General features: G+C 40.0%; 1 protein-coding gene and 1 long non-coding RNA gene across 7 annotated transcripts; one reads left to right on the forward strand and one right to left on the reverse strand.

Annotated features, from left to right (window-relative positions):
- Nucleotides 1–4510: 4510 nt before the first annotated feature.
- Nucleotides 4511–118300, reverse strand: psip1a (PC4 and SFRS1 interacting protein 1a). Of its 6 annotated transcripts, XM_079813027.1 has the most exons (16): nt 118208–118300; nt 110785–110875; nt 110530–110606; nt 65268–65406; nt 33143–33226; nt 32908–33009; nt 32036–32098; nt 31859–31937; nt 31660–31758; nt 24510–24554; nt 24327–24397; nt 24061–24162; nt 23733–23931; nt 9128–9224; nt 8122–9042; nt 4511–5803 (listed from the first exon to the last, which is right to left on the reverse strand). In XM_079813027.1, the coding sequence occupies exons 2-15, from the start codon at nt 110854–110856 to the stop codon at nt 9012–9014; spliced, it is 1260 nt and encodes a 419-aa protein (XP_079669153.1). In that variant the 5' UTR covers nt 110857–110875; nt 118208–118300; the 3' UTR covers nt 4511–5803; nt 8122–9011. The 6 variants fall into 6 exon arrangements, with proteins under 6 accessions (XP_079669153.1, XP_079669151.1, XP_079669149.1 ...); XM_079813025.1 differs by lacking the exon at nt 4511–5803 and having other exon boundaries at nt 7999–8401; nt 24327–24385; nt 24510–24559; nt 31665–31758; XM_079813023.1 differs by lacking the exon at nt 4511–5803 and having other exon boundaries at nt 7999–8401; nt 24510–24559; nt 31665–31758.
- LOC307124051 lies at nt 15294–16565 on the forward strand. Its single transcript, XR_013816236.1, has 3 exons — nt 15294–15797; nt 16249–16305; nt 16416–16565. It is a non-coding gene; the product is annotated as an uncharacterized lncRNA (long non-coding RNA).
- Nucleotides 118301–144179: the final 25879 nt, after the last annotated feature.

Genomic DNA, 144179 nt, shown 5'->3' on the forward strand with positions numbered 1-144179 from the left:
GATGAAACATTGATTAAAATTAAGATACAATTTATAGAAAACAAAACTTAATGAAGTGGTCTCAATCATGTCTGATCAACTCCATTCATCTTATGATGTGTCCTATCTCATGCTGTCCACTTTTCATAATCGACATAGATTGACAACATAGACATAAAAAAAAAAAACATTATAATATTTAAACATAAATATAAAAATAAATACCTTAATGGCTGCAACAATTATAGCACAGAGAATTTTCATGTCGGAGTGGGATATGAGTGAACGTAGTTTTACCGGTGAGCGTGAGCGGTTCATGAGTAGAGCGTTTTGCCGGATTTTGCCGGAAATGCGCCATCATTTTTTTATATTTGTAACTCTTTGGTAGATTATACATTTATAATACATTACTACTAGTACTGTTACTACTAATAAAACCGATCTCTGGGGGCCCCAAAAGTGTGTGGGCCCTTAGAATCGTCCTAACTACCCCCCCCCCCCCCCTTAGCTGCGCCCCTGGTTGTTAATGTTAATTGTTAATTATATGATTACAGATCATAACCTAGATATGCTGTGTTTGACAGAAACCTGGCTAAAACCTGATGACATTACTTTAAATGAGTCCACCCCTCAAGATTATTGTTATAAACACGAGCCACATCTGAAAGGCAAAGTGGGTTGCTGTAATTTATAATTTCTTCCGTATTACTCAGAAGTTTAGTTTCAAATATAATTATTTTAAAGTTTTGGTGCTTTACATAACGTTATGTAGTGTAAATTATAAATCCCGTTTGAAATTTGTGCTGGCTACTGTATACAGGCCACTAGGGCACCATACAGACTTTACCAAAGAATTTGCTAGCAGAAAGTCCTAATTGTTGGTGATTTTAATATCCATGTAGACAATGAAAAAGACAAATTGGGATTAGCATTTATAGACATTCTAAAGTCTATTGGAGTTATGCAACACATGTCAGGATCAACTCATCGTCGTAATCATACTTTAGACTTAATATTTTCACATGGAATAAATGTTGATACTGTTGAAATTCTGCAGAGCGATGACATCTCAGATCATTACGCCGCATTCACACGGGGCTTCGGCGTCAACGCTTGACGGAGGGCGTGGCTGAAGCTTGGTGCTGACGCGACCGTCATAGTGACAACAGCCAATCACATTACTTGCCGTTGGACCACAACACAACACAAAAAAAGCGCCTTTTTTGACAGCTAGTTTGTGTGAGACGAAATGGATGCCGGTTTGGTTGTACGTGCGAATGCGATTGCCTTTGTAGTTCTTATCTATGCACTGCCTAGGCTCAGGCGACGTGGCGCTCGAAGCTGTTGGGTGCACCCAATTCTGAAAAAGCGCCGACAGCGGGGAGAATATCACGTTCTGGTCCGGGAGCTGCGGCTGGATGGTTCACTGTTTGAGCAGTACTTCAAGATGTCCCAGGACACCTTTGACGAGTTGCTCGGCAAGGTGGGCCCGCTCATCACCAAGGCTGACACAGTGATGCGGTTGGCAATTGGACCTGCCGAGCGACTCGCTATCTGCCTACGGTAAGGATCTTTTTTTGTATTATTATTATTTGTTTTATTTAACAGACAGACATACAGACCAAAATAGTGCAGTACGAACAATCTAGTAATTCCATAATTCCATAAGTGAAATAAAAGTGTGTAAATGTATAGGTGTGTGTGGGTGGGTGTATGCATAAGCAAAGTAACAATTTATTATTTATTACCATCTTCATTACCATCACCACCACCACTCCACTAATATAATAAGAGAATATAAGAAAACCCTCCCCCCACACCTCTTCAGTCCCTATTTTTTTATCTATATTTATAGAACATAATACTTCTGTGGTTAAGTTAAGTGTTTTAAAAGTCATACTTTTTTATTCAGTTAGAAGCAGTGTTTTTACTACAAGCATTAACTCATTAACAGCTTGTTTGAGCTTGTGAAAAATTATGTAATGCTATATGTACACTACACATACATACTGTACACATGACCCGTTTGTTTTTCTAGCCTGTATGGTAACCAGTAAAAGGAGATTAGACATGATGACCACAGACAATCTGATTATCACATGCTCATAGTAAAATACACAGTACATACATACACTTTAAATTTTATGAATTTTGTTCATTCTTTTTTTTCACCAGATACCTGGCCACTGGAGATTCCTTCCAAACAATTGCCTTCAGTTACCGTGTTGGGCACTCTACCGTCTCAGGCATTGTGAGGGAGGTGGCCAGTGCCATCTGGACAGCCCTGGTGGAGGAGACTATGCCAGTTCCCAACATGGATGACTGGAGGGCCATTGCTGACCAGTTCTCTGTGCGTTGGAATTTTCCAAATTGTCTTGGTGCCATCGATGGGAAACATGTAGTTCTACAAGCGCCTTCAAATTCTGGGTCCCTCTTTTTTAATTACAAGTCAACTTACTCGCTGGTTCTTCTGGCCATTGTCGATGCCAAATACCTTTTTTGGGTTGTGGATGTTGGGGGCTATGGCAAGACCAGTGACAGTGGAACACTCCACAATTCGGCATTTGGAGAAGGCCTCAGAGATGGCACACTCGGTTTACCACCAGATGCTGCTATCCCAGGAGCAGAGCAGCATGGGCCTCTCCCATATGTGTTTGTGGGGGATGAGGGCTTCCCGCTGATGACCAACCTCTTGCGACCAGAGAAAAGGGTGTTCAATTACCGCCTCAGCCGGGCTAGGTTGGTAGTTGAGTGCGCCTTTGGCATCCTCTCAGCTCGGTGGCGGATGTACCGCCGTGTCATTGCAACCAGTCCAGAGGTTGCAGAGGTGTGTGTGAAGGCCACATGTGTGTTGCACAACTTCCTGCGCATGAAGACACTGGAAAGGGGGAGAAGATGCTCACACAGAGCTGAACCCACCATTGAGCCATCTTCTGCTCCTGAGGCCCTGCGAGATGTACCAAGGATGGGCTCCAACAATGCCACCCGTAGAGCTATCCAACTCCGAGAGACGTACTGTGCCTACTTCAACCAGGAGGGTGCAGTGCCATGGCAGCCGAGTTCATAGAGTACGATAAAGGCTCTTTTCATAGCCACAAAACCCAAAAGCTCTTTTAAGACCTACCTATATTTTTCTTAAAAGTGCAGATTCCAAGTGTCATAAAAATTATTTTTTACATTACAATAACATGTTTGTTTTATATTTCATTACCATGTCATAATGTACATAGCCTTTGCCCTTTCAGCCCTGTTTTCAACTAATACATTCATGATTTGAGCAGATTTTCACTGGAGAGAAAATACAAAAGCCTTAACAGAACAAAGAAACTCATACAGGTTTGGAACAACTTGAGGGTGAGCAAATGATGACAGAATTTAATTTTTTGGGAGAACTATCCCTTTAAGTGATTGTATTGCGTCGACAGCGCTATATGATACGACAAATTTAAAATACTGTATTATTCTATATGAACATGAGAAGAAAATACAGCCATACGATTATTTGAATATGTTTATTTTAGTGCTATGTAATGTGTGTGTGTGTGTGTGTGTGTGTGTAGTTGTGAGTGTAAAAAGTAAAATGTAGATCAGTATGTGTAGAAAAAAAAGTAAAAAAAAAAAAAAATTCACAGGAGACCCTCAGCAGCCTCCTCTTCAGCCTGGAAAACCAGACGATGTATATCAAACCGAAGCCTGGCCCTCCTCAGCACAGAAAGCCTACGAAGGGATGGCAAGAGGCTTTGAAAGAAAACCTCATCTTCATCTGGTGTTGGAGGCGGCGGCGGTGGTGGATGTGGCAGTGTCAGTGTGGTCATCTGCGTCAGTGGCTCAATTGCTGCCAACAGTCCTCTCTCAAAAGAAGACATTTCCTTTTTTTTCCTCTTCCTACCATTGTCATTGCTCTCGACAGTTTCCTCCTGCTCTGTCTGTCTGCATAGTTACAGCAACAATTGATAATCAATGAACATGGCATGATTTTAATGTCAAATCATTCTTTGAAATTATTTATTATATAATGTTATTGCGCATTAGGTGTCAACGGTTGTGCAACATGTGTGGCCTAAACTTTGCAGCATATGGTTCAGCTCTACACATTGACATTGATTTTCTAAATGACTTAACCCTCCTTGACAGTGCTGAAATAATAATGTATTTGAGAGCTTTGTTAGGTTCTGCCTGCCTGTGTCACTGCCTGCCTCATCAGCTCTGCTTGAAGGGGCTTGCTGGGTGATGACCTGGCTGTCCTCCTCTGGCTCTGGACTGATGGACTGATGTGAAGGGGGCAGAGGTCGTCTGGGGATGTTGCTGGACGTCTCACGGTCGGTGAGGAATGGTGTGAGAAATCCCAACACCGCCATGAAACGCCAGGGTTGGGTCCCAGATGACCCTGCCCCACTCCTTGTCATTTCCCTTTCTTTTCTCTTCTCCTTCCTAAATCTGTCCATCAATGACTTCCAACGGGTCCTACATGTATCTTCTGACATGCAAAAATTTAAATAAACAATTAATTAAAATACAACAAGTGTTGCTCAAGTGTTTAAACTAGTTTATTTATTAAAATAAGAACTGAATTAAACATGCCAAACAAAACAGGTTCTGGTATAGATTTCTATTATGCAAGGTTCATAATACAGTTCATAATATATTTATTTTGTTTTTATCATACACCAGCCAACTGACAGATAAACGGTCAAATTCACCTTCCACTCAAATGTAATTCATTATTTTGTGTATGAAAACTGATCACTTTAATATATTATACCTCATTTGGCTGGGGGATAGCGCCTATTTGAACCACACATGATATGATATGCTGCCTGTCATTCAATGATAAACAGAATACAAGCATGATACATACCAGATTCTCCAACCGTCTCTGCCACCTCCTTCCAGGCCTGGTCTCTCCGGTTTGTGCCCCGGTGTGTAAACAAAGATTGGTCGTAAAGGACCGGGTGATTACCAACCGCAATAATTAGTTTTTCCTCCATTTTAGATTGTTCTTCTCGTCATTCACACTTTTCATTCACCGGTGTTTTAAACGAACGCTATTGGCTAGCGTCTGCACTAGGATATTTGCATAGGGTGATCTGATTGGATGACGCCTGCGTTGGCGCTTGAAAAGTTGAGAAATCTTCAACTTTTGGCGCTTGCAGCGCGAGTGAAGCGCCGCGACGGAACCCACAATTCAGTTCGGCAACGCATGACGTCACCCATTCAAAGTAAACGAGAAGCGTTGACGCCGACGCCCCGTGTGAATGCGGCGTTACCGAGTATCATGTATGCTCAATTTAGCAAAGGCTGCAAAGCTGTCCCCTCGTTTCAAATATGGCAGGACTATCACCACTGCCACTAAAGACTGCTTTGTAAATAATCTTCCTCATCAGTTCCATCTCCTCAGCATCCCAGATAGCCAGAGGAACTCAACGTTGAAACAGAAACTATTGACTCTCTCTTTTCCAGCAATTTAGACACAGTTGCGCTTCAAGAAGATTAAATAAGATAGTCCAACGAGCACACTCGGACCCTTAAAACAGCAGCCAGAACAATGGAGCGCAGCTCCAACTGGAGGTTTTTTGCATTTTGTGGAAAGAGAGCTTGATTGCATACAGAAAGGCCGTAAAAACTGCTAGATTATTTCTCGGCTCTCTTAGAAGAAAACAAACACAACCCTAGGTATTTATTTGATACAGTGGCTAAATTAACAAGAAATAAAGCTTCAACTTCTGACGTTTGCAAACAGCACAGCAGTAATGACTTTATGAACTTCTTTACATGCAAGATAATATTGATAATATTAGGAAGAAAATTATAACTATGCAATCATCTACTACAGTATCGCATCAGACAGTGCATTGTAGTGTCACTGAGGAACAATTCCACTCATTCACTGCTATAGGAGAAGAAGAATTGGCTAAACTCTTTAAATCATCTAAATCAACAACATGTATGCTCGACCCTATACCGACTAAGCTTCTAAAAGAGATGCTTCCAGAGGTCATAGATCCTCTTCTTAAAGGTAGGGGATTAAAGGTAGGTAAGATTTGGTTAAAAAACTTTTTTTTCCAAATTTGTTTAAACTTTCTTTATATATCAATACATAGTTAAAATGTAAGTACTCTGAAAAAGAAAGTATAAAAATTGAGTGTCTGTAGACCTCTCACGACTGTTTTAACTCATTATTTCCATTCACTCCACCTTCTCCCTTCTGGGCTCTTTCCAAAGCCACGCCCCCAAAACACATGAACGCGCTACGCTCAGTCGCCGACCGCTCAGTCTATTTACCTGAGACGAGCGGAGAAGAAGTGCATGTAGTGACATTATGTCAGAATCACATGTAATAAAAAATCTAACTTTATCATTATTAATATAAACAAATAAGATGTATTTTAGTACTCACTATCAAGCTAGAATAACGATACTGGTAAAGTTTAAAATACACACACAACACAGTGTCTACGACACACACAGATACAAGATAAAAAAACATCAGTAAACATAGGTAGAGAATATAAAAACAAACCAAAGACGGAAATAAACGTGCAGGTAAAGTTCCCGGTGAACATGGTGAAAGAGTTTAGACAGAGGGTAGTAGCTAAAGCTAACTTAGTTCTAAAAAAAGTTCCTGGATGCGGTGTACTAGCTTTTACACATGCATTTTGTTATCTAAAGTTACATTTTGCATATTGAGTATTTATCATCTCTACTAATGGTTCGCTAAGTGTATAACATTGTAACTTTATGCTAAGTAATGTTATGTTAGCTATATTAGGCAGCTTCGTGTGCTAGTGATACATGCTTCATGAAAACATAAACCAAAAAAATGTATAATCAAAATGAAAGATTACCTGTCCAGCAGAAATACAGCCTCTTGAACTCCTCAAATCAAACGTTTGGGCCAGGGTTGCCAGGTTTTCACAACAAAATCCGCCCAATTGCTACTCAAAACTAGCCCAAAACAAGCCCAATCGTGTTTCTCCGGTAAAAATCGCATTTGGGGGGTAAAATGTGTATCTTTTTGGTAGGGCTGCCTGCTAAAATTCGCAAATCCCGGGGCAAAATATCACATAATTGGGGTCGCTTAACCCGCGGACATGAAAAACAGCCCGCGGCAACAGTGTTTGAAGTAGCCCAACTTGGCAACACTGGGGTGCGCGCATGAGGGCAGATCCTGTAGCAAAAGGGGTGGTAGCCATGGTAGTGAGAGAGAGAGAGTGACAGTCGCCCAAGCAAATCACTTGTTTCGTCCCGAACGAAAATAATGAGCAGTGTTTATTGCAGATTAAAATGTCTAGAGTCACTCGATTTTTATACTCTCTTTTTCAGAGTACTTAAATTTTAATTATGTATTGACATATAAAGAAAGTTTAAACAAATTTGGACAAAAGTGTTTTAGATCATTCTTACCTACCCTACCTTTAATATCATTAATTCATCTTTGTCATTAGGATATGTACAGAAAAATTTTAAGTTGGCTATTATTAAACCACTTATTAAAAAAATGCAACTTGATCCTACAGAATTAATCAATTACAGGCCAATATCAAATCTACCCTTTCTGTCAAAAATACTAGAAAAGTGTTTCATGGTTTGCATTCTCAGGCCAACAGAAGCTGGATGGGGTCCAGAACGCATTGGGGGTTTTCTGTTTTAATTGAAGATGGTGTTGTTTAAATGGCACCAAATTAAATAACTAATCAGTTTTTACAACAGAAATTAATCAAAAACTTTTCTTCAAAAACAAAATTATTTTCCTATTATCACTGTAAAGCTGCTTTGAAGCAATCTGTTGTAAAAAGCGCTATATAAACAAAGGTGACTTGACTCTCTGAGGTAATTAAAAACCCCAGGATGTCCTTCGGAAAAAGAGTAGGGGTGTAACAGTGGCATTTGCACAGTGGCTTCTATCCATCATACACCCATACACTGATTGGCTTCATCACTCTGTCTCCTCTCCACAAATAAGCTGGTGTGTGGTGGGCGTTCTGCCGCAATATTGCTGCTGTGCCATCACATCATTCAAGTGGATGCTGCACATTGGTGGTGGTTGAGGAGATCCCCCCTTCTATATGTAAAGCGCTTTGATTATCCAGAAAACTATATAAATGTAAAAAATTATTATTAAGTTAATATGCTAATTAACACATTTTGAAGCTGTTTCTTTGATCATTGAATGTGCAGCACTTGTGCCCACAAGGGAGGGGATGGAAATCGTTCTACAGTTATTGTCATCATCATGTTTGAGTCTTTGGTCAGTTGAATCAGTTGAACTGTTTGAGTGTTTCCCCCCCTCATACAGTAATTCCCGGAGGTGGCGGTGGCAAGGAAGCATGCTCCTCTTTGTTGCAGTGGGTAGCACTGCTGTCGTCGGTGCAAGAAGTTGTTTGGGCATTTTTGCATTCTTGATATTCTTAAGTATATATCTCTGCAAAAGAGACATTCCTAGTCAGAGGGCATGTTTTAGTTTTTTCCCCATTGCCAAAAATTCACCAAGTTTCTTACCAAAACATTTTTTGGGTCGCTAATGACCAAACGGTACTAGAAGGTTAAAAGAAAAGGTAAAAGTAAAACACTACTTTATTAAGACTAAAACAGGTTTTATGACAGCAGTCTTATAGTATGAAAACGGAAACAAGCAAGAATCAACCAAATTTGCCTGTATTAAAATAAATAATTTTAGAGATGCAACAGCAGAACCAAGCAGTAAAACTTAAATTTAACACATTTACCCCAAGAAGATATTTTGACACTAATGTATCAGCTATTAAAAAAAAAAAAACTTTTTATACGTGTATAACTACAAAATATGTATTTATTAGCGGCATATGGTTGTATTGGTAAACATAAATTCTAACAGAGCTCTCTAGAATAAACATCATTTAGCTGAAAATTGCTTTTAGAATAACTGCCATCTGGGAAAGCATCTTTGTCTTTACAGAGTGTGCAAAAATAATGATCTGACTGTTGGGTGCTTGCAATATGGACATGATCTTCCACTTGGCAACTGGTGGCTCTTCAGTGAACAAACAACATCTTCAGACAGAATCCTCCGAATGATTAGTCACACTACAAACAAATTTTTTTTTTGGTCAGACTGTTAGGGGCAAATAATTTAGGATTTAGTGAAAATCTGAAAAAAAAAATGTATTACTTGTTTTTCATAACAGAAAATATATTCTCTCCTAATTTCTCCCTCTTTGTCTCGGTATCCTCTTCAGGGTTGAAGTCTCCATTCAACATCTTGGTATCTGTAAACATGCAAACAAATTTTGTGTTTTTTGCTAAGCAAATAATTTACATATATACACTTTGGAATTATGTTATCATGAATGTGCATTAGGGAGTGCAGGCCCGTCGCAAGGGGGGTGCAAGGCCCTGTGCGAACGTGATGTGCGAGGCCCGGGGGTCTAGCCTATTAATGGGGGTCTACTGTTGCTATAGTGACGAACAATTTGTTGTTTATGTGGATATTTTAGAAAAAAAATTGTTTATTCAGTTTAACAGCCGGTTCAAGAAGTTAAACTGTGTAACTGAACTGGGCAGTGTGCACATTTTGACACTAAAATTATGTCCTAAATTATGAATGGATCAAATGCGTTTGCAAAACGGCCTGAATCCACTTTAATTCGTTTGGACTGCTCTTTCACTGAATCATCAGAAGCGATTTCTCAGTCGGTAAAATAAACAGACAGTATTGAGAGGACCAGCGCTGTTTTTCAGGATTTCCTCTGTGAACTAGCCTGACAAGCCAGACCCACATCAAGATGTTGGGTCTGGGAACTCACCATTGACAGGGCTCAATCCGAGGGGCGGGGCGAGGAGCGCTACAACCAACCAGAGAGCAACGTGAAGTGGAGCTAGTTGATGGATTAAACTTTTGCCGTATCTGGTCGGCAAAACTCAGAACATATCTTCATTTCTTAAGAATGTCTTCAGTGCCATTCTTTGTTCTTTTCTCAAAGAAAAGCTTAACTCAAATCTTCCAGAGTCGCGGCCAAAGCCGATTCGAAAGACCGCCGTTCGCCAGCTTCTTTGTTTATGAGTAGCACGCGGAACCGCCACAACACTGCCATGACGTGCCGTCATTATGTTAAGCCCGCCCACCGACTCTATACACGATGTGATTTACGACGTGATACACTCGCAGCAAATTAGATTTCTAGGCTATCTGTGAACATGAACTAAATGGATGTCTTTTTGCAGTTTTCAGATTTAACCTCTTAACCGGATTGAGGGCGCATTCGTCCTCAAGCTTTATTTGTTTAAATTAGCTCAAATGACTGTCAGATGTAAGTAATTACAAGTGACAAACTATACATCATTTAAAAGATCTAAGAGTCAAGCATTTTTTACCTCTGTTTTATTATCAAAGTCTTATAGTGACATTAATTTGTTAATATGTGTCAGGAGTTATGAATATGAAAACCACATCGGTACCGTTTGATTGTAATATGAGTTTCAGCTGCTCTCATTCATAAAAAAACTCTGCTATTGTCACGAAGACTCGCGACAAATCAACATCCCTCAGGGCTTTTAGTTCAAAAGTTTGCAGATGAGGAGAAATATTGATAGATTCTCATATGTCTGTGTCAAATTTCTAAACAGAGGAGTATTTTTTATTCAATACTTCCTCAAAATGCGCAGATAGCCTAATCATGAGCGATTGAGTCTCTTATGTGTTGTTTTCAATTCATACTGGCAGCCGGAGGGCGCTCTGTCCACATGTAATCCATATATGGTACAGACAGACGAAGAAGATACCATGTGCCATAATAGAAGTCCATAATAAAAGCTTCCTGAGATCGCTAAAGATGCAAATAGAGACATTTGAAGACAATAAACCCACAATCGCGACGATGTATGGTTTGTCTGTGTTCTTTATACCATGTTGGGTGTATTCATAATAGATTATATTTATAATGCAATGCTATTCGACATCGCTTTTATCAATATGCAGAATATTGTAAAATGATATATTTTCGGTCTGATTTTTTGATCCGAAGCCAAATGAGACCACAGAAGGTTATTTAAAACATCCCACTTGTGATATAAAGTAATTTTGGAGAAAAAACATGGTTTTAATCTTTATTGTATTTTGATTGTGTGCTAAGCTAACATGCTAACTAGCCAATGCACCTGCCACCTGGGCAAATACGTTATTTTTATTAATAATTTTGAATAGACTGAAATGAAAAACCAACTGAAATGTTTCTATTGTCAACAACTGCATTTGAGGCACTTTAGAAGGTGAAGTGAGAAGTTTGATCATAAATGAGGTTTGAATAGAACAGTTTAAATAGAGAGTCGTCAGTGATTACAATGAAGACAAATGAATAAGATAATTAGAGCCATAACCAGGCCAGAGAGGTGTGAAAGTGTGCTGGGGAGACTGAAACTGAATGGGCAGTTTGCACCTCAAAACAATAGAGACAATAAACTGAATGGTAGCTCAGAAGAGATGGCAATAAACATCAGTTAACATTTTAGAGAAATCTCAAAATAAAATCATATGACATGATCTTGAAAAACATTTTAAAAATTCAGAGTTTTAGACTTATAATCTTCAGATTTTAAATATAACATGGTCAGACATGTGGCTTCAGCTGTAGTGCACTTCTAGATTGCTAAAATGCCAACTTCATCTTCAAATTTTTTTTTCATAAAGATATTTCATACAAATATATTTCTAATAACTATTACAAACTATAACTATAACAAAACTTTGAAGCTTATTATAGCTATTTCTGATTGTGAAAATAATTATAATTTTGAATTTACAGTAAACTGCCAAGTGTCTGCTTTCAAATGACGCCATACTTATGATTTTAGTGCAAAGGAATCATTAACTGTAACGGTTTTAGTCTGATTATGCCATTTCTTAGGATTTTTTCAAAAGCGGGGGTGCAGGCTAACAGGTTAAAACGTTTAAAACATCTAGAGATAGAGTAGGCTGTACTCGTTCTGCGGTACCGTTGCTCTCACTGATGCTCTGACAGGTGAGTAATAGTTATGTTATGCTTATTTAACTGTTATTTAACTGTGTTAAATAAAAAACCTTTTTTGCGTGCCGTCAGATGAAATGCAGGCGTCCGCGCTTTCTCCGGCAATGCAATAAATGCACATCCTTGAATGAGCGTGCATTTCTAGCATATTTACTTGAACTTCTTAGGTGATATCTATGGTTTGACCCATTTCAGAGGTGGCCAAAATCTGAAATTTGAATGGACTGGGAATAAAACTCTATGAACTTGACGTGCAATGCCCACTGACTGACATGTATGCGCATTAATCACAGAGAAATAGGCTATTGCAAGTTACTGCATAATAAATTTTTAACAAGCAGAATAATAACTCATCCCGATACACACTTTTAACTATGTTTTTTTAAAACTATTATAAGTTAGTATTTTGAAGGACAAAAACAGGAACTTTAAAGGGTCAGGAAACCCCCCTGCTGCAGCAGGGTTTTTCACACCTTCGATTTGAAAAGGCTTCCAAAAAGGGGCGTGGTCGACTGCGAAAAGGTGGGATGGGTATTGTGTGGAAAGAGGGAATGGTTTGCATAAATAGGGGAGTGTCATTAGGCGCATTAAAATTTGCTAATTTGCAAACCGGCAATGCCTAGACACAGGTGATACCGACAGCAGCAGTTACAGCGGTTCTGAGACATGTTCTTGGTTCACACGTTGGCAATGTTTACAACAGAGAGATGAGGGATGAGTACAGCAAATGAGAGAGCTCTGAGATCATAAGTGGCGTGCAACAGGAAGAACAGACAGCGATCGCTCTGAATGTCATTCAGCTCTTCAGATCAGCATAGGCTAATTCAAGGCCCGGGTATACTTCACTTACCGCGCCCGGACGCGTCACGCGCGCAGCCCTGTCCGCGCGTCTTTCAAAGTATACTACACAACGGATGCGCGCGGATGATCGCGTTCGACACATGCGCAGTAAAAAAATGTCTATGCTCTACCAGACATCGGAGGGCAGCACTGAGTCATCAACCGGACATTCGCTGGGCATGATCGGAGAAGAAGTGTAGTGCATCCACCATTGCAACATAGTTTGGAAGAAACACTGAAGAATCAAAAATGCTCTCTTTTTTTCAAGTGTGTTGTTTTTAAACCGGTCTTTGCACTCTCTTCTTCGACGGCTGAACACTGTGCTCAATACTGTGTTTATTGCCACCTAGTGGACTCTTCTGTACTGCTGGCGCATGCGCTGTTGCACGCGGACCGTCCGCGCGGTCTGAAAATTTGGGCTGCGCGCGGACGGGATGTGCGGCCGGCCGCGAGCCCTCCGAGTGACGAAAATTACGTCATGCGGGCGGTGCACGAACGCGGACGGCCGAAGTATACCCGGGCCTTTAGTGAGAAATGAAAAGAAATGTTATTCTGTATGACGAAATATTTTGCAAACATGTGATAATAAATCTATATTTGTCCAAATATGCACACTGTTTGGCAAGATGAACAACGCGCCGATGTGGTTATGCTCTCATGAGAGAACATGAACCACCCACGAACCCAGTCTCTATGCTTGCGATGCGATAGAGGAGTGGGGGGCCCACGGAGATGTACTCGGCAGGGAAGCCTCACTGTAATCCTCAGGTCTTCTGCTTATCAGCCAAAGTAGCCCCTTTTCTGGTGCACCAGAAAAGAAACTAGATCGGGGTATAAGCGAAGGGACTCAACCCTGTTTAAAATTTCATACTCTCGACAGCATCTGAAGCGCAGAGTGAAGCGCGCTTGGTTGCCCGTGACAACCCGCGCTGTCCCGGCAGCTAGAATAAATCTATAGTTATAATCTTAGTTTCACTAAGAGCCCGAACACATGCGGGTAAGTGCATGTCTGTGACCACAAATAAAACGGAGAAGACGTGGCTTTTGATTCTTGTTGATATTTCATTCAAAATATTGTTAATTACCTACAGATCGGTTATTTTGCACTCCTGACATAAAATAAGAAATTGATGTCAACGCTTGTAGGTTTGCCGTGCGATTCCTCAAGTTCATTTTACTTTATCGAACCTTTAGCAATGGCTTCTACAGAAGGCGTCCCGGTTACAGCTCGCTCAGCGCCCTTACTTCGTATCAACGCGACCATCCGCCTCGGCTGTTCCACCATAGATTATCGGTCTTTACCCACAGGAAAGTAATCCAGGGAGCACCTTCGCGACACGCTGAAAACAACACCTCACTTTCCTTTATGACATTTCCGCACGCTGCTTCCAAAACTTCCCCACCATGTCTCAACAATAATGATGGAAGACGAACCTGACAGAAGTGACTGTCTCATGCATATTAACTAAATTATATTTTATGCATACTACAGCGCAGTGATTGGATTGAATGAGCTTTATGTCATGAATATATGTTGAGAATCGCTCGAAACGGTCTACGTCAGCATATTCGAGCAGCCCCATACTTGGGCCTACAGTGCACGCTGACGTCAGCTTCTGTAGCGTTGCTCCGACTTCAAACCTGAAGACAGAAATCGCTCTGAAAAATGCAAAAATAACTATTTTTCACATATGAATAACATTAATGAGTACCTTTAGTGTTTTCAATGATGTGCAGCCTATCTGTTTATATCTCAAAAAAAAAAGTTTTGGGGTTTCATGACCCTTTAACTATTTATGAAGGGAAATTGATGTCATAAAGAATCACAAGCGCAGGGTAAGATTTGTGAAAGTATACATAAGATTGCAAGTGTAAATTAAATTTGTATGCACAAGATAAGTTTTGTAAAGGTGAAAATTGCCTTTCAAGTGTAAGAAAAAAATATTTGCAGCATTTTACTGTTATTCGTAAGTGTAATTCAAGTATTGTGAAACTGCAGCTTTATGTTAACGCAAAATAAATATGATCTGTAGGCCTATTCTTCTGACTTCCATTTTTCCGTGCTAAGACGTTTGACGTTTCTTTCACCAAGATACGGCCAAAATCATTGCACGACTGTGAACATCGATTTGCAAGCGAAAACATCAGTCAGGAACTGCAAAACAGATTGACTGTGTGAAACCAACCTTTGTGTAAAAAACAAAAACTGTTGCAAATGTCTAAATGACTTGTTGTGAACGTAGGGCAAAAAAAGTTCCCGAAAGAAACCGATTTGACCAGATCCGTCTTTCTTTTTGCTGCGCTTAAAGTTTTGGCATGATTCTCTCACTCGCTTGAGTTTTGCAAGCGGGAGGAGGAAGGCGGGTCCACCTTCTTCTGTAGCCAATCAAATGCAATATTAAGCAACTGCAGAACCGCAGAACCCATATACGTCACTCAGAGCAGTCTGAGGACAACAGCGCCACGCCTCAGTCTCATGCCGGAAGTGGGCGGAGTTAACGAAAACTAAACAATCGGCATGGCGGAAGAAGAGAACACGGTAAACAGTTGTTTTTGTGTTGTGATTTTAATCTATCAAGTTTATTTGTGTTTATTTGTTTGATCCATCGTTGTTGTATTAACACTTTATACAGCACGTGGCTTTAATCTTTTTTTAAACGAGCTTTACGATGTCTCTCGCGTCTGTTGATATGGTCTTGCTTTAAGTTACATATTCATTGTTTGTGAGTTTACTTTGTTGTTGGCGCTGTATTTTTTATTTAATTACCTTTTCTGATAATGACCAATGTGTTTTATGTGGATTTTTTTTTCTAATTTATAGAGGCATATTGCGATTTGGAGATACTCAGCTTTACTTAATTTTCATCAATGCAAGACATTCTGCAACAGTTTTTACTGCCCAGTGTTTTTAAACTGACCAGATGGCACTAGTTGAATGCACACCTTCAAATTCACTTCAAAAAGCAACTGTCCATGAAGGTATGAATGTTTTGAGTTATTTGTTTATATACAGTGGCAATAAATACTATTTATTAGTTATCCTTTTAGAATTAGTTGGTTGCATGATTTGGTCGAAAAATGTAATCTCATCTTCAAATTTTCAAGTAGATATATTTATATATAAGCACAATGCTTAACTTGCTTAAACAATGTTTAAGTGCTTAACCTAACAAAATACAAACAATATTTCATGTGTCTGCTCTGAATATGTCCTTTTAAAATCAAATTAAATACACAACCAAACATGTTAAATGTATTGCCAATTATAGATATTGTTCATTTTGGATGACGTTCTGAAAGTCTCTTTTATATTCTGAATTTGCAGTGGTTGAAGTTGTAATTTTTGCTTGAGAAAAATGAAACTTGGCTCTCTTGTACAATTTTTATGGTTACATTATATAGAATATATTTCTGTTTGATTTTGTTGCAGTAAATTGACAAGCAGACTCACCCCAGCACAGGACAATGGAAGCTGATCAAAAACAAGGTTAGTTTTAAAAGGCTCTCATAAAGACATAAGCTACTTATACAGATAGTGTGTTGTTATATCTGTCACATCTTTTCCAGGAATAACTTAATAATGTTCTATTGTTTTAGACTGTTCCACAACAGTTGGTCGGCTCTATTGACTGTGGGATATTCATGTTAATGGTAAGACATTTTTTTTTTTAAATAAGAGCTTCTCTTCATTAGGATAAAAAACATGAGGGCTTTTCACACTTGAAATAGTAAACCCCGGGTATACAGAATCCTGGGTTATTTTGCTTCACGTTTCACACTGATCATCATTAACCTGAGATGAACAATTAATCCTGGGTATTCATACACTGCCGTTCCACACTGTACTGTACTAAACCATGGGATAACATCCTTATTTGCAGTGTCAGTGTCACTGATTGGACGAACACCGCACACAATATGTTTACATAAATGCTCAAGATTTGCATGAGGAGTATTACAAGTTTATCCTGAATGGACATTTCAGACTATAAAATAATTAAAATGGTCTCTTCTTCACTGCAATTGTTGCGTTTTCTGTCAGCATTTGACGTTTTTCCTCTCCAACGCTGAATTTATTATTTATATAGAATGCACAGTGTTTCAGTGACTGTCCAAAGCACGTAAATATAAAAGTGTGAAATGTTACTTCACCCGGGGTTAAAAGTGTCTTTAGAACGACGATAAGCACAGTGTGAAAGCTTGCCTTTGATTTCTGTATACATTTTGAACTGAAAATGGTTAATTAATTTGATTTGTGACAGGGTATGATTTGTCACAAATATAGACATGAGGGAAATTGAATTTCAAAACTTTTTTACAAACTATTATACATGCTACATCCTTCAACACACGAGATTGTTAAAAAACTTCCAACATTTCATCCCATTTTTTGTACCCTTCTCTCATGAAGGAGCCACGGATCACAGAAGACCTCTGCACTGCAGGTGAACTACCAAACGTTTTCAGAGGTTTCGTGGAGGAGCCGTGCTTTCTGAAATTGAAAGAGGAAGACCAGGAAAAAGCCCTTCAACTTTCACAGGCTAAAATGGTTGACCAACAACTTGCCAAAGAGCCTTTAGTGTTTTTTAAGTGTTTGGACAAAAGGAGTCTCAGAACTAATTGTATATTTATGGAGATTTCATTTTATTTAATTTGTCATGTACCTGCTGGGCAATAACTTTGAACCTAGTTCAATATATTCTCTTTGGTCTGATTGTGTATTTTTTTTTAAAACAAACCCCAGCTAGTATATGATGCCTTTGGGGAAGTAAATAATTTTTGTGTGTTGTTTTGGGATTTGATTAATCTGAATCTGCTTGAATTATGCATTCCAGTGTAGAATTGTGTAATGTGTATTATGATTATTGATTTGAGAGGCTAAAGCGTTGGGTGACCTCACTGTCGGCCGCTGGGTCATCACTTTAAATAACGAAAGCTTTAATTTAACAAACAATATGCTTCAAATGCTTCAAACATTTTTCTAAATGAACTTAATAAAGAAACGAAACGAAATATAGCCTAACTACTTTGACAAGTGTTGATTTGAGAGGCTAAAGCGTTGGGTTAACTCACTGTCGGCCGCTGGCCGCTTGGTCATCACTTTAAAGAAAAAAATCTAATTTAAAAAACAAAGAAATGCTTCAAACATTTTTCCAAATTAACTTAATAAAGAAACAAAACGTAATATAACTACTTTGACATTAAAAACAAAACTGAACTATTTTAATGGCTGCAACTAATGTATAATAGGGAGGATAAAAAAAAAAAAAACACGGGCTCCAGTCGGACTCGGGCTGATAATTTTGATGAACTGTCGGACACGGGCCGGGCTAGGGCCTCAGCGTCTCGGGCCAGGGCCGGGCTAGGGCCTAGTTTTGAGGCCCGTGCAGGGCTCTAATCTGATTGGTTCAATACACACCCCAGATGCCAGAACACATCTTTATCTTCATTTGGCTAAGAATCGTTCCCGCTGCAGAAATTGTACTTTTAATGCACACATACATGTTAATAAATAAATAAATAAATAAAGCATGGTTGCTTAATAAGCTGTGCACCATTCAAGGCTGACTTTATGTGTTCATCCTGAATTTTGAGCTGGTGTGTCGTTATTGGATTGGTTTGGAATTGCATTGAAATTTGATATATTATATAATCTGCTTACACCACTGAGCTAATGTTAAACTTTACAATCAAAACATTTAATACCCATTCTTTAAAACCCAATAATACCATTCTGATTAACACTTTTTCAGACCACATTTCATGGTATTTAACACTCAATTATATATTTTGAATATCATCCTGGTCGCACTGTATTGATTCTGATTACTATAATGTGACTGATCAAGCTATTATACTGTATGTAGCTAGTATGAATAACAAAATGCTTTGTAGGCTAATACAAAAATAACTTAATAATATAAATATGAAATGTGCTCGGGTAGGGTCGGGCTTGACTTTTTTGAGCCTGATCTAAGCTCTAAAGTCAGGAGAACAAGTATTTGATACACTGCCGATTTTGCAGGTTTTCGTACTTACAAAGCATGTAGAGGTCTGTAATTTTTATCATAGGTACAGTTCAAAGTGTGAGACGGAATCAAAAATCCAGAAAATCACATTGTATGATTTTTAAATAAATAATTTGCATTTTATTGCATGACATAAGCATTTGATCACCTACCAACCAGTAAGAATTCCGGCTCTCACAGACCTGTTAGTTTTTCTTTAAGAAGCCCTCCTGTTCTCCACTCATTACCTGTATTAACTGCACCTGTTTGAACTCGTTACCTGTATATAAGACACCTGTCCACACACTCAATCAAACAAACAGACTCCAACCTCTTCACAATGGCCAAGACCAGAGAGCTGTGTAAGGACATCAGGGATAAAACTGTTGACCTGCACAAGGCTGGGATGGGCTACAGGACAATAGGCAAGCAGGAACTACACGGCAGGACCTGGTCAATGACCCGAAGAGAGCTGGGACCACAGACTCAAAGAAAACCATTAGTAACACACCACGCCGTCATGGGTTAAAATCCTGCAGCGGACGCAAGGTCCCCCTGCTCAAGCCAGCACATGTCCAGGCCGGTCTGAAGTTTGCCAATGACCATCTGGATGATCCAGAGGAGGAATGGGAGAAGGTCATGTGGTCTGATGAGACAAAAATAGAGCTTTTTGGTCTAAACTCAACTCGCCGTGTTTGGAGGAAGAAGAAGGATGAGTACAACCCCAAGAACACCATCCCAACCGTGAAGCATGGAGATGGAAACATTATTCTTTGGGGATGCTTTTCTGCAAAGAGGACAGGACGACTGCACCATATTGAGGGGAGGATGGATGAGGCCATGTATCGCGAGATCTTGTCCAACAACCTCCTTCCCTCAGTAAGAGCATTGAAGATGGGTTGTGGCAGGGTCTTCCAGCATGACAACGACTCAAAACACACAGCCAGGGCAACTAAGGAGTGGCTCCGTAAGAAGCATCTCAAGGTCCTGGAGTGGCCTAGCCAGTCTCCAGACCTGAACCCAATAGAAAGTCTTTGGAGGGAGCTGAAAGTCCGTATTGCCCAGCGACACCCCAGAAACCTGAAGGATCTGGAGAAGGTCTGTATGGAGGAATGGGCCAAAATCCCTGCTGCAGTGTGCACAAATCTGATCAAGAACTACAGGAAACTTATGATCTCTTCGTAATTGCAAACAAAGGTTTCTGTACCAAATATACATTTCTGCTTTTCTGATGTATCAAATACTTATGTCATGCAATAAAATGCAAATTAGTTACTTAAAAATCATACAATGTGATTTTCTGGATTTTTGTTTTAGATTCCGTCACTCACAGTTGAAGTGTACTTATGATAAAAATTACAGACCTTTACATGCTTTGTAATTATGAAAACCTGCAAAATCGGCAGTGTATCAAATACTTGTTCTCCCCACTGTGATGTAAAAGAAAACATGATTCATCAGGCCACCTACTTCCATTGCTCCGTGGTCCAGTTCTGATGCCCACGTGGCGTTTTCGGCGGTGGACAGGGGTCAGCATGGGCACCCTGACTGGTCTGCGGCAAGGTTATTTTCGTAAACGAAAACTGAAACTAAGACTAAAACTATTGGTCAAAAAACATTTTCGTAAACTGAAATAAAATTAAAAAATCATAATAAATGAAAAACTAAAACTAAACGAAACTAACAACTCTTACTGAAAAACTAACTGAAATAAAATACTAATTAGCAAAAATAAATATTCGTTTTTGTATTTAATTAAGCTCTCTTTACTGTGGCGGAAAATCTGACCTGTAGCGGTTGAGGGAGTGTCTGTATATGGAGCTAGAGCGCGTGAAGTGAGCTGAGGAGATTAACCGCTGTCCTGAGACGCGACGCGTGCAGTGAACACACATCGCTAGTCCCGTTCAACAGCTGTTCACAAAGAATGCGTTCGTGGTAGTGAAATGGGAAATGAATGACACAAGGTAATGAGACACACGTTGAACTTAAGCTCACTGCTTTTGGAACGCCGTTACATACGCGACGAGAGACGCAGGTGCAACAGAAACTATAGTAGCAAGTGCTACTGTGTGTTTGAGATTTCATGTTCGCATAATATTGACAGGCTCAAAGGTGTTATCATTGTTTTTACAAATCATTTACTACTTATAATATTATCATCCGTGTGGAGACATTTCCCCACAAAGTAGGGAATACCAGGACACACACACACACACATGTTTGTTTTTGTGAAATGTGAGGACATTCCATAGGCGTAATGGTTTTTATACCGTACAAACCGTATTTTCTATCCCCTTACACTGCCCCTGCCCCTAAACCTACCCATCACAGGAGACTGTGCAGTTCACTTTCTGTGAAAAAAAACTCATTCTGTGTGATTTATAAGCATTTTGAAAAGTGAGGACATGGGGAACGTCCTCATATTTCACCCTCTTTTTGTAATACCTATGTCATACCCATGTCATTATACACATTTGTGTCCTGATATTTCACGAAAACATGCCCACACACACACACACACACACACACACACACACACACACACACACACACACACACACACACACACACACACACACACACACACACACACACACACACACACACACACACACACACACACACACACATGCACACATGCAGACAGCATACACTTCATTATTTAATCACTGTCTTCACAACAGTTTGTGTTGGCTGTAGTCAGATGACTTTAGCTGTGGTCACACTGCTAGCCTACATTGTACTACTTAAGAAATAATCTTTAAATAAATAAGCTTTTAATTGTTTAAACAATATTTCATCTTTAATATGAATGAGTTTGTCTGTAATTGATCATTTTTACTTTCATATTTTTAAGTTGCATTTATTTGGTTCTTTGTTCAATCTCAGACCATTTTTTGTCGTATAGGTCAGGGGTTTTCAAACTTTATAAGGCCAAGGACCCCCAAATATGACGAAGCTTTATGAGGGACCCCCTTCCTAAAATCCATCTATTTTTATTTACGAAAAAAACCTTTAAACTGTTAGATAAATAGTAAGTGTGACATTATAAATACAACATATTGTTTCCCAACTTAAATTGGCTATTAATGTTGGATGTATAAACCTGAAGAAGAACCTTTTCAATTAAAAATTATTAAAAGTGCATCTACCCATCATATAACTGCTCCACACAGCTCCGAGGGGTTAGGGTTAGGCCTTCTGAAGCGAAGTGATGCGTTTTTGTAAGAAAAATATACATATTTAAAACTTTATAGACCAAAATAACTAGCTTCTGACGGATTTCTCGCAGAAGCGCAGAGGATAGAGCAAAACAAACAACCAGTCATGAATTAGAGTCTAAAATGAGAATTTTTAAAGAGAAATGGCGGAAGATTTCAATATAAGAGAAGAGGGGCGAAGAGTTTGTTGCTCAGCACTATCCGCGAGAGACGTCAAAGCTTAAAAATTATTTGTATAAGCAACTTTAACAATAAATGTATGCAAGCAGCGTACGTACGGTGTCAAGAAAACTGCCTTACAACCCCAGTGAGCAAGATAAAGCGGACTATAGTGAGAAAAACAAACTAAAGATACAAAGCAAACATATACAATTCTGGAATGTATATGGCAAGAAAAGAGAGAAACATTTAGAAATTTAACTGTTAGAATATTAGGTCGACTTTATCCATTTTTGCTTTGTCTTTTTATTTTCTGAAATTTTCTGGGGACCCCTTAGAACCTTCTGGAGGACCCCTGGGGGTCCCCGGACCCCAGTTTGAAAACCCCTGGTATAGGTCATAGTTTGACTCAAGCTTTTTTTGCTTAAAGGTAAAGACCCAACTTTATGCATGTTTTGTAAGATTCACCTCTCCGTTAAACATATTTTGTTGGACTGTCCTGGGTTAAAATAAGAGGGTTTATCAAGTTATTTACTTTATTTCACTTATTTAGTAAGATTATGCATGAAAAGGTTTTGGATTTTCTTTTATCATAAGTTGATTTAAAAAAAAAAACTTGTATATGACATGTGTTTGTTTGCTTGGTTTTATTGTATTTATATGATATTTGTATTTTTGTAATTTAATTTTTGCCATGAATATAGCCTTAGATGCTGACATGGCATTGAATAAAACAATCTGTATTCCATTATTTTATTTATATTATTAAGATGTCTGCATAAGAGTAAACTCTAATCGGTGCAAACATCAAACTTTGCTGAAATTAAAAATTCAACGACAATAGGTAAACATGCAAACTATAAATACCTTATAGGTAAACATGCATACATTTGATTTATTTAAAGCAATTAAACGGAATGATTTTTAGCAATGTAATGTGGTGGCACATAGTCCGTATCTCATTTTCCTCGTGTGGATGAAAATATGCATGGAAATGATATGCAGATGATGCTATGCATAGTAAAACTAGGCATTGTAAACTCAATATATGGTTATTTCAGGGAGTAGATGGGGGTGGAGATGCATGTACACACAATTTTCCGCTGACTGGGTTTTATAAAGGGAATTTTGCGCAGGTTCTGGCGTTTTCTGGTTTCTTTTGTGCGTACGCACACTTTTAGGATGCAATCTACGGAACGTTTTATACATGAGGTCCCTGATCGCAATCCAATAGAGCACCTTTGGGATATAGTGAAATGGGAGATTCGCATCATGGATGTGCAGCCAGCAAATCTGCAGCAACTGCATGTCAATATAAACCAAAATAATAAGAAATTTTCCTTATTATTTGCAGTCTAGTATTTGCGCATTTTATTGTTGTTGTTTTTATGGATGTGATAGTTCAGCATGGAATGGAATTGATGTAAATCAATTACATCAATTAAAATTAAATTGCATCTATTATAATATAATGGAATGTAAACAAAAGCTTTAAAATCAAGCACGTTCTTTCATCAGTTCTTTACCTTTCTGCTCTTTGGTCTGTTCTGTGTGTTTTAGCACTCCCCTCTTGGCCTCTTCAAACTGTCTCTGTTCAGTCAGACTTTTATTAAGCACTTGACTGAGCACTGACTCTCCTTCTCCCATTAAAAACATGCTTTTAAACTTATTATATAGCATTGTAGCTTTGTCCATCACATCCTGGCTGGCTTTGAACCTGCGGACCTATAAAGACAGTATAAAGCTATGATTTGTTTTGTTTCAGTTAAGTTCTTCAGTTGGAAGTGGTGTGCAATAATGATTAATACACATGACAACTATCCAATGCTGACCCAAAAATGTTTTTAATCATACCTTTTTAAGAGTAGTTATGAGTTCACAGTGTCTCTGAAGATGTTGAGTAGTAATATGCAGTGAACTCAACTCATCCAATGCAACTAAACATTTCCTCACATCCTAAGAATAGAGAGTGTGCATTTACTTGCATGTCCAGAATTAAAAATCAATACTTAATACATTAATAGAGTATGAGTAAATTGTTCTAAGAACTTTAATGTCAACAGAAACAAGGTTTAAAAGGAAAGCTATATACAAAAATTAGTAATGAGTACTGTACTTACAAGGTTATCAACCTTTAAAGATGTTTTAATCTCCCCATGCAACTTATGCAGTCTGGACTCTGCAGAAACTTCTATATTTGAAGAATTTTTTTTTTTTTAAATACAATGTCCTGACAAGTAGCATTACAATTAGATAATTAGGTGATTACCTAAGGACTGCATAGCATTTCACAATTGTCTTACCTTTTCTCTTGTCTCCTTTTCTTTCATCCCTCTTTCCATCTTTTCCTAACCTGAGAGGGGGGAACAAATCAGACATAACCATCTAATGATTTTTGAATAAAGATCTAGAGCAGGAATTTATGTTTTTAAAATTCATGAAAAAAATTGTTACAATGTGATAAGGGGTAAAATAGTACTGAAAAATACATATTAAAATAGTGTTACTTCCCAAATGTACTCAAGGATGCAATCAACATGGTTGTACAAGTCATTTCGATAACACTTTATTTTAAGGTGTTGTGGTTACACGTTACTAAATATACTTACTATAGTAATAACAGTAGATTATGCATAATTACAAGTAACTAGCTCTAAACCAAACCCTTACCACAACTCTATAGTAAGGACATGCAGTTAATTAATATTACTCCAATACATATTTGAGTAAGTACGATGTAACTACGTCACCTTAAATAAAGTGTAACCATCAATTCAACTTAAATTATATTAAACTAACTTAAATCAAGTTGATTCTCATATAACTTATAAAAAGTTGAAATTTCCTAAATTAATTTGATTAGTTAAAGTAATGTAAAAAACATTGTCAGTGTAGTATCAATGTAGTATTAGGACTCAAGCTGTCCTAATACTACTAAAGTAAAAGTTTATAGTAAAAGAACTATCCCTTTAATATCTGACTGAATATTTAGTTTAGCAAAAATGAGGGTCCACACCACTGATCATCATTAATGACTGGATTGCTCATTGCGTTCTAAACTGTCAGTAGGCGGTGAAGCCACCAGAAGTGTGCAACCATCTCACAATTCCTTACCGACAGAGGGCATTATTGACTTACAGCCAAAACATTAACCTAAAAATCAGCCGATTTGCACTTCAAACGTTATCTGTAATGTTTATGGTCTTTTCAGGCAGGATAAGCGATATATAGAAATCGTTAAGATGGGTGTGTCTACTTCACACTGCTGACACAGGTAACTGAACTAACAAAATAGATTTAGGCTATGTTTTTAATTCCATACGTAGTGTAGCGTCTGGAGTCTCTCTCTCATAGGATCAAAGAGCAGTCGAGTCCACTATAAACGCCAGGGGGATTTCAGCCACATATAAATTAAGTTCTTGGTGCTAATGAGTCTGAGGCCCTGTCCACACGAACACGGGTATTTTCAAAACCGCAGCTTTTTCTAAGCGGTTTGGCTGTTCGTCCACACGCAAACGCAGTATCCGGTTACTGAAACCGGACTTTTTTGAAAACACCGGCCAGGGTGAAGTTTTTTAGAAACTCCGGTTACAGCGTTGTCGTGTGGATGATGAAACCGGAGATTTTGATTTTGAAAGTTTGTTTAAAAAAAAACCCTGAAACCTAAAAATTGATTGGTGCATTGTTTTTGCCTATACATGCAATTTCATGTCATTTTATTTTTTAAACAACTGAGTCCTGGTGTCAGCTACAGAGGACATCATAACATATAATTTATATATTGCATAAATACCTAGATTAGGTATTCCCCTTTTTGGGTGATTTTGGCGATTTATGATTCGATTATAACCTATTATGATTAATCATAAATCACCTAAATATTAATACCCATAATTCCCAATTGAGCTAAATTTAATTTAATAACATATTTAACCAAAAAGCTACAGCAGGCAGCGTCATTTCTCTGAACAAGTTGTAGTGTTCATGTTTTTTCCTGATGTCTTTTATCGTGATTCTATTCTATTCTATTATAGACCAACATCCATTTCAGACTCAAATTCTATGGCTTTTCACTAGCATAAGTGAGAGTGATCGTTTTGGGCACGCATTCAGATGTGAGAGAAGAAACACCAGGACTCTAAGTTGTGGATGGTGTAAATATACACGTGTAAAGCAGGTGTATAAGTCGCACTCCATTAAAGGTAGGGTAGGTAAGATTTGGTTAAAAAACTTTTTTTCCAAATTTGTTTAAACTTTCTTTATATATCAAAACATAATTAAAATGTAAGTACTCTGAAAAAGAAAGTATAAAAATTGAGTGTCTGTAGACCTCTCACAACTGTTTTAAAGAAAGCTCATTATTTCCATTCACTCCACCTTCTCCCTTCTGGGCTCTTTCCAAAGCCACGCCCCCAAAACACATGAACGCGCCACGCCGACTGCTCAGCTGAAAGACGCATTATTTACCTGAGACGAGCGGAGAAGTGCATGTAGTGACATCATGTCAGAATCACATGTAATAAAAAAATCTAACTTTATCATTATGAATATAAAAAAATAAGATGTCTTTTAGTACTCACTATCAAGCTAGAATAACGATACTGGTAAAGTTTAAAATACACACACAACACAGTGTCTACGACACACACAGATACAAGATAAAAACATCAGTAAACATAGGTAGAGAATATAAAAACAAACCAAGGGCCGAAATAAACGTGCAGGTAAAATTCCCGGTGAACATGGTAAAAGAGTTTTTTTCTTTTCAATTCTGATTTGTACCACTTCCATATGTAGTCCTAAATCCAATATGTCAGAGGTTTGGCAATGCGACCTCAGTCTGAACGGAATTCATGCAACTTTAACGTCACTCTACATCAACATTCGTCATAATTCTGTGCTCATGGGAGATTTGACATATCTAACATTATCAAGAGTTGCGAAAGGTAGTCGGTGGAAGGACAGTGATGTGTCAGAACACATCAGTATTGCAGTGACAACTCTGGATACAAGCAAAACATGAGGGCTTGTATGATAAACGTATAAAAACGCTGCTCTCTTTTTTCGCATCCTCTTTGTTTTTTATATTGCTTGCGCGTAAATTTGCTGGCTTCAGTGGCAGATCACACTATAAATAAATGTGTAATCACTTACTTTAATGTCTTTCTTTTTTACTTGTCTTTTTATCCTTCTTTGGCGCATGCGGATCAGTCCAGGATCATGTTCTGTTTGCACTGGAATCTGATATTGGCCACATTTACTACAACAATGTGAACAGCTATACAAAAACAGCAACAAAAAAAAACACGGATCTGAGCAATAAATCATAATTGAGCACTAAGCCTCGCAGTGTGAACGTAGCCTAAGTGTCGCACTCCATTAGGGGTGAAGAGATGCTGGAAGCCGTCAAAGGCAGACAGTGTGCAAGTCACACTTAGGGCTGCACAATATATCGAAATTATTGAAATATCGCAAATGTACATATCACGTTATGCATATCGCAATGGCATGCAATATCTGAATGATTTTAATAGGCTACTTGCGAAAAGTCAAAGTTTTAGGTCGACGCATGTAACAGAATAGACTGGGCATGCAACTGTTACTTAAATGACTTTAAAAAGAGTTATTAAGTGCAATAAGTTGTGGAAAACAACTCCTTGCTGTCTCGCGCTGTCTGCTGTCTGACACACAAGCCACCTCTCTGACAGCGTGTGATGCCTTCAGTTCTCTTTTGCACCTTATTACACTCGAGCAATCAATAAAACACACAGTTATGTCAAAATACCTTCTTGACGAGTATTCATGTAAACTCAGTCGGTTATGTCTTAAGTGAATGTTATCAGTTGGGAAAGAAAAGCATCAGGTCTTAAAGTTACAGCAGCCAAATACAGTAAACCAGCTGCTGTCTGTCAAACAAAAGAAAAAGAGAAAATCACTGCTCTTGACTGAATAACTTTTGTAGCTTTTTAATGAAACAATGTATATTTAATTCATGTGAAGTCTATGCAGTGTTTTACACTGTGTCTACACTGGACATGAGCAGCGCAACGCGACAAAAGACAATAGAACCCATTATAATCAGTGATGTTGTCTACACTGGATGCGGCGCGGCGTGACACGACAAATCCCAGCCAGTAAACTGATGCCTCGTTTTATTTATAACGTACTCCAAGCACTCGCGATACTTCTCATAGGAAGGACAAATGGATTTGCAACTGTCACTTTGTCATGTCCAGTGTATACATCTTCTAGCTGTTGCGGTGCAAACTGTTGCGGTGATATTTTGTTGGTTTTAACACATTTGTCTCATATCAATGTGGGGGGGTAGACCTCCCGAAACTACTAGTGTCGAGGAGCGGGCGTGTTACGGATGTCACTGAATTCATAGTGTGAAATATCCTAAACCATTGCTTTTGGTTCCTTCTAATAATTGCTCAGACAGTTGTTTGTTGTTTCTTCTCTTTTTTGTGTACATATTCACAACAGACCTAAGTAAATGTTTAGAGATTTTTAGGTTTTAGATTTTGGAATTGCATGTTATCACTGGTGTTGCCAGAAGATAAAAACCTGGCAATCTGGGTGAGCCCATGACCTTCCATCTAGCACCAGAGTAGAACCAGTGTGACATCTTCATTAGATATGACGAACCTGACAAAAACTATTACAACCGGTTCATAATGTGTTACGTATTATTAATTATTTGGACAATTTATTACTACTTATTTGGAAATCCTTTTCTTTTTAAATCCACAGGCTGATGACAAATGAGATAATGGCCAGTTTCAATATGAATGTAATGCAATGTCTGTCCAACGTTGGAGGTTGATGTCAATCTGGTGTTGAGTTTAGAACCCAATTTTAGATTGACGTCAACCTCCAACGTTGGACGGACGTTGCATTTTGGTTGAAAATGAAAATCGGGTTGACGTCAGAACCCAACGTCAATCTGATGTAGTGTTCTGACGTCAACCCGATTTTCATTTTCAACCAAAATGCAACGTCTGTCCGACGTTGGGGTCCAAAGTCAATCTGACGTCATATTGATGTCCGGTGCCTGCTGGGTATTATAAAAATCACAAACCTGAAACTTATGGCTCGTTTCCACAGAGCGTTACGGTTCAGTACGGTATGAAATTTTTGCCATTTCCATTGATTGTGAATGGTACCCTAATTACTAACCGTACCATACCACTTTTTTGACCTTCCATTGGGGTACCTTGCACAGTAGTCCATTACTAAAGGGTGGAGCTAGACTCACTGCAGAATGTTGATTGGTTGACAATCGTCATTTGCACCTGCTTTTTCGGCTGTCTTTTTAAATCCACAGGCTGATGACAAATGAGATAATGACCAGTTTCAATATGAATGTAATGCAATGTCTGTCCAACGTTGGAGGTTGATGTCAATCTGGTGTTGAGTTTAGAACCCAATGTCAGATTGACGTCAACCTCCAACGTTGGACGGACGTTGCATTTTGGTTGAAAATGAAAATCGGGTTGACGTCTGAACCCAACGTCAGATTGACGTCAACATCCAACGTTGGACGGACTTTGCATTTTGGTTGAAAATGAAAATCGGGTTGACGTCAGAACCCAACGTCAGATTGACGTCAGAACCCAACGTCAGACTGATGTCAACCTCCAACGTTGGACGGACATTGCATTTTGGTTGAAAATGAAAATCGAGTTGACGTCAGAACCCAACGTCAGATTGACGTCAACATCCAACGTTGGATGGACGTTGCAATTTGGTTGAAAATGAAAATCGAGTTGACGTCAGAACCCAACGTCAGATTGACGTCAACATCCAACGTTGGACGGACATTGCAATTTGGTTGAAAATGAAAATCGGGTTGATGTCAGAACCCAACGTCAATCTGATGTAGTGTTCTGACGTCAACCCGATTTTCATTTTCAACCAAAATGCAACGTCTGTCCGACGTTGGGGTCCAACGTCAATCTGACATCATATTGATGTCCGGTGCCTGCTGGGTAGTATAAAAATCACAAACCTGAAACTTATGGCTTGTTTCCACAGAGCGTTACGGTTCAGTACAGTTCAGTACGGTATGCAATTTTTGCCATTTCCATTGATTGTGAATGGTACCCTAATTACGAACCGTACCATACCACTTTTTTTTACCACCTTCCATTGGGGTACCTTGCACAGTAGTCCAGTACTAAAGGGTGGAGCTAGACTCACTGCAGAACGTTGATTGGTTGACAATCGTCACTTGCACATGCTTTTTCGGCTGTTTTTTTCCCTTGCAGTCTGCAGCATTGGCTCAAACAAAGCGTGTCTTCTTGTGACAAACAGCCACATGACAAAAAGCAAGAACAAGATCTGCTGTTTATCGTCCATTGTTGTTTACTGTGTCGCTTTCTTCTTCGCGAGAGAATGACGTTGATCGCTACACCACATCTATCATAAGGGTACTGTTGGCGGTGGAAACACAAGCCAGATCAGGGTTTACGGTTCCGAATCGTACTGTACTGTACTGTACTGAACCATACCGCTCAGTGGAAACAAGCCATTAAACTCTTCCATTCAGATAGGAACACCCCGAATTTAGTAATAATTTTGAATCGTCACATCATTAATTACATATCAAATGGCACATCATTATTTACAGGAGATTCTCATTAAGAAATTATAATTTTTTTGTCTTTAATCAGCAAATTTCTTGGTATGAGAATGTCCAAATGTAATGACTTTTTTTTCTAAACATTTTAAAAGTTTTCTATCAAACTATACCCACCTTTTGACTCTCCTTGTTATAGTTTTGGAGTTATGGAGTCCTTACTTGTGTATTTATGCATTACAAAGCATAAATATGTATTCAGATTTCAGAAGGATCATTTTGACATTTGTAATACAAATGCTAAAGTGTCTTGTCCATCAGCTGATCTTATATCCACTACTTTAATGAAGATTAACATAACTTTTAATAAGTAGGGGAAATTCCAAACTTTAAACAAATAACTATTTAAATGTTTAGGACATTTGCATTGTAAGAATGTACAGGGATACAACAGATATAAAAACTCTTACTCGTTAGGTAATTTTTTTCTCATTAAAACCAGATCAAATCAACAGAATGCGGGGGAATACCGGGGGAATACAAATATGGCGGCACGATGGCTTAACTTTTTATAACATCATGACATGAGCAATCCATTTAGTCATTTATATAGATCAGTGGTCCACACACACACACATACACTGTTGGTGTGCAAAATTAGAAAGTTTATTGGTCGCCTTGACAACCTGGTTTTACTTTGAAAATTTTATTTTGGTTAAAAAGCTTTTCTTTTCAGATATATTATAACCGATAGTTATACTTTGATTCATAACTGGCCAATAAATATCAGAGGCCAGTACACTGGTGCATCTCATCTGTAATATAATGAATCTGTACTATTAGTTACAAAGACATTTGTAAATAATCACCACCTGACCTCAGTGGCTCCTTTGAAGCCTGTTGTTGCAGCTGCAGAGATTTCTCTGTTTTAGGTTTTCTTCCTCTGCGCTTTAGTAATGGAATTGGTCCACCTAAATAAGAACAAAAGACACACCATAATCCATGTTTATAGATGTGCTGTTTCACTAAACAAAAGAAAACATCTACAGAGTTTGAAAGGGCATTCTACACCTGCTGATAATACATCTAAACCAGGAGCGCATGAAGTGGGGCTTGAGTTTTCTGTATCAGAGTCCTGTTCAGCTTCAATCTGTGAAAACCAAAATCAAATATTTTTTACTTCTAGCAGTTATGTTATGGCCATATGACCTAATCACAAGGATCATCAGCAAAGTACAGAATGATTACCTTTCTCTTTCTTCCTCTTTTAGCTTTGGCAGAGACATTTGTGGTATCTTTCTGTGATGAGTTCTGGGGACCACAACAAATTATAAAATATCTGCATTGTCAGTCCAGTGATATTATACTTAAGTTGTTTCACCACAGAAAAATAGAGCCAGCTGCCAAAATGTACACTCTCTTTGTTCATTAATGTTGCATTAACTGAAATATTGAATATTGTTTATTTCAAAAGGATTATCAATACAATTCTATATATTATAGATATTATTTAACTGAATGCTAAAGCTATAGATGTATCTCCTCAAAACAGTTGTTACATTAACAATACATGCCATTTATTGGTAGACCCAATACTGCAGAAGCAATAACTGATTAAGTTGAAAGTGTGAATATAGGTAAAACAATATTTGTCAAACTGATTATTGGGCTCTCTCTAAAACAGATATGACTAGAGTCTACATTGCACAAGAGAGCATACGATTTTAAACATTTTCCAACAAGTCCTATTAATTTATTTAAAAAAAAGCAGAGCAGAAATCTGTGAGAAATATAACAACCCAAGTACAAAAGAGCTGATAAAAATAAGCTGTTATGTATGAGCAATAGCCTGTCCTATGTCATAGCTGTGTGCAAGTTTCAGGCTTCTTTGTTCATTAATGACGTCATCAGTGACTTGTCGATGTCGACTCGACTTTAATCACATAGATGTCAACTTAAAAAAACATGAAGTTGTTCACACATGATCTCTAAATGGTAATTTACTGTTAAAATTTTAGAAAATGTGATTTATCCTGCCCCCTTTTCACGGCTGCAAGCAATTTCTTTTTTCATCCCATCAAAGAGCCTCTGTACCTCAACCACACTTTAAGAGAACATACTTCATCTTTCAGATGTCCCTGATCAGAAATCTCCATGTCCCCACCATCATCCTTCTCCTCCTCCTCCTCCTCCTCCTCCTCCTCCTCCTCACTGCTAGCCACCTGTAAAATGTCAAACACAAAGGGCCCCACCATGCCGGAGATTAACATGGCAGTTTGTGTCATTGAGAGCTCATTCCAGGGACTTACAGGATAAGTGACACTATCTTTTTAAGAAATGGACATAGACACATACTTGAGCTGACTTTCTCCTTTTCTCATCATCTCCCTCTTGATTGCTGCTTAATTCCTTAACAGAACTTGCTCCAGCATTCATTATCTGCACAAGGGTTTTGGGCATAAACTGTTAACCATTTTTCAATACAACAAAGATTCTTGTGCACAAATATGGAGCGAAAACGGAATCAAAACCTCTAGCAAAGTTGTGCATTGCCATACACAAATGCATCTAAAAGATCCACTCATTGCAGATCCACACTCATAAAAAGCAATTCACACGTACAACATTCACAAATGCATTCCATCAAAATGAACATATATAAAGATTATTTGTTCACAATTTATTCTATAAATAGTGTATAACTTTTACACAAAAAAATGTTGAGTTGTTTGCACTGGTATTCTGTTTTAATGTCTGTGAATGCCCTTTTGAATTGATGAATTATTTTGAGTTTTTCCCCAGCCTTGATTCACAAATATGAACAAGCTGATGTCCAATATATGTAAACAGTCCCCTACATAGCTTTAATGCAACGTATGATGTCTTCCACAAAGGGTGCTTACTGACCTTAAATAAATATTCGATAAATCTTCGAAAGGGACAACTAATGGTTCATGTCATTTGATTACAATTTTGAGAATGATGATATTTATTGTGTTCTTAAGAAAACCATTTATTAAATTAGGACAAGATTCACCCTCATAATAACGTCTCTGGTTACTTAACCCTCTGGTAGGCTATTGCGATTTATGTATTGTTCTCTACGTCAGACACATGGCGGTAATTGATGTGATTGGCCTTTTGCTGGACTATGTTATAAAACATCTAATAATGTGTTGCTAATGTTACACAAAGCATGTTCCCGTTCATCAGGGGGTGGGGTTGTGTTACTCTCTAGACTGCGCACAACATGGAGGATTCCAGCACTTTCTATCTTTGACTAGAAACTAAAAAACCTGACCTAAAAAAAGATCATACCGCGGGAACAGTATCACAGAAAGTTTTAGTGGTTTTGAAAGTGTGACGTTATCAAACCGCGGTATACCCTGAAACCAGTAACCGGCCCATGCCTTGTTGCTAGTTGCATGATCCTGTTATCAGCATGCTCACTTGTATTTTTTTTTCTTTTAACAGATGTGAGAATGATGGCCTGCATGCAAACCTGAACCATAAACAGTTCTGTGCACACAAATGCGCAGGCTGCTAGGGAAATGCAAAAGGTCACGGAGTCAAGGGGACAAATATGAGCATCGGTAAGCTGTACAGCTGCATTAGACTGATATTCTAAATGAATATGGTGAAGGTGAGCTGAATAACTGACAGCTGGAAAGTTCTGGAGAAGCTTGGTTTCAGATTAAACTCTAAACCATCAAGAGTGTAAAAAAAGACACACACACTCCCACCCACACACAAACACACAGAGACAGAGAGAGAGAGAGAGAGAGAGAGAGAGAGAGGCAGAGTGAGATCATTAAACGTTTTAAAGGGGGGGGGGGGGGGGGTCTAATGCTATTCCATGCATTCTGACTTATTTACACTGTTAAAGAGTTGGATTATCATGCCAAAAATGGCCAAAATAAAATAAAAATAAAAACGAGTTGGGTGTTTGACGGAGTATTTCTGTGCCAAATACACTCCTCAAATAAGTTTCAGAAAGTTTTTTTTTCCAGTATGACCCTGTATGGCCCATAAAGGGCGGAATTACTTGTATGGGCACTTTTCCCGGATGAGTGTGTGCGCACATCAACCAGAGCGAGAGCAAGGGCACGCCCATCAACGAGCTTAGTTAGGTTAAGGTAGCCGTCGGCAGCACTGTCTTTTTGTTTTTAGACCACAAAATCAACAATGTCACTAAAATAGTGTGTTTTTGGTTGTGAGGGAAAGATAACCTTGTTCAGCTTCCCAAATAACCCAGCGTTAAGGAAACCATGGATGCAGTTTATTTTTCCGGAGCAGCAACGTTCTGCAAGTGTGATTGTTTGTTCCCTGTCACAAGTTGAAACTGCAGGCGGTGAGTAAAACTGCATCAAATGTCTGTTTTGTGTTGGCAATCGGCACGTAAGTGCATATAATGTAAACATCACGAATATATAGAGAATCAAAAGTTATCCAGGGATAATGCCATGATGTATTTCGTTGGTTTGTGTGTTTGTGTCTCTTTAGCTCTGCCCACTGCAGGTCTGCACGAGCTCAGCTGTTTTAGGAAAGAATCGGTACAGCGTATCTGTCTTTTATAAATATGATAAAACTAAAGACTCTTCAGAGATATAAAGGATGCAATACTACTCTATAGGTACTCAAGATTAACATGAGACTGCCAGAAACTGTGTGTGTCATGTATCCTTTAAACAAACAAAACAACTGTGACAAAGCAGTTGTTGATAATGTCTAAATATACAACAAAATGCAATACCTAATAAAAGCAATTCTATTAACAAGTCTATTATGTCTAAAAAACTGTTCTCAGCAGCATATGTCCCTTTCAACTGAGCATCAAGTTATCATTTACAGCTTAAAATTGTATACGTTCAGAAGTATTTATCTAAAGGTCTTTTATATTTTTATTAACTTAATCAATAAACAAATTATTTTAAACTATGTTCAGTGCCCTACAAATGAACAGAGTTTATACCTTTATAAAAGGAAACTTTAGGATGACCATGGCATTCCTTTAGATTTAAAAGCCTTTATTGTCAGATGGTTACATACAAAACATTCAGAAGTTCAGAATGGATTACCACAAGGTTCAGTACTAGGACCACTGCTTTTCACCCTGTACATGCTACTCTTGGGAGATATCATTAGGAAACATGGTGTTAGTTTTCACTGTTACGCTGATGAAAATATAACACTGCATACATTCAGGGGCGTGGGAAGATGTTTTAGGTTGGGGTGCTGTTTTTTTTTTATTTTTTTTATGGGGTTCCACCACATTTGAACCAGAAACAATCGACTCCACAAAGCACAACAAGCATATCGGTGAGAACACTCGTTTAAATAGCATAAACACCAGGACATTTGACTGCACATCACATTTTTGACATTATTGAACTGCAATTGTAATGCCACAGACATAATGCTACGGGACATAAATTAAGCCTTTAAATAAAAGGTTTTTGGGCTGCATACATTGCAGGGCTCAACATTAAAGGGATAGTTCACCCAAAAACGAAAATGTGATGTTTTTCTGCTTACCCCTAAGGCATCCAAGATGTAAGTGTCTTCGTTTCTTCAGTAGAACACAAATGAAGATTTTTAACTCCAACCGTTGCTGTGTGTCACTCATATAACGCTTCAGCTCTGCAGACTGCCATCACTTCCCGTGTGTGAGGTCAAAATTCTGGCCGGGTCATAGATATATACATAGATACCTCATTAGTGCCTGCGTGGATCATGGCGTGCATCGCCCGAATGAGGTATCTATGTATATATCTATGACCCAGCCAGAATTTTTACCTCACACACGGGAAGTGATGGCAGTCTGCAGAGCTGAAGCGTTCGTCTGATATGAGGTGATATATTTGCATAAATACCGTTTGGTTTCTCTCAGAAACCGATGGTTTCGTGTCTTAAGACATCAATGTGTCGTCACGAGCCGCGGGGTTTAATTTGAAGTTGTCTGTCCATGTTTTTTTTACTCTAATAGAATTCGACCCCATTGACAAGCATTATATGAGTTGGAGCAATGGTTGGAGTTAAAAATCTTCATTTGTGTTCTACTGAAGAATTGAAAACACCTACATCTTGGATGCCTTGGGGGTAAGCAGAAAAACATCAAATTTTAGTTTTTGGGTGAACTATCCCTTTAAGCCTGTTAACGTGCTTGTCCTTTGGACAGGTAAATCTGTCATTGACTTGTCAGAGTAAAAATTTTGTCAGAGGAAATTTTTATTTTATTACTTTTGTGTGTGTGTGTGTGTAATTTATTCTGAAGCAAAATTCTCACCAGTGTTCAATCAGCTTTGACATATTTAAATCTGCATATTTGTATAAAATAAAAATATCTGATATTTTTACCTTTAATAAAGGGCATTTTCCCCTAATCTTATTAAATATAGGCTATGATTCAGCTTTAATTTTATATTAAATTTGATCAATAAATGAAAATAGATTAAGACACTATAGAACTGTTACCAATCAAATTAAATAATTTATACTGACAAATTACAATTGCATTAAATAATGTTATGAGATTGTTGTAAATATTTTTTAAATATACAAATAAGAAAAGTTGGAAAGAATGTTTAAACATAAACAGTGTTGGGGAAAGTTACTTTGAAAAGTAATGCATTACAATATTGCGTTAGTCCCTTAAAAAGTAACTAATTGTGTTACGTTACTTTTGCGTTACTTTTCTCACCTGGGCTGGGCTTGTTTTTTTTATAACAAAAAAGAAAAGACCCTTTCACTCCAAAATGCAAATAATAAGCCTCAGGCTGAGGTAAAAATGCAAATTCACACGTGTACAGTAGAGGGCGCAGCTCAAACAAACCTTTCAGCTGTGCTTCCATTCTGGATAATGGAAGAATAGGACGCAGGAGAATTTTTTTATTTACTTATTTTACTGATATAATTCATTTTGAGGAATACAGAATATTTTTTGTGCAAGTGAGAGTGCGAGTGAATGCATGCTCACATTTAGTCTAGAACTACAATAACCATCATGTTAACACACAAAGGATTGCTCGATTGCTCCTGTCTGCCTCCTGCCTTGCTGCAGTGTTTGTAGCTCTGTACAGCTTTGCTTTTGAATCTCTATTCATATATTTTCTTTGTTGTTTATACTGCTAAATATAACTTACTCATCACCATATATTGCTTAATATTGCCTATCAGGTTTAACTTGACATCACTAGCTTTTAATCTCAATCACTATCACACATTAGCATTTCGCTAGCCTGTTAGCTTACCATCTCTGCATCCGGTCTCCTGTCTTCTGAGTTCATCAAACAACTGTGGTGAGTTGGATAAATCATCAAAGACGGTAAGCCATGTCATCTCCTGTCATTGTCACTTGCACTCAGTGGCGGCTGGTCAATAGAGGGCGCTGGGGCGCCGCCCCCATCAAGATGTTTAATCAAAAATGATATAAAAGTGAAAAAAAAATAAAAAATAGTTTACTCATACAATGTGCTGGCTGTTAGTAAGAGCCTCAGCATTTAATAAAAACTGGCTTTGATGGGTTAACTATTTAAATGTTCTTCAATATGTTTCATGCGGTTTCATGCGTGAGGGACGCCGGACAAATGGATGTCTATCTGAGTCTAAAAATATACGGGCAGCATGTGACCTGAAGCTGGTCTCTAATTGGTTCTTAAAGATCCTCCTCCGGATGCAGGTCGTCCCTGGCGAATCAGAATTGGATGTGTGTTATTTTATCCAATCTGATTGGTTATTGTCACCTGTCATTCAACTTTACACTCTTGGCCACTAAAGCGAAAGTGCGCGGGCGACACAGTCACTCTGACTCCGCCAAAACCTTATTAGGATGATCAGTTTCGTAGAGATGGCAGCAGTTAAACCAAATTCTTTCACAAGGCGTTCGTTGGAAGAAAAAAAATGATAAAGGATCCCGAACTGGACCAACGCGATTTACAAATCCAGCAGCAGGCCAGTGACAGAGGATGAAGCTGCACTCGGAGCTCCACACGCTTGTCATGAGAAACGTAAGTTAGGTGGCTGGCTGGATGTGTTGTTAGCAATGCCCTTTATTGCCTTCCCTGTCTTTTATTTAAAAGTGTCGGTACTGAAGTTTTGTGGACAACAACGGGGGTAAGAGACCTCAAATATATAACTGAACAATGCAAATGTCATGACACTACTGAGATGACTGACTTTAATCAGAGAGTCATTGAGAAATTTGCTGGCCAGAAAGAAAGGAGAGCAAAATTTATGCTCAAGTGGTCAACATGCTTTTTTATTCTTTTGTTTTTCCTTTCCTCATTCAATTATATGTGGAAATTGAATGTGTAAAAAGATAAGTGAAGACACTGTTTTCTTTTTAATGCTTGAATTTAGTCAACATGCATCTTGATACGCCCCCCCCAGAAATAATTATTATTTTCACTGCTTGCTGCATGTTTAGTATAGGCTTCTCCGTTGGCGAACAGGGCTTCACATGTGATAAATGTAAGGAAATAGTTAGGCTGACGGAGAAGATTTCAGAATTAAAAAACACGCATCCAGACTTTATCTGAGAGTAATGAGAATGTAACAGCTTTAGACACTGATTTGGATGCGAATAGCTTAGTGAACTCTGTACATTGTTCGGTTCCGGCTGCAGGGCCCTCGCAGCAGGGAAACTGGGTCACTGTGAGACGGCATAGTCGCGGAGCTAAAAAACGCTCTTCCATTCCGATTAGAGCATCAAACAGGTTCTCCCCTCTCAGTGAAGCACCCACTGAGTATCCTGTTGAAAGTGCCCTAGTTATTGGCGATTCTATTACACGGAACGTGAAAATAGAGACACCAGCCACCATAGTCACATGTTTACCGGGAGCCAGAGCACCTGACATCAAAGCAAATTTAAAAGTGCTGGCTAAAGCTAATCGTAAATTCTCTAAGATTATTATTCACGTCGGCACTAATGCTGTTCGACTTCGCCAGTCGGAGATCACCAAAATTAACATTAAAGAGGTGTGTGAACTAGAGGTCGGCCGATAGTGGATTTTACAGATACCGATAACTAGGTTGGACCACACTTGCCGATAACCGATTAATCAACCGATAGTTTTTAAAATGGATACTTGATGAAAAAACATAAGTAAAACAGTGCTGAACTTTGTAACAAGAAATAAATAAAAAAAACTGTACTGATCCATGAAAATGTGCTAATTTAAAAGCATATAAATATGGATATTAAAATGAGAAGTTCTAACAGAACAAATTCTTGAGAAAACAATTTAAACATTAAAATGTTACAGGTCAAATTTGTTTCTTTAGCTATAACCTAGAAACATGCATACATTTAATAGGTAACTATGCAAGTCCCTATGCAACAAGGATGTATTATCTCACATGAACTATATGCATTATGCATACATTTTTACAGCATGTTTTAATATGAGCAATACAATTGTACCTTGATCATTCATGTTAGTGCATTAACCAAGGTTAACAGATACAAATTCAAACTCAATTTAATGTTGAAATTAACATACTAACAATGAACAATACTTCCACAACATTTATTAACCTTAGTTAATGTTACAAATGGAATCTTATTGTAGTGTTACCTTTTCATATATATCTAAACAGTCAGATTTTTTAGAAGGAGATTATCTAATAAAAAACAATTATTTATGTTTCTGTCGCCAGCATTACGATACAGTTTGCATTCTCACATCACTAATTTTATATATGCAACATTTAGGTCTGACTTGCGTGTGATTTTATCACACTGATTTAACTGCTTGAGGTACTGCTAATAGCGTCCTCTCAGCCTCGTTGACAATCATACACACTGCTGTTCTTTACCTGTTCATGCAGCATCTAGTCAAGAAATGAATTACATTATAATGATTTGGAAACAAGTTCTGTAGTGTTCTGTATTCATACTTTTTTCGCTGTCGTGTTTTAAACGCGCATCTGATGAGTCAGTGCTCTCTGTGTAACGCTGCGTGCAGCCTCACGTGTGAATGTAAACACAAGGCAGTGAGTTTTTATTTCGCCTCTAGAGGCCGCTCTCGTTCTGTATAAATTACCCTTCTCAGAGCTCTTGTACTGTGTAATGATTTTTTATAATAATTTTTGCCGATAACCGATTGTTCCACCAATCAGCTATCGGTGCCGATTAATCTGCAAAACCGATGAATTGGTCGACCTCTAGTGTGAACTCGCTAGTACGATAACATTAAAAGGAGTGATGAGATGGTTAGCAGACTATCATCTCTCAATGGCTGGTTGTCTAAGTGGTGTCCGCAAAATAACATGGGGTTCATAGACAATTGGAAAAGCTTTTGGGGCAGACCTGACCTGTTGAAGAAGGATGGCATCCATCCCTCTTGGGGTGGTGCCACTCTTCTCTCTAGTAATTTGGCACAGTCTTAGAGCTAAACCTTGACTGGCTAGGACCCAGGTCAGGAAGCAGACAAACTGGCTAAACCGACCGTCTGCTAGCTGTCTCACGTCACCCGAGTCAGATAAATCCCAGCACATAGAGACTCTTTCACCTAGATATTATCATATAGAAACCCTGAATTAACAAATACAAAAAAACATTGAAACCATTCAAGAGTAAAAATGTAATTGATGTCCAACAAATAAACAATAGATATAATACAGATGAACAAATCGTCGCTGCCCGATGAAACTCACGTATGTCCAAAACGCTTACTTTTCAGGCAGTGAAAAAAAACACCGTATTTCAAAAGCAGTTGAATGTAGCGTTGTCATACTTTGTATGACATCTTTACATGTAACCATATTCTTGCCAGTGTAATGATATAATCCACATTTGACCAAAATTGAGTTTAAATGGACATACGTGCATATTTTACAGTAACGGTGGTCGATACGCGTTCTTCCGATCATTAATTAGAATGGCCAAGTCGCGTTTCATATTGACAGAGGAATACGTGCTGGACATTCTCAGCCTCTGGCAAGCGGTGATAGCAGTATGAGTGAGGCATGTTCTAGTGACAATCATGACAGTAGCATTACAGGCTATAATTTGATCAGTTTGACTAAGAAAAAAAAGGCTGAATCTTATCAATGAGACCGAGTTTATTTACATACTAGCAAGCAAACGAATCTGTGAAGAACTAGATTAGAACTAAACTGTGGAGAGCTTCAATGTCGTACTTTCGGCTATCCAGTGCTGAGCTTCGATGAAACAACTTCACGAGACCGGCGAGATGCTTCCACAGGGCGGGAGATACGCGGCGTGATTGACAGCTTTGACACCAAATGGATATACGTGAAAATCAGATGACATGATTTCACAACTTTTCATTGGCCATTTAGATATGTGAAGCATACTGTATACGGAAATGAACCTGGACATTCAATCCGTCGAAAAATCTAAAAATCGGAAAAATGGACATACGTGGTTTTCATCGGACAGCGACGAAATGATAAAACTCGGGTTGCTGAATATTTGATCCCTTTCCCCAAAAGCGCTTATTGTTAATGATATCATTACAGATAATAATCTAGATGTGCTGTGTTCGACAGAAACCTGGCTAAAACCTGATGACTACATTACTTTAAATAAGTCCACCCCCCAAGATTATTGTTATAAACACGAGCCGTGTCTGAAAGGTAAAGGGGAAGGAGTTTCTGTAATTTATAATAATATCTTCAGTATTACTCAGAAGTCTAGTTTCAAATATAATTCCTTTGAAGTCCTGGTGCTTTATGTAATGTTATGTAGTGTAATTGATAAATCCCGTTTGACATTTGTGTTAGCTACTGTATACAGGCCACCAGGGCACAATACAGAATTTATCAAAGAATTTGCTGATTTTCTATCAGAGTAAGTACTGGCCGTAGATAAAGTACTAATTGTGGGTGATTTTAATATCTATGTAGACAACGAAAAAGACGCATAGGGATTAGTATTTAGAGACACACTAAACTCTATTGGAGTAAGGCAACACGTTTCAGGAGCCACTCATCGCCATAATCATACTTTAGACCTAATAATGTCAAATGGAATAAATGTTGATACAGTTTGAAATTCTGCAGCAGAGCGATGACATCTCAGATCATTACCTAGTATCATGTACACTTAATTTAGTTAAGGCTGCAAAACCATCCCCTCGCTTCAAATATGGCAGGACCATCACTACCGGCACTAAAGATTGCTTTTTAAATAATCTTCCTCATCAGTATCATCTCCTCAGTATCCCAGATAGCTTAGAAGAACTCGATGCTGCGACAATCTATTGACTCCCTCTTTTCTGACATTTGTGTTTTTTTCAGTTGCTTATAAACACATTAATGGCAAAAGAGTAATTACACTGTCTTCAGCACAAACTGGGCTACCATAATATGTGTGCAACATGTATGTACATGCTTGTATTTTTGAGAGAAAAATGTTTATGCACGGATTTTGAAAGAACAAAAAAAAATTGTTTTAAAATTAAGGCCTCAAAACACACAATAGATATCTGTTCCCATGACTTTTGACTCCTGTCTGTATTTGTATAGAGTTTTTTCTTTAAACTGATACGAGAATCATTGAGCCTACTCATTCACATAAAACAATACACTGATTTAAAATTTGTAAGACAGTTTCTCTTCACAAAGCCAATATGCGAGGAGGCGTGATATCTAATGAATAATGATGAGATAGCACCTGAGATAACAAAGGACTCGCATTAATGAGCTGCATAATGAATGAGCTTCAGGTAGGCCTGTGACAGAGAGCAACAGAGCAAAGGAAATATATATTTTTTGTAGTTTATTTTATTTGGAATGTAATCAAGAAAGGCCTATTATATTTTAAATGATCAGAAGATTTGACTACACTGCAAAAAATGCTCTTCTTATTTGGTATTTTTTCTTGTTTCCAGTCCAAATATTTAAAATTCTTAAATCAAGATTAATTTACTACATAAGTACAAATTTCTGGGGGGAAAATCAAAATGAAGTGAGTTTTTGCTTAGTTAGTTAACTTTATTGTCTCCAAGGGGAAATTCTGATTGGGCACAGTGCAGAGTTGCTTCATAAAAGTAGACCAGATAACTTAAAACAATCTATATTCTCTGCCACAACAATTTATGATTTATTAAATTATAATTTATGATTTATTACACCAATTTATTAAAACACAACAATTAGCTAATGAGATTAAAACCATGTTTTTACTCCAAACTTACTTTATATCACAAGTCAAATGTTTTAAATAACCTTATGTGATCTAATTTGGCTTTGGATCAAAAAATCAGACAGAAAATATATTTTACAATATTCTGCATAATTATAAAAGCTCGAGTAGCATTGCATTATAAATATAATCTATTATGAAAACACCCAACATGGTATAAATAACACAGATAAGCCATTTATTGTCGCGATTGTGTGTTTATTATCTTCAAACCTATCTGCCTGCATGTTAGAGCGATTTATGGAAGCTGTTTATGTCAATGTCACATGGTATCTTCTTCATGCGTGCTATATATGGACTACATGTGCACGGAGCGCCCTCCGGCTGCCAGTATGAAGTATGAAGAGTTTTTTATGAATGAGAGAAGCTGATGCTCCTATTACAATCTTTAGAAGGTACCGACGGTTTTCATATTCATAACTCCTTACACATATTAACAAATTATGGTCACTATATGTCTTTGAGAATAAAACAGAGGTCAAAAATCTTAGATCTTTTAAATGATGTATAGTTTTTCAAGGTAATTACTTACATCTGACAGTAATTTTGAGCTAATTTAAACAAAGAAAGCTTCAGTGCGCCCTCGTGGATCTTACGTTTTATTAAAAAAAAACTTAAAAAAACGTAACTTCATCGGAATGGTCCAAAACTTGGTGACTTTATTGGTACTTGGTATATGAACACCCCAAAAAATTGGGGACAGGATTTGAAAAGTCTAAGTGGTCGTAAAAAAAAAAAGTCCCACTCAGGACCTTCGGGTCAAAAATTACCCCCATAGGAAATTATTCGTTTTTTTGTGCATACAATCTACAAATCAGCCAGCATGCAGAAAAAAAGGACTCAACAGTGAAGGGGTGAATCTCTAAAACATCAAGAGTGCAAAACAGACAAAAAAACTCACACACACACACTCTTATACACACAAAAACACATGCACACACAAATTAACGTGTGCCCTTCTAAAAGCTAATTGTGTTTTTGTGTGTGTGTGAGTGTGTGTGTGTGAGGGTTTTTTTGTCTGTTTTGCACTCTTGATGTTTTAGAGATTCACCTCTTCACTGTTGAGTCCTTTTTTCTGCATCCTGGCTTATTTGTAGATTTTATGCACAAAAAAACTCTGTATTTTCATATTTTTGCCAATTTCCCATTCATTTCCTATGGGGGTAATTTTTGACCCGAAGGTCCTGAGTGTGACTATTTTTTTTACAACCACTTGGACTTTTCAAATCCTTTCCCCAATTTTTTTGGGTGTTCATAGTACCAATAAAGTCACCAAGTTTCGATTTTTAAATTTTTTTTATAAAACGCTGTACCCCAGTGCGTTAAAGAGAGTCCAGAAAAAAGTACACCTTCAAGTCTAATTGGTCTGACAATTGCTGCTTCTATTTCTCTGCAAGGTGTGGAGGCTATAGAGTCAAACCATGTCTTGACTGCTCGCAGTTGGAATGCTTTATGATATAGCACAAAATTGGGAAGGGAGAGACCTCCCTCCATTTTAGTACTTGCAACGTCGCCAATTTTAAATTTGGTTGTTTGCCATTCCAAAGAAAAATGCGAATTAAAGAGTCAAGTCTTTTCCACCATTTTAAAAGCGGTGGCAAGGGAATCATGGCACTAAGAAAATTAACCCTAGGTAATATATTCATCTTCACAGTCGAGACTCTAGATTGCAGTGATGTGGGAAGTGTCCTCCATCTGTCAATATCTCTTAAGCTTTTGAAAGACTTTATCATAATTAATATGTACAATTTTACAAAGTTTGTACAAAATTGTACAAAGTTATCTGATTCATAATTGGGATAACTGATGGTATCTGGGTACACTGAGCTTTTTTGTTTAAAGGTAGAAGAGATGATTTGGACCAATTGATCCTGTATCCAGAAAATTTCCCAAAACAGTTAAATGTTTCTAGTATGTTTTGGATTGTGTCGAAATCTGAAAAATACAGTAAAATGTCATCTGCGTAGAGAGATATTGCATGTTGGGTATCCTTGATTGAAATGGAACAATTTTGGTCTTGTCTTATTTTTTGTGCTAGAGGTTCGAGAGACAATGCAAATAACATTGGTGAGAGGGGGCATCCTTGCCTTGTCCCTCTCAAGATATCAAAAGGTTGGGAATGTAAGCCATTTGTTGCTATAATTGCAGATGGATTATAATAAATGATTTGTACCATATTAATACATTTCCCATCAAAACCAAATTTATCTAACACCATCCATAAATAGTCCCAATTTAATCTATCGAAAGCTTTATCTGCATCTAGGGATAAAACTGCGCAAGGGGAATTTCTATCTTTACTTTCATTAATTACATGTAGCAACCAACGTATATTGTCTGCAGCCAAAGGATGTGGGATAAAGCCAGATTGATCGCTATGAACTAAATTACAGATATATTTTCCAAGGCGTAAAGCTAAACGCCTAGCATATATTTTTAAATCTGAGTTAATTAAAGAATTGGTCTAAAATGTGAACATTTAGTATGGTCCTTATCTTTTTTTTTAATTAAAGAGATTAGAGCTGTATTCATTTGTTTTTCAAAGTGTCCCTTTTGGATTGCAGCCTTTATTGCAGCATGCATAATTGGCCCTAATAAATACCAAAAATTTTGGATTAATTCTGGGGGGGATCCCGTCTGGCCCAGGGGATTTTCCCTTCTTTACCATTTTTAGTGCTGCATACAGGTCCTCAAGAGTTAATAGGTTGGCTCATTTGTTCAGATTCACTATAGGTTAATTGTGGTAAATCAATGTCATGTAGAAATTTATAACATTCAACCTTGTCAGCACTATCCTTTGGCTGATATAGCTCTTTAAAATGTTCTGCAAAAGTATTGTTTATCTCTCTAGGATTTGTTGCTAGGCCTTTTGTAGGTGAATGAATAGTATCAATAATAGCCCTAGCATGCAAGTCTTTCAATTTATTTCTAAAATCTATTAAAAATGCAGAATCTTGTAGAAGAGTTATATTAAATTGCCATCTTGAAGACCTCTCATGTGAGCAATAACTAAACTTTGTCAGAAGAGAGTTGTGGTCAGATATTACAGCAGGAAGGATTGCAATGCTCTCAAAACACATCCTGAATTCACAAGAACATAAAATATAATCTATTCTAGAATGCGTCTGATGCCTTGAAGAAAAGAAAGTGTAATCTCTAACAAAAGGATTCTGAACACGCCATACATCTATGAGATTGAAAGCTTGCATAAAGGATTTACAATTTACTGATGTTATCTCTTGTGATTTGGAGAATATAGCAGTGGATTTATCAAGCATCAAATCAGCAAGTGCATTCATGTCCCCTCCAATAATAAGGGCATATTCATCCAGGAGTAGCAACTAATTAGTTAACCACTGAAAAAAATGTATGTCAAAAACTGCTGGGGCATAGACAGAGACAAAAGCTATTTTCTTGCATTGAATACTTGTGTAGAAATAGCTCAACCTGCAAGATGTATCATTACTACATCTTTCAATAACAAGAGGAAGGTTTCTTTTAATGAGTGTAAGAGATCCCTTTGTTTTTGTTCCATCACTAGATGCAGCAATGACTTTATAAAATGTATTTTGTACACAAGCAACATTGCTTGTTTTTAGATGAGATTCTTGAACTAAAGCCACATCTACGTTGTGTCTGTTAAAACTATGCAGAAACTTTGTTCTCTTTATAGGACTATTTAAACCTCTGATATTAACTGAAATAATTGAGATATTAACCATTATCATCCATCCATCCATCCATCCATCTTCTTCCGCTTATCCGGGGCCGGGTCGCGGGGGCAGCAGTCTAAGCCGAGATGCCCAGACTTCCCTCTCCCTAGACACTTCCTCTAGCTCTTCCGGGGGGACACCGAGGCGTTCCAAGGCCAGCCGGGAGACATAGTCCCTCCAGCGTGTCCTCGGTCTTCCCCGGGGCCTCCTCCCGGTTGGACATGCCCGAAACACCTTCCCGGGAAGGCGTTCAGGAGGCATCCGGAACAGATGCCCGAGCCACCTCAGCTGTCCCCTCTCGATGTGGAGGAGCAGCGGCTCTACTCCGAGTTCCTCCCGAGTGACTGAGCTCCTCACCCTATCTCTAAGGGAGCGCCCAGCCACCCTGCGGAGAAAGCTCATTTCGGCCGCCTGTATCCGGGATCTTGTCCTTTCGGTCATGACCCAAAGCTCATGACCATAGGTGAGAGTAGGAACGTAGATTGACCGGTAAATCGAGAGCTTCGCCTTACGGCTTAGCTCTTTCTTCACCACGACAGACCGGTACATCGACCGCATTACTGCAGAAGCTGCACCGATCCGTCTGTCAATCTCCCGTTCCATCCTCCCCTCACTCGTGAACAAGACCCCTAGATACTTAAACTCCTCCACTTGGGGCAGGAACTCTCCACCAACCTGGAGTGGGCAAGCCACCCTTTTCCGACTGAGGACCATGGCCTCGGATTTGGAGGTGCTGATCCCCATCCCAGCCGCTTCACACTCGGCTGCAAACCGTCCCAATGCATGCTGAAGGTCCTGGTTAGAAGGGGCCAACACGACAATGTCATCCGCAAAGAGCAGAGACGAAACCGTGTGGTCCCCAAACCTGACACCCTCCGGCCCTTGGCTGCGCCTAGAAATTCTGTCCATAAAAATTATGAACAGAACCGGCGACAAAGGGCAGCCCTGCCGGAGTCCAACATGCACCGGGAACAAGTCTGACTTACTGCCGGCAATGCGGACCAAACTCCTGCTTCGGTCATACAGGGACCGGACAGCCCTCAACAAAGGACCCCGTATTCCCCCAGCACCCTCCACAGGATGCCGCGAGGGACACAGTCGAATGCCTTCTCCAAATCCACAAAACAAATGTGGACTGGTTGGGCAAACTCCCATGAACCCTCCATCACCCTGTAGAGGGTATAGAGCTGGTCCAGTGTTCCGCGACCAGGACGAAAACCACACTGTTCCTCCTGAATCCGAGGTTCCACTATCGGCCGGATTCTCCTCTCCAGTACCCTGGCATAGACTTTCCCGGGGAGGCTGAGAAGTGTGATCCCCCTATAGTTGGAACACACCCTCCGGTCCCCCTTCTTAAAAAGAGGGACCACCACCCCGGTCTGCCATCCCAGAGGCACTGTCCCCGACCGCCACGCGATGCTGCAGAGGCGTGTCAGCCAAGACAGCCCCACAACATCCAGAGACTTGAGGTACTCAGGGCGGATCTCATCCACCCCCGGTGCCTTGCCACCGAGGAGTTTCTTGACCACCTCCTCTGAGCCCCCAGCCTCTGCTTCCTCAATGGAAGACGTGACGGCGGGATTGAGGAGATCCTCGAAGTATTCCTTCCACCGTCCGACAACATCCCCAGTCGAGGTCAACAGCCGCCCATCGCCACTGTAAACAGCGTTGGTAGGGCACTGCTTCCCCCTCCTGAGGCGCCGGACGGTTTGCCAGAATCTCTTCGAGGCCAGCCGATAGTCTTTTTCCATGGCCTCACCGAACTCCTCCCAGGCCCGAGTTTTTGCCTCCACGACCACCCGGGCTGCAGTCCGTTTAGCCTGTCGGTACCTGTCAGCTGCCTCAGGAGTCCCACAAGCCAGCCAGGCCCGATAGGACTCCTTCTTCAGCTTGACGGCATCCCTTACTTCCGGTGTCCATCACCGGGTTCGGGGATTGCCGCCTCGACAGGCACCGGAGACCTTGCGTCCACAGCTCCGAGCAGCCGCTTTGACAATGGAGGTGGAGAACATGGTCCACTCGGACTCAATATCTCCAGCCTCCCTCGGGATCCGGTCGAAGCTCTGCCGGAGGCAGGAGTTGAAGATCTCTCTGACAGGAGACTCGGCCAAACGTTCCCAGCAGACCCTCACAGTACGTTTGGGTCTACCGAGTCTATCCAGCTTCCTCCCCCGCCATCGGATCCAACTCACCACCAGGTGGTGATCAGTTGACAGCTCCGCCCCTCTCTTCACCCGAGTGTCCAAGACATACGGCCGCAGATCAGATGAAACGACCACAAAGTCGATCATTGACCTACGACCTAGGGTGTCCTGGTGCCATGTGCACTGATGGACACCCTTATGCTTGAACATGGTGTTCGTTATGGACAAACTGTAACTAGCACAGAAGTCCAATAACTGAACACCACTCGGGTTCAGATCAGGGGGGCTGTTCCTCCCAATCACGCCCCTCCAGGTTTCACTGTCATTGCCCACGTGGGCGTTGAAGTCCCCCAGTAGAACGACGGAGTCCCCAGTCGGAGCACTTTCCAGCACCCCTCCCAGGGACACCAAGAAGGCCGGGTACTCCGCACTGCCGTTCGGCCCATAGGCACAAACGACAGTGAGAGACCTATCCCCGAGCCGAAGCCGCAGGGAAACGACCCTCTCGTTCACCGGGGTAAACTCCAACACATGGCAGCAGAGCTGGGGGGCTATAAGCAAACCCACACCAGCCCGCCGCCTCTCACCATGGGCAACTCCAGAGTGGTAAAGAGTCCATCCCCTCTCGAGGAGTGTGGTTCCAGAGCCCAAGCCATGCGTGGAGGTGATTCCGACTATCTCTAGTCGGAACCTCTCAACCTCACGCACAAGCTCAGGCTCTTTCCCCGCCAGCGAGGTGACATTCCATGTCCCAAGAGCCAGTTTCCGTGTCCAGGGATCGGGTCGTCTAGGCCCCCGCCTCCGACTGCTGCCCAATTCGCTTCGCACCGGCCCCTTACGGTCCCTCCCGTGAGTGGTGGGCCCACGGGAAGGTGTCCCCACGTCGCTCCTTCGGGCTGAGCCCGGCCGGACCCCGTGGGGGAAGGCCCGGCCACCAGGCGCTCGCATACGAGCCCCAACCCCAGGCCTGGCTCCAGGGTGGGGCCCCGGCTGCGCCATACCGGGCGACGGCACGGTCCTCCTTCTTTTTGTCATCATAAGGGGTTTGTGAACTGCTCTTAGTCTGACCCGTCACCTAGGACCTGTTTGCCTTGGGAGACCCTACCAGGGGCATATAGCCCCGGACAACATAGCTCCTAGGGTCATTCGGGTACTCAAACCCCTCCACCACGTATTATCAAAGATACTGTAAACTTTAACTATATTAAAGGGTAAATAATGAGTTATTTTAGACAAGACTAGTTTGATTGCATATTTCGTTACTAACATATACAAAGAGATACATGGCAGGACGAAACTCCCCCCTCCCCCAGACCGCTAGATCAGAGTCCTGCACGGGTCCAATTTTGAAAACCCACACCCGCCCGTACCCGCAGTGCTTAAACCCGCATCCGACCCGTTTTCCGACAACAGCACTAAAAATCCACACCCGACCCGACCCGCTTAAAATAGAACCAACACCCGACCCGCACCCGCAATAAAATCAGTTTAGCATATCACATTATAGACACACTTACAAAAATGTTTATTGCCAGCATACAGAAGTTATTACACGACCATTAACACAAGGACAACTTCTACCGGGAGCTTAACGTGGCTTAATGTACTAAGACAGTGTTATTAAGAGACCAAACTCAGTAAAGTCATAATACTAATAACGTATACTATGTACAAAAAATAAGATGAGCCCAGAATATGAACGCAACGCGTATAATTACACGTTAAACGTTTTCCTATCATAGAAAACCATTATAAAAAAACACTTAACATGGCTTAATGTACTAAGACAGTGTTATTAAGAGACCAAACTCAGGAAACATAACACAAATACTGTTCGATAGAACTACTTGTGCTTGGTTTGTTACCAGTTATCTGTGTGCTTCCTCAGCGATGAAGTTCCACATTTGCGGCTATCTTTTCTTCAATTCTTCATGATCCATCTTGACGACTGCAGTGCAGGCAGATCATGATTCCACGGTATATACAGAACTTCTTAAGTTGAATTTAATACCTTTTACTACCTTTTTTACTACCTTAAAAATATTTTTTAATACCAGCGCGACTTCAAGCTGCAACTATAGTAGCGTAAATTAAATATCTTTCCAAATGGAATAACATATTGCATCACAATGTAACGAGGTCATTATAACTTAACAACAACTGCCCACAGAGATGAGAATAGAAATAAAGACAGGAGAGGAAGGAGACATCTTCTTCATAGTTCGTGCAGTGTACAGAGGGAAACGAGAGCAATTTTCACGGCGCAATATAGATTTTTTTTCTTTTTCGTTTTAAATCATTAAGGCGAGTCAGTCAGTGGATATCACACAAAAACGCAATGTGGTGTTTAGTTGCAAGGTCTAAACACCTCAGCTCTGGTGTAGTGGTGGTGATAGGGCATAGCGTCTGCTGTCTGACACGCACCTGTTGATGAAGCTGCTAGGACTAACGTTAGGCTACTGCTGACTGCAGTGGTTTGAATCGGGAGAGCAGTCGGGGTTGAGGGCAAAGCAGTGGAGGTTGAGGTCGTTGATGCATCCGTAGCGCAGAACATTGATATGGGAAGCTGCTCGCTACGTCCGCGCATCCTAGCTTGGTGGCTGCTATATGATTACATATGTGATTTGACGCAATTCACCCCCACCCAGGTTATATTAATTGTCTTCCTCGCGGCTGTTGCAAACTACTGGCCTAAGCCAGTCTTTAAATCGTGAGTCCTCCAGCCAGAGGTCCGAGAACTTGCATTTCCCCATGCTTTAATTACTGAATGGAAGCGAGCTCGCGTACATGCTTGGCAGCAAGCCAGCCGCGGACCCAGTTTGTTTCAGCGTGCGCGCGAATGAACACCACACCACCTCACCTCACCTCACATGATATCGCGCAGGTCCTACTCTCAACATATAAATAAATCCACGCAAATTGTAGAAAAAAAGGCCTGTACTTAACACTAATTGAAAATGTATCTAAAAATAATTGGGCTCGAAAATGTAATACCTCGTCAGATGACGTTTACTACTTTTTACTACTTTTTAATGCCCTTAATTTTGGCTAATTTCATTTACTACCTTTTACAACCCCGCGGACACCCTGGATTCTTCTGTGAGGGCACGCGCGCGCCGCCACAGATAAACTGATATGGATTTGAAATTATTTTATCAACTTGGAATACAGGCAAGGCATATTTTTGTATATGCATATTTTTAGGAACACATCTACAATATACATGCATATATTGTTTATATATAGGCCTATATTCGTTTGCACATGACTGTTTAAAACCAGTGTTTAGACCCGTGTTTCTCCCTTGTCCGACCATACCCGCACCCGTATCCGACACAGTAGGATGTTTTTCACCCGTTTCAGCAATATTCGCGGGTCACCCGTCGGGTACCCACAGCCGTGCAGGACTCTGCGCTAGATATTCAATAAACAATAACTATAAATTAAACGTTCAACTAAAAGCACGCCTTTATGCGTTAAATACTCTCAAATTCAGTGCTGCCCGGAACAGGATACCAGTCCTGAACGTAAAAATACCAAACTTAAGAACAGTATAACCTTAAGGATGAAATTACATTTAACTTATTGGTAGCCTATGTTTATCCAAAGTAAATGTAGAGTGTCCTTAACCATACAGTTCCATGGACAGTCCTACCAGTACCAATGGCTGGTTAATTATCAGTTTGATTCGTGTCCATCTCGTATGGATTGACATCGCCGAAAGTCAGCTGCCGTTTTGCACGCGAGTTGTCTGCGAACTGAATTTGGAACTCCCCTGCTTCTTGTGGCAAAGAGAAAGACAGTTTCTCACCATTATGCATAACGCGCAGAATGGCTGGGTAAATCAAAAAAGATTGGATTCCTGAAGCTCGCAACTCCTTCTGTGTATCAGCAAAGTTTTTCTGCCTTTGCAAAGTGTAGTCAGCAAAGAATTTCAGCTGATTCTCGCCATCCAGAATTGGTCCTCTCTTGCCCTGTCTAAGATAGACTGATGGTCTTGATATCTCAGCACTTTAAAAATCATAGTGCGACCCGTCTCCGTGGACCTCTGCTGTCCATAGATGCGATGGGCTCTTTCGATCTCTATCGTCCTGTTTGAAAGCGAGGGGATCCACTTTGGAAGCATTTCTGTGATTTCTATTCACGTTGGATAAGCCCGCGCACAACAGTCATCTGTGATTGAAATTTGGCAGTCAGTGACTGCATGCACTGTGTCACTTGTGATCTTTCATCGCAGTGTGCACTGCATTCTGGACAACTTCTTCCATCGTATCTTGTTGTTTCGTTAATGCCAGAGAAATGGCGTCTGCTAGGGCTGGGCGATAAAATGATAATGGTATCGCGATATACACGTAATCGATATCAATAAAAAATGCGTTGGATAAAACGTTCAATAATTTTTTTTGCATGAACAAAGGCACTCACTCTCTGCTAACAGCCAATCATGTAACTGTATCATGTCTGGTTGCGCCATATCGTTGTCTCGTGTTGGATTCATTCTTCAGTAAACAGAACCGGCGTGGAGTGATAAGTGGAAAATGAGTGTCGCAGCGAGCACGGAAATTGTTAATAAGACAGGAAAACAAGTCAGCTCACCAGTATGGCAGTTTTTTGGATTGTATAAGTCTGACTGTAGTCAGACCAGTGTCGTCTGTTGTCCCCACCAAGACTGCTAATACCACAAACTTGTTTTACCAGCCTTGTTATACTTTCGTCTGGCTCCGCAACGCGAGCCTCCGCTAACAGCGTGTGCGCGCCTTGTTCGTTTGGGGACGTGTTTATACTCGACACACTCGCCGTTGTGCCATTCTTGATTTTGGTTGAATCCGAAATCGCCCCCTAAACCCTCAATCACTATTCCCTACTTTAGTCCACTGATACAGTTCACCTGAAGGAGTGAATAAAAACAATGAGCGAATTCAGACAGCTGCTATGTGTACATCGGCTGTACACTCGTTATTGCGGTGCAAAGCAGATAGAATGAGTGCACTCAATAACTTCCACTATGGTTTCGGACACCACTACAAATGGCTGTCCCCTCAAATAGCCCCCTATGTAGGGTATAGGGGGAGATTTTGGATTCTGCCTTTGAAACTACATGGAGAGGTAATGTTACTCTGCATCAGTGCCTTATGACAAAGCATCTAAACGGTAACAGTTACAAAGAAATAATGGAGGCACTGCACCTTAATGTTAAGAGATAATTTAAATTTTAGACTTGTTTATATTTTAATTATTTGAATGTTTTCCATGGTTGTGTTCACATTTCTGCCTTTATAACTGAGGGGATTATAATCAGAGGAAGATTAAGTTTAAAATAAAAATGTTTAAATGCAAAATATGTTTCTCCTGGTCCTTATTTTAAATAGGTCATAAAACATATAAATAATTATCGATATCGACCGATATGAAACATTAATATCATGATACAGTTTTCAGCCATATCGCCCAGCCCAAGCGTCCGCCATGTCTTCACTGCACGTTGAAGATTTCATCTGTTTTCCAGTCGGGGTTTTTGCGGGCATTCATCTTGTTTAAAGGTGTGTTTAGACTGTTAGATTTGTAAACTTTAACCTGGTAAATATTGATAAAAGAGGGAGCGTGCTGGGAGCTCTAAAGATCGGCAGCCATCACGTTTGAAGCATCACGTGATCCAAGCTTCAACTTCTGATGGTTGTAAACAGCACAGCAGTAATGACTTTATGAACTTCTTTACGTGCAAGATTGACAATATTATGAAGAAAATTATAACCATGAAGCCGTCTACTACAGTAGCACATCAGACAGAGCAATGTAGTGTCACTGAGGAAAAATTACACTCATTCACTGCTATAGGAGAAGAAGAATTAAATAAATTATCTATAAATTATGTTAAATTATCAAAATCAACAACATGTATGCTCGACCCTATACCACTTATTAAAAAAACGCAACTTGATCCTACAGAATTAGTCAATTACAGGCCAATCTCAAATCTACCCTTTCTGTCAAAAATACTTGAAAAGGCAGTGTCCTCACAATTATGTTCCTTTTTAGAAAGAAATGGTATCTGTGAGGATTTCCAGTCAGGATTTAGACCGTATCATAGCACTAAGACTGCTCTCATCAGAGTTACAAATGATTTACTCTTATCATCCGATCATGGTTGTATCTCTCTATTAGTGTTACTTGATCTTAGCGCTGCATTTGATACTATTGACCCCGACATTCTTTTGAATAGACTCGAAAATTATGTAGGCATTAGTGAAATTGCATTGGCATGGTTTAAATCATATCTATCAGACCGTTATCAGTTTGTAGCAGTAAATGAAGAGATGTCCCACCGATCACAAGTTCAGTATGGAGTACCGCAGGGCTCAGTGCTAGGACCGTTGCTCTTCACCCTGTACATGCTACCACTGGGAGATATCATTAGGGAAGCACGGCGTAAGCTTTTGTTGTTATGAAGACAATACTCAGCTCTATATTTCTTCACGCCCTGACGAAACTTACCAATTCACAAGATTAACGGAATGCATAGCTGATATAAAAAATTGGATGACTAGTAATTTCCTGCAACTCAATTCAGAGAAAACAGAATTTTTAATTATTTGACAAAAAAGCTCCACAAGTAGTAACCTAGAATACTGTCTAACACTTGATGGCTGCTTTGTCAAGTTCTCGTCGTCAGTGAGGAACCTGGGTGTGCTCTTTGATACCAATCTCTCATTTGAAAGCCACGTTTCTAGCATCTGTAAAACGGCATTCTACCATCTTAAAAATATATATAAATTACGGCACATGCTCTCAATGCAAAATGCTGAACAGTTAGTTCATAAGTTCATGACCTCAAGGCTAGATTATTGTAACGATCTACTGGGTGGTTCACCTGCTCGCCTAATAAACAAACTCCAACTGGTCAAAAATGCAGCAGCTCGAGTTCTTACTTGAACCAGGAAGTATGACCATATTAGCCTAGTTCTGTCAACACTGCACTGGCTGCCTATTAAATATTGCATACATTTAAAATCTTGCTTATTACTCACAAAGCACTAAATGGTTTAGCTCCCCAGAACTTGAGCGAGCTCTTATCACATTATACTCCATCACGTCTATCGCGGTCTCAAAATTCTGGCCAGTTGATAATACCAAGAATATCGAAATCAACTGCAGGCGGTCGATCCTTTTCCTATAGCACCTAAACTCTGGAACAGTCTTCCTAGCATTGTTCGGGAAGCAGACACACTCTGTCAGTTTAAATCTAGACTAAAAACACATCTCTTTACTATGGTGTAAGGATCGGATTTGCTGCTAAAATAAAATCTTAGATCCACACCCCAGCAATAGAACAATAAAAGTCACTAATCTTGAGAGAAGATCTCACAGAAACTGTGTGACACCACCCTGATCAAACATTTCACCCCCTCCCCATTTTGCCGTCTCCTTGCCCTGTTTTCAAGTCACCAAATGCAGATGTACCAATGATGATGTATCTTGTAAATCTATTATTTTATCCCTTTCATGTTTGGTGTCCTTTTAAAGGTCCCGGTGCGAATGGTAAAATGGTCTCAATTTCCCTGCAGTCACTAGTAGTATTAGAAAGGTTGAAAACTAATGAGAATTCTGTTCTCCTTTTGAGGAGTCTCTTCAAAGATATCTGATCCACTCCCCCAAAACCAGGTGGTTGTGTTGCAAATATTTACAACCATTTTGTTTTAGTTGGAGTATTTAAGGGAGGGTAACATAGCTTTCAGGGGGGGGGGGGGGTGTTCTGTAGCCAGAACCCCCATGTGGTGCTGTGTCTGTCTTTTGGGACACACACTGCATGTATTGTGCCAGACATGATGACTCTTTGCATATTACTTTGCGATTGTGTTTATGTTTTTACGCTGATCAGTTGTGTACCATGGATTCTTGCTTAATTATTTTCTTGTCTGGCCAAAATAAATGTTAATCTTGATTTATTCTGTATCTTTCTGAAATCATTATTTTAGTAGAGTCGCATGAGGAGTAAGTAGGGGCTACCACAAATCTCTCTGTTGGGACAGATCAAACTGAGGCCTCCATAGCGGGAGCATCGAGCCAAGCATGAGAGGAAATCAGATTTCTGACTGTCGCTGGTATTATAAGTTGCAGCTTCCGTGCCTATTAATCAAATTACACTTTTTGTTACGAGTAAACCTGTGGGACTCACTTAAAGTTAAAATAGTTCACTCTGCAATCCTCTGTAATATCAGAACTGACTAATTTGTGTCCGTGAGAGCTAGTGATTCGCGACACTAGCCTCTGTGCGGCTCCAGGTCCCATGGTGGAACGAATATTTGAAAATAAGTGATACTAATAAAAATCAACTAATCATAAAATCAGCTGATAAACTCTAAACGTAACATACTTTATGGAGTCACATAAAATTGGAGTCAGATAAAATTATTTATGGAGTCAGATTTGAAATGAGATATCAATAAATTAAGAGAACTTCACCAAAATGCTGAAAAGGCTTAGACGCAGAACTCCTTTTGACCAAGCCGTTAGAATCCGGTTTGGCTAATGGATGGAAGTTTACAATGTCATACACATAAAACACTTTTTCAATTAAATGATTGTTAGGCTGCATTAACTAGGTCAGCCGGAACACTTCCCATAATACCTGATGTACCCGTTACATCATCAGAAGAATGGCATCTACGCTAATGTTAGTCTCTCTGTTTTATCCCGAGGTTTACGGCATTCAGCCAGATCCGGGCCGTATCCAGATCAGATGGTGGACCTGCGCCCAGACATGATCAACGCATGACCCTGAAGTGTCTGCAGATACCGTGTCAATTTAGACTCCCCTCTGAAATTACCTCATCGACACGGCATCCTCAATATATCCGTCTCCGTCGTGATGACTCTGATCGTTCGAATATTCCTATTTAATAATTGTTTAATCGATAGGTCATCCTCAATAAACCCATCTCCGGCCTGACGTCTCTGATCTTTCTAAATATTGCACTTTAATAATTGTTTAATCAATACGGCATCCTCAATAAACCCGTCTCCATCATGAAGATTTTTCAAATATTGCAATTTAAAGGGTAACTTCAGTGATTTAGCATTAAGCTTTGTATTTAAACTGGGTCATTTATGCAGTAGAAATGTGAAATTATTTTTTAATTTGGTGCCTTCTAGACTGAGAAAAGACAGAAAATGTATTTTTGTCTCATGTGGATGAAAGACAACAACTCCCAGAATGCACTTGCTTCGCTGCCCTATGAGGCCAGTCCGTACACCATCGTTTTGATCTTCATAGTAATACAATCATTTCGTTCAGTTAGAGAATAAATACTACAATTAAAAATTGTGTCTTTTCAATAAAGTGTGAGTGAGCCGAACAAAAGTCACGGCACAGACGCAGCAGTGTCAGATTTCATTCCTCATGAAGAGCTGAGCAGAGCTGAGGTAAGCGCCAGTCTGGCACATTTTCAGATCGCATATGGAGGCTAAACTATCACAGGAATTCATTAAAAAGTTGAAACACTCACTTTACTCTGCACCGAGCTCCGTTATTACAATTGTCCGTGCTGCCGTCTGTGTCTTACATTCTGTGCGTGAGATCTCCCCTGTGGGTGGTTTGATAACATGCGGAACAGCTCCATCTAGTGGCTGTAGTCTTTGCCTCAGGCCAAAAAATTCCCAGTCAATGTCCGTCATTGCAGTGATAGCTTTAACGGAGTTTAGCTACTTGGAACAACAGCATGAGAGTTGAAAATAGCCTCACATCGTGTAACTAAAACCTATTTTAGCTGCTCGCCATTCGGCCATCTTAACGTTGTATTGTGAATAGATTATCAACACGAATGAATTCACTCACGTCTGCTGCCGCTGTGGGTAATTTGTGTTCACATAGCTTCACTGAACAGCGTCCATTAGGGCTTGTATTAAAAAATGTTGCATATTTGAAGAAATTTTGCTTTGTTCTCACATGATTGCAAAATATTTCATAATACAGAATACCATTTCTATTATTTCTCACTGAATTATGCGATCTGATGAGCTAAGAGCGTTTAGATCGAGCTGTCTCCTGATTTGCGTCAGTGATCTCCGCGCTCTCTCATTCTGAATAGCTGTCAATCATCTCACATGGCACGTTTCTGGCTGTCCTGTACACTTCCTGGTTTTTAGCTCCGTGATAAACAGTCAAACAAAAGCTTTTACACATAAAAAAATAAAGAGAATCAATAAACACACAATTAGACTTCGGGTTGTGTGTGATTTGGGGTATAAATAAAGCAAATAAAATGCTAAATATAACGTATTACAACATTATTAAATGACATACACACACACACATATATATATGTGTGTGTGTGTGTGTGAGTGTGTGTGTGTGTCTAATATATATATATATATATATATATATATATATATATATATATATATATATATATATATATATATATATATATATATATATATATATATATATATATACACATATACATTTATTATGTACATACATACACACATTATATATACTGTGTATATATGTGTGTGTGTGTGTGTGTGTGTGTGTGTGTGTGTGTGTGTGTGTGTGTGTGTGTGTGTGTGTGTGTGTGTGTGTGTGTGTGTGTGTGTGTGTGTGTGTGTGTGTGTGTGTGTGTGTGTGTGTGTGTGTGTGTGTGTGTGTGTGTGTGTGTGTGTGTGTGTGTGTGTTTTATTTAATCCATGGAAGTGATGGTCACTTCTTTAAGGTTTACAAAATGTTTACAGAATGCTGCTGGATGATCCATGCACTTATGTTATTATTCTCAATATTAATGTTGTTAATATTAACAGTTCTTCCAATTAAAGATATGGTAAAGAATTTAAAGGGAGTCTTTGTCAGAGGCCTTTTTATTCTTCAATTTTCATTTTTACTCTAGACACATATATCGGTTCAAAATATCGGTTATCGGTCTACTTGATCTGTAATAATCGGTATCGGCATCGGTCCTGAAAAATGCATATCGGTCGACCCCTAATTGGTATCAATAGAAAGAGGAGACTATTAAATTATACTCTACTCAAAGTTATATCTTAAATGGTTTTAAAGATATACCCATCTGAATTATGGTCGTCTGCCCTCTTTTTCCAATTGAAAACCTGAGAAAATCGCTTTTTTAAAGTTTTTTGCCCGTTTTTTGTTGATATCTTTCAAAATCCTTTGCATTTAAAGGAATAAACTATTTATTTTACAGCTTAATTTGACAAAAGACGTATTTGGTCAAATTAAGCTATTAAACAGACTGAAGCTTAAATTATTTTAAAGTATTTATTTGAATAAATATTTTAAAAGGCACTTTAAATCAAAGATTAACTAAAATCAGAAAGATTGAACAGAGGTGCTACATTTTTTGAGTGTGTGCAGAGCCGGCCAAAGGCATAAGCGAACTAAGCGGCTGCTTAGGGCCCCCTTGGCCACCAGGGGGCCCCCAAGAGCACATGAAATTACTTTTTGCTGCATGTTATTTTGATGATTGAAATCGCGAAATGGCCTTAAACAATTACTAAATAAACTGCAAAATGTAAAGTTTTTTAATATATGCACGGATTGATTCTGACAGCTCTGCACGAGCTCGCAGCGCCATCGGACACTATTCGCTTGTTAGCCAGGGTTCAAAGTCCAAAGTGCGAGAAAAATCTGCGCTAAAATGTAGGCCTACTCGTCAGTTGCCCGGTAACCTTTTTATGAATGGATGGATTTGAGAATGTGATATGGTTTAGTGTGAATATCTTGTCTGACGTGCTGCATGTTTTGGACGGAGTAGGCTACAGCATAGCTTCCAGTTTCTCAGTAAATGTTTTTCTGCAAGTGCTATATCATCCCCTTGGAATTATAAATTGTGTAGCCTACATTTTGGAAGTTTATATTTAGAAAATAAAAATGTTCTTTCTACACATTCGAATGGAATGTACATTTTTTTTTATTTCCGGCAAAATAAAAGCTCTGTTTAATGTTTGAAAGAAATCAACATTTCTTGTTTTTATAAGAAGTCTCTTCTGCTCACCAAGGCTGCATTTATTTGATCAAAAATACAGCAAAAATATTAATTATTATTATGTAAAACAGCTGTTTTCTATGTGAATATATAGTACAGTCTAAAAATATATATATTTTTGGTGGTATATAGCACTAAAAGTGGTTCTTGGCTCGTAATCATAGGGGAACCTCTTTAAGTGCGATATAGCACCAATCTTGGTGCTTCAGTGGTTCTTCAGAGGTTCTTCAGCGGTTCTTTGGCTGAGGTGCTATATAGCACCGCTACCATATACAGAACCTGTTAAGATATGGTGCTATATAGCACCAAAAGTGGTTCCCCATGATTACGACAAAGAACCACTTTTAGTGCCATATAGCACCATTTTTTTGTGTGTGTGTAAAGTGTAATTTATTCCTGTGATCAAAGTTGAATTTATCAACATTACTCCAGCTTTCAGTGTCACATGATCCTTCAGAAATCATTCTAATATGATGATTTGATGCTCAACAAACATTTATGATTATCAGTGTTGAAAACAGTTGTGTACAATGTTTTTAGGATTTTTTTAAAGCTTTCTATTTCAGAGAAATGCTGTTCTTTTGAACCTTCTATTCATCAAAGAATCCTGTGGAAAAGTGAGCATATTCAGCATAAGAGACTACTATAAAAAAATTACAGCTGAACTGTAGTACTGTAAGACTTTGGATATTAACACCTGACCACTCTTGTGGGTTTGCTACTGGTACAATTAAATACCGTATAGGGGTAAAAACATGACAGCCAGACATGATGTAAGCAACACAGCTACAACTACTAACATTGATACTGGGTGTGTGCGAATTATCAAGAATTGACAATAGTCAATCGTATTGGTGGCACCGACGGGCCCCCAAATAAAATTCAGCTTAGGGCCCCATAAGGGCTTGGGCCGGCCCTGTGTGTGTGTGTGTGTGTGTGTGTGTGTGTGTGTGTGTGTGTGTGTGTGTGTGTGTGTGTGTGTGTGTGTGTGTGTGTGTGTGTGTGTGTGGGCGCATCTGCGTGCATCCACATCCTTGACTGTCACCTCGCCATGCACACGCAGTTACTTTGCGCTCCTTTGACGGAGACATTTCTCAAATTAATATAAAGAACTACACACAGTATACTACATTATACTACACTACACAGTATTCAACTTCTGATGAGAGCTGCTAGCTTGTTGACACAGAGCGCTGCTGGTCTGACAGGGATGGCTGGACCAATCGTGTGCCGGTCAGTCGAAACGGGGTTTCCCATTGACAAATGAGTAACGTTATGTCACTGTTTGTGTACATTTCTAAGCTTTTTGATTGGTTTTAGACAACGTTTAACACCATATTTGGACATAATGACGTTTCAGGGGATCCCTGGAATGTAGGGAAATGCTCAGAAGTGACGAGAGTTGAGAAAAGAAATTTCAAGCGAATTTAGTAAACTTTGTCAACTTTAATAGTCATTTAAATACCTTTACTCAATTATCTGGACTACGAAATTTTGGGACATTATTTTTGAATGCCTGTTCTTTTAAATCAGCTAAAAAAAAAAGTTTTTCCACATTATATTTTAAGTATCTTAAAACGTCGACTTCCGACTCACAACGGGTCACATATAAAAAACACAACACATATGGTATATGCCTGATGAAGGTCATGAGACCGAAATGTTGCTAATAAAAAGTTTTTGATATCTTCTGCAGGTAGCGATAGTGTGCGGGATTTCCTTTAACTTTTTAAATAGTTTATAACAAATAAATTACTAAATCCTACAAATAAATATAAATAGGGCTGTCACTAATGATTATTTTGGTGATAGAGTAAGCAGTCGATTATTTTGATGATCAAGTAATCAGATTTTTTTGTGGTAATAAAAATGGACCTAAGCAAAGACCTAAGCTTTTAATAACAATGGGGCAATAATAATTGGTATATAATATAAACCATCATCTTATGTACATTATGTATTATAACAGAAGCCTGCAGAGGGCGTGGTGTTGTTACACTTTACAGCAGACCAAATCCTTGTTTTATATTTACCAATTGACATTTAATTCAAATGTTTACTCAATCTTTAATATTGGCCACTTCTTTAGAAATGCTACAACCACTGTAAATTCTTGTGGACCTCAAAACATAACTCATAAGAGCGAGGGTTTAAACTATTTTGAAATCATGAACTGAGAACTGAGCTGATCGACGACATAACCTTTTTTCTGCAGAACTGCTTTATAGATTAAATTAACTAATTTAATAATTAATTTTTAAATTTAGTCTTAGTCCTGTGTCAAATGTAGTTTTTAAATTTTATCCTATTTACAAAACCATGTACTATTTTTGTTCAGTCAAGATTTTGTCGATTGTTTGGGAATTTTTAGTCAATGAAAGCACATTTTTATCAAATATATTTAAAAAAAATAAATAAATTGGGGGCTTGCATGGCAGTAAATAATACCGTGAAATGATCATGTAGTCAATACAGATATTTCATAAAAACATCACTAAAAGTGTCTGCTCTATTACAAATCATTTAAAAAAAATACCCAAAACAGCGGCTTTAAAAGATAGAAATATAGACTAGAAAAGATATTTAAACTTGCTCTGCCCTTACGTCCATGACTCACTGCGGGGTTGCCAGTTTTGGCTGTCTTAGCTCTTAATGCCAAATGTGCCCTTATAGATCAACACATTATTAACCATTCTTTTATTTCGTTCTAACCAGGAACCTTTCTGGAATAGAGACCTCGGAACTCTGGAATCAGAACAAAACAAAATCCTATTTTTACTCAGAACAAACCAAAATAAATATATTTGCATGTTTTGCATTTTTCTTAGAGAGTTCAATTTAATTACATTCACAATATAATACAGCTAAGAGGCACTGATGCATTTGATTTGAATAATTTATATGATTATTTAAATATTTCATTGTATATAGATAAAGGCATTGCTTTTATTTCTACATTCAAACACAACACTTTATAGTGACACTTTGGTCATGGAAATTATCTTTCTGGTAAAATTGTATTAATTCTATCTTTCTTATACTAATATTCAACTGCTTAAATGTACTTTACATGGTAAATTCTTACTAAAAATGTTAACGATGTAACAGGGGCAGTGGGGCACTTGTTGGTGCCCCCTCCAGTTGGTGGTGCCCCTTAAGCAACCGTCTAGTTTCCATATGTCTAGAAACTGCCCCGAGGACGATCCACATAGTAAGAACAATCATAGACATTAAAGCAGAATACGAATGCCAGTGCATTGCTTATATTTTTGGATTGCTGTGTGCACAACTGGATCTCTCAAGTGTATTTGTGTATTTCCGTGTGTGTGGATCTCTTCTGTGCACACAAGTGAGTCTATTGTATTTGTGCATGGAGTGAAAACAGTATCAAAACCTCCCACAAAGCCTAAACCATCTAGTTTTTTTTCATCTAAAATGGAAAGACAACAGCACCTTATGTCCGTTAAGCTCCACTTTAGGGTTGTTTTCAATCTCCCACAATCCTTCATTGAAGCCCTTCCTTTTGTTTGGTTTTCCATATTTGTCTTTGTTAATCAAATAGGGGAAGATGTCTTTGGGACCCAAGAATGCTCTGAAACATTAAACAGAAAACACATAATACATAACTATCACATCTAACTTAGGGCGTTTTTACACTGGCAGTTTAGTTCGAAACAGGGCACGGTTTGCATAAAAAATGTGTAATGTGAAAGCTGTCATGTGGACCTGGGAGTGTGCCGTGGTATCGAACCCGAGAGTACCTGGAGGAGGTGGTCTGAGTTCGGTTACACTCGAACTGTGCTGCAATTTTTGTGCATGAGAAGGAAATACGGACTTGGTGCACACTTGTTCAGGGAGTAAAGTAACCTGTGCATGCGTTTTAGCTGATTACAATGTATTTAGTTCAATAAAACACATGTAAGAGATGATAGTGTTGATGATTTACCTTGGATAAGAGCGAGAGTGAGCCTGCAGTGTATTCGCACAGAGCGTGCAATCAGGGCAACAAATTAATGGCAATCCACTGTCACCTCAAAAGAGTCTGTTTGCAAGCAGCAGAAAGTCGCCTTCATGCGACACGCATAAATGACCCAAGTGTAGTTTACTCTGATGCGCATAATAGCACCAAATGAATGATAAAAAAAACTATATATTGACCCACGTTCTGTTTTCTATTATGTGCCGTGTAAGACTAAGATGCCAGGACATCTCGGCTAAGGAACGACTACTCCCGAGAAAACAAAGGATGTTTCGGGGAATTAACATTTGAACTCTCTTTTGATAGTGGCATCCCCACCCGAGGCTCAGCCACACAAAATCAATCACCTTAAAGGGTTAGTTCACCCAAAAATGAAAATAATGTCATTTATTACTCACCCTCATGCCGTTCCACACCCGTAAGACCACAAATTAAGATATTTTTGTTGAAATTCGATGGCTCAGTGAGGCCTGCATAGCCAGCAATGACATTTCCTCTCACAAGATCCATTAACCCTCCGGAGTCTGAGCTCTTTTGGGGCCCTTTAGAAGTTTTGACATGCTCTGACATTTGTGTTTTTTTCAGTTGCTTATGAACACATTAATGGCAAAAGTGTAATTACACTGTATTCAGCACAAATGTGGCTCCCATAATATGTGAGCAACATTTACTGTATGTACATGCTTGTATTTTTGAGAGAAAAATGTTTATGCAAGGTTTTTGAAAAAAAAACAGGCAGGTCCCAGGCACTCAGTCAGACGTAAAAATTGTAATTTTTTTTAAAAATACAAGAGCCAACATGTTTCAACCAATGAATGGTCTTCTTCAGGGCAAAGCAAGACAAAGAATGAGAATGACACCAACTTATAAGTTGAGCCCCACCCATAGTCAGAAAGCATTCAATTAGTCTAATAAGGCCAAATACAATCAATTAACCCAATGAGGTAATCAGGTCTACAGGATTGGGGAAACCAACGTAATGAGCAAAGGCAAAAGTAAAAAGAAAAACCAATACAGAGAAAAAAAAACTCTCCTTCAACGTAGGCTACCAAGAGAGGAAAATAAAGCAAGTATCGCATTTTAGAAAAACAAAAAACAAACAAACTCAAAACAGAGACAGAGAAAACCAAGGCAAGGACCATAATAAGGACATAGAAAACACATCATAAAAAATGTCCTCTTTCAGACCTGGATAACGAAGCGCATCAAGGTGATGGATCCAAAATGACTCGTGCTGGTTGAGTCTCACCTCCTCTATCCAAAGGTCTCATGCTCCAAAGCCTCTATTTTTAGTTGGGAATCGTTCTTATTGTGCATATGTAAAAAGTGTTTGGCCATCTGATAGTCATGATACGAATAGCATACTTATGCTCCGCCAATCGATCACGCAGACGTCTTTTAGTACAACCTACATAAAACACATCCTTACATGGGCAAGATAAGCGGTAAATGACAAATGTGGTGTTACAGTTTATGAAATCTTTTATCTTGAATGTTTTTTAGATTTGAAATCCACAAAGGTTTTCGAGGGGATGACACTACTACAATGGGGGCAGTTCATGCAACGGTATAACCCAATTGGTCTCTTAAGCCAACTTTCCTTCTTCTCAGGGGGAAGATAGCTATGTACCAACTTATCACGAAGAGTCGGGCCCTTCTGTAAGAAACCAAAGGAGGTTGAGGAAAGACCTGTTGGAGGGCAGGGTCAGAATTAATAATGGCCCAGTTGTCCTGAATGATCCGTTTTATCTGTCTAGCCTCCATGCTATATTGTGTGATAAAAAAGATTGAGTATCCCTCTTGCGTCCCTTCTTAATCAAGGTATCAGAACGGTTCAAGGATTGGGCTCTGGAACATGCATGAGCGACAATATCTGGTTTGTAGGCTCTTTTAATAAAACGTTCTGACATATTATCTGCCTGTTTTTCAAAATCAACATTTTCATCACATATCCGGCGTAACCACTGGAATTGGCCAAATGGCACATTATCAATGAGTTGTGGAGGATGAAAAGAGTCAGCCCTAAGAATGGTGTTTCTGGAGGTCTTCTTTCTGAAAATCACGGTGTGTAACTTCCCTTCTGAATCAATGGAGATGTTTAGGTCTAAAAAATCAATGCTGTTTTTGGAGTATTCAATGGACAATTTGATATTCCTATTGATGGAATTAAGGTATTGGTGAAACTCCAGTACCTGAGTCTTAGTACCCTTAAAAATAAATAATAAATCAATCTAGCGACCATACCATGTTATGCAATGATAGAACGGATTAACCGAGTTAAGGACATGCAACTTCTTCCATAACCCCAAATATAGGCAAGCATAATTAGGTGAGAAACAACAGCCCATTTTCTGTTTGTTCTGCTTTTCAGTTAACACAAAAACATTGTTGTGAATAATAAACTCAGTGAGTTGTACAATGAAGTGAGAAGGAGGTCTAGTGTCATTTCTATCAGAAATAAAGTTTCAAGGCGTGTAGACCCTCCTTGTGGTCAATGTTGGTATACAAGGACTCAACATCCATGGTAATTAAATATTGGGACCCAACATTACCTAGACTAGACAAACTATTTAAAACATCCACAGTATCCTCAATAGAAGAAGGGAGAGTCCTAACAGAAGGCTTAATGAAAAAAATCAACAAACTTCAACGCTGGTTCAGTAAGAGTACCATTACCTGAGATAATGGGTCGCCCTGGGGGGTTATCGAAAGGAGGTTTGTGCACTTTAGGAAGTAAATAAAATGTAGCCAAGGCGGGGTGTTCAACTGTCATATATTTAATTTCACTCTCAGTAATCCACTCCGAATTTAAGGCATAGGTTAGAATATTATGAAAAATATCGGTCAATTCAGACAAAGGATTACTTTGAACTCTTTCATAGTGTTTGGTTTCTAGTTGTCTTGTCGCCTTCAGGATATACACATCTTTAGACAAAACCACTACAGCCCCACCCTTATCAGCAGGGCCGATAATTATATCATCAAACATAGAGAGCTCCTTAAGAGCCTTACATTCGCTTACCGTCAAATCACGTTTCTGTGTGGGTCTGGACTGGGCATCAAAGAATTTCTGCACATCAAATTCAACTTTCTTACAAAAGGCGACAAGAGAAGGATTCGATACCACCAGTGTAAACAAGGATATAGGTCTAAACAAAGGGTACGAGTCAATGCTGGGAGAGCTGTCAGAAACAGCTAAATTATCAGGTGTGTTGTCAGGAGTAATGTCAGAGTTGACACCCGTCGTGGCTTAAATGACTTAAGCCGTACCAAATAAAAGCTTTTTAATTCATTCCTTCTCCACTTTTTACGTCTGACTGAGTGCCTGGGACCTGCCTTTTTTTGTGTCATTGGATTTTTCCCTACCCCAAGAGCACCTATTACGGACTTTTTAACTCTACCTGAGCACCAGGTTGAACCTTTTGTAGTGTGTAACACAATAGATATGTGTTCACAACGCTTTTGACTCCATGTGTATTTGCATAGAGTTTTTTCTTTAAACTGATGTGAGAATCATTGAGCCTACTCATTCACATAAAACAATACACTGATTTAAAATTTGTAAGACAGCTTTTCTTCACAAAGCCTGTATGCGAGTAGGCGTGATATCTAATGAATAATGATGAGTATCACATGAGAGAACAAACTTATAATAGCCACATAATAGCCTGCATAATGAGCTGCATAATGAATGAGCTTCAGGTAGGCCTATGTGAGAGAGCAACAGAGCAAAGGAAATATACTTTTTTGTAGTTTATTTTATTTACGATTAATTTTTTTATTTTTTATTTTATTATTTTTGATATTTATTTATTTAGAATGTAGTCAACAAAGGCCTATTATATTTTAAATGATCAAAAGATTTGACTACACTGCAAAATATGCTCTTCTTTTTTGTTTATTTTTTTCTTGTTTCCAGTCCAAATATTTAAAATTCTTAAATCAAGATTAATTTACTAGATAAGTAAAAATTTCTGAGGGGGAAATCAAAATTAAGTGAGTTTTCTATATTATCTGCCAAAACAATTTATGATTTATTAAACCATAATTTATGATTTATTACACCAATTTATTAAAACAACAATGTTTTTACTCCAAACTTACTTTATATCACAAGTCAAATGTTTTAAATAACCTTATGTGATCTCATTTGGCTTTGGATAAAAAAAATCAGACAGAAAATATATAATTTTACAATATTCTGCATAATTATAAAAGCTTGAATAGAATTGCATTATAAATATAATCTATTATGAAAACACCCAACATGGTATAAATAACACAGATAAGCCATATATTGTTGCGATTGTGTGTTTATTATCTTCAAACGTGTCTATCTGCATGTTATAGCGATTTCTGGAAGCTGTTTATGTCAGGGAGAATGTCCCATGATATCTTCTTCATCTACCATATATGGACTACATGTGCACGGAGCGCCCTCCGGCTGCCAGTATGAACTGAAAACACAACAGATTGCAATAATAACACTTCTCTGTATAGAAATTTGACACAGACATATGAAAATCTATCAATATTTCTCCTCATCTGCACACTTTTGAACTTAAAGTCCTGAGGGAGGTTGTTTTGTCGTGAGTCTTCATGACGAGAATTAAGGAGTGTTTTATGAATGAGATCAGCTGACGCTCACATTACAATCTAAGGTACCAATGCGGTTTTCATATTCATAACTCCTGACACATTAACAAATTACGGTCACTATATGACTGAGAATAAAACAGAGGTCAAAAATGGAAGCTTGAGTCTTAGATCTTTTAAATGATGTATAGTTTGTCAAGGTAATTACTTACATCTGACAGTAATTTTGAGCTAATTTAAACAAAGAAAGCTTCAGTGCGTCCTTGTGCAGGTTTTTACGTTTAATATTCAACGATTGCTTACAGAGTAAACTTAGTGTTGAGTGCCTCGTAAATAAACCGTATCAAACTCAATGACTGTAACTTAGTGTTCTTTATTATTCCTCCACATGTCAAGTACTTCTTCACTTTTCTTTCTATTCTTGTCACTCTCTCACCAGAGCTCCCTATAGTGGCTTACTCTAGAACACCACATATCCCTTTCTCTTAAGAATAAACATACCATAGCAACGTTGTCTTGTTACTAGTAACAGTAAAGATAACATTTTAACATTTTCCTTTATAGCCTTTTTATAATAGTACTCCCAACAGTAAGACTTGGTATCAAAACCTTGTGAATAAATGTTATCAAAATAATGCAATTACAAAACCCTCAACATAACCCTCACAGAATATTCACATAACAGTTATGTTATTTTTCCTTAAACTGCAGAGACACAATTGATGTAATATTAATGCGTTAAACCAAATTTACATCACATAATCCCTGGTCAATGCAGGTGCACACCTACTCCGAACAGGCCGTGCAACTACATTTGGTTGTCCACCCCCTACCGTTTCAGTGTTCCCAGAGTCAAACAACGGCAAATCACTGTATTCCTCTGTTGTGCTTGGAGCGAGTGCAGATGCCAGGTGAGATGCATTCCAGCATCGCCCATCTGACAGCTTGTATGTGTACCGTCCTTTTTTACCCACAACCTTTAGTGGTTTTCCGAATTTAGACTGAGTCTTTGGCACAATTCCTGGCCTCCTTACACGGACATAGGATCCACACTGAAATGAGACATGCTTTGCGCTGCGTTTGCTGTCACTGTTATTACTGTCTTGGCTACCTTGCACCAATGGGTTACAGGAAATAAAAGGGAGGGATCATATTTGCAAAATACCCAGGACTGGATACAAAGTATCTCAAAGATCAAAACAAAGAACAAAATAAAAAAACCAACCAAAACACCAGAAACTCACAAATATACTCTTTTATAAATGATGGTTACATAAACAAACAAACCCTATAACTAAGAAATCAAATAACCCTAAAAAAAAGCAACCGTAGCCTGTTATGGGAGGGTTCTGGAGAATGAGTTTGTGATTGGAACAAGACATCAAATACCAGTTTCTTAAGGACGAGATCAGTCTGTTAATAGTTGATAAGACGGTGTATAGATGTCCTTACAGAAAAGTTATTTTCATTACAATCCTTTGGCCCATAGCTTAACCGCATCCAAAGGTACTCAAACCAGTAGGTCCTCTGGCAAATAATCCAGGATTAAGTATAACACAAAAATCCTAGTTGGGCAGCAAACAAACAGTTTCCCAAACAAGGATTCAAAAGCGAGAGCAGCAGACAGAATGCGGCAAACCAAACGGGATCTGATTCTTCTTCTGCTACTTCTCAAACTTATACAAAACATGGAGTACTACTAGTGACCCCTAGTGGTGAGGATGAACATAGCCTCCCAGAAAAGATAGTATGCCTTGTAATAGGCTCTGACTGTTACACTGTATTGTTTGCTTTTTGACTGTTTCTCTCTCACACGTGAAGCAAGCTGTTGATGTGAGAGCAGTTTACCTGCAGGTGGTAAGTGAAGACCCGAAATGTTAAGTTTGGTTAACATGGGTCTACCATGCAAGAGCTCAGCTGGTGTGCAGTGTGTTGTGGCATGCGGTGCTGAACGATATGCCTGCAGAAAGTCTTTAGTAAACTCCTTCCACCCTCTTCCTTCCAGTGATGCAGTCTGTAAGCTATCCTTTAGGCTGCGATTGAAACGTTCGACTTCTCCGTTCGCTCTTGGGAAGTACACAGATGATGTCCTGTGTGTGATTCCTCGGTTTTGCAAGAACAGCTTGAAGTCGTATGAAGTGAATTGTACTTCATTGTCAGAAATCAGCTCTTTTGGATTCCCCTCTCTGTTAAACACCGTAGACAGGAACTGAATCACGGACTGGGTGGTAGGGTGTGAGACAAACGCCATTTCAGGCCACTTACTGTAATAGTCCACCAGAGTGACTACAAAGCGACAGTCCACAGGTACTGCATTAAAAGGACCCATGATGTCTATGGCCACTTTTTCCCAGGCGTCAGTAGGATATGGCACAGGTTGAAGTGGTGTTATGTGTGTAACAGCCGATTTGTCATGTAACTGACACGTGACACAAGATTTGACTGCTGTTTCCACTTGTGCGTCCATGCCAGGCCACCAGTAGAGTTCTCTCAGCCTCCTTTTTGTCCTCACGATGCCCTGATGTGTGTCATGTACAAGCACAATAAACTTGGCCTGGAGACATTCTGGAACTAGGAAGCGGCTGGTCCCCCGCACCACACAACCATCCTGGAGTGAAAGTTCATGGCGTATTTGAAAATATGGCCGTAATGCACGATCCAGTGCTTTTCCACACTTTTGGCCATTTTGAAATGAGTAGTCTGCGTAGCTCGGCTTGAACAGGACAAGAATCGCATGCTGCTTTGAACCCAGTGCTGGTTATTGTAGTGAGCGTAGAAGTGAGTGCTACAACTTCAACATTATGTTCCAGACTAGGTTCAGTACTAGGCAGTGGTAAGCGAGATAAACAGTCTGCAGTCACATTGTCACACCCTGGCTTATACTGAATGTCATCCGTAAATGCCATCAGCCTAGCGGACCATCTGGCTATGCGCATACCTGCTCTGCCTTGACCCTTAGATGTCAAAAGAGTGGTCAGTGGTTTGTGATCTGTCCGCAGTATGAAGTGTTGTCCCCACAGGTAGGTCCTCCATCTCTCTGTGGCCCAAACACATGCTAGCGCTTCTTTTTCTACCGTGGAGTACTTCTTTTCTGCTGCTGTAAGAGTGCGTGAGGTAAATGCCACTGTTTTCTCTGTGTTGTCTGCATGCAGCTGGGTAAGAACACCTCCAATTCCACAGTCTGAGGCGTTTGTGGTCACGATAATGGTTAGTTCTAGATTGAAAAGTGTGAGTGCAGCACTAATCACAATCAGTCTCTTTACAGTCTCAAAGCTCTCCTGAGCCTCAGGTGACCACATGAATGGAACAGAACCTCGTAAAAGCATGCGCAGTGGCTCCACCACTGTAGCAAAGTTTGGTATGAACTTAGAATACCATGAACCATGACCATTCATCCTCTGGAAGCAGCTTGGAGCTGAGGCCAGTCCATACGGAACCCTTTTGGGTTTGGAAATAACCCATCATGCGTTATAAACGCAGTCAAGTTTCGACTGTCCTCATGCAACACATACTTACCTGATGGTAAGCACTTTTGAGGTCTAATGTGGAAAACATTCTGGCTCCACTCAGGCTTGTGAACATCTCCCTATGCGGAAGGGGGAAGCTGTCCACTACGATGGCTTTATTAGGCTCACGTAAATCGACGCAGAGCCGGATCCCCCCGTCTTTTTTTCTGGTGACCACTATTGGGGAGACCCACTCAGATGCATCCACAGGCTCGATTACATCCTGTTGTACAAGCTTCTGTAATTCCTTGGACACCTCATCACGGATTGAGAAAGGTAAGCACCTGAGTTTCTGCTGAACGGGCTGAACCTCAGGCCGCATCTTGACACGATGTACAAATCCTCTTGCACATCCCAGTCTGTTTTCAGCGCTTGCAGCCACAGACGAGACAGGATTCACACAATGGGCTGTACTAACCTGGCCATCACATAATTGTAAACACAGTCCAGTAAAAAGGTCTCTGCCCAGCACAGCTGATCCTTTTTGTACGATGTACAGGTCTGCAGTAGTGCAATGGTCCCCATTTGAAATGCTGGCTGGCATGCATCCTTTCACTTCAATTGCATCGCCCCCAAAACTAACTAGACTGAGTTTCGGTGATGAGAGGGTTGCTTGATTGAACAATGCAGTGTAAATGGACATTGGTAATATAGACACAGCCGATCCAGTATCTACCATTAGCTGAATGTCCCGTTTTTGTCCTGTGCTTACACTTATTTGTACTGTACACATTATTTTGCCACAGTCACGAGAGGAATGTTCCACATTTAACACAATCACTTCAGGCACTGTAATTTCACTCAGCCGTTTGCTTCCACAACATGCCTTAGCATAATGTCCTTTTTTGTTACAGTTCCTGCATACCGCATCCTTAGCAGGGCATCCAGGAAAATTAGCTGCGTGCTGCTCGGATCCACTGGATTTGGGAGGTCCGCGCATCGCGCTGACTTTGCTTTTGCTCCGTCGGGGCCTGTTGTATTGTTGAACTGCTTGTACTGAGTTGTCCGATGACGTTATCATCGCTTTGGCCTCTGCTGTTGCAGTTTTAATATGCTGCGCGACCGTCACAGCTTTCTTAAGGTCGAGTGGTACTTCCAGCAGCAACCGTTCTCTGATGCGTGCTGAATCAGTCTTTTCAACCAGCTGGTTGCGTATCATCTCGTCCTCCATAGCGCCGAATTCGCAGGTGGCAACGAGTTCACGCAGGGCAGCGACATTTTGGTCTGGGGTCTCGCCCGCGCGTTGATTCCGTTGGCGGAAGCGGTAACGCTCAGCAACCACATTAACTTTAGGGACAAAAAAGTCCTGAATTGCACTCAAAGCAGAAGCGTACGTATCATCTCCCTGTTGGCTCACATTTAGGGTGTAGAACAGTCTTTGCCCCTCGGCTCCGAGGCAGTGTATTAGAAGTGCACGCTTCCTAGCAGTAGATAGTTCCTCTCCCAGGGCCAGCAAGAAATTGTCGAAAGTTTTAATCCATGCTTTGAACGGAATCGGCGGTTCTCCCATTGTTTGCAGGAATGGGGTGGGTTGGCTCAAACTAAAAGCCATCCTCGTCGCCAATATGTTGAGTGCCTCGTAAATAAACCGTATCAAACTCAGTGACTGTAACTCAGTGTTCTTTATTATTCCTCGACATGTCAAGAACTTCTTCACTTCTCTTTCTATTCTTTTCACTCTCTCACCAGAGCTCCCTCTAGTGGCTTACTCTAGAACACCACACTTACCCTACTTACACACAGCGGGGGATCGTTGCTTTCATAAATGAACAGCTTTTCATGGAGAATTATTACAGGATTATTAATCGCGTCTCAAAACGATGTAGTTGTAGTAGGAATGCAGTACTTGATGTGTATGTTTGAGTTGATGTGTGTGTGGGCATCGACTCCGGAGCCTCAGTATTTGAATCTCAATAGAGCGCATGCTCCGTGGGCGTGGTCACATTAGTGTGTAATGAGCCGCTCAGGAACGTCTAAAATCCCTCTGCTTTCAAACGGATTACATAACCACAAAATATTTGTTTTTGATTTGGTTTACAGTGTTTAAAACCTGACATTTCAGCGTTTCTTTAGACATATGTCTCATGTTTGTGAGACAAGTATTCACTAAGCTAGATGTAATTTTCTGAAGACTATCTGAATGAACGTCTTTGAGAGAGAGGCTGCAGATCAAGCACAACAATTTGTTTTTATTGTGACTGTACACAAAAAAAATTGAAACTTAACAGATTATAATGATGTATAACACTTGCCTGAATGATATAAAACTATAAAGTTATTTGAGTCTCTTTGGCACTGATAAGAAAAAAAGCGAGCCGATCGCCTCGAGAGGTTTAATGTACTAAAAACGAATGTACACTGCTTCATGAAGCTTCTGAGCGTTATGAATCAGAATCAATGAATCAATTATGAATTTTGAAATCAGCCATCACTATATAAGTCGTTATTTTGTTTTTTTGGCGCACCAAAAATATTCTTGTCGCTTTATAATATTAATATTGAACCACTGTACTCACATGAACTGATTTAAATGTTTTTAGTACATTAATGGATCTTGAGAGAGGAAATGTCATTGCTGGCTATGCAGGCCTCACTGAGCCATCGGATTTCAACAAAAATATCTTAATTTATGTTCCGAAGATGAACGGAGGTCTTACGGGGTGTGGAATGGCATGAAGGTGAGTAATAAATTACATTATTTTCTTTTCTGGGTGAACTAACCCTTTAATTTACATTTCATCACCCTCACCCTCATCTCTCCTCTCCACATCTATATGGGTTATTGTGAACAAGTACTATACAGTTTTATACATGTTTGGAATCATTTGAAATGTCTCATTGTGACTGGTACAAAGGTCTCATTCCCACAGAAGTAAAGCAAAAGGTAACAAAGGTTTTTAAGAGTTTAGAGATATTTTGCTTTCGGAAGTGTGCCCGCGTGCACATACGCCTATATTGCAATCATTCGCGAACATGTCACTTGTGTGTTACAAATGGAAACTGCAGAACTGAGGGAAGAGACGAGATGCTGAAGGGAATGAAGAGCCGCTTTCCTGCGCAAGCTTACCTCTCCGCGCCCTGCACAAGTGTAGATAGTGAGCGTTTGTTCAGCTCAGCTTCTCACGTGTTGGATCGGATGAGAACGAAACAGACTTACTTGTGACAAAGCCGAAATACTTCTTTTTGTAGCCTAAAGCCTGACAGCCAGGCCTTACACACTACTCTCTCCTGCCTGATCGATTGCTCCTGTCTGCCTGCTGTGTCTGTTGCTCTGTAGCTCAAGTCTGTAGCTCTGTAGAGCCTTGCTTACGTTTGAATCTTTATTTTGATATTTCCTCTTTCTTCTACTACTAAATATAACTTACTCATCACCATACATTGTTTAAAAATTGCCTATCACGTTAAATTTGACATCGCTAGCTTTTAATCTAAATCACCATCACACGTTAGCATTTTGCTAGCCTGTTAGCTTGTTATCTCTGCACCCGGGCCTCCCTTTTTCTGAGTTCATAACTTGGATTAGTAAATTGTGTCCAGCAAACGATTGTGGTAAGTGGTAAATTGGATTAATCAACAAACACGGTAAGTCATGTCTTCTCCTGTCATTATCACCTGCAGTGCATGTCGCATGTTTAGTGTAGGCTTCTCCGCTGGCGAACAGGGCTTCACATGTGATAAATGTAAGGAGATAGTTAGGCTGACGGAGAAGATTTCAGAATTAGAAACACGCATCCATACTTTATCTGAGAGTAGTGAGGATGTAACAGCTTTAGACACTGATATGGATGCGAATAGCTTAGTGAACTCTGTACATTCTTCGGTTCCGGCTGCAGGGCCCTCGCAGCAGGGAAACTGGGTAACAGTGAGGCAGCATAGTCGCAGACCAAAGAACCGCTTTTCCGTTCCGGTTAGAACATCAAACAGGTTCTCCCCTCTCAGTGAAGCACCCACTGAGTATCCTGTTGAAAGTGCCCTAGTCATTGGCGATTCTATTACACGGAACGTGAAGATAGAGACACCAGCCACCATAGTCACTTGTTTACCGGGAGCCAGAGCACCTGACATCAAAGCAAATTTAAAAGTGCTGGCTAAAGCTAATCGTAAATTCTCTAAGATTATTATTCACGTCGGCACTAATGATGTTCGACTTCGCCAGTCGGAGATCACCAAAATTAACATTAAAGAGGTGTGTGAACTCGCTAGTACGATGTCTGAGGCTGTTTTTTGTTCTGGACCGCTCCCGGCAAAAAGGAGTGATGAGATTGTTAGCAGACTATCATCACTCAATGGCTGGTTGTCTAAGTGGTGTCTGCAAAATAACATAGGGTTCATAGACAATTGGAAAAGTTTTTGGGGCAGACCTGACCTGTTGAAGAAGGATGGCATCCATCCCTCTTGGGGTGGTGCCGCTCTTCTCTCTAGTAATCTGGCACATAGTCTTAGAGCTAAACCTTGACTCACTAGGGCCCAGGTCAGGAAGCAGACAAACTGGCTAAACCGACCGTCTGCTAGCTGTCTCACGTTACCGGAGTCAGATAAATCCCAGCACATAGAGACTCTTTCACCTAGATATTATCATATAGAGACTGTGTCTGTTCCCCGAATTAGTAAATACAAAAAAACATCAAAACCATTCAACAGTAAAAATTTTATTGACGTCCAACAAATAAACAAAATATATAATACAGATGAACAATTGATAAAGCTTGGGTTGCTGAATATTAGATCCCTTTCCCCAAAAGCGCTTATTGTTAATGATATTATTACAGATAATAATCTAGATGTGCTCTGTTTGACAGAAACCTGGCTAAAACCTGACGACTACATTACCTTAAATGAGTCCACCCCCCAAGATTATTGTTATAAACATGAGCCGCGTCTGAAAGGTAAAGGGGGAGGGGTTGCTGTAATTTATAATAATATCTTCAGTATTACTCAGAAGTCTAGTTTCAAATATAATTCCTTCGAAGTTTTGGTGCTTTATGTAACGCTATGTAGTGTACATGACAAAACCTGTTCAACATTTGTGTTAGCTACTGTATACAGGCCACCTGGGCATAATACAGACTTTATCAAAGAATTTGCTGATTTTCTATCAGAGTTAGTACTGGCCGTAGATAAAGTACTAATTGTTGGTGATTTTAATATCCATGTTGACAACGGAAAAGACGTATTGGGATTAGCATTTAAAGACACACTAAACTCTATTGGAGTTAGGCAACACGTGTCAGGAGCCACTCATCGCCATAATCATACTTTAGACCTAATATTGTCACATGGAATAAATGTTGATACCATTGAAATTCTGCAGCAGAGCGATGACATCTCAGATCATTACTTAGTATCATGTATACTTAATTTAGCTAAGGTTGCAAAGCCGCCCCCTCGCTTTAAAAATGGCAGGACAATCACTGCTGCTACTAAAGATTGCTTTTTAAATAATCTCCCTCATCAGTATCATCTGCTCAGCATCCCAGATAGTATAGAAGAACTCGATGTTGCAACAGAAACTATTGACTCTCTCTTTTCCAGTACTTTAGACACAGTTGCTCCTCTGCGCTTAAAGAAGATTAAAGAAAATAGTCCAACGCCGTGGTACAACGAGCACACCCGGGCCCTTAAAACAGCAGCCAGAAAAATGGAGCGCAGCTGGAAGAAAACAAAATTAGAGGTATTTCGTAATTCGTGGAAAGAGCACATGATCACATACAGAAAGGCTGTAAAAACTGCTAGATCTGCTTATTTCTCAACTCTCTTGGAAGAAAACAAACACAACCCAAGGTATTTATTCGATACAGTGGCTAAATTAACCAAAAATAAAGCTTCAACTTCTGATGACTGTAAACAGCACAGCAGTAATGACTTTATGAACTTCTTCACATGTAAGATTGATAATATTAGGAAATTTTTTTTGACCATGCAGCCGTCTAATACAGCATCACATCAGACAGAGCATTGTAGTGTCACTGAGGAAAAATTACACTCATTCACTGCTATAGGAGATGAAGAATTGGCTAAACTCGTTAAATCATCAAAATCGACAACATGTATGCTCGACCCTATACCAACTAGGCTATTAAAAGAGATGCTACCAGAGGTCATAGATCCTCTTCTTAATATCATTAATTCATCTTTGTCATTAGGATATGTACCGAAAAATTTTAAGTTGGCTATTATTAAACCACTTATTAAAAAACCGCAACTTGATCCTACAGATTTAGTCAATTATAGACCAATCTCAAATCTACCCTTTCTGTCAAAAATACTTGAAAAGGCAGTGTCTTCACAATTATGTGCCTTTTTAGAAAGAAATGGTATCTGTGAGGATTTCCAGTCAGGATTTAGACCGTATCATAGCACTGAGACTGCTCTCGTCAGAGTTACAAATGATTTGCTCTTATCATCCGATCGTGGCTGTATCTCTCTATTAGTGTTACTCGATCTTAGCGCTGCATTTGATACTATCGACCACAACATTCTTTTGAATAGACTCGAAAATTATGTAGGTATTAGTGGAATTGCATTATCATGGTTTAAATCATACCTATGCGACCGTTATCAGTTTGTAGTAGTAAATGAAGATATGTCACACCGATCGCAAGTTCAGTATGGAGTACCACAAGGCTCAGTGCTAGGACCGCTACTCTTCACCCTGTACATGCTACCACTGGGAGATATCATTAGGAAGCATGGCGTTAGTTTTCATTGTTATGCTGACGATACTCAGCTCTATATTTCTTCACGCCCTAAAGAAACTTACCAATTCACAAGATTAACGGAATGCATAGCTGATATAAAACATTGGATGACTGGTAATTTCCTGCAACTCAATTCAGAAAAAACTGAATTTTTAATTATTGGACAAAAAAGCTCCACAAGTAGTAACCTAGAATACTGTCTAACACTTGATGGCTGTTCTGTCAAGTCCTCGTCGTCAGTGAGGAACCTGGGTGTGCTCTTTGATACCAATCTTTCGTTTGAAAGCCACGTTTCTAGCATCTGTAAAACTGCTTTCTACCATCTTAAAAATATATCTAAATTACGGCACATGCTCTCAATGCAAAATGCTGAACAGTTAGTTCATGCGTTCATGACCTCAAGGTTAGATTATTGTAATGCTCTACTGGGTGGTTGCCCTGCTCGCTTAATAAATAAACTCCAGCTGGTCCAAAACGCAGCAGCTCGAGTTCTTACTAGAACCAGGAAGTATGACCATATTAGCCCAGTACTGTCAACACTGCACTGGCTGCCTATTAAACATCGCATAAATTTTAAAATCTTACTTATTACTTACAAAGCACTTAATGGTTTAGCTCCCCAATACTTGAGCGAGCTCTTAACATATTATACTCCATCACGTCTACTGCGGTCTCAAAATTCTGGCCAGTTGATCATACCGAGAATATCCAAATCAACTGCAGGCGGTCGATCGTTTTCCTATTTAGCACCTAAACTCTGGAACAGTCTTCCTAACATTGTTCGGGAAGCAGACACACTCTGTCAGTTTAAATCTAGACTAAAAACACATCTCTTTACTGTGGCATACACATAAAACACTTTTTCAATGAAATGATTGTTAGGCTGCATTAACTAGGTCAGCCGGAACCGGGAACACTTCCCATAACACCTGATGTACTCGTTACATCATCAGAAGAATGGCATCTACGCTAATGTTAGTCTCTCTGTTTTATCCCGAGGTTTACTGCAGTCAGCTGGATCCGGGCCGTATCCAGATCAGATGGTGGACCTGCGCCCAGAGAAGACCAACACAGGACCCCGAAGTGTCTGGGAGACCGTGATTAGACTCCCCCTGAAACTGCCTCATCGACACGGCATCTCAATAAATCCGTCTCCAGCGTGTTGCCTCCGATCATTCGAATATTGCACTTTAATAATTATTTAATCAACATCATCCTCAATAAACCCGTCTCCAGCATGTTGCCCCCGGTCCCTCGAATATTCTGATCTATTATGACCTCCGAGCTGTAAAACTGCCAGAATAAGAATAATAATAATAATACGCTGTTTGTTAATTGGCCAGAGGAGAACTGGCACCCCGACTGAGCCTGGTTTCTCCCAAGGTTTATTTTTCTCCATTAGGTCACCTAATGGGGTTTTGGTTTCCTTGCCACTGTTGCCTCTGGCTTGGCGTGCTCAGTTGGGGACACTAAATTTTTCAACTAAACATCGAAATACATCTAAATAATAAACTAAATTAACCATTTAAACTAAATTACTGATCAAATTATTGATCTAAAGCCCACACTGTCACTGTATGATACTTGAAATTTTTCCAGAATGGCTATACAGCTGAATAAAATTATGCTGCATTATTTTCCTGTTTAACACTGTAAAGCTGCTTTGAAACAATCTACATTGTTAAAAGCGCTATATAAATAAAGTTGACTTGACTTGACTTGACTAAAGAAGAACATGCATGCACTTTTGAAATGAAATATTATCAGCTCTGTAGCCTATAGGATGATCATTTTTATTTTACCTTAAAATTACATTGACTTAATTTGATTTAAAAAGCACCTGCTGTAGCATCTTAGTTTTTTCGTTGCACTAAACATCATTTGATTTAACATTTTGGAACAATTATATACTTTGGTTTTATTTAATTTCACTGGTAAAGACTTTTTTCCTTTACACTGAATTTAAAAACAAATGCTGATTTAAGTAACATCTTTGTTTGGATTGCAGAATATGCAGTTGTTGCCTTTAATTTCACTGTAACAACAATGAGTTTCGGGGAATAATTAATTCAAATGGTATAAATATTCATGAGTCTATGAATATGATTTGCTTGTTGTACAGACAAAATTAACTTATAACGGAACCTTTAATCATTTAAAAGTAACCTTTATCCAAATTGATTTCTTCATCAATTTATCAATCTTACAAACCTTAAGAAACATCACCTTGATCAGGACAAATAATATTTCTTATGTTTGTACAATTTGTATTACTCAAGTAGTAATACAGGAAAATCAAGCTTAAATGGGTAGCTAAAATCTTACGTCTCATTGACTTCGATATTTGTGAGCAAAACAATACCGATTCAATTTAATGCAATTATTGGGTTTTAAGAAAACAACTACAGAATACAAAGCTACGAGTCGCACGGGGGTAAATATGCATATATATATATATATATATATATATATATATATATATATATATATATATATATATATATAGGAGAAAACAAACTATATGGTACAAACAAGGAAAAATCAAACTTAACGAATAATATAAAAGGAAAAAGAAAGGAAAAAGAATGATGGAAAGAAAGAATTAACGAGGGGGGGGGGGGAGAGAGGCAGCTTCACCGCAATTTCACCAAAGCCCTCAAGAAATTCACAGTCCCGTGAATCAGGAATAATTCAGACAACCTTTTACAAGCAGTTTGATTGTGAAATAGAATACTTGCATTACTGTGGCTTCTCGTGTAAGTGTCTGAGTTCGAATCGTCTGGGAAGTTCGCTAAGGATTTGCGGGTCCCAGGAGAATTTCTTTGAAGTTTAGGAAAGTCGCTCCAGGAGTCTGCCGGTTTCTCTCTCCGTGGCGGGGATGCCAAAGGGGTCCTTCTCTCAGTGGCAGAATGCCGGGGTGGTCTTCCTCGTTGTGGCGGAATGCAAAGAGTTAACGGTCGGTTCCGTTCTTATAGAGGGGATGGCCGACGCCCAGAGAGTTGGAGGGATCCAATCACGTCCATGGAGACAGAAGGCGCTAGTGTTCTATTGTTTTTGGATACCCCTCCTCTTGGTTAATCAATTGGGTCATCATTTTAAGCCTCTATTCTTAGAAAGCTGGTACTTCTGTAATAATGCATCTTATTGTAATTTGTGAACGAGATTCGGTACAGTCGGGTCTCTGCGATAACAGAGATACCACACACTGTCATTCTGCGATTTGAGGATACAGAGTTACAGGATTTCCACAGTTACTGGCGTACAGAGTTTGATTTACATACAGTAAACATCCTAGTTATTCTAATACATTGTATAAAGACATTAAATCAACACAATATACATATTTGAACATTATTGAGACAGTTTTGGTCCACATGGTTCAAATAACGCGTGTGTGTGTGTTTGGACAGTTCAGCGTGCTCCGCTATGTGTATGTGTGTCCATTCGCAAAAAGGGTGTGTGTGTGGACGTGAAGTCACGTGAATGTCTCGGGGCTATAACATTCAACGCTCCATTCTCTTGCGGAGACATTGTGGCTCCTTGGGTTGTTAATTAACTTAGATTTAAACAAAGCCCTTTGTTTATGTATGATCTGATTAGGAAAGTCCCGAGAGCTGTGATGAGTTCAAGCTTTAATCCATCCGGCCAGATGGCTGATTGAATCGGAGCATTATTGCTACACTTTTAATTTCCAATTCAATTTCCCATTAATTTCATATTGGGGACTTGTTTTCATTAGCCAAAAGCCAATTTAGCCTGTTAAATACCAAATAAACATCTTGTTCATGTAGTTCTTTTATTGTGTAAAAAAAAAATTAATAAATAAATCGGAAATCGGTATCGGCCAGTTTTCTTGAAAAAAAAAATCGGTATCGGCCGATAAAATCATGATCGGTGCATCACTACTAAATATTCAACTACATTACTAATCAGCTCCTTTCAATTATCATAAAGTCATAATTAAGGGATAAAATTATGAAAATGTGATTTTAAATGTCCAAATTTTTAGATAAAAAGTCAGAAATATGACATGCTAAGTCATTGTGAGATGAACATTTGAAATTAGGACTTTAAAAATTCTGAGATAATTTTAAATTTTGGATTTCAAGTCAAAATTATGAGATAAAAGGCTGAAATTAGATTTTTAAAAAGTCTAAATTATGACCAAAATACACACCAAGACATTTAAGAGATGAAATCATGCTTGTTATTTTTTTTAATGCGCTTAAACATTTTTAATTCACACATACTAGTAATTACATTATTGTTTTCATTTTGTACAATATTTTTTTTTTACATGCGTTTTTACATTTTGAAATCAGTTTTTACAACAGAAATGAATCAATCAATGTAAATTACAGGTCTACAGGACTTGATTAATGCAAAATCCCATTGTGAACTACATTTGAAAGGAGAATTTAAGGGATGTTGCAGAAGGGTCAAGGCGTGATCCTTTACTCAGGTCAGCCCGTAGCGCTGGGCGTCTTTCAGACACTCAGCGTTATGTAATTTTCAGATGTCAGGTATCCATATTTTATTCTTTACTTCAGAGCATTTGATGTTATGTATTGATTATCTTTGAATTGATTATGTAATTGGCATGATACATTTACCTGACGAATAATAAATTGTTACATTTGATTTTATTCTGAGGTACTCTGGAATTATTAACTCTAGTAGATTATGTTAAGTCAATAACACCGCAAATCTACTCTCAGGTTAGTAACGGACTAGAGCACAGTTTCGGTGAAGCATAAGGGCACACTAGACTGAGGTTTTAGAGCTCTGACTAACACATTGGCTTAGCAGGTTAGTAGGTTAGTAGACCAAATGGGTCTTCCGTTTAGACTAAAAGTTGTTAGACCAATCTAAATAGGGTGAGCCTCAACTCCTGATTACTGTAATATTATTCTAATTATGTGTACGTGGGAAACCACGGCATGATTATGCAAAGTTACCATTAGAGGGAGTTAAGTTGGTCGCTTGCTTCTATGGTAACGGCCATGGCCTCTGGTTAGATATAGTCTTGCATTAATTAAGTGAGTTCAGATCTATGGGAACTGAATTAAAAATATTCTAGAATGAGCAATGTATAGCACGGCGGTCTAGGATATCAGTTAATCGCCTCTGTCTAATGACCAAGACTGATGAGTTTGTGATAAAGATATCGTAATTCGGCTGGTGTAAGACTCGAAGTGTTATTGAAATCCAGATGAACGGGTATAATTTCAATAAAGAGTTAAACAGATTAATCAAATGTGTAGTTAAACTATTTTACAAATAATTAGATAACCAATCGGCATTCGAACCTAAATTCTAGGTCATGATAAAGTGGAGTCAGATAAAAATTTAATTGGAATTAAATTACTTTGCCCCCGCTAAAAAGACTGAACGTGCAGAAACCTTCACCCACTTATCGGGAGCCGTCATTGGGATGATTGGGCTGGCCTTACAGCCATGCACATTTGTGACAACGTAAGATGCACGCAAATGCACCAGGGTTCAATAGAATCAACACTGCATGAAAACACTGAAATCCGGCAATATCCGGGCATGGTAAACTCCTGTGTAATTTGATGTTTACCGGATGTATGTGGGAAAAAGCGGATCAGAGTAACACGGAACAGTATATTTCCAGAAAAACACGGAAACCTCACATATGCGGACATATACAGGAATCCGTAAAATTTCACGGACATATACAGCTGAAACACTGCTGGGTGTGCTAGGACTGAAGACTGTTAGGTGTGAAGAAGACCTTTCATATGTTAATGACTGACACTAGGTGCTGGCTGTTCTCAGAGGGAGGGGTAGCAGGGGATGACTTTAGGATTGAGAATTATCTATAGTCTACTGTAGGCTACAGCAAACAAGCTTTTTACAGAAAAATTTATTCTTAAGGCCCTGAAACACTAAACCGAACTAGCAATGACTAAAGCCGACTCTGGGGTTGGCTCACGTTGCCTGGGTTTGGGTCAAACCGTCAGAATGGTGTCAGAGCGTTAAAACCACTGCACGAAGAGTCTCTTAATCAAATATTTTTTATAAAAACAGTACAAAATAAACACCCTGTCTGAACTTATACGTTCACAAAAAAAATCTGAATATGGAATGAAATAAACAGGAATTTAATGTAATAAACAAAGGAAAATTAACCAAACATTTTAGACTATCCCCAAAAAATTATTGCAAAGGAATATAAAAAAGTTTGTTTTAAAAACACCAAAAACTGATATGAAATAAAAAAGAGGGGGTATTCACTTGCACACCACTTAGCAGAATCATAGATCTTTCAGCTCTGCAACTATAAACATAAAGTGTCACTTGATTCTTAATTTTAACACGCTGCAAAAAAAGCCAAATAAAAACCAATAAGGTTACACTGTAAAAAAAAGAAAATCCTTATTTTACAGAAAAAAACTCCTGTAAATTGTAAACTGTACATTTTATACAGTATGGGTTAGGATTTTGAATTATTTTTTAAAACTATGTAAAATTACAAAAAATATCTGTAAATAAACAACTTGACTCTTATTTTAAGGATTATATATAGTAATAATTCTATAGTAGTTTTTTTATACAGGAACATCACTATTATTTATACAATATTTTTCTGTTTTCATAAATAACATACAAATTAATGTAAAATTACAAACAATATCTGTCAATTAAGAACTTTTATTAACAAATGTTATCATTAATGACAAATTACAGTCATTCATTTGGGAAATTACCCTATTATTTATACAGTATTTTTTTCTATTTTCATAAATGACATATAAATGTACGTAAAATGACAAATAATCTGTGATAAAACATTTAGCTCATTATATTAAAGGTTTATGTCCATAACATTATTCTTTGTAATTTTAAAGTAAATCTTATTAGTTTTATATTTACACTGTAAAAATAATAACCTTAAAAAAAATGTCAAATGACTGGCAGCTATGGCTGCCAAACAAAAACCGTAAAATTAAAGTAAAATATTTTAAGTCAAATAAAGTTATTAAAAGTTAAAAGTTAAAAGTTTTAGTGAAAACACTGTTAGTTTACAGATTTTTTTGTTTTTGTTTTACAGTGTAGGTGCATTTTTACATTCAAACTGTAATTCTGGATACAAATATAACAAACTATATTATAATCTAGCAAACTAAATATCAAACAATGATTGTTTTTAAAGAGCACAAATCTGCACTGCTCTCCAGGTTGAAACTTTCAGGCCCCTGCCCACAACACAAAACACCATTTGACCAATAAAATATAACAGCAAATAAAAATAAATATCCACATTTGCTAACTGTAGTTTAAAACAAGTAATTTCTATAGTTGCAAGGCTATTTGCTGTCTTTCCGTGTTCTTTTGAGCGTGATTGGTCAATCTGAACGTCATCCAGAAATCTGGCCAATGACAACTGTGCACGCCTTCTACCGATCAAGTTTGAATACCGGTATACACGTTGCCGTTGGGTGCGGCTTCTATCTAATCTGCTACAGGACTACTTCGGTCGGTCCATTAATGGCATTACATGGATCATTTTACATCTGTTAAAATCTTATTTTGATTGTGGGATGTCGACTGAGAACGAAAAAACATGAATACAAACAGACTAAGTTACCAATGGCGGACAACAGACGGCAGAAGGTAAATATTTTTTCTACTGTCACATCAAGATATAAGTTAGTGCATTAAAGTGATATGTTAATCGCGATTAACTTACATGTAGTAATGTTTGTTCGTGTGGGAAGAAGGAGGCGGGAACCGGCGAACGTTCAACATACTTTTAATAAAATAAATGAACACAAAATGAAAGTAAAAGCGGCAGCCCCTCACGGACGACTGGCGCACACATACATAAACAAAACATAAATAAAAATACAACTTGAAGTCCAGGCCTGGTCCTCTCTCGTCCTTCACTGGAGTCGCTCGTCCTTTTATGTCTCCGTGCTCCCTCATGAGAGGACTCGAGACCGGTGTGGCTCGCAGGTGACGTTCATTCTCAATCACGCACACCGATCTCCCCCGCTCCTCCCATGTCTCTCGCTCGTCCACCTCGCCACATTACATTTTCTGTTTCTGTGTTTTGTTATGTTTTAATACTGTTAAGCTAGGACTGGGTGTTATGACGATCATACTGACTATTGTTAGTGATATTGCAGTTAACGTTACCTTTTTATATCGCGGAATGGGAATATATATACTGAATATATACTGTCCTACTATACTACTTAAAAGTTTTTGACATTTTGACAAAGAAACATGCATGAATGAAGAATAATGAGCGGGACATGCATGTGTAAAAATAAGCCTCTCTCAGACAGCATGCGATCCCGAAAACAATTATCTTTCTGTAAAATGCACACAATTATCTCAAAATCCCTGTCATGTGAGGTATTCACTTGATTTAAACAGTCAGTTATGTCTGAAGTAAAGTTAAACAGTTCAAGTTAACGTGGGGAAACCCGGATTTGTGTCATTGTGCATTCGTTCTTAAAGGGGCAGCAGCTTAATAAATTACTCTCAGTCATAATTTTAATCAAACAACAAAAGACTAGATAAGACTTTCTGCTTTTTTAAGAATCCATTGATATTAATTCATAGAATATCATACATTGAAGACTAAGCAGTTTTATTTTGTAGTATTTTAATAAAATATCTATCAAAATAAAATAAATATATTGTGATATTGTTATTGTGAAATAAAATTTCTCATGTCTGTAGAATAATATGGTCATAATGCCCATCCCAACTGTCGGCTAGTTTTAAGATCAAGCTTGTCATAAAATGTAAAGGAGCTTTGGAATGAGTAATCTGAGAACACTGTCATGTAACTGTTACACTCGTAATAATATAATAATATGTATAAAAAATATGTAATAATAAGCCTGTTACACATATATTATTCATGATTTATTTGGCAGGTTGCAAGATGTATTTTATTTTGTGAGACTTTGCGGAGGAAGTATTCTTTGGCTCAGTCTGAAAAGGCCCAGAAAAGAAACACTATGAAGAACATCACAAAGAACTGTCAGAGAAAGAGACGGGTAAGTTAAGAAAGTGGTTAAGCATTTTCCCCCAGAATGTTACTATACTCCTCAGAGTTTTAATGGTTAATTTACTGTCATGTTTTGCAGTTGCTGGAGACCAGGTCCAGGGTTGCACAAACCAACACAGAACTTGTGGAAGACCGCAACTATAGACCTGATGTCTGATGAAGATGATGCTGTTGTTGATGGAAGGCCAGTGTGGATGGTTAGGCTAGGTACTACAAACCAGACTAGGCTGACCCACGCTACGAGTCACATCATCATGCCAGTTTGAAAAAATTTTCAAAACTCAAACAACATTGTGTTAGAGTTGGTCACAATTCCTTTATATTTATAATTATAATTTTAATATTCAATTGTTCCATTATATATATTTTTTTATTCCTATGTTTATATACTTATACTTTTATTGGTTCCCATATATAGAATATTTAAATATATTTTATATACACTTTTTAATTTATAATTTCTTTGTCTCGTTTGATATTGTATACTTTGTATATTTGTTCCTTTTTAGATGTCAATGTTGCATTTGATCTCCACATTTTGTATTGTTGTTAGTTTTACGTTGCCTTCCTTTAGGGTGCATTTTGTTCACTTATCTTTGCCCCCATTCATTTTAATGCATGTTTATAATGCTCTTTGTTCTTTTTACTTGGTTATATTGATTACTTGGAATATTTACGTGTATTTTATATACACTTTTTTTTTTGTCTTGTAAATGTATTGTTCTCATTTTATATTGTTTACTTTGTATATGTATTCCTTTTTTAGATGTTCCTTTTAATCTACACTGTATATATTATTCCTTTACATCTCTTTCCTTTAAATGCATTTTAGTCACTTTTTTTGTTTCTCCCATTCTGTTTTCATGGTTGTTTATAATGCTCTTAGGAATGTTTTATATACCTTTTTAATAAATATTTCAGACTTTCTCAAATTGTTTTGTGTGTATTTTTCTTTTCTGGGGGGAGGGGGGGTATGATTATATATATATATATATATATATATATATATATATATATATATATATATATATATATATATATATATATATATATATATATATATATATATATATATATATATAATATTTGAGCAAAATCTGCATAGCTGGCCTATAACCAATCAAGTCACTATGCTACAAACCTAGTCCACACTTAGCCTTAGAAGTAACCAATAAAATCACTTTACAGGGTCTTCAATGTGTCCTGTCCTCCAATAGCAGTCCGGGTTTTGGGAGTGGTCTTAAAAGAACAACCAATCCGGTTTGAGATGAAGGACCAATAGGGGATGGAAGGCAAAGCTGTTTAGAGGTGTGAAAATGTCTCCTGGGAAAAACTTGGGATTATTTGCCATGGCAACAAATGGCTGTAGCATGGATGTATACGGCCACAACATACATCCGATTTGGTATAATTTCGGATGTATACGGATATATACGGATCCATGGAATTTGACCTATCCGGCCAGTATACTCCTGGATTCTTCCGAATTTCAGCAGTGTATACAGGAGTATACTGGTCCGGATACACGTTTTTTCATGCAGTGCAAGTTGAGCGTGAAACCAGACCCACGTAATGGACGCCGGGATCAATCACGCTCAGACGGCAGCAAAAATGCCTAGTGTAAAAACGCCCATAACCTTCTGGACCCGAGGAACGCGCCCGTGCGTTTTGCTTGATTTTTCATCATGAAAAATGATGAAAAAAGTTTAAGTTGTTTTTGTAAAACAACTTAAAATACTCTGTCATTTATGGCCTCACAGACATGTTCCCTTTCGTTCAGTCACTACAACTGGGGGTTTTGCTTAGAAGGCAATCATCTTCGAGAATTTAACAATGCCCAATGGCAGTGCCAATGCCATGGGCATGCAGAATTTGCATGCGTAACTCCGCCCCAGCGTGTGGGTATATAAGGAAGTACGCTGGCAACATCGCATTATGTTTCTGCTTTGGAGCCAAGAGCATCTCTTCACTCCTGCAAGCCTGAATTCTGAAGTCCTCTCTTCAGTCTCCGAGACGAGCGGTTTTACAGAGTGTTGGTGTGACGGCGCGTTCCAGCGATCTCACACTGCCTGCCTGCTGATCGGTGCAGGGTTCTGCAACAGCTGTGTGTGTTTTCCCTGGGCGCGCACTTCCGGGTGCGATCGATCTCCGTTGCTGTCTATGGGCACATTCACTGCTCGACGTGTTTGGGCTTCAGCACGTTCGGGCAGTGTTTGTGGATGTGTCATGTTCCCACTGCGGGAACGTGACCATCACGATGTCGCGGTCGAGACTCAGTGATCTCCGTGAGCAGAGAGAGTCCCCTCTGCCACATCCCAATCTACCGTCCCCAGACGGTCCAGCTGATTTTGGAACAGTTCGGCGACGCACAGTTAGATCTGTTTGCCTCCCACGACTCTTCCCATTGCAGCCTGTTCTTTCCCTGACCGAGGGCACGCTCGGCACCGATGCACTGGCGCACAGCTGGCCGCGGGGCCTGCGCAATATGCGTTCCCCCCAGTTCTGTGCAAGATCAGGGAGGACAAGGAGCAGGTCATGTTGGTCGCCCCGTATTGGCACGGCCAGACCTGGTTCTCAGAACTGCTACTCCTTGCGACAGCCCCTCCCTGGCCGATTCTTCTGAGGAAGGACCTCCTTTCTCAGAGACGGGTCACCCTCTGGAACCTCCACGTGTGGCTCCTGGATGGGACGCGGCAGGTTTGAGTACCCTACCACCTCCGGTGGTGGCTACCATCACTTCTGCTAGGGCAGAGTCCACTCGGCGTGCCTATGCATTGAAGTGGTACCTCTTCGTCACCTGGTGTTCTTCCCGCCAAGAAGACCCCTGGAAATGCCTAATCGGGTCCGTGCTCTCATTTCTCCAAGAAGGGTTGGTGCGAAGGCTGTCTCCTTCCACCTTCAAGGTTTATATGGCTGCTATATCAGCCTACCACGACCTTGTTGAGAACAAACCGGTAAGTCAGCACGACCAGCACGACCTGGTCATCAGGTTCCTGAGGGCAGAGAGGAGACTGAATCCTCCTCACTCTCCTCTCGTCCCCTCTTGGGACCTCTCAGTAGTTTTAGATGCTCTGCAGAGGCCTCCCTTTGAGCCTTTGTGGTCAGTCGATCTTAAGTTCTTGTCAATGAAGACAACGCTCCTGACCGCGTTGGCCTCCATCAAGAGGGTAGGGGACCTGCAGGCATTTTTCGGTTGACGAAGCGCGTGATCCTGAGACGCCGGCCCGGATATGTGCACAAGGTTCCCACCACTCAGTTCCGAGACCAGGTGGTGAACCTGCAAGTGCTGCCCTTGGAGGGGGCAGACCCAGCCTTGGCACTACTCTGTCCAGTACGCGCTCTCCACGCTTACGTAGACAGGACGCAGTGTTCAGGACCTCAGACCAGCTCTTTGTCTGTTATGGTGGGAAGCTGAAGGGAAAGGCTCTCTAAAAGCAAAGGCTGTCTCACTGGATAGTGGACACCATTGTTTTGGCTTACCAGCAGCAGGGTCGACCGTGCCCCCTTGGGGTTAGGGCCCACTCCACTCGGAGTGTGGCCTCCTCTTAGGCTCTAGCGCATGGCGCCTCGCTAACAGACATCTGCAGAGCTGCAGGCAGGGTGACACCTAACACATTCGCAAGATTCTACAATGTCCGAGTGGAGCCTGTGTCAGACTATGTACTCGCCTCTACCAGTGGCCGGTAATGGACTAGGCTCAGGTGTCTTCGCTTGCTCGCCATTCCACTCCACGGACTGGATACGTGCAATATTTTCCTCAGGTGAGCTTCCCGGAAGCCCTGAGTCCCTCCAGCACTGTCGACGCCGACACCAGTAAGTCTGCCCTCTCGAGCCCAGACCCTCGTGTCAGGCCAGGTGCCCCGTGTGCATGGTTCCCCTCCGGCGACCCCACACGTGCATCTCCGGCGTAAGCCTCCTAGTGAGCAGGTGTCTTTCCCTTGGCAAGCCCCTTGCCACCCCTGGGGTTAAAAATCCACCTTCGGCTGGTACCCCTGAGTTCTCCTTATGCAGCCCTTAGTGGGTCATAAGTGTATTCTCTAAATCCTCCTTATGGGTAGAAATTTTGGCATATCTCCACCTGGAATATGCTTCCCAGTGTACCTTGGTATTCCTGTGATAAGTGGGAGTCCTTTGTCCGTACTAGTCTTACGACAGGGTACTCGCACTTACACAGGGCACTGGAAGACAGCCGAGTGGCGTCACTGTATTGGGACCCCCATTAGTTGGTCACTAACGCTACGTCGTAGTGACTGAATGAAAGGGAATGTCTCGGTTATGTATGTAACCCTCGTTCCCTGAGGAGGGAACGGAGACGTAACGTCCCTTTGTCACATCCGCTGTACTGCTGAAACTGAGTTCAATCTTGGCTCTGCAACAGATAACATAATGTGATGTTTCCAGCGTACTTCCTTATATACCCACACGGTGGGGCGGAGTTACGCATGCAAATTCCGCATGCCCATGGCATTGGCACTGCCATTGAGCGTTGTTAAAATCTCGAAAATGATTGGCTTCTAAGCGAAACCCCCATTCGTTATTCACTAATGTTACGTCTCCGTTCCCTCCTCAGGGAATGAGGATTACATACGTAACCGAGACGTTTTATTTGTGTACACTCAAAACAAAAACTACATGTTGTGCTTTTCGCTAAATAAAGAAAACAAACAGGATGCGCACTCCCGTCGGTCTCCCTGTGATGTCCATTCTGAAATGCATCTGAAAATGACCTCAGAACTCAAAGAATACTTGCCTCACAGACACAACATACAGTATATCTCTTTATAAAGCCTGTAATGTCTACTTTTAAATGAAGTCATTTATATAAATATTATCTGTTTATGTAATCCGTATGAAAACAGCGAGAGGTACAGATCAACCAGCAGAGCCTCATTATCTTTAATGTGACCACACCCACGCACGCGCAAAGCGATTGTAGCAACAATGCCCCGTTTCAATCAGACTTTGGCCGAAATGATCAACAGGATGGGCCTCTGCACACCAACTCGTGACTCTCCTAATCAAATCAGCCATAAACAAAGGACTCTTTATGTGTGATAGGGCTATCGAAGTTAATTAACAACCCGAGGAGCCACGATGTCTGTCGCAAAAGAATGGAGCATCGAATGGTATAGCCCCGAGACATTCACATGGCTTCACGTCCGCAAACGCACACACATAGCGGAGCACGCCGGAATGTTCACATCCACACACACACGCGTTACTTGAACCATGTGGACTAAAAACTGTCTCAATAATGTTCAAATATATATAATTTGTTGATTTAATGTCTTAATACGATGTATTAGAATAACTAGGATGTTTACTGTATGTAAATCAAAACCTGTATGCCAGTAACTGTGATAATCTTGTATATCTGCACGCTCACGTCGCAGAATGACAGTTCTTGGTATCTCTGGTATCGCAGAGACTCGGCTGTGCCGAATCTTGTTCACAAATTACAACAAGATGCATTATTATAGAAGTACCAGGTTTCTAAGAAATAGAGGCTTAAAATTTCCACCCTATTGATTAATTAAGAGGAGGGGGTCCAGAGAACAATGAAACACTCGCGCCTTCTCTCTCCTCGGACTGATTGGATCATTCCAACTCTCTGGGCGTCAGCCACTCCATCTATAAGAACAAGGAGCTTATCATTAACTCCTTACACTCCGCCACTACGAGGAAGACCACCCGGCCTTCGCCCCCTGAGAGAAGGATCCCTTTGGCATCCCCCGGCCACGAGAGAGAGACCGGCATACTTCTGGAGCGACTTTCCTAAACTTCACAGAAATTCTCCCGGACACGCAACTCCTTAGCGAACTTCCACGACGATTCGAACTCAGACACGTACACGAGAAAGCCTTATGCAAGTATTATATTTCACCTTTAAACTGCTTGTAACAGGATTTATTCCTGATTCACGAAATCATACATTTCTTGAGGGCTCTGGTGAAGGTGCTTTGAATATTTACCCCCGTGTGACTCGTAGCTTTGTATTCTGTAGTTGTTTTATTAAAACCCAATAATTGCATTAAATTGAATCCGTATTGTTTTGCTCACAAATATCGAAATCAATGAAACGTAAGATTTTAGCTACCCATTTAAGCTTGATTTTCCTGTATTACTACTTCAGTAATACAAATTGTACAAACATAAGAGATATTATTTGTCCTGATCAAACAGATCAATGTTTCTTAAGGTTTGTAAGATTGATAATTGATGAAGAAATCAATTTGGATAAAGGTTACTTTTAAATGATTAAAGGTTCCGTTATACGTTAATATTTGTCTATACAACAAGCAAATCATATTCATAGACTCATGAATATTCATACCATTTGAATTAATTATTCCCCGAAACTCATTGTTGTTACAGTCTGGTGGAGGATATTTTGGGCAGTTTCAAACTTTGTTTTTGTGAGCAATATTAATATTCATATTCTTGTGTATTTTTGGGTATTAATATTACGCACGCGCGTTTTCGTTCGTTCGTTTGAACTGTGAGACAAATCGTGCAAGGCGAACTCACTTACTGACTAAGGCACAGCGCCGAGCTCAGCTTAAGCATATTAACAGATGCTAAATTGGCAATATTAAAGGTCCTGCAGAGATAACGAAATCTCTGTACAGTCCATACATGAGTAATATTGTTTTATCCCGCTTGACTTGAACGAAGAAATCTTCTTTCAAGAGGAAGATTGAAATAGAGCGAGTTTCCTCTCTTCAATAATAGGCCTAATATAATATTAAATCGTTAAGATAAACGATAAAACTCCTGGTTTCGCATTGGCTTAGCTACCCAAATCAATGCTGACTGACCGTCAGCCAGTTTGATAAATGTCTATTGGAGTTCTTTTAAATGTGAAGCAAAGCAGATGTTAATTCCTGTATCCACATGTTTCTTGTGCCATTATAGCAAAAAAAGATCCGCCGTGGTCTAAAAGTCATTGTGATGGGTTAATTCTGTGTGCGACCATAATCTGATTTTTGGTCCAAATCACACGAGCTGGTGTTGCAACTCCGCGTGCTAGACACCAGGGGTGCGAGCTCACAGCTCTCGAATTACACTTCATCATAACTTTATCCCGAGCGGGCGCAACAGCGCCATCTGGTGGGCATTCCACCTAACTAACTCTAGTCTGGGTGGACTCGACTGCGCCATCTCGTGGGTATTTTCGAATAGTTCTACTCTCCGCTATTAATTTTGTCTTGACAAACTTAATTTCCTTCCTAAGTCGAGCATGTGAATTGTTATTGATTACTGTTAGAAACGTTTTCATTTATGCAATTTTACTAAGCATTAGGCAGCAACCAGGTCTCATTCTCGCTGATTAAACACACTTATTTGAATTTGGGTTTAAAAGGAAAAATGAATTCCCTCTAACTTAAATTGAAATTAGGTTCTTAAAGTTACTGACAGTCCGCTTGGAAGGAAGGACGCCACCGTGTGGCCATACCCTGCTAAGTCAGCTTACAGCTCTCTCTCTCTCTTTTCCACTTTCTTCCAATTCTGTGTGAAGTGCTTATTCCTGTTTCCCTTTCTGATTATTAATTTTTTTTTGGTTATTGATGATACACCAACGTTAGCATTAAATTGTTATAGGATATTATTTGGACTTGCTTTCCTTTATTTACATTCTCTTTACAGGCTTATTTAAATGTTAAACTTGTTTTGAATTTAATTTGAATTAAGTTGGTCTTGTTAATTTTTATTTTCTATTTAATTTTATTTTATTAATTAATTATTTTTTTTGCTTGTCTCTTTCTTCCTCTCATTTGGATTAGGTTCATTTCGATAGTTACCAACAGTATCAAAATTGCCTTTAGTTTTATCATTATTTGATAGAAACCTTTGCCTTTTTCTAAATCACTCTCGATATAGGATTTTGCATTTCCTTTTCGCCTGCAACCATAAATCACTTGATCCGGTAAACAATAGAGTCTTAATTAATGTTGATTCCACCTGTTTACCCTCTTTTGTGTATTTATTGTAAGGCTTGGGATCACCTAGCAGTATGGCTGGAAGCGATGACGAGCACTGTTCCGAAATTATTACTCTCAGAGTTACTCTCACAAAGAACTGGCCAAGATCCTCGGGAGCCTCGCCCACAACCTTGTCGCCCAGGCACGGCTAAGAGAAAAGAGCCACACCGACCTGGAACAGGAAGCGGCAACATTAAAGCTCCAAGCCGAGGAGGCCCGGAGAAACCAGGCCCTCACCTAGATCATCTAGATCAGCTACTTCTAGAGACCGAGAAAGAGGGTGAAACGGACACAGAACGAGAGAAAGAAGTAGAAAGACTTCAAAAGGCCCTGGAAGATCTGCGTCTGGACACAGACTGCAGAGAGCAGTCGGAGAAAGACACCAGGGAAGAACTCAACGAACAGCTCCGGCGAGGCGAAGTTCTCCTAGAGAGAGCCAGCACTGCACTCAAAGACAGAGATGCTAAAGCCAAAGCCTCCGAAAAACACTTGCAGGCTGCCCGAGCTGAGATCAATGAGCTTGTCCAGCAAAGACATGAGCTCCAAGATGAACTTGACCTTGTTCACAGAGAACTGAAACATTCCTATAAACTGCAAAGTGACCGGGAAGGGGAAACGCACCACACAAAGTTTCCCCCGACCAGCTGGTCGCACCTTTTAGCCAAGAACCAAGAGCTAGAAAGGGGGGTGACAGCCCACTGCTCAGACTGTCACCCACTAGCCTCCACGAACCCCCGCCAGCAGCAGAGGAAGGGAAGCCCTTCCAGGAAGTCAGGGTCAGCAGCCACGTAGCTCATAAGGACCTTGACAAGCTGGCCAGAAATATCCCTACTTTCAGCCCAGACCCTGCAGGAGGACACAATGTTTATGCCTATTTGCAAGACATAGACTTTCACCTGCAGACTGTCGCTAACGTGAACACTTGGGACAGATTGTACCTACTCAGAATCACGTCTAACCGGGACGTGCGTAGCTTTCTAGACCGCCAACCAGAGACTGTCAAAGCGGACTACGGGCAGCTACGACAAGCTTTAATTCGTGAATACTCTGATCCAGAATCAGTCCAGGGGCTCATCGCTGCTGTGGACCTCAGGCAAGGTCGACTTGAAACCCCACAGAACTTTTATAATCGACTGCGACGTACCTACTTCGGCGCACAAAACGAACCAGGCATGGAGGAGGACCTCAGCTTCAGAACCCTGTTCCTCCGAAACCTCCACCCCACGATTAATCACCATCTGGGAGTTCTGGTTTGTCCACGCAGCATGTCCACCCAACAGTTAAGAGACTTAGCTCACAAGGCTTACACCAAGCAAAAGGCTATTTCTGAAAAGACTGTAAAACACCCAACCATTTGCCCTGTCTCTGAGCATCGCCCAGAGCTGACCTTAGAAGGCGCACAACAGAACCACAGTTACGGACCCGTTAACAGAGAATCTACACCGTTCCAAGCCAGCAGAGGGCAGCATGATCGTGGTAATGCCCATCCAAGACACCAGAACGATCGCTCTGGAGGATCCTGGGACCGGCCTCGCCCCCTCCACAACCAAAGAGGGGGGGGGGGGGCACATGGGAAGCCGGCCGGCAACCCAGAAGGAGCCGAACCCTCTCTCCCAGAACGCCAAGCCCAGAAAACCGACGGAGGGGCCACTCTCGACGTGTTACTGGTAAAAGCGGATCTGAGCCCACGGCTAACAAGAAAAGTATGGTTGAGTCCGAAACTGCAGAACTGCTGAAACTACTGAAGGAGCTCCTCCAAAAGAAACCCATCAAGACAGACAAGAAGGATGAACCAGACACCGCATGACTGAACCAGACGCCTGAAATCAACCTTCCTGACCTTTCTGCAAATGAACCAAACACCCAGAACACTGTTTCCCAACCACAGACTATCGAACTAGCTGTTGCACCCCCACACGTCAGCAACACCCACTCACTCCAGCTGACGGCAACACTTCCTGACCGAGACAGTGTCACTCCGCACACCAAGGTACATGAAAGTGCTGTCCTGGTTATCTGCACTCACAATGAGACACAAGAGACATATCCCGACTGCCTACCGATCAACACACAGGCCCCAACACCCAGACTCTTGGGGAACCTGATCGAGAAGGGAATGGCACGAAAACTCTACCTAACCATCACCTTGGAAAAGGAACTGAGGCTCGAAGCCCTGGTTGACACCGGCTCCGACCTAATATTGATATCCGTTCAACTGTTTGACAAACTCAAATTTGAAGCACAGAGACAGAATCGCACTCTTAACCTTCACACGTGTAAGCTGAATGTGCAGTCGTACAGCCAAAACGACATCCAGCTCAAAACCATAGCTCCCATTCACCTGGCAGTTGGGCCTATGAGTCTTGTACATCCTGTCTATGTGTCACCTATGAACACTTATCCGTTTCTCATCGGCAAAGACCTGCTGGACCGCTTTGAACCTTTACTGGACTTCAAACAGCAGAAATTCTGGGCGCAAGTGCGAGAACCTCTTCCCCTCCAGACACACAGGTCTTCTGAGCAAGACTGTCAGGTCACAGAAGTCACGGAAACCCCTGCAGAACCAGACTGTCAAGTCACAAAGGTCACGGGAACTCCTGCAGCCAGCCGTGAGAACACAGTCTCAGACCCAGAGCAAACTTCAAGTTCGCTACTCTGCCCATTCCAGCTCACCATAGACTCTGATACCTACAGCCCCAAGGTCATGACTGACCTGCAGCTGAATGATATCACCACAACGAACACTATTCTAGCATTATGGGCAGACAACTCAGCCATTAGTCTCTCACCGTTCAATATAATCAGTGAAAAGGCACCAGACCCACCTTATGCCAGCAAGCGCACCCGTTTCCATTTGAACTCACACCCCTCCTCTATGGTGTCCGCCAGAGGAATCTGTGCGCTGCGCTTGACATGGAATCACCGGTGCCTGACCCATTATTTCCTGGTCCTTCCGGACCCGCCCCACGATGTTTACATCGGAGCAGACATTTTGGTTCGCCTCCGGGCTCATGTAGACACATTTAACGAAGTGGTATGGGCCCCATTGACTTTACAGCCACACGTTTCCATCAGCCATGACAACCTCATGTCAGTACAGACCATCCCGGAGGTCTGCACCCTAGTCAACGAACAGGGAACGGTGGTACCAGCATACACCAAAGGGGTCGCTGTTCGGCTCAACATGCTATGTGGTCAAACCTTAAACCACACCCTGGGCTTCTTCCAACCCTCACCTGAATGTGTGGAACTCGGACTCACACTTGAAGCCACACCCCCCACTGAAGAGTCATCTTGTGTAGTCTACATCCTCTTCAACAACTGCACAGCAACTGACATCAACATTCCCAAGGCCTACCGGCTGGGATGGCTAGTGAGCCATGACTTCCATGACTTTGAACTTGTACTACCCATCATTGGGCCCATTCCACCTGCACTGATACCCGAAGGGAGTGCAGATAACACACTGTTCACTGCACCTTTCAAATTCATTGCCATCACGTCTGTCGTGCCGATGACCAAAGACCAGGTGTTCCGAATGGAGCTGACTGAGGACAGTCACCTCGCAGTATACACAGTCTCCCACCAACCTGTCGGTGAGACTGATGAACCTGCCACACCTCTCAAGACCAACCTGACTGATGACACACATACGGAGGAACCGTACCCAGGTTGAGTCTCAAGTGCAGCAAATTCGACGAGATGCTGACGCGCTCCAGAGCAAGACAGACCGTCAAAGACTCAAACAAGTCCTTTATAAGTTCAAAGAATCCTTTGCCAAAGACTCTTTAGACTGCGGCCTCACCAACCTCCACATGGTGCGCATCCCAACGCACCCTGATGCGCCTCCCACTTTTGTCAAGCAATACAAGATTCCCATCGCCTCACACGAACCAGTGCAGGAGATCATCGAATCCATGCTTGAAAAAGGTGTCATCCGTCCTTGCAACAGTAACTGTTCAAGTCCAATTTGGCCGGTGCTGAAATCTAGCGGAGCCTGGAGACCCACGATCGACTATCGGAGATTGAATCAACAGGTACCATTGTCAAGGTGGACTAGAACAAGAAATACCCCGAATTAGGGGAGCCACAATCTTCTCTACGCTTGATGTGTCCTCTGGATTCTGGACCATTCCGGTGCACCCAGAAGACCAACACAAGCTAGCATTCACATTCAGCAACCGACAATACACCTTAAACAGATGTCCGTTCGGCTATGCCAACTCACCAGCTGAGTTCAACATCTTTCTGAACAAAGCCTGCCCAGACGCCAGAGTAAGAGGCAACCTGATCTATGTAGACAATGTTCTCATGAAGAGCACAACGGTGGCCGACCACCTGAATGAAATAGACTATGTTTTGAACCAAGGTTTGGTTCAAACCTTGGTTCAAAACCAAGGTTTTTGCCGGACCAAGGTCAACTACGTGGGCCTGCTAATCGGATCCCAAGGCATTGAACCTCAGTTAAACCGTATTCATGCCATTCAAAACATCAAGCCTCCTACAAACGTCTCTGAGCTGCGCAGTTTTCTAGGGGTATGCAATTACTCCCGACAGTTCATCGAAAACTACTCAGACATTGCCAGACCTCTAACAGCCCTGCTGAAGAAAGACTGCCCTTTCGTCCGGTCAGACGCTCAAGAATACACCATGACGGCACTAAAAAGACATTTAAGCACAGCTCCATGCCTCGCTTACCCTGATCCACAGAAGGAATTCTACCTGGAAGCCGGGTTTTCCGACCAATGTCTCAGTGCTGGCCTATATCAACGACATGACCAAGACAAAAAGGTGGTCGTATATGCCAGCAAAACGCTTCTCCCACCAGAGTGCAAGTTCTCAGACTGTGAAAAAGCTCTGTTCTGCCGGTGTGGGCCATTCAGCAATTCTCCAACTACATTGGGGCACAGAAAGTTATCATTGAGACTTGCCACCAGCCCGTAATGTTCCTCAACAGCCAACGCATCCGAGATGGTGTTGTCACTAATTCACGTATAGCCACGTGGTTAATGGCCCTCCAGGGACGGCGTCCTCAAGGCAGGTGCAGGAGTGCTGTAGGTGAACGATCAGCCGTGCCCACCACAACACTTCAAGTTGGGCCCATCCAGCCCCAACGTTGCAGTGCTAACCCGCAGCAAGCGACCGGCACCGGCTACAATGCCGCTATCGCCAACTCCGTAGATTGCCAACAACGACATAGCGGATATGCAAGCCTCTGACACTGCAATAAAGACGATTCTTGACTACCTCTCTGACCCCTCCTGCCACCCTATCACTGACTCTGAGCTCACTGATGACTCAAGCCTCAGACATCTACATAACTCCAGACATGTTACAGGACAACATTCTATGGTTTGCGCCCGATGACAGCACTTGTCAACGGCTTGTGGTGGCACGGTCGCAAAGGGGGGTCATGCTAATGTACGCCCACAACACACCATGTGCTGGACACCACGGCATCAGAGCCACATATGACACACTGAAACAGGTGGCATATTGGCCCGGGATGCAACAAGATGTGGCAGAGTATGTCAGAGAATGCCTGGTTTGCTGCCAGTTCCAACCAGCAAACCCGAACCACAGAGTCCCACTGCAACGCAGAAGGATCACGTTCCCGTGGTCAGACCTACAAATCGACTGGGTGTGACCCCTGCCCAGGTCTGCAAGAGGCAACAAGTACTTCCTCACATTGGTGTGCCAGTTTACCAAATGGGTAGAGTGCCTGCCAGCACCCAATGACACCGCCCAAACCACAGCATACCTCCTGATGAACCACATCTACCCCTTTTCCACCAAGGCAGAGCTAGAGCTAGAGCCAGAAGCCTTGGAGCCAGAGCCTAGTTTCAAGTCGGTTCTTTGTGTTTCCACACCCAAAGCCCCAGCTCCGAGCCAGGAAAAGTGGTTCTTAAGTAGCACCAAAACATTGCTGGGCTAGAACAGGGCTAGAAGTAAGAACCGATTACGTCAGGCGCTGGGGGCGGGGTCAACAAGACGAACACAAACTTGAGATCCGCCATTGTTGAAATAGCAGCTAATGGAGCTAACAGCTGCTGCTCGTTTGTAATCTCCGTCTATAAAAATTACGGCGAACTGCATGAATGCGTTGGATCCGCTGTGTTTTGATGCCGATGTAGGATCGTAAAGCCATGTGAATCAACAGTAACGCAACGTTTGCATTGTTGATGGAAGGCTTGTTCGCAGCGGTGCTGTGCAGACCGATTGGTGTATGATAACGAGTCCAGCGAGAGCATACGACTCCTTATGCTTTTGATTCACTCATGCGTTTATCACACGCGGATCGGTGTGCGCAGCGCCAATGCATCTCGAACAAGCCTGGTATGTTTGTGTTTCCCGCTGCCCAGGGTTGCCAGGTTTTCACAACAAAACCCGCCCAATTGCTACTCAAAACAAGCCCAATCGCGTTTCAGGGGGGCTTCCCCGGTAAAAATCACATTTGGGGGTAAAATATGTGTTTTTTTGGCATGGTTGCCTACTAAAATTTGCATTCCCGGGGCTAAATATTACATAATCGCTTCAAGCCGCGGTCATGAAAAAAGCCTGCGGCATAACCGCAGACATGGCAACACTGCCGCTGCCTCGCTAACGTTGCTGAGAAAGATGAGACGCACACACAGTGACGTAAGACCTGGCTCTGTTGTGATTCTCAGCCCGTGGAAAAGCAAACGGTTCTTAGAAAGCTCCTCAGTCGAACCAACTATGAACTGGGACTAGCTCTGGCTCTGGACTAGCTCTAGCACTGCCTTGGTGAAAAAGGGGTAATCTTCTCCCGGTTCTGATTGCCACTGAAAGTCAACTCAGACAGAGGCACCCATTTCACGGCCGAGATCATGCAACAGATCTGGAAATGCCTAGAGGTACGGGCTAAACTTCACATCAGCCACCATCCAATCTCGTCCGGCCAGGTCGAGAGATCGAACCGAACGGTGGTCGCCATGTTGAAAAAGTATGTGTCTGCTAACCAGAAAGACTGGGATATGAAACTCCCCCTCGTTCTGATGGCTCTTAGAGCTACCCCACAGGAATCGACACGGGTGTCCCCCTTCGAGCTCATGACTGGGCGGCAGATGTCTCTGCCACTTCACTTGCTGTACCAACCCGGAGACTCCAATCTTGTCACCGCAGTGATCTTGACAGATCTTGTCATCCAGTACCTCGAGGAGCTCCATAGACACTTAAAAGCAACCTTCGCTTTTGCCCAGCAACACCTGCAGAAAAGCGCTGAAGGTCAGAAAGCATATTAAGACCGGAAAGCATCACACCAGGAACTGGATGTGGGCGACAAGGTCTTGTATTACAGCTTCAACCCGCCACCTTTGACAGGCCCCCGGCGGCTGTCAAAGAAATTTCTGCCTCACTGGACGGGACCCCATGAGATTATGAACAAACTCTCCCCAGTAGCGTACCAAATCCAGTTAAACCGGGGATCCAGAGAACCAGTTCTCAAATGGCCGTCACCGAAGCGAAAAGACTGTCCCATCCAACCCGGGACAAACCTTGCTGACCTGTTCCTTCTCTCTCTCCTCTGCTTCTCCCTACCTCTCTCACTCTCCTGCCTGTAATAGAGACAGAGCGTATTTAGGTCACGCCCACACCGGGGGTGGAAACAATCCAACGCTCTCCATTGACTTTGCATTGCGTGAGGCTGCCTCATTGTCATTTCGGACTTATAACAAAAAACAGAACAATGTCTAAAAGCTGATATGTGACAAGGTGTACAGCAAACAAGCTAAAAAACACAGAAATAAGTTTTTATAAGCTGTCGACCCAAAAAAACGAGCGTTTAAGAAGATAAAAGTGGATACAGGCAATACGAAGTGAAGCTTCAGCAGGAAGAATGGGTACATTTTGGGATCCTGACACTCAGTATGCCTCAATATGTCTGTGTGCAGTAAATATGTTGTCACTGTTAAGTCAAATATCCAAATGTCCGTTTTATATATTATATTTACTGTCGCTGATTACGTTCCCCTCTAGTCGCTGTAGTTCTCAGTGTAATATGACCCGTCGCGCGCTGTCTCAATGGCCTGAATCCACTTTTTTTGTCCTTAAACGCTCGTTTTTTGGGTCAACAGCTTAAAAAACGTCTGGGTTTTTGCTTCTGGGTTTTGTTTAGCTTGTTTGCAGTACACTTTGTCTCATATCAGCTTTAATACATTGTTCAGATTTTTGTTACAAGTCCGAAATGACAAGGAGGCAGCCTCCCGCAATGCAAAGTCAATGGAGACGTTCTGATTGTTTTCCCCCCGGTGGGCGTGGTCTTCAGATTATGACGCGTGTCGCTCTGTCTCTATAGGATGCGGCTGTGGATCATCCTCCTGTGCCTCCAGTCAACCAGAGGCCAGCCGCAACCAGACCTCATCACATCAGGCCCAGCCTCGGGCATTGTATTGAGAGGACAACCAGGGCTCCTGATCACCAATTGCCAGACGCACACCCAGAAAGTGTACATTCGACTCGCCCCTCGCAACGTCTACAGAGCACACTACCCCCATGCAGTAGCCCAGTACAGCTGGGCCGGTGCCCGGTGGACAGAAGACTCTCTCCTCCATGCTGAGGCCGATGTCAAGCACATGCTCAACCAACTGGAGAAGATGACAGTCACCCAAGTGGAGTTAAGCGGACACAACCGCCGGTCAAAACGGTTCCTGGGAGCGTTGCTCGGAGCCGCCGCCGCCGTTGGAACTCTGTTTAACATTGGCATGTCCAGTGTCAACGCCTTAACATAGCCACGATAAGACGGCATGTGGCTGAAATTCAGACTGAACTTCCACAGCTAAAAGAGCAACTCACCACACAGAGTGCAGCTTTACAAACCGTCGGCCAGACATTAAGAGGAACGGTGGTAATTCTAAACACCCACAGTGTCCTGTTGAACCAGACCGTGAACTCCATGAAACAGCTGTTTAAAGTCTTCCAGAATGACTTTGCTCAAACGCAGCTGGTCACAGCCTTGATGACTGACATGCTACGCGAAGTAAGCTCCTCCATCGACAGCTTAGCCATGGGTAGAATACCACCATACTTTATACCCTTAAGCCCTTTTTTAATCTTGCACCTTACAAATAACCCAAATTACAAAAAAAACACTAAACTAATAAAAACTAATGTTTTTAAACTTGTATTTTTCATAATGTTGGGAAGATCACAGGAATTATCACTAGGATACTGTCTGCCTTCAATCGACATCAACAGCACATCTCTGTACAGCAGTGGTTGTACAGTATTTAATGAAAAAGTGCACATATTGCTCATTGTTCTTGAGAGAAATATTTTCTCAGATGTTCTGCAATTTTGTTTAAAGAGGAATTATTATGCGCTTAGCACTCTTCCAACTTGGTCGCACATGCGACCAAAATTTGTACGACTGCAGCTAAAATTTGTCCTAGGTCGCAGCGGTGCACCTAACGTCCTCGCATCCGCTGCCTCTTCACGAACGAAGCCGCAGCGTTTGTTCTCCTTTGACGGAACTCACACACATGGTTCGATCATATCGTGGTTAGGGATGGGCAACAGTGGTCGAGTAATCGAGTACTCGAACGTGACAGCGATCATCGATCATGAGAACGATGATTGCCCAGAAAAAAAATTTTTGTCTCTATTTTTTATTGGTTATTGCGTCGTTTTGCGCGGTACCGGAGGTCTGATTGGTTAGCGTTACAGCGCCTCCAGACCGCGGCGAAATAAAGTGAAACTGATGCGTGCACTGCAGTGATGTCTGTAATCACTGTGATCATTAAATGGTTAGTGCAAGATGTGCAGCGCCAATCTGTCATAGCCTACATAGCATTATAATGAGAACACGATGGAAATTAGTTAGTTCCTTAGTTATTACTTAGTTCCCCGTGTATCAGCTGATCCACAGAGAAACTAGCTGGAACACTCAGACTAGCGCGTGAAGTTCATGTGCGCATTCGCGTCCTTTTCTGCAGATGCACGTTGTAAGATTACTTTTATGTTGTCTATCTGATTAATCTAATATAAGAAGCGTTTGGTTGAGCTTAAGCTAGCAAAGCGCTGCCGTTATACCGGCTGTTGTTCATTCTCTTCAGTTGTTTCAGCTCAAAAGCATTTCATGCTCGACATGATGGTTTAGAGACAGGCTATTTCTTTCTCAGAATCATTGACATTAGTAATGCAGCACTGCTATACTGTTCTCGTATTTTTTAACAGTAGACCTAGTTAGATTTAAAGTTGTTTTTCGTTATGAGTTCGAAAACGCTCAGTGATGTCAGTAAACGCTTCGATCTTGAATAATAAAATGAAGTGCATGATGTGCAGAGTCAATCTGTCATAGCATTATAATAAAAACACGATTTTAATAAAATGTTGTTTCTGTGTGCTTTCGTTGTCCGTGTATCAGCGTTGTTAAGGGAAGAGCGCATTCAAAATGTTCCGTTTCAAACCATAGCCTGTCAAATAGCTCGCTGAAGTTCACGTGCGCATTCACGTCCTTTTGTGTTGATTTATGTCGTAAAAGGTTCATAATAATCTTCATATTAATATTGATATAGGGTGCGTTTGGTTGAGTTTATTAACCAGATAGCAAGCTCTGCAAGGTGGTGTTATTTCACAGTTTCAGCTCAAAGGCAATGCTCGATATTACTGACTTGGTTATTTGAGACGGTCATTTTATAAAGATGTTTCTTTTTCAAAGACATTTATGCATCATAATCTAGCAGTTATTTTTTGTTTTATATGTTCATGTTTTCATATACCTGTTTTCATGTCACTTGTATTTGTCAACAACCATTTTCATAACAGTTTTCATTATCTCAATGACGGACAAGCCCCGCCCCCTGCACATGCCCCGCCCCCGAGTACTCGAGTACTCGTTTTTGAGACCTATCGATGATCGAAATGAGAAATTGACAAAAATGCCCATCCCTAATCGTGGTCTAAACCAATCAGACACAGAGATGGGGCGGGTCTTTGCCTCTGATTGGCTGTGGTCCAGATATTCCTTTAGGCCTACACTGCTCCGTGCTGTGTGATTGAAATTGCATCCTGAGCAGCAGAGAATAAGTTACGGCAATCAGCATCAGCAAAATAAACGCAAGAAAACATACAACAAATAATGAAAAGAAATAGACCCATAGAGTTTTTTTCTCTACGAAAAGTAGGTATTTTCCCCCCCAACACTCTCCCCGGTCAATAATCAGACAACAGCCCAGACATGGAGCTACTTCTAGTGCGGCGCGGGACTAGATTTGATGGCCGCGTGCAGGCGCGGGCGGTAAGGTACTCGCGGTTACACGTGTGCGGGTTGCAGGAGAATAAAGCTATTTATTTATTTGCGGGACTCCCGTAAAATAGAAATATCGGTAACACTTTACAATAAGGTTCGTTAGTTAACATTAGTTAACTACATAAGTTAACATGAACTAATAATGAATTGCATTAATAAAACATTTATTTATCTTTGTTAATGTTAACTTCAACATTTACTAATGCATTATTAAAATCTTGTTAACATTAGTTAATGCACTGTGAACTAACGTTAACAAAGATGAACTAATGCTGAACAGAGGTGTTGTTCATGGTTAGTTCATGTTAACTAATGCATTAACTAATGTTAACTAATGCAACCTTATTGTAAAGTGTTACCAAAATATCTAAAAGTAAAACATCTATAAACAAATAAATTGTTATTCATATATTGCACAAAAGCAAGAACAACTAAAACAAAATAAAAACCATTTACAGGTGCAAGCATATAGGCAGAGTTTCTGTTTATAACTTGTTTTTGCTGCATTGTGCAATGTAGCCAATATGTGTTTATTTCTAGAACGTAATGGTCTAACAGATGCATTTAAGATAGAATCCACTCACCGCTCAAAACTTCAGAGTTTTTGCTCAGTGCTGAATCCTGTATGCTGGCAAATCCTCTGATTATAACAAAGAGTGTAGACATGAAAGTTTTTTGTGCAGTCATTTTCATTGATAATGGAGCTTTGTGAGATTGCGATGAACTGAGATGATAGCTTTTTAGGAATTATGAAGGGAGCGCACTTTGAGCGCATTCTGCCACGCCAATCCATGCATGCTTTTGCTTTTACGTTAAATTACTTTACAGAAAAAAAAACATATTTATACTTTTATGCAGGTGGGAGCTGGACAAAACATGAATGTTGCGAGCGAGATGGTAACATATATTTTCGCGAGAGCGGGACTGAAAAATCATGTGGCCAGAATCATAAAGAATGTGTCCAGGGTATGGCAGGGAACAGTGCATTTGTAAGCGGATCAACAACAAGGGGGGACCCGCTAAGACTTTGAGCCATGAAATGTTAGGTCTCAGTTTAGGGAAGCACCTTTAAACAGTAGCACTTTCTATTTTGAAATGTTTTATTTTGCTTAAAATATTTTAGTTTGGCAGCTTAGTGAAGCACTTAAAAAAATATTTACATATATATATATATATATTTACCTACACCTTATTCTTGTTTAAAATCATTTACATAATATATATGAATGTATATGGAGTGTGATAAAAAGGTGAACTTGAAATTGTGCCGTTAAAGGCGACGCGAGCCGAGGAATAATTTGGATGCACCTAAATTTTGTGCTGGTGCACCTAAATAAAAAAGTTAGGCGCACCAGTGCAACCAAGGAAAAAATTTAGTCTGGAGCCCTTCTCCAGTAAAAGAGTGCATGCACATGATCTAGAGTGTGCAGACGGTGCGCACATATTTATGCTAAGTTAAATTTTCATAAATCCCGATATGTGCTTAGAAAATTGCAAAAGCACATTACAAGGCCTTTTTATGCGTACACAAAGTTTATACATAAGGCCCCACGTCTTTAATTAACCTGCTATTTTGATTTTGAGCATTTAAAGCTCCAAAACACTTTATCACAAAGTTTGACAAATTTCTACTTACGTTTCATGAGTGCCAAAAAAGAAGATAGGAAACTTTATATTTGATGGTTTGACGGCTCCATCTGGAATCTCATCAATCTGAAATTGCACAGTGGCATACGTGTAAAGCATTAAACTGTATGTAAATATTTAAAAGCAAAGCACTAAACATTAATCAGACATGACATTTGACTATAATAAACAAATTCATTATAATAATAATAATAATAATAATAATAATAATAGGAATTTTGATCATTTAGTTTTGTTTGCTCACCCTTGCAGGCCAGTGGGGATAACCCTTCATCTTTGCAAAAATCAAATCGCCAGGTTTGAAATCCTGAGTCATGTCAAGACGGATGGATCACCTTTGGGACATATCAAAACATTTCCATTATTTGTACCTTAAGACACCACTCATCCATTTGGCATAATCCATATTAACCTCATCATGACACAGTGACATTAGGGCTGGGCGATATGGCCAAAAAGTGATCTCAATAAAATCTTTTCATATCAGTCGACATCGATAATTATCACGATAAATGTCAAATATTTTTTTCTTTCAAATTTAAAGGCAGAATTTTGCTCCTAAGTGAAAGTTGTAGAAACCAGACTGTCATATTCTGACAATAAAAAGTAGTTTAAAACCACAATTAAAATATACATTTTTTAATTCCTTACACTTTTCCAGTCATTTTTCCTTAACAAAATAAATTTCTTAATAGAAAAAAAATAAATGTCTTAGTTTCTGCATGTTCTAATAGGTGATATTGTTTCTAGTCATGAAACAGGTTTGTGTTGCCTGACTTTGGCATACATCTTCGGCACAGTTTGCAGTGCAGTATTAATAATATTTCATGTTTTGTCTCTTAGAAATGCACATTTGACAGTGAGTTGACAGTAGTAGTAGCAGCTTGAGTTAGGAGGATGCAGATGTAAATTTATGTTCATTAACAAAAAAAACGACATCTGTAAAAAAATATATGTTTATATGGTAAATTAATATTATGACTGAGTTTTATTAAAATTAACCATTGGTCTTCCATAGTAATTAATTTAATTAATTAATTAATTAATTAATTAGTTACATTTATATAGCGCTTTTCTAGGCACTCAAAGCGCTTTACATATAGAAGGGGGGATTCTCCTCAACCACCACCAATGTGCAGCATCCACCTGGATGATGCGACGGCAGCCATATTGCGCCAGAACGCCCACCACACACCAGCTGATTGGTGGAGAGGAGACAGAGTGATGAAGCCAATCTGTATATATCTCTATATAGTAGGCTATCATAGATTTAGATCATGATAACCACAGTTAAAAACAAGCAAATAGCTCTTCACTACCATGGTAAAATGTCTCTATATGGTTTATTTGGTATTTGTATGAAAAACAGTAGCCTAAAAACATTTAGTATAAATGCACTATAAGTATAAATTCTATAGCTCAATCACAAAAAAATACTGTTATTCCTTTTAATACATTCAATACATGTCAACATTAATAATATAATACAATTCTACATTAATATATCCCACATTTCTGCCACAGTACCATGGTGCAGTGGTTAGTGTCACAACAGTAAATTCATGGTAAATTATGGATAAGATCGAAAACCCTTCAGACTGTATCATTGCGCACAGTGTTTCTCCTGTTTGTCAGGGCTGTTCCCCCACAACCATTTACTAAGGATCTGTTTGTTTATTTTATGATATGCTATTTTTTTAAAGATAACTTACGACAGATTTGTAAATCGTTAGCATATTACTTAATAATCATTCATGATCGTATAGTCATGATTTGTAAATGATTCGTTTATCATTATCTATAACTTGTAAATAGTTTATAACTGAATCTACAAAACCTACAAAAAATGTAACAATTTATTAAACATGTATGAAATGCAGAGTCAGTCATGTTTTGTAAATTATTAGTTCATCATTAACTTATCAATTGTAAATTACTTATAACTGAATCTACAAAACATACGTAAAACAATTAACATTTCATTTATTAATAATTTATGAACGCATAGTCATGGTTCGTAAATGATTAGTTAATCATTTATTATTATAATAATTTGTTACATTTATATAGCGCTTTTCTAGGCACTCAAAGCGCTTTACATATAGAAGGGGGGATTCTCCTCAACCACCACCAATGTGCAGCATCCACCTGGATGATGCGAAGGCAGCCATATTGCGCCAGAACGCCCACCACACACCAGCTGATTGGTGGAGAGGAGACAGAGTGATGAAGCCAATCAGTATATGGGGATGATTAGGAGGCCATGATGGACAGGGGCCAATGGGCAAATTTGGCCAGGATGCCGGGGTTATACCCCTACTCTTTATCGAAGGACATCCTGGGATTTTTAATGACCACAGAGAGTCAGGACCTCGGTTTAACGTCTCATCCGAAGGACTTGTTACAGTATAGTGTCCCCATCACTATACTGGGGTGTTAGGACCCACACAGACCACAGGGTGAGCACCCCCTGTTGGCCTCACTAACACCTCTACCAGCAGCTACCTGGTTTTCCCAGTTGGTCTCCCATCCAGGTACTAACCAGGCTCAGCCCTGCTTAGCTTCAGTGGGAAACCAGTCTTGGGCGTCAGGGTGATATGGCTGCTGGTGATATTTATATATATATATTTATATATTAATATAATATCAGGGTGATATTTACTAACCACTTGTAAATTACTTGTAACGGAATTTACAAAACATCCATAAATTGTTCGCATATCACTTGATAATCATTAATTAATGTTTTGTAAATGATTAGTTCATCATTAACTAACCACTTATAAATGACTTCTCTATAATAATAACTGAACGTTATTATAAAGTGTTACCAAAACTTCTGACTAAACTTCACAATAAATCTTTATTTAAATCGTGTCTGTGCTTTGTTTGTTATGATGAGAGGATTTGTAGATAATGTGAAGATTCATGTAAAACGTAAACTTGCACTAAAATTCATTCAGCGTTTTGAGACTGTATAAAACTTCTTTTGATCAATATGGATTCTCATTCCTGGTAAATTAAATATATGACAGGTCATTATTTTCAACAGAAATGCCTGTGATTGGCTACAACACTCAACACTGAAAAATCATGCCCTCAAATGACCCAAATAAAATAACCAGTTCACTCAAGAAAAACATTAACATTGTCTCTTTTTTATCTCTCCCCAGAATAAAATGCACATATTGTTTTAATATTTGCCAGAAATTGCTGCAAATATAGTGAAACTGCTGTCTATCCTGCTTAATCCTATTCAAACAGATTGACAGTTGTTTGGAACTATTGAGAGCTCTATGAACACGTGACGGCGAGATCAAAGAGTGTCGCAACTCTCTTTTTCTATGGCTCTGGGCGTGCCCAGGCCAGCTGAATACGCCCCAGTTTCTTGACTCCGCCCCATGTGAAAACAATGCCATGAAGTGAAACGCACAGAAAAGTGGAGTGCAAAGGGAAAACGATATCACAAACTTGACTGAATTTATGTAGGTTTACACTACAATGATGTACTAAAAACAGTCGACAACGATGTACTAAAAACAGACGAAAACGTTGTCAAAATGATCCCCATTCACACTGATCTGCAAAAATTACTAAAAAGGCTGTATTTTGAATGCCAGGCCAGTAGATGGCGTTGTCACTTTGTCAAGAAACACCCTACGAACACGTAATACACATGCGTGAATAGAGGGTATGCACGTGGCGCCACCATCGGCCAGAGTGACTGCGGTTACGTAGCCTAGAAATCTAAACGCACCCTAGCGGCAGAACATTTATTTTGCCACGAGTGTAGTCTCAGAACTCTCGGTAGACCTGAGAGCTGGAAAAACCAAAAGTCTATCAACTAACGTTAGCTCAGCTTCACCTTCTTCTTTGCACTGGTTGGTTGTGACACTCATGGCGCTATCCAATTGCGTGCAGAGGGAATATGAAAGACAGCCGTTCATCCCGCCCCTCGGATTGAGCCCTGTCAATGGTGAGTTTCCAGACCCAACATCTAGCTGTGGGTCTGGCTTGTCAGCATAGGCGTCGATTTCGGGGGGGACGGGGGGGACGCGTACCCACCAGATTTCGTCATGAGTCCTTTTGTACCCACCACTTTTTTTTTTTTTTTTTAAACCTCGAGTTAAATTTTGCGGTGAAGCATTGCTGACACACACATATTATTTTTTCCACTCAATTCATAGCTGTCAACCCTCCCGTTTTTTCCGGGTTTCTCACGTATTTTAGCTCTTTTCCCGCTGTCTTCCCGTTTTAGTATTTTCCCATAAAATATCCCGTATTTTTACGTCCTGATTGTGTTAACTCAGAACACGCAACTATCTGTTTTAGTGCCAGAAGACGCGAATGAGAAGTCGCGCGCACTGTGAGAAAATTTGTCTGTGCACAGTGCACTTATCCTAGAGCGCGCACACGTCTCTCAGCGCGCAAATATTGAGTTCTCTTTCAAGTCTTGCTCTTGAACGGACAAACTCACGCAAAAAGTATGTCAACATGTCCATATTGATGAGTATTCTAGCAGACATAGTCTGTTTATGGCTTAAGTAAACTTTATACAGTCCAGAAAAGACGACGCATATCCGAGGTCTTAAAGGGGCAGGAGCCTTTACTGCTGTCTGTTTAATGTCAAACAAAAGACAAGGGCATCACTCACTGCTCTTGATTGAATAGCTTTTGTAAGTTTAATAGCATTAATCTTTAATTTATACAGTCAAATATGCAATGTTATTTTACATTTGATCAATTTCTGTACCTGAAAACTAATGTTAGACGTACCTGAAAAACCTGAAAAGCATAGTTTATTTTATTAGTATCTTTGCTCGATAGTATTTATTTGTGCTGATGCTTGTATATAAATGATTTGTTCTTATTATTTTCTTTTTTTTTATTTGACTGTAGTCCTTTTTTCCCTGAACATAGCAAATACTGAACCGTACCGAAACGGTGAACCTAAAACCGTGATACAAACCGAACCGTGAGCAATCTGTACCGTTACACCCCTAGCGTAACGTATGATAAAATGACTGAAAAAAGTTGGGAAACACTGGCTTAGGCTACTATCGAAGAAGAAGAAGACGCGGGCGGGAGGAAGAGGGAAAAAGTAGCGGGAAGTAAACTTCAAGGAGATTAGGTAGATGAGTGTGATGTGCAATGATGGATCAGGACGCTGACGGCCAAAATCAAAATATTTTGTGTAGTTATAAACTCTTTAGACTCTTTTTTTTAAGTTTGTGGGTAAGAATCGTGTAAAAAAAAAAATCACTTATTTTGTGGATGATACGAGATCTTATGTCGTTTTAACGACATCTTTTGTTGTAAAAACGTTTGAAAAGCAGAAGCAAGCTCCGTAAAATAGGCTCTTCCGCTGCCTGTATCAGTGGCAGTGCCCATAACACGAAATTGTTGTAATGGATTGATGTAGCCTATACAGTTCTTAATAGCCATGGGTAGCAGGTGCCATGGACCGCTCATGATTTAGCGTAATGACGGACCCCGGTGCAGCCACAAATATCATAATTATCTATAGGCTAGGCCTACTGTAATTGAGACATTCAAGAAATGTATAAAAAGAAAGACGCTTTCAGCCTTACTCAAAGTAGAGCCCTACATTTCTGCCCGAGCTCGACGGGCCCCGACTTTTTTACGCCCTAGGGCCGGGCTTCGGGCCAATTTTCCAGTCATAGCCTACCTCAGACGCGGACCGGGCTTCGGGCTTTTTTAGGCTATAGGACGGCGCTATGCAACACGCATCGCCGCAAATGAGTAAAGCAAGCCAACACGCAAACTGCCACAAGTGAAACTGAAAATAAGCTAAGTTTTAGATGCTCAAAAGCACAATTATCTTCATTAAAATTAATGAGACTAAATGCTCTTACCGGTGTTTAGGTCGCTCGTTCTCATAATGCGGTCTTTGATGTTGAAAAGAGCTGATGAAGAAAATACTCATATCGGTTGATTTCGTTGACATGAACTCCGTTAAATGTGCATATAGCACGGGAATTGAAGATCGGATATATATTCATTTCGCGGAGAGGTGTAGCCTAAGGTAAGACAACCAGCATGTTTTTTATTTTTAATTATTTGTTTAGATTGTGTAGCCCGTTTTGTTTGCGCGCGCCGTTGCGATCTGTCTGCCTCATCTTGTCAAAAATGCCTTTTTACTGTGATGGTGGTGATAATAGGCTAAACGTTTAAACGATGCTTTAAGTGTTTTTTATGGATTTAATAAGCAAGACAAGTCAAGTGTTGATTTCAGAGGCTAAAGTGTTGGGTTAACTCACTGTCGGCCGCTGGCCGCTTGGTCGTCACTTTAAAAAGCAAAAACTTTAGTTTAACAAACATTAAATGCTTTAAACATGTTTCTAAATTAACTTAATAAAGAAACAAAACGAAATATATCTACTTTGACATTAAAAACAAAACTGAACTATTTTAATGGCTGTAACTAATGTGTAATAGGGAGCATAAAAAAAACACGGGCTCCAGTGGGACTCTGATAATGAAGTGGTAAAAAAAATTGCATGAATGAAAAATATTAAAGAATTCGCGGGGCGCTTTCGTCAGCATGAGTAAGATAGGCTATAAGACCCGCAATATGTCTCTCATCTGACATTTTTATTTATTTACATTAGTAAGCTGCAGGACATAGTCTTTCAAAACATGACCTGCGCGAAAGAGAAAAAAAAATGTACCCAGCACTTCTGAAAATGCACTTCTGAATGCATCTCTGTCCCCAGCACATTTCAAACCAAACTGACGCCCATGCTTGTCAGGCTAGCGGTTGGCGTGAGTGGCAAAAAGACAGAGGCAGCATTGGTTTTCAGCGTGAATGCAGCGAAAAACACACAAAACCAGGCCTGGCTGCATGTAAATATCCATGGATCACTGGATTGTAAGTTGTAAGGATCACTATATCGAGTCCAACCTTTAGTTTAAAATGATTACCATTTGTTTTACTTGTGTTTTCCCCTATTAAATCCAGTCATGCAGCAGCTCTTCTGCCACTCAGTCCCAGCTGAAGGGGCGTGTTCCGGTCCTTGCATTTTTAGGCCCCCAAAACGCTGTTGTAGTGTAAATGAACGGCCAACACATTAAACGTTTTCCGTTTTCATTTGAAAACTGTGTTGTGTAAACCCTAAAATGCAGATTAAAAGGGACGCTGCAAATACATTTGTAGGTATGGCCATGGAAAATGCAAAATCATTGCTGCAAAAAATCTGTTGCAGAGATAAAAAAAATAAATAAAAAAAAGTAGGATCAAAGTTCTAAGCTTTATTGGTTCTTACAGCTGTCATTGATTTTTGCAATTAACTTTTGTTTTGAAATGATGACAGAGGGCGTTGTAAAATAAGTGTGGTTGCAAAAAAAATCCTAACACACGCCACTCTGCCTAACTTAAAACGTGTCGCATAGAACTTAAACTGTTCGTAAAATAAAGCCTTGACACCGATTAAACTCATTTTACACTGATATGGCCATGCATAATTACTGTAAAATATCCTCACTGAATACAATGACACACTGCAGCTTAGAAAGTAACACGCATCTGTTCTCACACTGTACTGACACAACAACGTGACTACATAATGCATGAACATACATGTGCTGGACATCTCGAAATACATCATTATATAGCTCATTAAATGTATGCCTTTACTTGTAAATACCGTGTTTATTCAAAGAAGCTTCCCACACCAATGCAGCGTGATCCTTTTTCTTCTTCTTCTTCTTGTTTTAACGGCGTATGCCGCGGATCTTCTTCTTGTTGTTTTACGGCGGATCGCAGAGACAGCATTACCGCCACCCAGAGCCATAGAGAGAGAGATTCTTTTTTTTTTTTTTTTTTTTTTTTTTAAATCCTTCAATAAAAACATTCAATCCAACAACATATATTGACAGTTGAATTTAACAATTAAAAGAACAACTTACTTGGTACGAGGGACATAGAGCAAACAATAAATACATTAAAAATAAAATAATAATAATAAAAAGAAAAAAAGAAAGAAAAATAAAGAATATAATTTAACAGAAATAAAATTTAAAAAAATATATGTATATATTTCGTTATGCCTCAGGTAGGGGGATAGAAAGATCTCATCTAAACATTGTATCTCTATTCACAGGTGATCTTTTATGATCTTATTTAATATCTGGAATGTCTTAATTGCTTTTTTGTTTCTTTTAAATTCACATAGGGAATCTGCAAAACTTTTTAATTCCAAGCAAAATATAATAACATTTGGTTTTGAAGCAGTAAATTTAGACTTGTGGATATGGCCTTTTCCAAGCATGCACAGGATTTTGACTGCATTATCTAAGGGAACAGATCCAGTGTTAGAAAACAGAAGTAAGACCATTTCTTCTGTAATATCAAAAAGGGTATTAAAGGATGTAAAAATCAAAACAGATATCTCTGTCCAAAATGATCTTGTAATGGGACATCTAAAAAACAAATGAGTCACTGATTCATTTTCAGATCCACAAAAAGAACATTCTGGTTGAATATCCATAAACTTAGATAAAAATAACTTACAGGGGTAAAAATTGTGAAGGATTTTAAAATGAATTTATTTGACCTTATTTGGTATTACAAAGTTTTTATGAGCAGACCATATATTACCCAAACATAAGGAAGTATAAACCTGTTTCCATAAAACAGTTGCTTTAGGAGCAATACTACTCGTAGAGATTAATATTCTTCTTATATGAATATTATTACATTTTTTATTTAACAAATCAACTCCACCTATCATTAAACATCGAGTCTCTTCCTTTAATGTAGTGTAATGTAAGTATGATTTAATAAGATGTAAAAGCTTAGGTGATATACTATTAATTATCCTCAAAAACTCTATACGAGTAATATTAATATTATTTTCCTTTATGAATTTTTCATAACTATCAGATTTCCGCAGGTCTCTATGAATTTAGAAATAAATATTACATTCTTTTCAAAACATTCTTTGTTAAATATGGTCCTATTTTTATACAAAACATATTGATTATTCCATACAATGCATTTGTGCGGTGAAAAATTATGCTTGAAAGCCAGTTTCCATGAATCCAGTGCCTGCTTGTGAAAATTTGCTAACTTGATTGGCAATTTGTTACAGTTAAAGTTACAACTCAGCAAAAATTTTAAACCACCACAACGGTCAAATAATACATTTGGAATGAAAAACCAGGGAGCATTTCCTCCCAGCATACATTGTTTGAGCCAGTTGATTTTAAACACCTGGTTGAGAGTTGTGAAATCAATAACATTTAAGCCTCCATCCGCGTAGTCCCTAATCAATGTTTTCCTTTTAATGCATTCAGTCTTATATTTCCAAATAAATTTGAACAAAAGAGAGTCAATTGAAGATGCTGTTTTTTTGTCCACATATAATGATAAGGCAGGGTAAACCATCCTTGAAATTCCTTCCGCCTTTGAAAGCAATATCCTTCCTTGTATGGTCAAGTCCCTTTGAAGCCATTTATTGAAAATAGTCTTGGTCTTTTGTAGTTTAGGGGTAAAATTGTCAATCAGTCTTTCTTTTTCCGATTTGTTAATTGTTATTCCAAGATATTTCACTGACTGTTTGACCTTAATTCCATTGATAAGATTTTTGTTAGAATCATGAACAGTTAGTATTTCACTTTTTTCTTTGTTGATTCGGAGGCCTGAAGCATTTGAAAAAAGATCCAGACCTTCCAAAACACTCAAAACCTGGTTTTCATCTTTAAGAAAAATACTTGTGTCATCTGCTAGCTGAGAAATTAAAATAACATTATCACCAATTCTTATACCTTCAGCGTTTATGCAATTTACAGTATAAAGATTCAATAATTCTGCTGCAATCAAAAATAAAAAAGGGGAAATTGGGCAACCTTGCCGAATACCTCTAGTAAGTGCAAAACGTTTAGATGTTCCTTCTGCCAGAGAAACACTGCTGTTTATACCTTTGTATATAGTTCTGACCATATTTTTAAATTTTAATCCAAATCCAAATTTATCTAAAGCTGTATATATAAATTCATGCTCAATAGAGTCAAACGCCTTATAGAAGTCTAAGAACAGAATGATGGCTCCTTCTTCAATTAGATCAGAGTAATCAATCATATCCAATACAAGGCGTATGTTATTAGAAATATGTCTACCCTTTATAAAACCTGATTGTGTTATTGAAATGATATCTTCCAAACAGGGTTTTAATCTTTTTGAAAAAAGAGAGGTTAATCATTTATAATCAGAATTTAGCAGAGTAATAGGTCTCCAATTTTCAATGTGACAAATATCTTTATTTGGCTTCGGTAAAAGAGTGATGAGACCTTGTTTCATAGACTCTAATAATTCACCAGAACTTAAACAGTCTTCAAATACATCGAAAATCAAATCTCTTAGATAATTCCAAAAAGTTCTATAAAATTCAAATGGCAAGCCATCAGGACCGGGACTTTTGTTTAAGGGAGTTTTGGATAAAGTACAATCTAACTCTTCTAAAGTTATGGGATTTTCACAACTAATTAAACTATGGTGAGATATTTTAGGGATGAATTGATCAACTCTATTAAAAAATAAATCACACCATTCAGCATTGAAGGATGAAGAGTAAAGGTTTTCATAAAAGGTAGAAATATATGAATGTATCATTTTGCTGTCAGAAGTAAGGGTATTATTTATATAAAGATTATGAATTTTTTTTGAAAGACCACGTTTTTTCTCCAAATTAAAAAAATAATTAGAATTTTTTTCACCATACTCAAGCCACTTGGCTCTCGACCTTACACTCTAAAAAAAAAGGCTCGTAATCATAGGGGAACCTTTTTTAGTGCTATATAGCACCAATTTTGGTGCTTCAGTGGTTCTTCAGCGGTTCTTCAGAGGTGCTATATAGCACCTTAGTCAAAGAACCGGTGAAGAACCTCTGAAGAACCACTGAAGCACCAAAATTGGTGCTATATAGCACTAAAAAAGGTTCCCCTATGATTACGAGCCAAGAACCATTTTTGATGCAATATAGAACCTTTTTTTTTTAGAGTGTATAAAGGCTCCTCTTGCTCTTTCTATATATAAATTATCTAGATTCTCTTGTAAAGTATGAAGATTTTTTAATTCATTTTCATTAAGCAGTGGTTTTCTGAGAAGATCATTTATTTCACTTAATGTGTTATTATAAATTTGCGTTCTCTTTTTTGCCTGTTGTTTTCCATACTTGATTGAAAAGCTTCTACACTCATTTTTTAATAGTTCCCATTTTAAGGATGTAGAAATATCATTCATATCTTTATATTTTTTTATGATATCTTGTATTGCCACAATATACACATTTTGGTCTAGATATGAACAATTCAACTTCCAATACCCCGAATTTATACTGTTTGTCTTCCTAGCCTTTGAGAGAAGCAAGGAGATTCCAGCATGGTCTGTCAAAGGAGCCGGAGAGATCTCACAAGAGTAGATATAATGAGAAAGACAGTCTGAAATCAACCATAGGTCTATTCTAGACTTTTTAGACATATCAGCTTTGAACCAGGTGAATGAATCTATAGAAGAAGGATGAAGTAATCTAAAAGGATCCAACAGTGACAAGTTATTGCAAAAATCAGTTATGATAGGGTTAATGACATGGCCAGTGGTCCTTGATTGAAACCTATCAATATTATTATTAGGAGCCTCATTGAAATCACCACCAGTAATGAGAAATGCTGATGGGAATTTACTTTTTAACTGTAACGTTTTACATGATAGTTCTTTTAGTAGGGTCTTATTTGCAGCAGAATTATTAAAGCCATAAACATTTCCAAGTATAAAAAATACATCATCAAGCTCGATCACAGTTACAATCCATCTGCCCTCTAAAGAAAAATGAGATTCTAGAATTTTCCCTTTAAAGTTTCTTTCAAATATGATAGCTACACCACCAGAATGATTAGTACAATGACTGAAAAGGGCTTTGCCCCCCCACTGATTTTGCCAAAATCGTTCATCTGTCTTACTTGAGTACGTTTCTCGAAGAAAATATACATTCTTTTTTAAAGAATGACAAAACAAAAATAAAGCTTTTCTCTTTGTAATATCTCTAATCCCCCGTACATTAATTGAAAAACATGACAACGAGAACATTAATAACTGCTTATAAAGAAATAGACTGGTCTGTTAAGCCAGTGCAAAATCTTAACATAAATGGTACTCATCGATGATGAATTCTATGGTGCATTTTCATTAACCATCCCCCTCCTTATTCATTTGTATCCCTCATTTTAAGTGAGCAACCTTACTAGGAACAAGAGATACAAAAAGTGAAATTACTGCTTCAACAAAATTCACATATTAATTATCTGTAGGCCATATGCCTTTAGTAAACATGAAAAAAAAGTGTTTTTACAACCAGCGGTTGTCACTTTAATTCAAGTCATCTACTGAAATTCTTTTACCATCAATGATGGTAAAAGGCCCTTTGAATCCAGCGATCTTCTTCTGTCGTCTGGCTTCTTCCACCAGAGACTATAACTTCGCTCTTGCATCTTTCACACACTGTGTCAGATCCTCGGTGATTTTGATTTTCTTTTGTTTAAGAACCTCAGAGTTTTTGGCATCGATCCATATGCGGTCGCGTGTCGTGCGCGCTAAGAATTGCACGATGATTCGGCGTGGCTGTGTGGAGCCGATTCCCTTTTTCTGTTTAGGACCTAAACGGTGAGCAACATCCACTGAGTTTTGCAAAGTATCCGCGATGGCAGGAGAAATGCGCGACAGAAGATCAATTACCGTCATCTTGACATTTTCGTCGTCTTGTTCTGGGATTCCAGATATTTTGAGATTCCAGCGTCTTTGGTATGATTCAAGTTCATTCACCTTGTTCCGATGCATCTTATTCTCCGCAGATATTGCAGATACCCTAGTTTTTCCTCTGCCGTATCCAATCTCCCATTTATGCCAGTCACCTGCTCCTTAATTTCTTTCACAGCATTCTCAACAGACATTAACTTCTCTAGAAATGACTGTTGCGTTTCTCCAATCTTGTTGATTGCAGCTAGCAAGGTGTTGTTAGAGACCGTCTCAGGAGTTTCCATTCTTACTGCTTTTTTCGCTGGGCTATTAATCGGCGTTTCGTGAACTGGCTGTTCTCCGGGCTCGACGGTGGTTTGTTTCACATAATCGTGGCTCCGTTTAACCCTTTCCACATCTGTTTCCATTGGTATGGATTTTTGTAGAGTATCTTGTGAGTTTCTGACACTTGCCTTCATCTTACCTAAAACGTAAACAGACGCGAGCACTTAGCCGAATCTATGCCGATATATTCACAAAAATCACAAGGAGGGTGAATGATAGCTTTTTTTATGTCTAAATTTACGAAGACATCTATAACGAAGCTGTTCAGCACCTATAAGTATATTATCAGTAACCGAAAGTTAAGTTTTGCACAAAAGAAAACTGCGTCACTCAAAAGTTGACTTTCCTTGGCGCCATCTTGGTCCGCCCCCCTAGAGAGAGAGAGTCACGACAACGGAAGTTCAAAACGCTTGATAGTCACGTGATTCATGTAGACCTGAATAGTTCCAGGAAGTGCTTTGGCGGGCAATTCAAATTGATAGTCACAGTGACAGAACTGCGATTTTTGGTAATTAATAGTCAATAAATGCATTGGTTTTCAATAATTTTATTACACATCGACATGTGTATGTAGCATGAGTATGTAGTTACAGCGATGTTGTTTTTAAAAGATAAAAAAATTAATGTTGAATAATCTACACAAGCAGGCTTTAATGTACAAGTTATTTTGATTAAGATGTGCTGATAATTTAAAATCTTACTGATTAAACGTCTTACCTTTTAAAAGTAAAATTAAAGTTAAAGTTAAATGTTAAATGACAGAAAATGTTACGTCTGTGTGTTGGTTATGCATGGCTAATTACCCTTAGGAAAATAGTATTTTGGGACAAAATATTACTATAGTACTATAAGACTACTATAGAAATACTATAGCGGCTCTAGGATATTAGAGGTATTACAGAACATAACATACTTCTGTGATGTTCTGTAATACCTCTATAATATTTTAAAGCTGCTATAGTAGTCTTATCGTACTTCTATAGTATGTCCCAAATTATTATAGTATTCCTATAAGATTACTATAATATTTTGTCCCAAAATACTATAAGATTCCTATAGTACTTTTTCGTAAGGGTATGCCCCCCACCGAATCGGCTTGATTAGCCTACCACTTACGGTTTGCAAAGATACAATTATAAAATTACTGCAAACCTTTAAAGGTCCCATGGCATGGCATTTTCTATTATTTTATAATGTTTCCTGAGGTGTACTTATATTGTTAGTATGATATTTACATCATAAAATGTCATAATTTAGAAATAAAAGGCATTTTTTTCAATACTGCTGTTTGCCCTGTGGCTGAAGGCCCTGTTACAAGAGGCGTGTCTGCTGTGAGACTTCAGTAAAAACGCCCACTGTTGTGATTGGCTGACATCTTTGCATTTGATATGAGCGGAGGGGGTGTGGTTTAACGAGGTCTACGAGGCACGAGCAGGCACGAGCTGCTGCCAGAGAGATGGATGGACCGGAGTTCACTTCACATCGGTTCTGTCAGTCTCAGTTCAGTGAACTGTTTTAGTTACAGCATATACTTCAGGTTATTAGTCTATTTCTAGTCGGAGGGGCTGTCACTCATGTCAGAAAGTTAGTAACTTTAGTAAATTATGGATCAGCGCTGACTGGAGACGCGAACCGTTTAGAACGATTCAGTCCGATTTGGTGAACTGATTCGGTTCACTAAAAAGAACCGGTTCAAAAGAAAGATTGTTCGCGAACCGGACATCACTAATGTACCAGAGACTGAGCTCAGCGATTGCTAACAAAGTTATTTATAGTTACTACTGAGTTATGAGAGCGCTGTCAGTCAGCGCGAGTTTATTGTGTTTGTATTTGAGAGTTCTGAATAAACAGGAGTCCCAGTCATGCCGAGTCCGTCTTCATCATTATTACCAACTTTGTAACACATGCAAAGTACCATTACAGCTGTCGAGATGAACGAGTTACGAGTAAGTGTTGATAATAGCATTATTTTTAGATATGTTCCTATCATATGGAAAGCGTCAGTGACGCGCATTGAGTACACAGTGCAAACAAAGACACAACAGCAGTAATCGAATGTAATCCAGTTTATTGTGGGAATAGCTTGCTAGCCTAGCCGGATACCCTCACGCTTACCCTCCTTCTGCTTAATCTTGCGCCGCGTTTGGTGCCTCCGCTGTGGGCCAGATGCAGTACTGGGGGTCGGGGATGTTGAAGGCCGACCGGCCAGTGCAGCCCAAGCCTCGGCGTGTGTGAGGTTTATCTCTAAAGATGTGACTCTGCTGATGTTGAGCAGAAACGACTGTATGCACATTGTAGAACAGATAGAAGCGACGAGGACGTACAAAAACACTGACTCACAAGATAGAAAACACGAAAACACCGTTCTGTCGGGAGAGAGAGAAGCCGCTGCGTGTGCACGAATAATAAATAATTAGCTACACATAAGAAATCACTGATCACTGATCACAGATCAGAAGGAACTGAAAAAAGACTTCCGTTTTCATTTGTACATCCAAACACTGAGAAACTGCCAGCGTTCACTCGTTCACAAGCAATGATCTCTCTAGCGCTTGCTTGGGCGTGCCAGATTCTCTGGGCGGAGGAAAGGGAGGTAACCGTTCCTGCTTGGACGTCAAACCAGGAGACTTCAGGATTGGCTAGTCTGGTCTGTCATTTTCTCAAAGGCAGAGAAAGACAGCCAGAACTCGGGTTTACACCGATCAACATTTCTATCCACTTGGGGACAATACTCAGGCTAGGGCAGTGCTTTAAGTGGGCCGGTGCGCGCCGGTACTCAGTACCGCCACTTCCAAATATAGCTCTTGAGTGTACCGCCACCTCTCCGTGCGCCCAGAACGTGCTTTTAGCGTACCGGTACGCTCATTTGCGAGCAGAGACTACATTACCCATACACCCTTGAGTTTTACAAGTGAAAAGCGTAGGCGTCGCTTTTGCCGCTGTCAGTGTCAACAACTCAAAGTGGTCCGGAGAGGGTGTGTGAAACGCCACGTGAGACTGGGTTGGAAACGCGCAACCATAGCTGCTCGTTTAAAATCTATGGTTAAAATACAAAGCACTTGTGCCGCGGACGAGGACGAGAGTGGCACCACTTCTACCGATGACAACAGCCGCATGTTGTAGCTGGGTCGTTCCTGTTATGGAAAGGAGGATGAAGAAACCAGGGAGGATGCAGTTCACGGTCTTTAATGGAACAAAAGGAAAAAGTCCTCAAATAGCAAAAACTGAACAAAACGTCAGGCAAACAGAGACAAAACAGAGACTGCCACAAGGCTGAAACAACTCAGGATCCCACGAGGACAGAGGGATGATTCCTTGTAAGAAGACCACGGGGGAAACAGCCAGGCGCCGAACAGGTACTCTGCACACAGTCACAATATGAGCACAAACACTGGACAGGACATGACATGACAAGACAAGATCGGGTGAACAAACCAACGTCTCTCATTTGTAGAAACAATAATCCGACAACCAGACCAAGACGGAGAGGGACTTAAGAAGCTGAGACAATCAAGACAAAAAGAGATAACAGGTGAGTAAATCGATCGGGAAGGGGAAACAGCTGTGAGAGATAATGAGTAGGGATGAGCGTGATGAGTGAGTGCGTGCGTGAATGACCACAAGAGGGAGACAGAGAAAGAAAAGCCCAGGATCATAACAGTTCCTGTTATACAGTGACTTTTCTGTCTTTATGATTTACTTACTCATATTTTCTATAAAATGAGTCACATAAGAAATGGCTTAAATTATAAATGTAGGTCTTCTTTATCACTTAAACAGATATAATAGGTATTAAAAATACAATTTTGTATTTTGCACACCTTTTTATTGATATATGTATTCAATTTTATCATGTCCTCAGTGCAAAGTAATCAACTTCCACAAGAACTATAAACCATGAAATGATGAAAATCTTATCTAAAATATTTTTAGATTATGTTATAGAATAGGCTAAACTACCTCTAGTTATACATATAAATCATGTGAAACTATAGTTTTTTTTTTTTTTTTTTTTTTTTACAATTGTCTTCATTTACTGTGTCCCTGAAGTCATCTTCCACCCTGTTAGTATGTATTTCTCGACTTCCAAAAAATACCACAATTTCATTGAGACAATTTTCAGGAAATTACATAATTAGTTTTTCCTACAGGAATTCAACCGTACAAAATTAAGTAAGCTTCAACTCACATCTACCTACAGGAATTCAACCGTACAAAATTAAGTAAGCTTCAACTCACATCTACCATTTTTTTTTTTTTTTTAAATGTTATCCTGCTAGTCCCAATCTTAAAGTTCCACCCTGTTAGGCTCTGTTATGAAGAATGTTTGTCCGGTCAAAAAAATTTTGAAACATATCTGACATAGTTATAAAAGTTCTGTTTATCTGTAAAAGGTTAGTTAGCTAAACGTTGATCCCTCAAAGAGCTACGGCTAACTTATCGTAAAATTTTCCACCCTGTTGATTCCGCCCTGTTAGATCTATAAACCTAACAGGGTGGAAATTCTAATAGAATAAATCGTATTTTGTGTATATTGCAAATTCTATAAACACATATTTGCATATATAAATATTATATATAAAACCATGTTATATAGGTGCAGTGCCACACATTACTGATGGCAAATCATGCAGGACAATGACGGAAAACTTTTATGGTCTTCCACCCTGTTAGGCGAGTCATTTTTAAATAATAATTTGACAGCAACGTTAAATGTTTTGCATACTTATGTTTCATTTTGGGAGGTGAGGATCATTAAAAGCATATACAATATATGTTTTTAAACAATTTTTTTTTATTATTTACCATCCTGTTGGCAAAAATGGGTACAAAAAGTACCTGTTCTTAATAATCAAGACATTCTATTCATCAATAATAGTTTTGTTATTGTTTCAAGAATTTGAAAAAAAATACCATGATGGCATAAGGGACATATACTACGGTATCCAAGAAAAACTTGTTATTGTTTAACATTTACATTATTAACATTTTGTGATAACTATGTATATGTCCCTAACAGGGTGGAACACCTTCACGGCCCGTGTCTGAACAATGAATCTACCCATAATTATTATTTTTTTAGTCCCTGAGCTTGACCAATATGTATTCCGACTAGTTAAACATGTCACCATTTTGGTAGAATACTAAAAACATGAAAATCATGTACTTTTTGTTCAAACATTTATGAAGCCAAAATGTTACCGCATACCAGGAATGACCCAGCTATAGTTTTTGATTGTATTTGATTAGAAAAAAGAAAGAAAAAAGTTAACATTGGCCTGTATGGTAGCCTAATGAGGTGCCGTCAATGGTCTTGCTTTGTAAATAAACCCTTATTGTAACAAATTATATATTTACACAATTACAAGAACTATATGTAAGTTCTAAGGCTGAGAACAAGTTAGAAAGAGCTTTAAAATACGGACCTTCTTGAATTATTGACTAAACAATCCCCCCATAACCACGCCCCCAACAAAGCCCCGCCCCCTCTGGTGAGTACCGGCACTTTATTTTTTCCACTTAAAGCACTGGGCTAGGGGAACTCATATTAATGTTGAAAAACCTCATAAAATGAAAATTTCATGCCATGGGACCTTTAACTGCAAATCTATCAATATTTATGTTCTATTATGCATTTTCCTTGTTATATGAATAACAGAAATTCATGAAATAATATATAGCCAGACACGCAGTAATACGATATTTATTCAAATGATGATTTTGAAATTAGTGAACATCACCATATATATGATTTGGAAAAATATATAAATAAATAAATAAATAAAATAATAAATGAACATTTCTAAAGACAGTTAATCTTTTACATAGAATATTACAAAAATATTAACAACTTGTTTTTCAACATCTTCAGTGAAAGTGCACACAGTGAACAATTTATTGCAGAACACTGCTAGAATTTTGACCACTTGCTCATCTTCACAGTTGTGAGGTGCGCTAACGATTTCAGCAGCTTTCAGTCCATAATGGCGGCCGTGCCTCCATCTACAGACTGTTACCCATAACACAACAGAGTTTCGCCTCTTGGGCTTCTATACTCTTTGATTATATCATGAAAAATACAATACACAAACGTTAAGTTGGCTAGAAAAAGCCTAGCCAGAAAGTTTAAAAAAGTTTTAAAAGTTTGAAGTTTTAAAGAGTAAAGTTTGAATGTTTTGAAGGCAATACAGAAAAAGATAGAAAGACAGATAGAAATGGTCAGATTAGATTTTACATGATTTAGCACGTCGTTAACATGTTGCAAGCACAATGACCAAGTTGCTAGCATGTTACTAGCATGATTTTGCACATATATAGTCAGTGATGCCTTACTCTAATCTGACTACTTTTTTCCAGTAACGAGTAATCTAACGCGTTACTATTTCCAAACCAGTAATCAGATTAAAGTAATTTATCCAAGTCACTGTGAGTTACTATTTTTGTCATTTTCCTTAGTAAAAACATATATTTTTGCTTTCTTGTTGAGTCTCAGCAGGGTTTTTCCTGCATAGAGAATTACGAGGCGGCCGCCTCCGTCAAATTTCTTGCCGCCTCCGTCTGTCGACAAAACTCAAGACAGGCAGTCACTTGCTCAGATTAGGCATGTTGTGATAATTAAATAATCATCAGAAATATATATTGTCACATTATCCTTCAGCAATCATTATTAGCATATTATTATTTGCTTGTAGCCTACAAAGTCATCTAAAGCCATTCCATAGCTGAATGTCTTTCCTCCGCTGTAGCTGTCATTCTCCGTTCAGCAAAACTGGGCGTCGCGTTCGGTTACAGTCAGTCAGCTGCACGGTAAAGCTCACTCCAATATGATTTATTCCCGTTATAATACTTGATATGTTGATAAAATATTTTATCTTGCTGGAGTTTATCTAGCGGTTTCTGAACGATGTTGTGCTCGCTACCCAGGTGACAACACAAGGACTATTAATTAGCATCACACGCACAATAACCGGAATTTAAAACTGTGAAGAAACAAATAATCAGTGAATGTTTGGACCGATATAGGCTACATAGTAGACTAGGATTTGTGGGCTCAACACTCATCTTCTCTTTATGCCGTGAACTTTTCAATGTGCACTCGCGCTGCACTGCACAAACTGATTCCATGTTGCTTTAAGTGCATTATTCTGCACCCGGGATGCGCATAAGCGCTTTGTTGCCGCTCTGTTTTGAAGCGTTTCACATATTTTCATAGTTTTGTGCACTTAAAGATTATTAAAAAATATATTGTTCTCACGTATCGATCATATAATTGTTGTCCCTTTACAGAGCTGCACATTAGGTTTACAATAAACTATAAATCTTGTAATTTTATATTATTTGTGTAGGCCCATATAATTATTTACATTCATATATAAATATAAATAAAAAAATGTATATAAATTGTTTTTCATAAATGTATTTAATAAGAACACAAAGTAATTTGTACCTTTTCATTAACATGTTTAGATTTTATAAAATTAGTCAAAATATTTTTTTTGGAGATACAATTTCAGGAGATACATTGTTGACGTTACTGTTAAAAATGCACTTCCAATAAAGTGTTGGCAAAAACGGTTGTCATTTTTATGTTGAGGCTGCAGAGGTGTTGTCGGCAACTGATGAATGTAACTAATAAAGTAACTTGTAATCTAACTTAGTTACTTTTAAAATCAAGTAATCTGTAAAGTAACTTAGTTACTTTTAAAATCAAGTAATCTGTAAAGTAACTAAGTTACTTTTTCAAAGTAACTGTGGCAACACTGTATATAGCATGTTTGCTAACATTATTGCAATAGCACATTGTTAACCCACTTACCATGTTGTTAACATGATTTAACATTGTTAACATGATTAGCACATTGCTAGCATTATGCTAACATGATTTAACACATTGCTAGCATGAGTAGTGTAGCAATTGTGGGAATTAATCTTCCAAATGATTCGATCAAATGAACATCCCCTTCACCTAGCCCAATTCAGCTCCAGACCCCAGGAAATCGACCATCGATCACAAGAGAGATGGAGGCTCGATTCTGCCCGGAGCTACCAGTTGTAGAAAATAATTAACCGACTTCCTATGGACTGTTGTCCAAACTTAGTTAAAGAGGACAGAGGACTCGTTGTGATCACAAGACAAAGAAACAAACCAGATCTCTGTTTTCAATGACGAGTAAATGAACTCCACGTGACACAGCTAAAACTCCAAGCAAACTCACAGAAACTGTTACATATGGAGTGCATCAAATCACTGATTATTGGACTTTCATTCAAATAGCCTTCGACATAGCTTGTTAGTGTGTTACAACTGATACACGTGACTATTATGCATGTATATTACTCCCAATTCATGCAATTATGTAACTATTGAATGAGTATAATCCAACAGATGAGCTAAGAAATTAGGTCTAAATTTACTCCCTGCTTAAGAGCAGGAAACGAAATTAGATTAGATTAGATTCAACTTTATTGTCATTACACAAGTACAAGTACAAGGCAACGAAATGCAGTTTAGGTCTAACCAGAAGTGCAATAGCAGCAAGTGCAGGATATACAATGGTTGCGTAAGTGCAGGACATAAAAATGTTCTGAATATATATAAATATGTATAAGTAGAGAGATGGTTATTACTATAAGTAGAACTGAATTTACAGATGAATATATACAGTGAATAAATATACAGATGGCTATTACTATAAACAGAAATTACAGGTGAATATGTACTAGAATATAATATACAGATGGCTATTACTATAAACAGAATTTACAGGTGAATATGTACTATGAATATAATATACAGATGGCTATTACTATAAACAGAATTTACAGGTGACTATGTACTATGAATAAATATACAGACGGTTATTACTTGAACAGAATTTTACAGTTAGAGGTATACAATAATATGTTAGGCTAATATGAGGAATATAGCAGTGGATTAAGTTAGTACAATAAATTATGGACAGAGCTATCCGAAAGAAAGTGTAAAAGTGCAGTGAAAAGTGGTTGCATATTCCAGTTAGAAGTACGGTGCAAAATGCAAATGTAAACATTGTTACTGTAAATACAGTCGGCAGTGCAGATGAGCATAATCCAGTTACGGTATGGTGGTGCAGAATGCATAAGTAAACAGTTGTTACTGTAATAAACAGTCGGTAGTGCAAATAACAAAGTGAAGGCAGATGTGAGGTAGGAGAGTTCGCAGTTTATGAGGGAAGTGGATCAACGGGGGTTTGAGTTCAGTAAAGAGACAGCTCTGGGGAAAAAACTGTTCTTAAGTCTGCTGGTCCTGGTCCGGTGGATCCTGAAACGCCTGCCGGAGGGCAGGAGAGAAAACAGTCTGTGGGCTGGGTGAGAGGAGTCCTTGAGGATGCTGCGAGCTCGATGCAGACAGCGTTTCCTCTGGATGTGTTCGATGGCAGGCAGTGGAGTTCCTGTGATGCGCTGGGCAGTTTTCACCACCCGCTGCAGTGCCTTGCGCTCCGCAACAGAGCAGCTCCCATACCACACTGCCACACAGTTGGTCAGGATGCTTTCTATTGCGCAGCGGTAGAAGTTCACCAGAATAGCCGAGGAGAGCTGATTCTTCCTCAGTGTCCTCAGGAAGAAGAGGCGCTGGTGAGCCTTCTTGACCAGGCTGGAGGTGTTGGTCGTCCACGACATGTCCGCCGAGATGTGGGTCCCCAGGAACTTGAAACTGGAGACACGCTCAACAGCCATTCCATTGATGTGGATGGTGTCGTGTGTGCCTCTTGACTCCTTCCTGAAGTCCACGATGAGCTCCTTCGTTTTGGTGGTGTTGAGGAGCAGGTTATTATCAGCGCACCATGTGGCCAGGTGCTGGATCTCCTCCCTGTAGGCAGTCTCATCGTTGTTGCTGATGAGACCAATCACCGTAGTGTCGTCCGCAAACTTGACGATGGAATTAGTTCCATACACAGGCTTGCAGTCGGAGGTGAAGAGGGAGTAGAGAAACGGACTTAGCACACAGCCCTGTGGTACACCAGTGTTAAGAGTGATGGATGTGGAGCAGGTGGATCCTGATCGAACATTCTGGGGTCTGTCAGTTAGGAAGTCCAAAATCCAGTTACACATTGAAGTGTTGATGCCCAGGTCTCCAAGTTTGGCAATTAACTTGGATGGGATGACAGTGTTGAATGCTGAGCTGAAGTCAACAAACAGCATGCGTGCATAAGTGTTTTTACTGTCCAGGTGGGTGAGCACAGAGTGCAGTGCCATGGAAACGGCATCCTCTGTCCTCCTATTGCTGCGGTAGGCAAACTGGTGTGAGTCCAATGTGGATGGTATAGAGTCTTTTAGGTTCTTTTAAATTATTATAGATAACCCAATTTTATGGGAGGGGTGGAGACACAGTCACCCCTGAACCCTAATTGGCCAGAACCCATCCAGGGGATGGGCAAATATTTGAGTTTAATCTCAGAACACGAACGAAGAATCCAGTTCGGTTCACAGCTGTTCAAGTTGGTTAGCCTTCTCTTTAAGCCCTCAAATGCCTCCTGACACTGGTCAGTCCACACCTGAGCCAAACTCTGTCCCTTTCTTCTCCCTGACTTACCACCAGTCACTTCAGCCACCAATTTATGCAAGGGAGAGGCCAACTTGGCAAACCCCTCCACAAAGCGCCTATAATAACTATAATAGGCAAAAACCCAAAAATGTACGCAATTCAGAAACACTTGTGGGGCATTGCCACTGAGCCACAGCCTCAATTTTACTTGGGTCAGTTGCCACACCTTCAGCTGAGATGACACGTCCCAAGTATCTTACCTCTCGTGTGAAGAACGCACACTTCTCAAGCCTTGCCTTAAGGCCCTCCTGCCTCAAACGGCCCAAAACAACCTCCAATCGCTCCAAGTGCTGTGCCACCGAGGAAGAGTAAACAATGATGTCATCCAAATAAAGTAACAAGGATTGCCGCTGCTGGTCAGACATCCTCTCCATCAGCCTCTGAAACGTGCTAGGCGCATTACAAAGGCCAAAGGTCATCCTGTTCCATTCAAATAAACTGAATGTAGTACAGAATGCAGTTTTCGGCTTGTCCTTTTCCGTGACAGGGACTTGGTTATACCCACTGGCAAGATCCAGTGTGGAAAACCACTGAGCCCCAGTCAACGAGTACAAGGACTCCTCAATACGCGGCAAGGGAAATGCTTCCTTCCTGGTCTTTGCGTTCAGGTGGCGGTAGTCTACGCACATGCGTACATGCGTAGACTACCATCCTTCTTCTTGACTAGTACTATGGGGGATGCATATGGGCTTCCAGGAGCTGGTTAATGTGAGTCTTAACCACTTCATAATCTGATGGTGGTATTCGCTGATACTGTGCCTTACAGGGACCTCATCCAGCACAGGTATATCATGAGAAATAAGACGAGTACAACCTAAATCTCTGTGCGCAGCACATATTCACATAGGCTATTCATCTAAACGCAATTGCACTGCAAAAAATGTTCTTCTTACTTAGTATTTTTGTCTTGTTTCTAGTCTAAATATCTAAACATTCTTAAATCAAGATGCATTTACTTGATAAGTAAAATGACAAAATATATTTTTTCTTGTTTTCAAAATTTAGTTTTTACTTAAAACAAGCTAAATTATCTGCCAATGGTCTTTGCATGTAAAAGGTTTTTGTCGTTATTTTTTGGTCACCTAAATAAAAAATATATTTTGTTGAATATGCCTATTCTTTAACCATATATAATTTTAAACTACACTTATGATGAATGTGGTGTATACCATAGCTGCTTTTATTTATTTTTTTTAAAGAAAAAGAAAACGACAATTTCTTTATGAAGTAACTCTGACGTCATGAATACTGATTATTTTCTTAGCACCCCCACATATTGGTCTAGCCCCCCCTTAGCACCGGTAGAGAAAAAATTCTGGCGCCGTGCATGTCCGGGAATAATAGTTGAACACAGTGGCTGAATTCTAAATCACTCCTTAAACCCTCATTCACTATTCCCTACGTTAGTCCACTAATACAGTTCCCTTGAAAGAGTGAATGAAAACGAGTGAGTGAATTCGGACAGCCGTTATTGCAGTGCAATTTGGGATAGAATGAGTGCACTCGATAACGTCCACTATGGTTTCGGACACCACTTCAAATGTCCCTTCAAATAATGGGGGTGATTATGGATTCAGCCAGTGAGGGACAAGGCTGCCATCTGCTGGTACTTAAGGGTACCACAGCTGACAGATGTCACATTCCAGACACTCAACACTGGTGGGAGGTGAAATGGAGGTGGATCCGGGGGCGTGGGCTGGATGGCGGGCCAGGACCATGGAGCAGAAATATAGGCTTAGGGACATATTCACAGACCCGCTCAGGCTTAAGCTCAGGAATAGATCTGCAGACTAGGACTGGCTCAGGAACAAAGTTATAGACTCGAACAGGTTCAGAAAGAGACTTAGGATCAGGAACAAATTTAGGAACAGATCTGCAGACTAGGACTTGCTCAGGAACAAAGTTAAGAACAGGAACATGCTCTTCATGTGCTGTTGTATTCAAAGCCATTTCGACGAACTTCGACCAAACACACCATAGCACCATTGCCATCATAGAAAACACAGGAAGAACAGATGAACTCGGGAATCAGAGAAGCGTCAGCAGGAATACTAGATGATACTAGCTTAGGAAAGCCGGCTTCTCTTACCATTCTCATGATGGATCTGCCAATTTGGCTATCAAGCCCCAACGTGGACTTGGCGACCTCATTTGTTATGTCAACAACACCCGAGAACACTGGGATGGTGTCCGTGACAGCTGAAAACTGAAATGTTTCATCCTTAACCAGGGTTGCCAACTTTTAAGTTCAGGTTGGAGTGAGATTTTTTTTTTTTTGGCGGGTGTGATTGGCACAAATATCGATTTCGATCTTGATTCAGTATTCATATGTATATAGCCTACTGTAGCGTCTGGAGTATCTCTCTCATGGGATCAAAGTGGTGAGTCGTTTGGAGAAACATCGGAGATGCTTTTCTCCAAACAGCTCTGCATATAAATTAAATCCCTGCTCCAATGGCTCCAACAAGTCTGAGTCAAATTGCACCACCGACTGGTTAATGACCAGCTAGAGTGTGACCAGAAGATATGAGAATGGCCCTGTGAGGGCTTCAATGAGATGCTAATCAGCCCAGGCCCCTAACCCACCTTTCAGTCGAGAATGGCCGGGGAATGACCTTAACACACACATACACAAGCATTCCTCTTTATTTAGATTTTAATTAAACTATCCCAGAAATTACATATATGATGATTTCTTAAGTATATGCATGCTCCCTATATTTCTCATGTTTGCGTGATGTAAGAGCCATCTTAAACGCTCAAAATGGCTCTGTATAGAAGATGCACTGCTTTTATGTCTTTAAACCAAGGCATGTTTGATGTCTAAAGGTTCCTCTTTCTTTGTCTTAGTCAATGGTGCAAAGTATATGATTATGAGATGTACCGCTAGTATTTTTAGTCCTTTTGGAGTGGAACTTTACTAGTTCTGGCTTCCAGCAAGAACATTCCATTGAGTAATAAAGTCCGAACAAAGAAACTCTCTCCCGCCTGAAATTCACACCAACGACTGGTCGTCTCAGGGAAGATGGGCGTAGGTTAATGGACTTTAAAGGACAGAAACACAAGCACATCTTTGCTCAGTCAACTTGCAAGGACGAGACAAATTTCCTTTTCCTCCCACCACATCAGCGCGGCTCGCGGCCCAGCCAAGCGGGTTGTTTCCTTTGAAGATTGACGCGCTCCGCAACACGGCCGGCGGCGCACTCTATCAGAGCGCGTGCATCACTGCACACGAGGAACCTTCTCAGGGCAGACGATATGAACTTTCCCTTCCAAGACACTCCCTTCTAAACACCTTTAAATCTCCTGCGGACCGACTAAGCTCCGGAAGGACCAAACGGAGAGAGAGAGCACTTCAGCGCACGAACACTCTGAGAAACGCCAACGCACGCATCTTGCTTTACACAACACAAAGACCATACAAGCCATGCAAGTATCAATTCTATCGAAATTTAGATGCGTTTTAAGATTGTACCCCTGTTTAAGGTGATATGGTTCTTGCTGGCTCTAGTGGTTATGTTCGGGAAGGTGTCGGATCGGACACGATCATACCCTTCTTCCTTTCCCTTCTCCTCATCCTCTTTCTTTACTTTCCATTATTCTGTATATACATTTATCCTTTATTTAGTCATATGTAATCGTAGTATCAATCATTATTAAAACCATGGTATCCATGTTTTGATTGTCATTGTTGTTGCTCACAAAACATGAGACCCTTTAAAGGGGTGGTAAACCACGATTTCACTATTCTAACTTTAGCTAACGTGTAATGTTGCTGCTTGAGCATAAACAACATCTGCAAAGTTTCAACGTTCAAAGTTTAAAGCAAAGGGAGATATCTGCTTTTAAAGAAATCAGTTTCTAAGAACTACAGCAAACGGCCAGTAGGCGACTACAGACATTCCTCCAGGGTTGGTGACATCACCAGGCTCAATATTTACATAAACCCCTCCTCCGAGAATATTAAATAAGGGGGGGTGAGGCCATTTTGTATCGCGGCGCTGTTGTGGTATAGTCAGGCTGGAGTGTTGTTGCCGCGATGCAGAGGAAACGCTGTTATTTTCATCCGGATTGCAGGTCTGGGGCACTTGCTCTGCTCAGCCTTCCTTGGGACGGGGGTGCGTTGCAGAGCGTTTAACATACAGCATGTTATATGCACGTGTGTTTGAGTCAGCGGGGAATCAGGCGCGCGCAGGGCTCCCTGCAGCTAACCTACATCTAACAGAGGAAAACATCCACCGTCTTCGCGAGTTCAATGCCAGATTTGCACAACGTCAGCTGCGTGAAAAAAACACTGCTGGTGCGTGGATGCACGACGCGCGCGCTGCACATTTCACGGAGGACAACACAAACTTCCACAAACTTCGCGAGTTCAATACAGGAAATGCACAACGGCTTGTCCTGAAAGCTGGATTTACAAACAGAAGCTGTTCACGGGCCACAACCTGTAAGTCTGATTTATTTTTCATCTATGTGTTTTCCTGTAATAGGTTGTAGCAAGGAAGTAAACAGATGACAACGCTGTTCTGCAAACCAGTCTGTTAAAAGCTCATTCATACTTAACGTTATCCGACGAACACCTAACGTTACAAACACTAACGTTAAAATCTCAACAGCGAACCTGACATTAGTGTAAATGATTCTTTGAGTAGAGCTTTTATGTGTTGTTTATCTACAGGCATGCTAAACATGGTTCTGTGTGTGATTTGGCTAACTTACTAGTTAAAGCCAGTGCTTAGTGTTCGTTTTGGGTTAGTTCTTGCGACAGATATTTGGCTATAATCGATCTAAAAATACAAAAGTTAAAGTGCCATTCAGTAGCGATCATTATAGATCCGCAGTCTTTACTCTCGAGGACTGAACAGGTTCTGCTCGATCATCTTCATTCAAATGTTCTGGGTCTGATTCGGGCTCAGATTGGTGTGGTTTTATTGACGCCATTGTTTCTAATGCTGCTTTCACGTGCTCTCGGAATTATCGTAAATACGAGTTTCCTAGGTAAACATTGCACATGAACGCCCTCACATTTTGAAACTTGAATGCTATGAGCTCGTAATCACGACTTCAGAAATCGGAATTATCAAATTTCCGATAGCACGTGAAGGCAGCATAATACTGAACAGCCTCCGGTAAGGGGCGTGACGTTTCCGACGTGCACTGCGGATAGCGAATCACAACACACTGGGCCAGATAACCAATCAGAGCCCACTGCGTATTTTTGAGGGACTGGCTTCATACAACCCGGAAAGCATCAGACCATTTTACAAGGAGGGACAGAGCAGTGTAGAATAAAGGTCAAATATATGAAAAATAAGGCAATTTTTTTTTTTAACGAAGCATGAACACATGTTACAATGCACCCCACAAACACAGTCAAGCCTTCAAAAGAATGTGTTTTACCACCCCTTTAATGTCAGATCTAAGCTACTAGCTCTTATAAGCATCATTGAATGCTTTAATTAATACCATAACTCTGGAAGTTTGTCCTTTGTGGCCAGAGGGATAAACTTCCCGAAAATTGGGTAGGAAGAATAGACCTTGTGAGTGGATAAAGGATTACTGCTCGTTCGTTAAACGGAACGAGGAGTAATTTTGAATCAACTCCCTAGAGGTTATTCTGTGATTATTTAAAATGGATATATATTATATATTGGATTAATACCGAGGTTAGGTATTCCCCTTTTGGGTGATTTTGGAGATTTGTGATTAGATTATAACCCGTTATGATTAATCTTAAATCCCTAAATATTAATACCTACAATTCCCTATTGAGCTAAATTTAATTTAATAATATGTAACCCAAAGACGCTACACCTACTGTACATAACGAAAAATAAGTTTGCCTTAGCACTATTTTAAACGTTTCTTGGGTTAAATTATATGTGCTTGAATTCATTAATATTCACTTGTGTGTGCTTATATAAGTATCATTAAAAATATTAGGATGTTATTAACGTTTTAAAATTTCACATTTAAAGAAATCTATTGTTTGATCATATCTAAATATTTATTAAAATGCAAAACCTAAAAATAAGTAAGCAGTTATGATCTGCAATACTTTTTTGAGTAACTAGACTAGATACATGTATATTTATTATAATTATTAAAACAGGCACCTGGTGGGTAATGGCATTACAAATGAAAAGTATTATTTTTCTATCCACAAAATGACTCTAATTTGCCTCTTTGAATTGGAATTCTCTATTTTAACCTTAATTACTACACTAATTGTAATATAAATAATACAAATATTTGAAGAAAAATATTTTAAGTGGTCATTAATTGACAATAATTATTGCACAAATAGTATTTAGTACCAAAAGATCTCCTCAAAATATTCAATAAATATTATTGAACTAAAATATAGAACATTTATTTAATTGAAAAATTGTTAAGGTGTATGGTCACATTTGACCACCAATGAGTATGAGTGTGAGCAATTAGTAAGGAATACCCGAGGGCTAAATACAAGAAAAACATTAACATTAACAATGTTGCATCTCCATAACTCTCCATAATAAAATTATACTGTAAATATGGTTGACGTAATCATCAATGCACACTATGCTGTACTGTTTACCAAAACTTGCTGCAAATACCTGTATACTGAAGCTGTTGTGTATCCGCTTAAGCCATTCAAATGTATTGACACAGCGCTAGAGGTATTGAGAGCTCCATGAACCACGTGACCGTGCGCGCCGCCGCGAGATGAAAGCATGTCGCAACGTCTCTGGCTTTTGTTGTGCCTCATTAAGTGCGCCAAAACGAAATGTATTGTTTGAATTTCGTATTATAAAAGTATTAAGCTGTAAAAGCTTAGACTTTGTTTAATATCAAAAGCAGGTTTGGCAATTTGGCGTGAGATTAAGTTGGGCAGAGTGAGACCGTGAGACAGAGCCTGGAAGCGTGTGTCTCACGCTAAATGCGTGAGAGTTGGCAACCCTGCCTTAACAGGAGGCTTTGAATTGATCATCTTGATCCACGAAGACTCAGACATGACTGTGCTGGTGGCTGGCAGCTCTGACTTGACTGTGCTGGCTGCTGGAGGCTCTGACTTGACTGTGCTGTTGAGCAGGGCTTGACGGTGTCCGATGAGGGAGGTGGGGACAATGATCTGGGTCCCGGATGTCCCACAGGCTGCCCCTGGTCAGGCTGGCTGGTACCAGATACCCGTGAGTATTAAGGGGGGTACCTATCCGGCTCTGGTGGATTCGGGTTGTAACCAAACCTCGATCCACCAAAGCCTGATTCAGCCCGAGGCATTGGATGCAAGCCGCATGGTTCAGGTACAGTGTGTGCACAGGGACGTGGTGAGGTATCCTGTAGTGTCAGTTGTGATTAAATTTCGGGGGCAAAAGCATAATGTGGAGGTGGCGGTTAATCCGCACCTCAGGCATCCGCTGATTCTGGGAACCAATTGGCCAGCTTTTAAAGATTTATTGGGGTATTTGTGTGCGGATGTCTCTTGTTATAAAAGAGAGCTGGGAACGGCAGCGACTGTGCAGGTGGGAGAGATTGAACCGGGACCACTGAGCACTGACCCGCGGGAACCAAGCGCTATTGAGAGGCTGATCCTCTCGGAGCGCGATGACTTTCCCCTGGAACAGTCTCAAGATGAGTCGTTAAAACACGCTTTCGAACAGGTCCGTTCCATCGACGGCCAGACCCTCCAACCTGAACAGCCGCTCTCGTTTCCGTATTTTGCTATTATAAAGGACCGGTTGTATAGAGTGACGCAAGATACTCAGTCAAAAGAAAATACAACCCAGTTGTTAGTACCAAAGAGCCGCTGGGAAATGCTTTTCCAGGCGGCTCATTGTAATCCCATGGCTGGACATTTGGGACAGGGAACCACATTAAATCGTCTCATGGCCCGTTTCTTTTGGCCGGGCATTCGCGAGAATGTGCGCAGGTGGTGCCTCATCGGGCCATTAGAACGATCTGCACGGGGGCATCGCTTTGCATTAGTGATAGTGGACTGCGCAACACGATACCCGGAGGCAGTAGCGCTCCGTAACATCTCAGCGAAAAGTGTTGCGGACGCTCTGTTTCGTTTAATCTCCCGCGTGGGGATCCCGAAAGAGATCCTCACGGATCAGGGCACGGCGTTTATGTCACGTACTTTACGTGAACTGTACGAATGATTGGGCATTAAATCGATTCGCACCAGCGTCTATCACCCACAAACAGACGGGCTGGTGGAGCGGTTTAATCGCACGTTGAAAACCATGATTCGTAAGTTCGTTCACGAGGACGCCAAAAATTGGGATAAATGGTTAGAACCCCTGTTGTTCGCTGTACGCGAAGTCCCGCAAGCCTCCACGGGGTTTTCCCACTTCGAGCTACTTTATGGGCGTCAGCCTCGCGGGGTGCTGGATGTCCTGAAGGAAACTTGGGAGGAGGGACCTTCTGATGGTCGAAACGAAATTCAGTATGTCCTGGACCTGAGAACAAAACTCCACACTCTGGGGCGGCTTTCAATGGAGAATTTGTTGCAGGCTCAGGACAAACAGACCCGGCTGTATAACAGGGGTACTAAACTGCGAGAATTTACACCGGGAGAGAAAGTCCTTGTATTGCTTCCCACATCAAGCTCTAAATTACTGGCGAAGTGGCAAGGACCCTTTGAGGTTACACAGAGAGTTGGGGATTTCAATTATGAGGTGGTGCGCACGGACAGGGGTGGGGCATGTCAAATTTACCACCTTAATCTCCTTAAAAAATGGAGCGAGGCGGAATCAGTGATGCTGATGACGGTAATTGGGACAGAGGATGATCTCGGGCCAGAAGTGACTGCTAACACAAAATCTATCGCTCTGGCCCCAGGAGATCACCTTTCGCCGTCACAGCTCACTGATGTGGCCCAGTTGCAAGCAGATTTTGCGGACGTGTTCTCACCTCTTCCCGGGCGAACTAATCTCATTCAGCACCATATTGAGACAGAGCCGGGCGTGGTAGTTCGCAGCCGGCCGTACCGTCTGCCTGAACACAAAAAAAAGGTGGTTCAGAGTGAGTTAGAGGCAATGCTTGATTAGGGGGTAATAGAAGAGTCCCACAGTGACTGGGCCAGCCCGATAGTTTTAGTACCTAAAACGGACGGCTCTGTGCGTTTCTGTGTGGATTACCGCAGGGTGAATGCTGTGTCGAAATTCGACGCGTATCCAATGCTGAGGATTGACGAATTGCTTGATCAGCTGGGCACCGCCGTTTTCACCGTTTTTCGACACTGGATTTAACGAAAGGATACTGGCAGATCCCCTTATCACCTTTATCCAAAGAAAAAACAGCTTTCACAACGCCGTTCGGGTTGCACCAATTTGTTACGCTTCCTTTTGTGTTGTTTGGGGCTCCCGCCACGTTTCAGCGTCTCATGGACCACATTTTACGGCCCCACGCTGCATATGCCGCTGCCTATCTGGATGACATTGTCATTTATAGTAATTACTGCCAGCAACATATGGAGCATGTTAGGGCTGTTCTGAGAACGCTGAGGGTGGCGGGGCTAACGGCCAACCCAAAGAAGTGTGCAGTTGGGCGTGTGGAGGTCAGGTATCTGGGCTATCAGGTATCGGCAGCGATTGCAACCTGTCCGAGACCCAAGACCAAAAAGGAGGTGAGACAGTTCCTGGGGCTGGCGGGATATTATAGGAGGTTTGTGCCCAATTATTCGGAACTTGCTAGCCCGCTGACTGATCTCACTAAAAAGGAAGCGCCAGATCCGGTCCAGTGGATGGAGCAATGTCAGCAGGCCCTCACCCAGATAAAGGCTGCCCTATGTGGTGGGCCACTTTTGCGGTCTCCTGATTTTTCTCTCCCCTTTCTGTTACAGACTGACGCGTCGGACAGGGGGCTGGGAGCAGTCCTGTCCCAGGAGGTAGGGGGCGAGGATCGGCCGGTGCTGTACATTAGTTGAAAGCTCTCTAAGAGGGAGACTAAGTACAGCACCATTGAGAAAGAA

Source organism: Gobio gobio (genome assembly GCF_949357685.1).
Source record: "Gobio gobio genome assembly, chromosome: 3".
Classification (NCBI taxonomy): Eukaryota; Metazoa; Chordata; class Actinopteri; order Cypriniformes; family Gobionidae; genus Gobio; species Gobio gobio.

What these genes read in the sequence shown, in the direction of transcription:
- psip1a (XM_079813023.1), bottom strand. Translation starts at nt 110,856, where the DNA reads ATGACTCAGGATTTCAAACCTGGCGATTTGATTTTTGCAAAGATGAAG. An exon ending in AAAGAGGAAGAAAGAGAAAG is followed by an intron (nt 31,938 to 32,035) that starts GTAATCATTCTG and finishes TGGTTTTCACAG; the next exon opens with ATTGAAGCTGAACAGGACTC. An exon ending in CTTTAAAGGTTGATAACCTT is followed by an intron (nt 24,163 to 24,326) that starts GTAAGTACAGTA and finishes CTCTATTCTTAG; the next exon opens with GATGTGAGGAAATGTTTAGT.